Genomic DNA, 144,179 nt, shown 5'->3' with positions numbered 1-144,179 from the left:
TTTAACTTTTCAACCCCCAGTACGCTAAGGCAGCATCTCCATGACAAATCAAGTAAGCAAAAGTAAAATTTTATGTCAGGGAACCAGCTCCTCTGCTCTCCAGAGAAGGATTAAAACCCCCTATCAGCAACATACCTGTACATATTTCGAATCTCCTCTGGTAGAATTGTTATCTTCTCTGTTTTCAAAATCTGATGGACCAGTTCAGGCAAATGGTAACTTTTGCAACGAATGAGTTCTTTAGCAGAAATTTCTACATCACAGATCATTCGACCACAGGCAGCGTTCCTTTCAGCAAACCCTCCTCGGCCCTTCATCATATTAAATAAGGAGAGAAAACCCAAATGAAACACACAAACATTAACCAAAAAACATCTACTCACAATATATGTTTATAGGACTCAGTCAAGTCAGTAGTCAAATCAGTTGGTCACTAAGTACTCTAATACTCTATTAAATAGCACTAATACTAAAGGACTTATAATTATGCCCTAAAGGAACCCATGGTATCTTGCACTGTATGTAGATATTAAGAAATAGTTAACTTCCATTACTAGTTATACCTTAATGGTTAAACCATCATGCTTTTTTTCTTCAATCATTAGAATAGCCCCAACAAGAACCTGGGTGTGGATTTTGTCTTTCCTCTAAGGCTACTTTTTGCATCAATAACAACAGGAGGAGAAGTCACAGAACCACACAGAAATACACAACTTGGCCTCTAGGAAGGACAGGAATAGGCGAGAACACAGCCATATTCAGCATTTCAATACTCCAAGCTTCACACATTGTCCTCTGAACAAATATGTAATAAGAACTACAGAATTATTAGCTTAGCAGCTCTCTATGGGATGATTCACCCATCAATCCAAATTGCTTTTTCTCATTTTACAGTTTCAGCAGACAAAGACAGTTACAGTAAAGACTACTGCAATTAATCTGTCATTACTGCCATCTAGTTGAGATAAGTAAACTAAATTAGCCTAACTTGAAAATCAGTTTATCCTATTACTGTAATAAAAGTCATATAAACACTCATAATTTCTGATCTGGGACCCACAAAATTCAGTATGACCAACAGTCAAAATACATCAGTGTCAAATTTACAATTCCTCAGAAAAACTAATTTATTTTTAATCACATGCAACATAAAGAGGCTTAAAAGACTTAAGCAATCTTATTACCCCAAGCTTTGGCATATTAGATCTCCTCAGTCGACCTATCTTGGACCAGTGAGGAACTTTGCACAAATTAATTCTTTGAAGCAGCACTTCCAGATCAAATCCATAAATATTATGACCCTTGAAGCAGAAAAAATAACAAAAAAGGTTACAACAAATGCAAATTGAAAGACTTACTTTCACACACTCAGTATTCCTTTGCCCTTTGTGATTTTTTCCAACTAATTGATGGCATTATCTCTCTTGTAGAAAGCACTTTCTAAGAGAACGTTCATCAACAGCACTCATTAGTCTTAACACTAACAATGCTGTTGAGTAGAATACCAAAATCAGCTCTGTAAGTGGCTCATAGCACACACAATATATCTTCATGCTTTGATACCAGAATTGAGGATTTAAAGCTTTCCAGAAAAATCCACAACATTCTTCATAGAGCATATAAATTAAAGCTAAAAGTAATTCCTTTTCTCTCCACCTGTAAAAGTCAGAATAGTGGCATCAAAATACTGTAATTTTTTCCTTTGATACTTCAATAGGAACAGCTGTTAAATCTGGGTAGGAACACCTTGCAAGCAATATTTACATATCAAAGCACTCCAGCAATATTTTAAACAGTGCTAAGTACATTGATGACACTGGTCTGTACCCTCAGCTGAAAGCAAAATGCTACCCTGAGGAACATGAGCCAGCCACCAGGAACTGCAGGTCCACTCCAGCAGGCACCTCTGTGAAGTGCAAGACTGTGCTACAGAAGCAGCTCCTTAAAATGGGAGCAGCATTTCAACAGCACTAATTAAACCAGGTACAAATTAAACTGCACTAACACAGCTCTGCTGTTTCCAAGATAGGAGCTCTCACACCCCTGTTCTCAGCATCTTCAATTTTAAGCCATTGACTGCAGTGTTTCTTCTGATACCTTGCCATTGCCACCAGGAAGCTCAGGTCATAGGGCAAACAGTGGATACCAGCTGCAATGAGCTGAAAACATCAGACATTGCTCATTTCATCATATTTCCATCACTTAATTATTTCTATCCACCTACAAAAGTCAGGTAAATACATACAACCTAACAAGTTGTAGGTAATCAACCTCAGACTTACAACAAACTTCAAACTGTCTTCAGAATTTTATTATGTGAAAGTCAGAACTGCACATTAATTAAACATCAACAAAAAGAAAATGAGCAATTATAATAAACCCTCAGCTGCTAAAACAGTAGAAAACATAAAAATGTTTATTGCAAACCTTTGCTCAGATCTTGTGGATTTGTATAGATAGTTACTTTGATTTACAGCATAAACACAAATTATATGAGCATGTGAGCTGCAACAGAATCTTAAGTATACCAAGAGTTCCCATTTTTCTAGAAAATAATCAGATTTTTTTTTGTTGTGTTTTGTCTTTTGAGCAAAGAAAAAACCAAACTTGTTTCAGGTATTGTGAAAATGCTGCCTATTTTAGCTATTATGGGAAATAATACTATGCATAAAATGTGTCAGGGAAAATTCCGTATCATCCTTGTATCAAAATATACCTGCTGTCTCATAAGCAAACTCAATTCATAAGGCAGTCTAAAACAAGCATTAAAAAGCCTATAAGAGGACAAAAGAAAAAGAACAAAGCTGACCAACTGACAATATACTTTCATTTAACTCTCAGAGTCTCAGAACTACTCACCACAACAACGTCTGGGTCAATTTTGTGAATCTTCGCAAGGAAAAACCCCAGCAGTGTTCTCTCTGTTGCAGCAATTTCTATTTTAGCATTCTAAAAGGAGCAAGAGAGCACCTGATTTCAATGACCCAATAAGTTTAAAATGGAAGCCTCTCCTCTCCCCTGCTAGTTACAAGACAATAACAAAGCACCACGGAGTTCTGCTGTTTCCTTCTGTAATGCAAGGAATTTTTTTTCTCACTCCCATAGACATTGGAAAGCTTTTCTCAGAGGCTTTTACCCATTCTGCTTTTGAATGCAGGTGTCTGGTGATATTTTAAGAGCCTTGTAAGAATCAAGCACACCAGGAAAATGCTCCATATGCATCCTTCACTCACAGATTTTAAGATTACACAGAAATAGAAGAAAAACAAAAATAGGTTACTTTACTATTTTGTCAGCTCTCCCACCACCCTTTAGCGGGGACATCTAAATTTTGACAGACTTTACTCTGCAAGAAAAGAACAAACAAATTCTCCCAGTTTACTACGAGTGCAGAGTCAGATATAATGAAAATTAACCACAATTTTAGCCTCTTTACAAAATCTTCCCAACTCTCCTGTCTAACAGCCCATCTATTTTAAGAGCACAATTAGCAGCAATACTGAGTCTCACAGAGCACACAACACTTTTTTATGAGCAACACAGAATAAATACCTGGATTTAAGTTTGCAGAGTAGAAAACTAACTAAATAATAATTCCATTCCTTTTACTATTTCTCTTCACCAGTTACCAAAAGCACCACAAAGTTCATATTCTATAAGGTACTGTAATCAGAAGGTAACAAAATGAAATTACCTTCTTTTTAACGGCTTCTTTGAAGTCATAAGGAAAAATGCAATCACTCGGTTTGGAAACAGCTGCAAAAAGTGATATTCGTACTTATATACAAGTTCCTGATTGTGCCCTCCCCTAAGCACCCATTCACAACAAAGTCAGCTGAGAAAACTGACTTCTAATTCTGAAACACCAACTTTAACTGAATACTGTCTTTAAGATAACTAAATAATTACTAAAGCAATTAAGCAGTTTGAATCAGTCATATTTGAGGTTATCGTTGGACATTAAAACTATGGGCCACAGCTCCTGAAGAACTTCCTCTCACAAGCATTCAACACCTCATCACTTCCAGTCAGGGCCTGAATCTCAAGGTTTAGCTGATATTACTGCAACGACACGGCTGCAAGATTTTTTTTTTCCCCCTAAGAAAATTTGTTTATAAATATTTCCGTTTAGAAGAGCTGAGCAGAAAAGTAACTAAAGTGACAGTAAATAAACTGTCTAAATTAACGGGCAGAGAAAGATGGAGTAAGACCAAAAAAATTATGTGAAACTGTATAGAGCAAGGTTACTTGGCATCATCTCAAACTATATTTTTTTTAATTAAGTCTTGGATAAAAAGTCAGTAACCACTGAAGTTAAAAATGGGAAGAAAAGGCTGTCCGGGAGTTGAAATTTTGTCACTTGTCTATTTTAGGCCATTATTGCTGTAACAACAGAAAGATATAAAAATTTAAATAAAGAAATTAATATAACTCCCACACACAACCAAAAACCAAAACAGAACAACAAAACCAAAACCCACAAAATTAATGATTTTTCTACTCAAACTGTTCCAAGTACATACCACAAAAGTGTGTTTGAAAAGGAGGCTGAGGTGGAGCTTTATCCAAAGGAAATTTCTGATGAACCAGAGCTGCAAGAGCCACAACCTATACCAAGGAGATACAGAACACACAACTCATAAGCACAAAAAAGTATGACTACTATCCATACTCATTTCTTCTATCCTTTTTTGGTTTTTTTTGTTTTTTTTTTTAAGAGTTCTCATCCTTCTCTGGCTTCTCTAATAGATCTTTCTTAAATTACTTCCAACCACAAACAGCTGAAAAGAAGGAAGTTATCAATTGACCTCAAGGAAAATAAAATAGTTCTTGCTTCTAAATGATCATAAATTTGAGAGGAAAAATAATTCACTTTGGAAAACTTCCACTTTTATCAGTTTTTGTTCTGAATCTGACCAGACCCCACAGTGTAAAGGATTCCCTGTGGGGTGCAGGGGAGGTGTCAGCAGGGCAGAGAAGCCTTGCATCAGGAAGGGCTACCCCTAGGCAAGCATCAACACTGCCAAGGAGCCAAGAGGTTTAGTGTTTGGAAGCCAGTAGCTTTAATGATGCTTTTGATTGCTTTGCTGGCAAGATGACCTGGCTCCCCAGACACTAATCAGGAAAATCCAACAGAAAACAAAGCTGAAAGACTTTAAAGCATCTTGGCAAGCCAACTCCTGTTGGTACCTTGTGTATGTCCTGTTACTTTGGCCAGAAACCATTTATTTTCCATACTTCCACCAAAAAAAATTTGAATTCATCATGAGGAATACTTCTGCTTGAAATATTTGCCAACCTATTAGTCTTAAATTCAATTAGCCAGAAACAACTATCCTGTCCTATTTGTGAATATTAAATGTCTTCCAACATTAATGAGAGCTATGTTTAAAAAAACCAAAGTGCCTAAGTACACACTGTGGTCTGCAGTCCACAACTGAGAGTGGCCACCTACATCTCTCCTCCTTTCTGAGGAAAGACCTTACAACAGAATAGCAGGTGCTCTAAGATCAAAATCAAAATTTTAAAATTAGTTTTATTAGCAGAAAAGCCTGGTTATTTTACCTATAACCTATTATTAGCTCTAAAATAATTAATTAATTTAAACCAATTAATAAATTAATTAAAACTAATCCATTAACAGCTGTGCTGAGGCAGTCTCATATAGCTCTTATGAGGCACAACAGACAAAATAGAAGGCTTGAAAACATACACAGGATCCACTGTCACAGTAAACATTCTCACCAAGCAGGCCCCCTAGCCCAAACTGAGACCCCAGCAAAAATTTCTTTGAAAAGCCCGGAATAAATACATTTAAACATGTTTTATGAGGCTCTTCCAAGCCTTAGGAAACTTATAGTACATGCCAAAGAACAAAACCAAACCAAAATGAGAACAGATGAGTTACCTCATTCTGGTGAGTCTTTGGGTTCTGAATAGTCTTCATGCTGAAGGACATGACCACCAGAGGAGGAGGAGGAGAAAGATCTTTAACCACATTCACCAAGCCAGGCTTCATGACGACAGCCTCAACTTTACACCAGCTGAGTGGCTGATTTGAAGGTTCTGAGGAAACAACAGAAACCACCTCCATTCTTCTGGGAACCACAGACAAGGCTTCTCTGATGGCATTGCTGCATGGAGCACATCCTTTAAATGTTTTGCCCTGGTGGAATAGTCCAAGACCCACACTAATCCTGCCCAATTTTGGTAACTCTCTGGGCCCTGACTTCCTAGTCAGCAGGAGCGCTTCAACACCAAATAAGAAAGTGAAGATTTGGATCAAGGTCTGCATAACCCAAAAAATACTTCAGGAAGCTTTACACAGAGTCATCCATACTAGTATCAGTTCTGTCAGTGACAGCAAGCTGCTAAAGAGGAGAGTCCCCTGGTGTCAGCATTCATACAGTCAGTTCTACACTGGAAGTGCCCCAAGAAGACTGCAGTAAGAGATGTAGCATTTGTCCAGCTTGATCAACATCCCTATGTTCATGGGAATATGCAGCACACATTGAACTAAGGACTCTCACCAAGCCAAAATAAAGCAGCATGACCACCTGTAAGTGCTGCACACCACTCAGGAGGCAGAAAAGATTTAAAACTAAACCAACTCCACACCACAAACTTTTCCAAGTGTCAGGAAAAAAAATTAAAAACTTAATTCACAAACAAAAACAACAGAAAAAAACACATCTAGCAGCTGTTTGTTCTTAAAAATAGATATTTGCAGAAAAAAACTCCAAATTTTAAGTTATCAAGAGCAGAAAGTTGAGTCATTTTCAAGTCAAGTAAGTTTAGCTCCATATACACAGCATTAGGGTATGCATCAAACAGCAGCTGCTGGGCACTGCACAGTTCCCTCTCACAGGCATTCAAAGTTTTAATCTCATCTGTATAGTGCACAACTTTATATGGATAGCTGTCACTCCAAAAAAGGAGAAATAAGTAACAATTTGTACTAGATAATGAAAATTAACCCAATAAGTTGCAAGGTTAATGTACAAAATCATAATTCATCCATACAATTTACATTTCCCCTCCCTCCAATCTATAGTTATATGTGTTTCTTAGTATCCAGGTATTTCTCATGCAAACCACCATACGTGGATTTTTTATTTCCAGCCAGCAGGGTCCTTTGATCTTCTGATTCATCAAGAGAAGTTCCAGGCTGGAGGTGTTGGTTCCAAAGACATGCGAGAATGTTTGTCCCTTCAGATCTTGGGGAAGCCGAGGGCATTCAGCCTAACAAGTAACAGGGAGCAGTGAGTCATTTCACCCCACTTCAGGTCTTCAAGGTTGACACACCATATTCAGACAGCACTTAACAAAAGTACACAGTACTGGAATCACCATCATTCCCCACAGGCAAAGCCCTGACCCATAACACCTTACAGTAATTGAGGAAATCACACTATAGGCTCCACTTAAAAATGTAAAAAAGAACAGTAATGTAAAAACACATTGAAGTTTAAGTTCTTCATCCACAGTGGATACATCAGCCAAGACTACACTGTTCAATGACCATTTTAATACAGAACTGCTCACGTTGTAAAGTTAATTAGATAAAAAAGCAAGTTGTGGTATTTTATCAGATTAATTTTATCAGATTATATTATACTCACCGAATATTTAATTTCTAGGTATTCAGATTTTGCTGGTACATCCGGAATCTCAAAAGCGTAGTATTTTTCCACTTTCTATACAAAACAAAGGTATTATATTTTCAGTATCTCCCAACTGAATATTCATTCTGTCCAATAAGAAAGCCAAAGGAAAAAAGGCCAGGCAAAACACACATTTCAAATATCATAGGCTTGATCACTTATTACCAATTCTGCAACTCATCACAACCAGCTGAAGACAGAAAGAATATTTTAGTGCCTGTTTTTAATCTCTAGATGTTTTCTTAGCATTAAGAGTTTCTACAGAATTGACTTGCAAGTATACTAACTACTACCAAAAAAACTACCAGCTAGTGAGGCAAACTCAGAAATATTCTTTGAATTCACAAAATGAGCATCACAAAATGAGCATGTTTCAGACATGCTCATGAGAATTGGTGGCTGCAGATCATTGCAAAACCCCAAAATGGCTGAGATGGAAAGGAATTTCCGGCACTGTCTAGTCCAGCTGCCTGCTCAGAGCTGGGAAAACCACAGTGGGTTGTTCAGGGCTCTCTCCAACCAGATATGAATATCCCTAAAGATGGAGATTCACAGCCTCTCCAAGCAACCTGAGCCAGTGCTTGATCTCCATTACAGTAAAGCAGTGGTTCATGTTCTGATAAATTTCATGTGTTTCAAATGATATCTGTTGCTCTTGTTCTCCACTGGGCACCAGCAAGAAATCTGCCAGAGTAGTCTTTACTCATGCTCATCAAATGTTTGTAAATGATTAAAAGATTTGCACTGCCAATCCCTCACCCTGAACCTTCTCTTCTGCAAGCTGAGCAGTCCCAGGTTTCTGAGCCTCTCCTCACATGACAGATGCTCCAGGCTCTGTAATCACCTTTGTGGTCCTATTCTGGATTTGCTCCAGCAGCACACATTATTCCTCACACAGAGGACCTCAGCAGAGCACAGCACTCCACAGGTGCTCACCAGGGCTGCAAAGGGGAAAGGACCAGCTCCTGACACTTGTTGCTAATGCCCATGGCAGTCTTTTCCCCAGGAGGAAATGGTTGGCTCTTGTCCAACCTCATGGGTACCAAGATAAGCAGCAGGTCCTTCCCTCCAAGGCTGCTTTCAGCCAGTCAGCCACCAGCATCTACTACTAATGCCTGAGGTTATTCCAGTCTTCATGCAGGACCATTTCCTTTTTCTGGTATTTGATGGGATTCCTGTAGGTCATAAGATATATCTGGCCTGTCAAAATTCCTCTGACAGCACATCCACCTGGTGTATCAGCCTCTCCTGCTTTTGTACTGCCTGCAGACTTGCTCTGTGTGTGCTCTATGCAACCATCCAAATCATTATGGATGCTCAGCAGCACTGGATCCAGTATCAACCCTTGGCATGCACCTCTAGGGACTGGCATCCATCTGGATTTTGTGCCAGTGATCACAATTTGAGGCCAGTAGGGCAGCTGGTTTTCAGTCCACCCCTTTGTCCACTTCACTAGTCCTCACTTCATCAGCTTGTCTGTGAGGATGCTGTGGTAGGCAGCACTGACAGCCTTACTCAAGTTAGGATAAACAACAGTCACTGCTCTACCCTTGTCCACCAGTCCATCTCTTCCCAGAAGGCTACCAGCTTGGTGAAGCATCATTTTCTCTCTGAATCCACATCAAACAGTCCCAAGCACCTTCTGACACTGGTCAGCTCCCTCTGCACACAGGGGTGCATCCCATCAGATGGCACGTGCCTTTATCTGTCCAGTTGGTTTAAATGTGCCCTACCCTGATCCTCCTCCTCTAAGAACAAGTCTTCTATGCTTCAGGCTTTCCTTCTGGTCTCTTGGAGATCAGAGATTGCTAAAAGCTGGACTAATCAGTAAAGACCAAGGTGAAGAAGATATGCAATATCACAGCTTATTCCATGACCTGTCTCCACACCTCCTGTCCCTGTCAGCACACTTTTCTCCTAGTCTCCCTGTACCTACAGCAGCCTTTCCTACTCGTTTATTTCTCCCTCACCAGACCCAACTCCAGGTGGGATGTGGCTTTCCTTTCTCCACCATGATGTCCCTCCCATTAGTCCATCCTCTAATCCTGACCAGCTCTTTGCCCACCCTCAGGCAGGGCTCCCTGCATTCCCACTGCTCTAATACACTGAAGGGCATCCCCCTGCCTGCTGTCCCAGCCTGTCTTAACCACATCCCACACGTCCATGATCCCTGCCAGATTGCATCCCTGTAACTGCACACAACTCCTCCCTTTACACTGCAGGCTTTTGTGTGCCAGCACTTCAGAGAGGAACCCATGAGAGATGATTTTCCAACCATCTGCCAGCTTTTATCACATGCTTACAGCAGATCATTTCTGTGACACTACTGTGTTTTTCACTTTAAGTGACTTAGGTTTTACTAGAAAGTAGTCAAGTTTGTTTATGTATCTCTAAGACAGTTAAAGAAGTATGAAGTTCAGTACAACTTTATTGAAAATGAAGTATCACTTCTGCTTTCTTCAAGAACAATAACAATTTTCTACAACACACACAGCTTGCCAGTTTCTAAGAATAGCTACCTTCATTTTCCAAATTATTACAATATCCTGTGCAACAGTGCTCTGGCACCTGCTGAAATGCCAGGCTCTACTGTGTCATATGTGTGTTCTGCCCTGTAGTGCTTTACAAACCATCTGCACCACTGTTACATACTATTGTTATTATATTATGTTGTAACTATGCTAGCACATTACTACAAGAATTCCTAGAAGCACCTTAAATTAAAAATCACATTTCTCACAGGACAACACACTATGTTCACCACTTTATACAGAAGACTCAGCATAATATACGACAGTTTAATAAGAAAAAGCAAAATCACCATAAATGGGAATAAAACTTACCAATTAATAAAATACATACAGTTAGGCAAACTTGAAGTTATTTTGTTTGGGGGTTGGATGGCTGGGGTTTGTTTTTTTCCTTAAATTAATAGCATCTGCAATAGTTCCCTCAGGGAAGCAAGAACAGGGAACAAGAAGCAGGAACTTCATGTACTACTGCAGTTGTAGGGCTGAAAAGCCCAGGCAGGAGAGGGGCCTCTGTTATAAATAGGAGGCAGACAAATGCAAAAACTACTATGGCATCAACAGTTCCATGGACACAGAAGAGTAACATAATTTGATAGAAGAGCACCACTATGAAGCCAGATCAGCACTGCAAATTACCATGCAAATGTAGATTTGAACTGCTGAGCCACAGCAGCACCTAACATGAGCAGATCAGAGCTGTAACATATTAGATGGCAATGCACTGCTTTTAGCACATATCACTGGTGCTCCCCCTCCTCTTTTAATTAAAAATAATAAAAAAAAAAACTCCCAGGCTTCCAACAAGTTCTTGTTGCAAACGCAAAGATGAACATAGTATAAAAATAGTCTGCTGTAGTGTTTCATCTGCGTTATTCCACAGAGCTCAGCTCAATTACACCAGCGTCTGGTCATAACTCAGTGAATGAATGCTTGCTGCAGAATAATCTGCCCTTCAAGTGGCCCTTCAGAGAGCAGAAATGAGCAGCAGTGATTAGCTGCTAAGTTCCTAAGTGGAGTAAGGCTGCTTTCAAATTGATTTGTGAAGACTTGCTAACTTGGCAGCAGTGCAACCCATTGAAGCTACAATTAGCAGCAGGTGCAGCAGGAAATGATATGGCTTAAGTGTGTTCAGAGGGACAAAGTTGGGTGCTGGCAAGGGCAAGAGTACAGAGAACAACCAGTCTCAGTGTCTCCACATCATCATAAAAAGGGGTATTCTGAATAAAAGAACTCTGGGTGCATGGCAGGGATGTCAGTAACCTTCCTGATCTCCAGCTAATGATGGAAGAGGAGTGGTTTTCAGTTTCACTTTACTGTGCAAACATTGAGACTTCATGTTACTCTGAATGCATTGCTCACAAGTCTCACCTGAGCAACACAGCCATTAGTGTGTTTGAAATCTTTCAAGACACCAACCCTTGACAACACAGCACATCACAGAGCAAGGGAGATCTACTAAAGCACATTAGCTCTTTACCACCTAAGTGAAATGAATGAAATGTAAGAAATTCCCTTTTTTTGTCATTTGTTAAGAAAGTTATGCTGTTTAAAATGTTATGCCAGTTGTAACCTGTCTGTTAAAGAAGTTATGCTGTTTGTACCAAAATTTGTACCCTCAAAACCTTATTCCAAGTTGTATACCCCCTCTAAAACCCCGGGTTCCCTTCCCCTTCCGTCGGGCTAGGCTGTCCCCATTCCCCGCCGGCTCCTCGAACTGCCGGCCCCGCCTAATAGGAAAATCCAAGGACTTCCATGGTGCACCGCTCCAAACCGAAGTGCAGTTTCCGGCAAGCGGACCCAAAAGCCGGGACCCGGCACAAAATCCAGATAAAAGGGAAACACTACAACACCGAGAAGACCCTCAGCTACCTAAGGATTGAATTCTGCTTCTGCCGCCTCGCCACAACCACAAAGGGACTGGGAAGAAGTGACGCCCCTAGACCACACGAGCCCAGTTGGGTTGCCGGGAATTCCCGCGAGACCGGAACCCCCGACTCTGCCGCGGGGAGAGCAGCAGATTCGCCTGACACCTGATCCTCAGCGGCGACAGGAGCGAGGGCGGCGACAGGAGCAGCGGCGGCGCAGGCGACCCCTCGAGTTCCCCCTTTAAAGAGCTGACTAATAAAGGCTTTTCAAAGGAGCAGGTCTCCTGGCCCAATTTATAACACTAAGAGTCATAACTGGGTAAAGATCACTTCTTTGGAACATTCGTTTAGGTGAGTGTCACAAATCACTTCAATTCCAGATCCCTGCACACCCCTATGGACACACAGATGCAGGGGCTGGGTAACAGCACACTGTCTCTGGTGGTATGAGTACAGTGAAAAGAAGGTTGATGACTCCTTGTGAAAAACAGTCAGGTCCATAACCAGGCAAATTCAGGTGTCTCAAGGAGGAACAGAAGAAAAGGAGGGCACAGTAATGGAACAACCCCATTACCTCTACAATTACCTTGCAGAGAGCAAAAAGCCTCCCTGCTGCAGAGGCATAAACCTGGCCAGATTTGGTGCCAATTGTTCACAGTGAATTTTGTGTAATCTGGAATATCTGAGTTACTGTAATACTATCTTTGAATAATCCTCCAAAGACCCCACTAACAGCCCTGTTCTACTATCCTGTCTTTTCTCCTACCTCCCATATCACTGCTGCCATACCTTCCTATTATCTCAAATTCTCACTAAATCCTTCCAGAATGCAGTAACTATCAAAATTAGCAGAAAATTACACAAGCAAAATAAAGTTGGATAGCTTTTATCCTTTTAATAAAACTCAGTTTACTTAAGAATTCAACAGAACTTGAACTCTTACTGTTCAGAAACAATTCTGGTAGGTTATTTCAGAGCTTCCCAGCCCCAACTACCCTGCCTAATTTATTCATGAATTAAAAATTACAAATTCACTCTTTTGCTAAAACTGTCCTTTAAAGAAGCTCTCTTGCTGCTTATCCCCTTTTAATGTTTCTAGAGAGCACACAAATCTTCTCATTATTCTTCACTTTACTAGCTAAAAAAAATTAAAAGCTCTTTCACAGTCATCTCTGGTATAACTGATTCTCCTTTTATCTCATGCTTCTAACTGCCATCTTTTATACCTATAGTCACTTGAGTTAATCTTTCCCCATGAGGGTGACCAAGTGTTATAATATTTAAGGGAAAAACCTCAACAGTGTCTTGGTGCTCCCACTTCCCTACTCTTGTGTTACATGAAAGGACGACACATGTACCCAGACAAGACTGTTGAGTCTTCTGCCCCGAGTCCTGTGTAAGCTCAGTAAAAATTTCACAGGTTTAACCTTGATTTTTAAGAACCATCTTTGAATGTTCAACTACATTACTCTATTACCTCATTCACATTATTCTTACTTGGCACACCATGGAAAAGATGGAGATTTCCCAAGATTCTGTAAGCAGATCTGCATCTTTTTGGAGACCTTTATCCCTCTTTCCTTTCTAGAGTACAAGTGTTTTTATCCTCTTTTAATGAAAAATTGTTCTTCTTCGAATTCTCACCCTCATTCCTGAAAGGATTTTTGTACAGTGAACTATCAGCAACTTGATTTTTATCTATTGTTAAATTTACTCCTTTCAGAGTAAATTTATTACTGATCCCATGTGTAATTATGTTATAATCAAGTATACATGAGAAGTAACAGGAAACTAAAAAAACTAAACTTATACCAGAGTTTTGAAACAGGAAATAAGCCATGGCACAAAAAAGTTTTACAAGTACTAATGTTACATCCATTTTTCCTGAACTCTGTAAATAACACACTAAGCTAGACGTTGCAGAAACAATGTCATGCCTTCCATGACTTTTGCTATTTGAGAAACGCTGCTCACATTTTCACTTCAACAACTTAAACTTTCAGAATGACTCTAGCTAGCTTTGAATGACCTCCTGAGGATCTTTCCAACCTGAATTACCACACAAACTGTTTTTATTTTTCCTCATTTACATATTGTTAAATTCCATTCTTCCTGTGTTTTTACTTATCATCTCACTTGCTGATTAACTATTCAGGAATGAATCCCGTGAAATCACAAGACTGCCAGAATGGAGAAAGTTACAACTAATGAAAATCAGCTTTGCCAGACTAATGACATGTTACTTCACGAAACACAAACTTTTCTGAGCACTTCAGTCAGAAGAGATTTTTTTCCCCTGACTTGAATGTTTGCCACATTCTCTTGCCCAAGCTTTCCCCGCCCCCCCACCCTCCCCTATAAAAGACAAATGCTCTGTATAAGTGGACAGTAAAGCCCTGACATTGGCAAACTAATTCAGTCCAAATCTGCAACATTATCAGCAGTATCAGCTCTTTTCCTGCATACTCATGACAAGTGTATTAATTTATGTGCATTCCAGGTTCCATAACAGCAATATTGTGTTTTTCCATTGTCATTTTAAAGATTTGTTGAGCAAACAGAGCACAGCAAAAAAACACTTTTAAGACTGCTGCCCATAACTCTAAGCACAGAACAGCTTTCAAGATTGAATGATAGTCCTCACTTGTTACCTCCTGCAGAGCCACACTATGACAATCCACTCTCTTAACAGCATTCACTCTAAAAAGATAAATCTGCCAAGGTGAGAAGGATGAGACATACCAAGAGATAAAGTTCAGTAAGATACCTGGTCAAGCGCAAAGACAGTGTAATCCCAGAGTACTGATTTATCCGCTGGACAATACAATGTTTCATTTTAAACTCTGGCAGCATGAGCTGATACTAAGGCTTTATGTATCAGAACTTGTATCTGTTCTGTATTCTCAAAAACAGCTCAGGAAGCCAGTCTGACACTCAACCCAGTTTTAAAGAAGCTAATGAGCAAGTACTTATGAAAGCGTTGTTTAAACTTCTGGTGGAACAACCATGTTGCAGATTTACCACTCTTAAAGGAATATAGGTATTTTGGATGGCTTTTACAAGCAGGTACATTTACACATGTCAGGAGTTATATATTTGCATTTTAGCACAACCTCCCTCCCTGGACAGTATTTTAACAGCCTTCCCACCTTACAAACCAGAAGAAGAGAAAATGACCAAATAGGATGCTTGCAAACAAACCTTGGATTTGAACTTCATGATCTTGTACTTTGGTGAAATGCTGTCATTAAATTCCTTGAAAACACTCATTATAGTTACTGGAGTCTCTGTCTCTTTACCAGTAGATAGGTCGATTTCCTCAAAAACACAAGTGAGGTTTTACAAATTAACAAAAATGCCAGAGGACATGACAATAAGTTGAACTTTACTTTGCCATTATGAATCATGTATCTCTTTTTTTAGGAAAAACTAAAATGCAATCAGCCAGTAGTCCCCAAATTTAGAAAAAAATTACTTGAAACAGAATGTTTAAAAAGCATTAAATTTTCCAGTAATTATTCAAGACCACTTTATTTGCTAAGACCATTTTATTTGCTAAGCAGCAAGTCTAAGGGTAAAAATTTGTCTGCAGTTGTTAGGGTCATGGGAAGTCACTGGGCTCTACTCTGCAGCTCACATGGGATATATCCTATACACATTGTTTTTAGCATTACCACCTACATCAGACAACACTGGCATCCAACAGCTTCCATAAACACACTGCTAAACTCATAACCTGCCATAAGCAGAATGAAAGGTACTTATGTTTGATGTGCTTAAAAGTCACACTTACTGTTTCACGTGGCAGCAGATAAACAGTTCTCTCAATATTTTTCACTGTCACACAACAGCTGACATAGGTGGTTGCAGATTCAATCCAAACTTTGCCAAACAAAAATACCACACCTAAGGGAGAAGGGCAAACAATTCAATATGCAATTTTAAAATTAATGATTTCTAATCTTGCTTGAAGCAGCTTATAACGTATTCTTGCATTGAAACGTTAGGTGCTGGAACAAGGAATCTTTCCGATGTATCGGCACATTCCAAATTGTTCTAAACACCAGCTTTACAAACAGACACCTGTGTCATTCTTCATGTCTCTACCTCCATTGCTATAGTAACACCCGGTATGTAAAATTCAAAATGGCATTACACAGCCAGTCTCCAAATTCTGTTCAGATATTCCACTGCTGCCTATATTAGTTTGATAATCCCTAGAGAGAGGGAGGAAGGAAAGAGATGTCAGAGAAAGCTGAACATTATCAGAATGTCTATGCTGTCAATCAATCCTCTAACGTGTGTTATCTACAGTTTTTCACTCTTCAGCTAGACCAGTACAATTAACTCCTTTTCCCTACACTTCAGTACCTTGAGATCAAGACTCTATTATCAATAAAACCTGTAAAAATACATTCTGAAGACAACAACTAAAAGCTAATCAGCTTTCAAGTGACTATTTTTAACAAATGTGGACACCAAAAGTTGCATGACATTCCTAGGAATCCTGGGTAGCAAGACAGCAGCTGTAACCAAGGCAGACACTCAAAGATTATACAGAGCAGGACTAGTAGCAACTGGCTTCACTGTGGACAATGTTGTTACAGTACATGCACACGTCTGAGCCCAGAGAATTTGGCAACAGCACAAAACACTGCAAACTGCTAATCAAATTATGTCAAACTTTAAAACAACAAGGTACCAAGCCACCCAACTGCCACAAACAGTTTACAAATTACAAATACAAAAAACTTCCTAGTACGACTCAGAAACCTGGCTTTACCAGGACCCCTTCAAACTCAAAATAATTTGAATCTGATTATATGAAGGACACTCTTCCTACAGCATACGACTATTGATGAGAACAGAAATATCCATGCTGAGATGGTCTCAGAAAGAGGGTTTCATGCATACAAGATTTTGGAACTTGCATTTCTCCTTGGCCTGGTAATGCACAAACAAGTCTTTGGTTAAGAGTTATAATTTATCTTTGCCAAGAGATCTATCAGACATAAAGGCACCTTTCTTACTGCATTAGATCAAAGATAAATCAGTGAAGATGCACTAAGATGGATGACAGAGTCAAAGTGTCAGACTATGAGAAATCATTTTCTGAGTGCTTGGAATAGATGTGAACAAGACTACTTTTGTCAAGGACAGAGAATGCTGCTGTTTTGAAGATGATGAGAGCAAGGATACAAGTTTCAGCTGCACAAAGTATCTTAAGAAATTTTAATACAGAAGCAATCTTGAAGATCTAGACAGTTTGAATAGAAGTATTGAGAAAGAGCTCCAATTGCAGATCTAAGTGACAGGGAAGATGAAGTTCTTGTCCCCAGCAATCTTCTACTTTTTTGTTAAGAGATAAAAAAAAAAAAAAAACACCTCAGATAGGTTTGTATCACAAAGAAAGATGAACCTGTGAGAGAGACCACAAAACAGCAGCTGACTGCTTGAACAGCTGGAAATATTAAGAGCACAGAGTAGTTAATCTGTCAGAGGAGTACATAGAAGCAGGGGAGGTAGAAAGAAGGATACATGAGCCTGTCAAAGATAGCTTTTTACCCTATCTGGATTGCAAAGACAAAACTTCTATCAACTCTAGCATGGACAAATAAGTGGTCTTAATAACCAGACTTCACAGAATCAGATTTATTTAGAATGGAAGGAACCTTTTGATATCACCTTTTGATACCACCCCCACAGACAGTAAAAGCAGAACTAACCTCAAAGAGTTTTCACAGACATTTCATGCAAAACAAAAAAAAAAAAAAAGAAATCAACTGAAAGAAATTAGGCCCTATCCCCTGCAAGACTGTGGAAAGAATAAAGAAAGAAAAAATATGAATAAAGCTTATAAATCAAAGCCTGTGAAAAGAAAGATCATGCTACTAAATTAAACCAAAAGGTAAGCAAAGTCAAAACGCTGGGAAAAATGTCTTGTAGAGGGGAAAAAAATAGAGGCAGGTTTTATTCATTATTTCTTTAAAATGTTAACAGGATCACAATTCTCGAGTTCTCTGCCTAAGACCATAAAGGGAATTATGAAAAGTAAGCCTCCAAAAAATCATTAAGTTTGAAAAGTCTTATGATTATGCTATAGTATTTACTCTTCAGGCAATGCATTTGACATCACAGCAAATGAGGCATAAACAAAGATCATGAACATGTTAAACAAAAAGCAATATCAAAATTTTCCCTTCTACATTACTAATTGAAAACAGGTGCAGCCTTTATTATTCAATCCTGAAAAAGTCATAATGAGAAAAGAACACTCCTTGCATGCGAGGAACAGAAATCCTTTCATAATTATGTCCCATTCAGCAATCACTGACTTAAAAGACAAAAAAAAGGAAAAATAACAATAGTGGGTTCTTTAAAAGTAGCAATTTTATATTAGAGCCATTGATTTCATCAAGATATCTATGATTATTACCACTCCCATCACCAAGCTGTTCAGCCCAGCACAGTCTCATATTTAAGTTTAGCATCCCAACTCACAACAAAAGGTGTTAACAAAGAAATGTATATGACTCAATGCTTACAGCTTCAACCAAAAAAACCTCCAACATGTGAAAGAACCTTCTGGTAAATACACATGAAGCACAAACTAGAAACCCAAGATCCTAAAGCTGCTGATGAAATGAAGGGATAGATGGGAAGTGCTCAGAACAGATATGAACACAAATTGTTTTGTCAGAGCTGAGATCAGAATGATGCAATTTGAAGACTATGAGAGCTAGGATTCACACTTCAACTGCACAAAGTATTTTACCAATCTTAACAATCTTCAACATTTAGATAGTTTGAATTAGGGGATAAGAAACACAAGACAGACCTCATGTCTTTCCTCCCTTGACAGACATACCTTTCCTTTGTATAAAATCATGCAACTGCTATAGCACAGGCTTTTTATTCGTCCACGTGAATTTTGAGTTACTTTTCAAAAAACATGAAAGCATCACTGAGCAAGAAATTAACAAATTCAGCTTGCTCTTGAAGCACACAAAATTTTAAGGACAATGGGTCACCAACACTGAACAGTGCTAGTATGTCCCTTTTACTTCCCTACCTCTATACTAGGCCAAGAGATAACATTCTTCTCCCAGTCACAGTGCCCTGCTCTGCAGACAGAGGTACAGAACAACAAGGGATGAACATCTTAGAGCACAGAGACACAGGGTAACTGGATGTAATTTAGTCAAGTCTGAAAAACCTAGTTTTCAAAAAAGAAAATCTGAACAAAAATCATCAAATTAACATTTTATGCCTTTAACTGAACATTACCTGGCTGACTGAACTGATCTTCATAAGCATCCAGCCAATAAAATCTTAAGACTTGATCATCACTTTCCCCCTTCACAAGTGGAAGGAGATTGGGGTCCAGCTGAACTTCTGCTGCTACTAGATCAGCTTCATCCTCATCAATTCTGTCCCAACACGAGAGACCTGGGAGAGAACAACTTCTGCACATTTTGCAGAAGGATAAAAAACTAATTAAAATTGTGCCTTTGCTATAATCACCATTTTGCCTTTTTCCAGGCCTATATTCTCACTCCTTCTCTTTTCCTTTCCAGTAATAAGCAACATTCCCAACAGCTGGGTTTCCTCAGGTTTCTTCTGAAAAGAGGGATGGAGTGGCAAAGACAGGAACCCACATTTAAGTATGGTTCTTGATACACCACACACAAGCTTTAAAAATCAGTCAGCTGGTATTCGTTAATTCAAGTCTTCACATATTAAATATATCCATCCATCTACACAAGTTGCTTAGTGGTAACAATGGATTATTTCAACAAAACTACCTTCTCAGTCATTAGATTTTTAGATTTTTTTTCATCATTCAATTATTTTACAGTTTGAAATATTTTGTTATGGAAACATATGATTCAAGATTTTTCCAAACAATGGGAAAAAAAAACCAACCAGAGAAAAGCCCTGCTTTTTTCCTATTTCTAAAGACATAGCTGTTCATCATTACTTTTAGCAGCAAAACTTTTACCTACATCTATTATGAAATACTTTCAGATTCACTTAGAATAAGTATTGTTAGAAATTCCTTGGTTTTGCTTACTGACATCACAGTTCAGTAATTAGCACCTACATTAACACCTCAGTGTGCTGAAATATATGTTACATGCTTGATCCCAAAAACATCAAATATTTTTCAATTAAGCAGCTATCAGCACGTTACTATTCTTAATCTAACTATGAAAAAAAAAAAAAAAAAGCACTGCATAGCATTATTACCATTCTGATATATCACAATTATCCCTTGGGCAAAGACAAATATGAAGCTAAATCTAAGGTTTATGGAAATTGAGAGTCTTCTCAGTGGAAGCAAAAAAAAGAAGAAAAGAAGATTCTTACAGGATAGATGTCTCTTTCTTCTCTGATTCCAGCTGCTCTGTCTCTTTCTTCTCGATTTCATTGTCTCTTTTCAAGCTTTCAGCTGTCTCAGGTATAGTTTCCACATGCTCTGCTTCCATAGGTTCATCAAAATCCTCCTCATCAAAATCCATCATTCCCTGATCATCATCTGGAAGTGCTGCAGGTAGAACTAAAGGTTTGAATCATTAAAATGACACACTACATACTACAGCAGAGACAGCACACTATAAGCATGACCATAATATACAGTATTAAGATAGCTTAAATGTGATACTTAGATAGAAACTAAGCTAGTATAATTTAACAAGTGTTTTAACACTACTATACCATATTGAAAGAGTTTCCAGAATTGGGTTTTGATTTACTCTTGATACCTTTAGTAGCTTTCTCTCCTACTGCCTTCACTATTCCCTCCTTTTCTATAGGTTTTTGCACATGCTTGGTGTCCTCATTTTCAGAGATGTTGACAGATTGTGCTGTGTAATTGGGATGTTTTGGATGAAATGAAGCTGGAGGAAGAGTTTCCTTTCTAACATGAGCAGGAGCTTTCTTTGATACAGGGGTGATTACCTGAAAAACATTTCCAGCATGAGTTAAAAATAATCTTGTAGGAGCAAAGAAGAAAAAAATAAACAAAACCTTTCACTTGCTATTTGCAGATCTAGTAACCAGGGCTAGAGAAAAAGTTCCACATATTCTGCACCATAATCCTCTCTTACTCCATCTCCTTTTTTCCAATTGTTCTGGTTTAAAACACAACTGTTAAGGTAAGTAGCACTGGTGATTATTTTCAACGTAAGAGTTGATGTCACACAAGGTTTCACAAATCAGATGTATCTACACTACTCCATTTTCCTTCTACAGATCATTACCAACTATGTCATTGTATTTCCAGCTATGAAGTCTTTTCCATTTACCAGAACTCCTAATAAAATTCTAGCCTTCCATCCTTAGCAGCCCATCCTCCTTTCACTCCAAAATCTAGGGCAAACTTCTATCCATAGCTTCAATTTTCCATTTATTTTCCATTTCTGCAAATGACTGGTTTCTTATCCTTTTCCACACTCCTGCTTATTTCACCTCCCATCCTTCTCTCCTAGCCACAAGAGTCTTTTCTACTCTTTGGAAAAGACACAGAGCAGAAACTCACTTTCATGTGATGCACCAAACATTGTAACAACAGTTTCACCTGTCAAATGTAACAGCTACAACCCCTACTATCCCACAGACACAAAACTAATTGTACTGTTCATATGTTCACATGAAAGGCAATGTAGGAAAAAGCCACAAAGTTACTCTGTAACACTGCTATGGAAGCCAAGGAGAAAAGTTAATTTCCAGGAGGAGAAATAAAAGTAAACAGTACTCAACAAAAACATGGATTAGTGCTTCTTACTGAAAACATTTTTCTTTTCCCCTTTACCTTTGAAGTTTGGGACTTCACAGAGAAAGGATTGAGTGGTACTCCAGCAGACCTTCTCCTTTTCAGCATTATAACTGGTGGTGGACTTAGCTGAACTGTCTGAATATTATAAGAACAGAGAAAGTGACAAAAGGAAGAGTTGTTTAGTGTTTTCTTTTGCCTTGGTTAGTAACTTTTCATAAAGGAAAAAGAGGAACACCAATATTTTTGGCTGATAATATTTTTCCTGATACGAAACCCAGCCCTATAAAATAATGTTACCTGAGCAATCAGCCCATGAAGACACACACTAGATTTTCTGGGGGAGGAAACAATCTGAGAAAAACTGCCATCAATATATGAAACAGTTTTTAAACAGTGGGAATTTCAATAGCTAACCGTGCCTCTATTGCACAAGTATCAGAATGACTTGTGCTGTTTCTCATGTCTGCTGAAGCAGTAGTTTTGAACATACATGCCTCATGAAAGGCAGAAGTGCTCTTTCAGCACTGTTCCACTAGTGGAAAACACATTTTAACTTATTTACATGTACAGATATTTTTTACTTAGCCTTATCGACAGCTAGTAACAGAAGAATTTTTACAAAACAAACAACAAAACAAAACAAAAAAATCAGTAGCTAACTAGTATTTAAGTAAATAGAAGCCATAGTGTAATTATTAACATTATTTTCCCTCATCAATGTTCTATAAATTTGACAGCATTAAAATGCATTTCTTTAATGACACTGGAGGGAGGGAGGCAGGAGGGGTTATAGTCATGGCAGGTTTTATAGCCTCAATCAGATGTCATAGGGAGGAGCAAAATAAGAAGAGCACAAAACTAACATAATAACCTTACATTGGGACATCCTATACCCTTTACTGCACTGAAAAAAACATGTTAAGATTATTATAGTTCAGTATAGTCCACCTCAGTATCTCATCACTACAGCAGTTTCAGCATTTACATGTGAGCAATCCTTGTGGTTTTGAGAAATCTGGCTAAAAGAGCATCAGGTATTTGAGACAGTCCAGCCCTGTCACAGCAGCCATCCTGCACTCCTGCCTCCAAGGGAGTGTTAACCCGGCTCTCTGCAGCAAATCGTGGGAAGCAGGAGGCAGGCAGAGGGTTAGGTTACATCACCTGCTGAAACATTGCTCCCTCAGCTCCTCCCAGAACCCACGCAGGTCACAGGGAGATGTCCTACAGTTCCCTGGCTGAGGTGTGGTGACACATACACAGCACACAATTCAGAGGCAGCCAAGTCCTCTTTCACTCCACAGTGACTAAAACCTTGAAGGCTGCCTCAGCACAGGCTCCACATCATCTTAATATAAACTGTCTGTAACTGGGTTATAGAGGTATTCCTTATCAAGCAATGCAGTCATGCAACATCTGCATGGTGGAGACAACAGACACACAGCACACACACACAGAATACATCAATGAGATGTGCTATGGATGAAATCTGTCTTAGATTGTCTAGTTTCACGAAAATCTGTATTTTCTCGGCATGTTCCACGACAAATTAAGGATTAAGATTGTTTCCAACAGATTTTATTAACATACTTACTTCAGCACTAATATCTTGAAGAATATCCCCAAGTAAATCATCCTTGGACAGGTCCACAGTTTTCTGTAAGGTAAGATTAGCCAAACAGTTCTCAGTTATATTTGCAAACCCAATCAGGAGAACAGCAGTAAATGACTAGAGGATCTCCACAAAACACATACAATGCTTTCAGAAAGACTCCATACACAAGAGATCATGATAGAAGTTTGTCTCACTAGATACACGAAACTAAAATGAGCCTTTGGTTTACTCCACTCCCACTAAAACTGTGAACAAGTCAGAAATATTTAAATTCAAAAATGTAAAAACTTACATCTGTGTTTTTCTTCCCAGCACTGGCCATAAACATCGACTTTATTGTGTTTGGCTTTGACACCACAGATTTTTTCACGTTCTTTTTATCAATTGTAGATGTTCTGCCACCTTTTCCTACCAAAACAAAAAATGAAAAATTGTGAATTTTATGTAAGGAAAGTTCAACATTTACAGGTCCAGTTATCAGCAAGGACGGATAGCCAAGGTAGGCTATTTCTTCTGCCTTTAAACTTCTGGCTGAAATGAGGCCTAGTCATCTTTCAGCTTTGTAGCAGCTCTCATGCACACACAAAAAATGAAAGACCCTCTCATCACCCTGTCTTTCCTAGTCATGTCAAGAGATGCCTTTTGCATACTTTTGCATACAAAAAAAGGACAAAGACACTTTACATGAAAACATCTCCAGGTAAAAAAAAAAAAAAAAAAAAAAATTGAGTGTCCAGAAGTTTAGCACTAGGCTTGCATTCTCAACATCAGACTCAGTTTCTCAGTTTGCCACCAGATTCCATAAAAAAGTTGGGAAAATCATATGATTCTAGATTCTTACAAGCATGCAAGTATTTTAGTGCTCAAGAGAGATGATACAACTTTCAGGCACCGGCTTTGAAAACCTTTGAAGACTGCTCCCAGATGCATTTGTTCTAGAAGTGAATCCCCATTCCACAGAAGACCGTGAACAGCAGTGCTCCAGTCGTGCTGAAGGAGTTAACAGTGATGTGACCTCAATTTGTGACCCTCCATCCTCTGCAGCACCAGGGCTGAACAAAATCCACAGGCACAGAATGACAGAGCTTCAAGTAATCTGTCATTTGGCCACATTTGCGACATATACTGATGACAGGAAGTTGCCCATTTTGGCTACCTTTTAAATGACCCTGGCAGACATTCTTCAGTGGTCACATGCAAGTTACCTTTCTTATTGGAACCAAGAGCATCATCATCCAGATCTTCATCAAAGATTTCCCTTCCATCTTCTACATAACCTGTCCCGTCTGTAGGAAAAAAGTTTAAAAATTGTAGTTTAAATTGTCTTCTGATATTCCTGATTTTTTTACATATTTACTTTTCCCCCTTAAATACAGAGCAAAAGTTACAAAAGCAAGTATGAAAAACTACAGCACTCTCAGCTGTATCTTCTATTAGACTAAATATATTCTTGCATGTTTAATGAGAAACTGTCAATAACAGTACTTTTATTTTTTTTGTAAAATTGTAACACTGATAACTGGAAATAAAATTTCAAGAACAGATCTTCACAGAAAAATATTTTCACTACCATCATAACAGACTAATATGAGAACAATGCAAAGATTAATTTCCGTTCAAAGATTGCCTTTCTCTTGTCTCCTGAAACAAATTTTAAGACTGTACAAACAATAACTTACTTCAAAGCATGAACATTATGAAGCCTAATTGAGTTATAACACAAGAAGCAAAATAACTCTCAAAATTAATCTTTACTTACCATCATCAACAATCCAGTCATCATCCTGACGGTCTCTGACCATCTTGGAGTATTCATCCTCATCTATTTCATCATAAATGCCCGTGAACTCCTCAACCTACAGTTAAAGTATACTGGGGATTAATAGTTTCCATACCATCAATCTGCAGAGCATCAGTCAGAATATAAGTTCCCAAGAATGCATGTAGGATTCCTACACTGCTGCACTGTTCACAACTAGTAAGCATGGTTATTAAGGGGTTTTTTGGCAGTGATAAAAGACAAGTTATCAATTTTTAAAATTATCCCAGTATACTGAAACTCAAAATCTACTGAAGCACTGGCAGAGATTTCATTTGAAATTTATTTGCTTTATTGCTCATTTCATATTACCAAGTAAATCTTTAAAAAAGAGACTTCTGGCCTTGGCTCTACTCTGAAACACCAATCTGACCTCAATGAAAAGAATGAAAAGGAAAGGGATATGATGTACCCAAGCAGAGTGCTCAGAGAAAATTTGCATGTTAATGATCTACAGACTTCTGGTTTCTTTACATTTTTTCACCTCAATGAGGAAGTCACTTCCTGTTGGCATCACCATTGGACAATGTTACAGTATCAATATTACACTGCCAGATTTCAGTTCCACTACTTAAATTTTGGTCTCCTTGTGGAAACCCAGCACATCAATATTAAAGTATTTCAGTCATGTAAAGCTCGAAAAATAAAGTTTAAAATCATTCAAGATTAAAAAAAAAAAAGTACTTCCTATCATAACATTAATTATTTGATTTTAAAAATTGGTCCTACCCTGTGGCATAGTTCTCAAGCAATGTCAAGCATGTTTGACTTGCAGTTAAAAAACTGGGTTAGTTTTAAAAACAGAAAGAAACAAATTATATTAGAAAGCAGAAGACTACATTCAGAAAAACATACACTATTAAAAACACAAAAGATGATCTGAAAGGCTTATTTTGTTTCCCATAGCTTTTACAATAAATGGTGATTAAGCTTCTCAGCTCACATTCACTTTTAATTAAGAAGAAAAGATCTTTCACCTCATATTTTAATTTTTCCCCAGCTTTGGCTTTTTTCAGACGTTCAAGTGCTTCTTGCTGGCCTCTTCTGTTCTTCCTCTCACGTCTAGAACGTGATGCTGCAAAACTTCCAGAGTCACTCATAGCTGTAATTAATTAAAAACAAGAGAAAATGGTTTAACAGTGAGCCGTTAGCTTTGGTACTGAAGTGTTCAGTCATGTATTAATAGATAACTGCAGTTTTTCTTTAAAGCAAAACCTACTTGGCTAAAAGCAGAGTCACAGATGGCTCTTCCTAAGCCAATTCTGGAATGATACTGAAGGCATGGCCTGACAGGGAGCTCGAAGAGCCCTCTCATGCCTGCTCACATTCGGTGTGAAGCTACCACCTAGATTCCCAAAGCACCTCTCAAATCCCACCAGCCTTTCCCTCTAAGAGATCCACACCCCCCCACCCCTTCCTTGGGAATTTCCAGCTCCTTTTATTTTGCATGTCTCCATGACAACTCAGGAATACCAGACTTAGAGAAGGCCTACACTGCCACAAAGCAGTGATGTTTTTAGGCGGCTTCACAACGCTTGAGTGTGACCAGATTGGACATGCTAGTGATCCAGCTGACACCAGTGACAGCTGACACCCCATTTCCTCTTCCAAATGCTCTCCCCAGAAAGACGCCTTCTACTTCCCCTGACCTTTTTTTCTTTCTCTTAATGTGGGCAAGGAACACTTATCTGACCACAGGGAACAAATGGACCCAATCCAACTTCTAAAAGCAAACCAACAGCCCAGGGAGAAGGCTGCGGGTTCAGTGTGAGGGGCTGAATACCCCATGCGGGGAGAGGAGACCCAAGGCTAGCCAGGTGGCCACAGGGGCAGGGCAGTGCCCTCCTGGCAGCAGCAGGACATCAACCTGTGAACAGGGCTGCACCCCGGCAGCGCAGCTCAGAGAAGTCGGGGTTTGTATTGCCAAGGGCTGCGGGAAAAGGGGCATTTACACTGCCTGCCGCCCCACAGGGGAGAACTGCTGAGACGGACCGCTTCGGGCGCGTTTATCTTCTGTCAGTCCTTCGCCTTTACTGCACACAGCGGCTCAGGCAACGCGCTCCTCCGGGACAAGCGTGTCTCCAGCCGCAGCCGGGACCACCCGCGCCCGCCGCTGTCCCCTGGGCTGAGAGGGCTCCCACCGGGGACACGACCGGAGAGCCACCCCACCCCGCGGGGCTCCACCGCCGGCGCGGGGCCGTGCTGCCCGAGCCCGCTCCCCGGGCGGATCCCCCCGTCCGCGCCGGCCCGCAGAGGGTCCCGCCGCCGGCCCGCAGAGGGTCCCGCCGCCGGCCCGCAGAGGGTCCCGCCGCCGGCCCGCAGAGGGTCCCGCCGAGTCCCTGCGGTGCTCCCCCGCCGGCCCGCAGAGGGTCCCGCCGCCGGCCCGCAGAGGGTCCCGCCGCCGGCCCGCAGAGGGTCCCGCCGAGTCCCCGCGGTGCTCCCCCGCCGGCCCGCAGAGGGTCCCGCCGCCGGCCCGCAGAGGGTCCCGCCGCCGGCCCGCAGAGGGTCCCGCCGAGTCCCCGCGGTGCTCCCCCGCCGGCCGCCCCCACCGCCACCGACCGCCCGCCGCGCACGCGCGCTCCCGCGCCCGGTGCGCGCGCGCTCGCCCCCGCCGCCGCCGCCGCTACCCGGTCGCCCCCCGCCTGACAGCGAAACGCCGGCGCCCGCGAGGGACGGGGACAGGCGGAAGGACGAGAGCCCCGGCCGCCCCGCCGCCCCCGGGTCTCACCGTCCCGGCCCCGAGCGCCGCTCTCGGCCATGGCGCTCGCGCCAAAGCCTCCCGAAAGTGGCGCGAGACGGGAGCCCCGCGCGCCGCCGCCGGGGCCGCATCCAATCAGCGGGCGCGGGGGCGGGGCCGGCCCGCGCGCGGAGGGAGCGCGGCCCGAGGGAAGGGCCCGGGCCCGTCCCGCCCCCGCGGGGCCCGCAGCGGGAGCGGCGCCCGGCGCCGGGCGGAGCCGCTTCCTGCCCGAGGCCTGCGCCGCCGGGCCTGCGCCGGGCCCGTGCTGGGCCGGGCCCGAGCTGGGCCGGGCCCGTACTGGGTCGGGCCCGCTGCTGCCGCCGCGGCTCTGCAGGCGCTCCATTGGCGCCACGGCCCGCGGTGTCCCGCGAGTTGCGTGTGACGGATCTGAGCAGGGCTTCGTGTGCTGCAGGGGCTCATCGCCCTTACGGGTCCGGTGCCGCAGTTAGGGCTAAGCCGTGTTTAAATGCCTTGTCATACATCATGTCTGAATGTCATGTATAAAATACATCTCCTGAGCTGAGGGGAGTCGGTGGTTGATGCCAGTTGGATAAAGGCTGGAGCGTGAGGGTGAAAGATCACCTGCAACGACGTTCTCAGCGGGAGAAACGGAGATTTCCCACACTTTTCCATCGACCTGTAACCCCTGAAGGTCGAGTAGTGATCATGACAAAACTAACGCATGTAGGAGCCATGGTCTTTTTCCTCTATCACAACTTTCAGGAACTTGTTCAGTAAATCACTCCCTAGAGTCTTTCAGAGGCAGGTAGTGGCTGGCCGGCTTAGAGACAAAATACATTTTTATATATATATATACACACATATATATATGTGTGTGTGTGTGTGTTTACTATAAATGTATGTAGTTATAACTATGTAATTATAATATATAATTATACAAACACATATAGTTTTTAATATACATATATTTTTTAAAAGCTTCAATTTAGACAACTGAAGCTTTACAAGTCCTCTCTTCTAAAAGGGTTCAGATCTGTCTCTGTGTGTGTTCAGAAATCCAGGGAAACTGATGGGGTTTGTGCTGTTTCTCCACAGATTAACCTCGATATTTTGTCCAAACACATTGGTGCTGGCCAATCATTACTCAAAAACCTACCACCATCATTTGTAGAATTTTGTTGAGAAGCATTTACTGCTCATGAAAATACGCAGGCACTGACTCCAGCTTCTTGCAAAGGCAGGTGGCACCACAGGGCTCTCTCCTTATGGATGATATGCTGTTGCAGAAATGTGAACTAATATTGTTTGGTCTGAATATACTGTTTGTTTTCAACCATCTGGAGGAATTTATATGGTTCTGAAAATTAAAAGTAGTTTCCTTCCTTCTCCTTCTCCTTTGAATTGGTAAGAGAGAATTTAAAACAAACTCCCAATCCTCCAAACTTATATATCCAGGTGCTAGTACATCATTATCCCACTGTTGGATCTAGTCTTAGGTGGAAGCAGAAGAATGACCCCAGCCACCTGTGGCAGCTCCCTGGTGCCAAAAGAGGCTGGACACTGACAGCCAGAGTGCCCATTGCCAGGGAATGAGACCCCCTCAGCAGAACCTAGTTAATAGGCCAGCTGAGCTGTAGCAAACGTGCATCCTTGGAAACACTGCCAGCCACAGTGAGAATGCCTCTCTGATCTGCTGTCCTGGTTTCCACTGCAATCAAGTTCATTTTCTTCCTAGTAACTGGTACAGGGCTGTGTTTTGAATTCTGGAAATAGTAATGCTGATAACACACTGATGTTTTGGTTGTTGCTGGGCAGTATTTACACTGAGTCAAGGGCTTTTCAGCTTCTCACCCTACTCTGCCGGCAAGGAGGCTGCAGGGCACAAGGAGCTGGGAGGGGGCACAGCCAGGATAGCTGACCCCAGCTGATATTCCATACCATAGGATGCTGTGCCTTGTATCTAGACTGGAGGGGAAACTGGCCAGAGGCCACTGCTCAGGAACTGTCTGAGCATGAGTCAGTGGCCGGTGAGCAATTGCACTGTGCATCACTTACTCTGCGTATTTAAATTATTGTTGTTCTTCTTTTTTCTTCCTTTTTTCTCCTTTTCCTTCCTTTTTTCTCTTCTATTAAAGTTTTTGTCTCAACCCCCATATTTTACTTTGGGTTTTCCCCCCAGTTCTCTCCCCCATCCCACTCAGGGGGCAGGTGAGAGAGTGAATGAGTGAGTGGCTGTGTGCTGTTTAGCTGCCTGCCAGGTTAAACCAACAACACCTACACACAGCCTCTCCTTCACAGGAGTGTGACGCTGTTTGCTTTACTTCTTTTTTAAACGCATGCAAAAAACAAGATCACATCACCAAGAATGACGTGGGATTCAAAATCAGAAGTTACTCAATTTTTAAGCTACAATACATAAACATTTTTAAAATAACAATATCTCTAAATTCTTCAGTTTGAATAAAAATACAACGCCACTGCATTTCACAAATACCTAGCCTTCACATGCTTCATTTTTGAATTGGCTGGATTTTAATGCTGTTGATTAAAATTAAACAATACTCTTTGTCAGCTGTCCTGTGAACAGTGGCATGTTTGTCATTCAGGTGATGCCACGATTTGAGCCGGTACACAGTGACACAGTTAATTTCCCAAACGGAAGTTGTTGCCGTAGCTCCACTGTGAGACAGCGCAGATCAAACAAAAGACTTTTTCACGGATGCTAGTTCAATCCTGACATTCATCTCTGGCAGTAACAAGAATGCATCTGTTTCCCACAGCACAGCATAACATATTTAAATGCTGCAGGGGGGGGGGAAGTAAAAGGTGGGAGGAGCAAGGGATAGGCTTTGATTTGGGAAGGAAAAATAACCCAGCAAGATTTGGGACTTTCTCTGCTAAAGGCTTTATCACAGCCGATTGCTTTGAGCTGATCTTTAACCTCCCTTTGGACAGCCATACAAGAACAACTTGGCATGACCTTTGCTCAGTTGGCTTTTAAGAACAAGAAGTAGGAATTCTGGTGGTTCAGAGCCAACAAGGTTCCCTCGAGGCAAGTGTGATAGCTGCAGACAAAAGTGCAAGACAAGCATAGTAATGAAGATGGTAGGCAGCGAAAAACACAGTATGGAGGAAGAAACTCAGGAAACTCAGGAAACCCACAGATTTCAACACAAGGTGAAAAGATGTATTTTTTGTTTTGTTTTCTCCAAGTTGTTATTTAAATATGTAAGTTATTAATAGGAAATACTGTAAACTCATTGCAAGCGTTCCAATGTAATATAAACAGTAGTTTACATTAGCATAGGAAAGTACAAATATAGTATAGTATCAAAACTAAGTTAAATGGACAAAATAATTACTGAATTGAGAATTATTTTTCTCTTCCTTTTAATGACTAGAGTGTGCTTGATCTGCTGCAAAAACAGTAGGACAGGTTAAAACTCTCGGATTCAGTGCTTAGATACACATTAAGCTTGTGGTAGGTAATGCTTTCGATGATGGAAAAAAATCTGTTAAAACTAAGAGTGGTGGTATAAAAACAATGCCTGTAAATCATGAATGACAGCAAGATAGCAAATTCACCTATACCTCAAAATGCTTAAAGATTATTTCATTGCTGTTAAGTACAGACTGTCTTTGTGGAAAATTGTGTGTGTGTGCATGCTACTCAAGATACAAGTGTATATGTTCTATGTGTATGTTTCCTACAAACATCGAGTATTTCATTATCTTACTTTTAATCCTTACATTGGTCTGAATTAATGCACATTATTACTAAATTAACTTAAAAGTTTTTCCTTCAAATTTCATCTGGCTCTGACCACTTCTGCAGCTGCTTACTAAACTGTGCTATGCATGTGACATTTCAACAAGAATTATTTAACTGTTTGGGGGACTAAACTCCTGAAGAATCACAGATTTCGTAAATTAAAAATAAAAGAAATCTCAAATTACTACTTTACAAGACATCTTTGCTTTCGAAACTCTTCACATATAGTTAATTGAGAGAAGTATGAAAAGATAGATGCTTCTTGTGTTTATCAATAATGATAATGCAGACATTTATGTTAAAAGGGTAAATTCCTTGCTTAACAGGCCTCTAAATGTCTTTTGTTCACTGCACAGCTCTTTTTAATTTCCTACCTGAGTTACTTGATAACAACAGGATGAAGAGAATAAAGTTGTTGTTAGGATGTTAAGGTTCTGAAATAAAAATGTGAAATAGAAAAAAAACTACACACTAATTTCCATTATAACAGAAAAAGTCTATGGAATGAACACTCAGAGACACCTTTTTCTTTCTTAAACAAATACAATTCAATTCTGATTGCAGTTAAATTACAGCAAATCCTAGTAACTGGACCAGAATTGGTGGAATTATGCTAACTGGAACAGAGAACAGAATCTCGTCACCTGCTTGCCTAATACAATATTCCTATTCAAGCCTAGAAAAAAAATACAAAATATTATAATGTATATTAAATAGGGAAGACAAGTGAGAGCAAACTCAGAGAAAATGAGCTCTCACATAATTATAACGTCTAAGAATTAAGTCTGATGCCAATGGTATTCAAGAGCATACGGTTATTGCCACAGCATGAAAGTCTCTGTTTTAACTACTTTCAGCACTCTCTCTTTACAATTGCACAAAAATGAACAATTATATAAGCAGAATATTATTGCAGAGAGGCTGTTACATTTCAAGACCTGGCTGAAGATCAAATGTGCTTCCATGGGTGAATACTCTCAGCATTCACTCTTTCCCATCCCTTTGGCCAAAAAGAAGACAGCATCGTGAGGTGCTGCAGTCTTGCTGTAATCCTGACAACTCTGGTGCTGGACTGGTGCTGGAGAAGGCTGTGCTCTCCCTGTGGGGAAGCAGCAAGGGCCAAGTGCTCCCTGCAGTAGGGGAGACTGGCAGGAAGCTGGGACCTTTCTCCCCAGTCTGAGGACTGTGAGCAGGGCAGGCTGGAGAGGAGAGTCAGGATCAGCCAGGACAAGTCCACGGTGATGAGACTGGTCTCAAACCAGAAACACGACTCAGGGTCAGGTCCAGTGATGGTAACCTGGCTCAGATGCAGCCTAGTGATCACCAGGCAAGCTGTAGAATGATCTGGGTTTGAAGGAACCTTAAAGGTGATTTAGTTCCAACCCTTGAGTCACAGGCAGGGACACCTTCCACTTGACCAGATTGCTCAAAGCCCAGTTCAGTCTGGCATTGTACAGTTTCACTGGGGAATCACCAAACAAGTCCATTGAACAAGGCCGGTTCCAGGTCAGGGTAGGGAGCCTGGGGCACAGCTGTGGCTGATCTGGATGGACACCAGCACTCCTACAGCTAAGCTCCAGCAAGGACCAACAGCACAGGCCAGAACTCAGAGCCCATGAGCAGAGGGCAGGGGACCCAGGTGAGGCTTTGGTCAGGACTGTCAGTGCCCTCACAGCCTTGACAGCAATTTCTATTCCCCGCAAACAAGAGTCCTCACACCTGAGGGCTCAGAAGGGGGAGAGAGATTTAGTTGATGCAGGTTGTCAGTGGATAACTTTATGGACCCCCAGCCAGGGCAGGGACAATGGCCTGGAAAGGGGCCACAGCAGATGGAACTAGAGGGTGGTAGATACCCTGTAGACCAGCCCCAAGGGACTGCCAGGTGGGTTCTGAGAGGAGGTTCACTCAGGAACTGGGGTTGGACAGGGGGCAGTACATGAGGATAGCAAAGCTGGTCAGGCTGACGGCACAGGAGGAATTGCAGAAGATTTAGCCACAGCCATGGGCCAGGCCCCACTGTGCTCAGCTCAGGACTTAGGAAGGCCTGATCTAGCTGTCAGGGCATAGCAAGGGGCAGCTGCTCCATGAGGACAAGGAGGCAATGACATGATATGGCTGGTGGGGGACTTGACACCCAGGGCTCCATCCCGCAGACCCAGGCAGGGTGAGCTATCAGGCCCAGTCAAGAGTCCAGATCATCATACAAGATTTTGGACCTGCCTCATCACCACAGGCAAGGTAGAAACACAAGTCAGGTCAGGCCTAGCAGTGGTGTCTCCTTGTGTGTTGCTGTTCCAGTGGCATCTGATCTTGCTTTCCAACACTAGCAAGTCACAAATTTTTAATTCTTTTCAAGTCCAGCTTTTGATTTTTCCTGTAGACACTAGCAGGAAAGTAACTTTAAACCTCAAAGAAAAGGTCTTTCCAGTTAAGCTTGATACTTGATCTACCTTAATTTAGGCAAAATGGAGGAAGCTGTTACAGTGAGAGGCATTCAGATAATAATTAATAAAAACTATACTAGCTCCCAGGTAGCCCTTTTACAGTGCATAGAGTAGGTGTTTTTCTTCAAATAAAGTGTGAATCTTTACCCAGATTATGAAACTCCCCAGTTATTAAGTTTTTCATACCCAAAATATTAATGTGAACCCCTAACAATCACTCAAATGCAGTTTACAGTATGATTTCTTATGTTTCACTTGGCAGGTTTGCATTTGGAATAGTATGAGAAAACCTGTGAAGGCACTTGTGTGAAACATTGATAAATGGAAAGATAAAGGTAGACAGGAACAGTGAAGAGAAAAAAATATTGGAGACTTGTAATCCTGGAAAAATAGCGTGACAGAATACTGATGTTCAGTTCCAAGAAGTTTGAAATTGAGCTGTTGGAAAAGGAAGGCTCCAGAGAGATTGAAAATGGATAGAAGTGAGTGCAATACAAATATGTTCAAGAAGGGTAGTCTTAGCTTTGTGTGGATTTAAGGAGATTGGAGAGCTTATCTGGAAAGCCAGAAGAAGAGAAAAAGGGATAGAAGGGCTAACAACACAGTTTAAATGTAAATAGTAAAGAGATTTTTTTTAATTATATTATATCTGTAACAATAAGAAGGAGGGCAAAGAATATGAATCTGTAGCATTCAGCATTTTATTTCTTGTAGCAGTAAAGTTGCAGCTGTAGTCTTGTGCTTGCACCACTCTGTAAGAAATCTACAGAGAGCCTGAAAAAAAGCAGGGAGGATAATGGAGAGATTATAACATGTGACCTATGAGAAATTATTGCAGCTGGGACAGTTTAGTCGAGAAAAGTCAAGAGATATAACAAAGGTACCAACCTGCTGAATGTCAGCTTTCTACTCCAAATCCTTCAGCTGTTGTTTCAAAATCTTTACCACAATAGTCATACAAAAGCCAAGGAAAGTAAATCTGTTCTCTGTGCCCAGTAGCAAAAGCAAGCTTTGCCAGTAATTTGCAGCAAGGAGGTTCAGATTAGACATTCAGAAAAACTTCCAGTAAGAGTGAACAGTGTTAAAAGTGGATTAAATAGTTAATTTGGGCTCTGGGAAGGGAAGGATCAACAGAGGTTAGTTAATCTAAGTGCTTTCTAACCTCTGAGCATCCATCAATAAAGTGTCACTGCTGAGAATCCCTCAAATCCCTCAACTTTCCTAATAACATTTAGTCAATAAGTAAAAGCTTGATTATTAAAATCAGCAAGGACAATCTAATAACAGGACAGGCTGACTTAATATTTCCCACACTATGTGACCATCTCTCAGGAGGGATGAAATGAAGACAGATATCCTCTTGGTCAAAACCCAGCCATGATTACTTACTCAAAACAGTGCTACAAAGCACAGATGAATGGCATCACCAAAGACCACTATTTTCAATAATTTGTGCATTTCAGATGATTTGCATGTAAACCATATCAGAATTAACATGACATTTTTAGTTAAACTCTTACATAAAGACTGACTAATTTGATTCTATACACGTATCCTGAGAACACAGATTTTATTAAACATCACATCTTCACTATGGAATTGTGGAAAGAACCAGGTATAAAATAATGCTGTACCAAATACCATGTTTTTACTTTTCATAATTTATGGACTGACACTGCATACAGAAAAACTTTGTGGATTTAATCTGCATACATTTTATAAGGCTATTTCATAAATAGTAAATATTTTTGATTTATATTGACAAAAAGAGGATAGTTTATAAGCATTGTGCATTCCACTGGAATGATGAACTGCTCTAAAAATTAATTAAAGCTACAGTAGGAGCCAATATTACACGGAAGCAGCAAAGTGATTGCTGTTGGAGGCAATAAAAACCTATAGGGTGCAGTTTAATTCATACCTTTCATTCTCTACCTTTTTTTCCCGCCTACACAGGAAGGAAAAAAAAAATCAACCTTTGTGGGGTTTCAATCTCAGTCTAAAAATATATGATTTAACTAATTGATCATCTCAGCAATAAAATATCTTTTTCTGCTATTTATGATGATTAATTCTAGCATGTCTAGAATTAGCATGACATTGATAGATACATAGATACATAAATACAGGGATTCATGCACACATATATACATACACAGAAACACAGTATTTTAGTAAATCTGCTCCAGACATAAACCATTCCTTCATCTTACAAAGTCTTGCAGTTGACCTTATGAAATCTTACAGTTAAAACCATCAGTATCAAAAATATATCCATTGAAGCAAAATTTATTAAAGCAAATGGGTTAAATATTCAGTAATTTATTCTATTATGTTTTCTTGTAGATGTTTGGCTTTGAAGTCAAACACTATTTAACCACAGGTTTTTTTTCAGAGTTTCCTGATGACTTTTGGACAGAAATTAAGTGAGGGTCTGCTTGTCTTCGTTTTGACTCAATTATAAGTCAGAAGACTTTTGCAGCTTCTCTCAGGCAAAGATCATCTTAAATGCAACTTCTTCTGCTGTGCTAACTGGTGCTTGAGATCCATGAAGCTCAGAGAGGGATCCTACTTTCAGTTTGAGAAATGAGAGGACTTAAATGTAACATCTATACATATTTTAATTTTTTTTTTATAGTTAATTGTTGCAGTTTGAGAACTGAAGTTCTGTATAAAAAAAAACCCAAACCACTATGTGTCAGGTGGAACCTTCCTAACAACGCAGGTTTTTCCTTGTTTGGTGCCTCTTCAATTTAGACCTTGAAATTAGTGGTAGGAGGATTGGGATCATGGTTTCCTGGCTTGTTTGCCTGCAATTTATATACCCTGGGACAAGATTTTTATGCATCAGATGTCTGTTCAACCCAAGCAGCTGTTGCAAAGAGCTCAGTCATTGAAGTCCATGGTGATCTGTCCCTGCTACTCGTGAAGAAATGGCAGGAGGCTGCCCAGGAGATCATGACCAGCCTGGCACAGGATATTGGTTACAGAAAAGAAATTAGAGTGTGAATCTCCCCATCCATGACTCTTGCTCCACTGTTCTTTTAAAAGCTGGCTGACTTGTAAAGATTCACAGAGGACCATCTGTTGAGCTTTTCCAATCAAACCTAATTTGTATTTATTTATTTCAGAGAGTAAAGAAGACACACTCCAGACTTTTGAAAGCTCATTTAGCCCCAACAGCTAGAAGATGCAGTTTAAGATACCTTATTCAAAATATCCAATATGTTGACTAAGATTTCTAGACAAATTCCATTTGGACAGACGTGACAGACCCTACATCCTTCTCTCTGCCATTATTTCAGTTTCCTCTCTCTCTTGTAATGAGGTACACAATATTTTTTTTCATGCTCTTCAAACAGAAGGACAGAATACATAAAGTGTTTACCAGAGATGGAAATTAAATAAGCAGCATGAAAAGTATTCCCCTTCCACTTTGAAATTCTGGCCCAGCTTAGATAGGTGATAACACTACCACGAGAGACATTCTGTAATGTTACATGTATATGGAAAAACCTATCTGTAGAGAAGATGAATCAAAATGCAGCTGGAGTCAATAGCACACTCTCAGCATGAAAGCAAAGATGAAATTCGGCCTTTCATACTCAAAAGAAATAGAAAGCAAAGGAATTTACATTTCCAGTATACTGGCAATCATCCAACTTCAAGAAATTCTGCTTTCCTTTCATCTCTATTCCCATGCACCTGCCTGGTCAGGGAGGGCTGGACACTCACCCTGGATATGTCCATACCTGGTGCTACTCCTTCAAGACACCAGCACCAATCTGAAGAGCTGGCATATGTGGTTGCCTTTATAAAAGGGCTGCCTGCTACCTCTGGCTGCTCCAGTCCTAGCATTGCTCATCTGTGCTGTCCAAATATTCTTCTAACTGTGTAACACTCCTGCAAATATTTTTCCTAAGAAAATGAGCTACAAATTTCAGGGCAAGTGCTGCATTAATCATGGTTTAATCATTTCCCTTGAGTATGCTTTCCATAATGTGTGAGTAGTTCTTGCAGAATCACTGATAAAAGAACTTACTTAATAAGGAAAAAGATTCAGCTGTGAGATTCCCTTAGTTTGGCTACTTGTTTTTTTTGCTTTCTCACCTCTTTTGACGTGTCTTTTCCTTTTTTCTTGACAGCTGCCTCATTCTTTCTTTTGACATTCTCCTTTTTTTTTCTGTTTTCCATCTCATCTCCTCTTACTCACTTATCTACCCCTTTCCCTTTCACCTAGCTCATACATTTTTGTATTACACTTGGTTTTCTTTGAAGATGTGCAAAAGATAAATACATTTGAAATTTGGGTCTCAAGGGGAAAGACCTGAGGCACAATTCTCTTGTAACTCTTCATGGGTCTGGATGGCCTTAGATGCTCATGTTTTCTGGTGAAGTCTGATTTTTAAAAATGTACAGTGCCCACTGAAGCTAAGTATTACTGAAATCCACTTTCTTGATTCTGTCAAGGTTAAAAATAGCCTATGGAGCCTCTCTGTTCTAAAAATTTTTGACATTATATTATCTTGGTCATACTCTCATGCTCTTTAAGAGTAAGAAGGATGGTAATTTCACTTTAGCAGTGTAGAAGCTACAGTTGTGTGTGTTGAAGGAACTGTACAGCACAACCGAAGATGTGGTCGTGGCTCCTGGGGAGGTGTCAGCCAGGTTCCACGTGAAGGGCCTGGGAGCTCTGAATTTGCCTGTGATTAGAAACATTTTACCGCATTTACAGAGAGCTGCTACCATTACAGCCATGTTCTTTATCCATCTCTCGGCAGAACAGAACGGCGCTTTCACCAAAACTGTTATAATAGCCTTCACTAAAAGGCAACTAATTTCTCCAGCTCCAAGAATTCGGCGGTCCCGCACCGTGCCCCTCCCGGGGCGGGGAGCGGGCGGTGGCTCTCGGGCACCCCGGCGGCGCGGCGGGCGGGAGCTGTCCGGTCAGCACCGCCCCGCCTCGGGCCGCTTCTGAGCCAGCCAAACCTCACCGCGGGTGGCTGTCAGAGGCCGCCCGGCCCGGCTGTGCCGCCGCGCCCGGGGTCGGGGCGGGCACACGAGGCGGCTCCTGGTGCCTCCCGAGGGCCCGCACCGCCCGGCACCGACCGCGCCTGCCGGGGGCCAACAGGGCAATGGATCCCGGGGTGCATTGGAGAGCACGGCCAGCAGTCAGGGAGGTGATCTGCCCCTCCACTCAGCCCCGGTGACATGAGTGTATCTGGAGGGCTGTGGCCAGTTCTGGGCCCCTCAGGACAAGAGAGACATGGAGATCCTGGAGTGGGTCCAGTGGATGGCAACACATGTGATTAAGGGACTGGAGCACCTCTCTAACAAGGAAAAGCTGAGGAAGTTTGGCCTGTTCCGCGTCTACAAGAGACGACTGAGAGGGAACCTCATTAACGTGTATAAATATCTAAAGGGAGGGCGCCAAGAGGATGGAACCTTTTGGAGATTCCTCTCGGGGTTGCCAAGCTTAGGACAAGAGGCAACGGACGGAAACTGATGCACAGGAAATTCTACCCGAACATGAGGAAGAACTTCTTTACTGTGCAGGTGACCGATCAGTGGAACAGACTGCCCAGAGAAGTTGTGCGGCCCCCTCCCTGGAGGTGTTCAAGAACCTTCTGGAGGCAGTCCTGTGCCATGTGCTGCGGGCCGGCCCTGCTCCAGCCGGGAGTTCGGAGCCGGTGACTCCGCTGTCCCCTCCAGCCTGGCCCAGTCCGGCCTCCTGACACTGGCGGGGGCGGGGCCCGCCCGCGGAGCCGCCGCGGGCAGCGCGCGGTGGCGCGGCAGAGCAGCAGCCAACCAGGAACCCGTATGCAAATGAGCCGGTCCCGCCCCCCGCGCGCGGAGCGGGGCGGGGCCCGCCGGTTGCCGTGGCGACGCGAGCGGCCGAGCCCCCGGGCGGCTCCCGGGGAGACCCCCCGCGCCGGGCGGGCCCGGGCGGCGGCCATGCCAGTGCGTGCGGCCGGTGCTGAGTCAGGAACGGGCGTCCCCAAATCCCCCTCCGAGACCATGGAGGAGCTGGAACACACCTGCCCACAGCCGCGCCTGGTGAGTCGGGCCCGGCCGCGGCCCACCCGCTCGAGCCGGCCCGCTGCCGGGCCGCCGGGGGCGAGGGAGGGAGCCCTCGGGCGGCCGGTGCCGCCTCACGGCGGGTCCCTTTGTGCAGCGCCAGGGAAAGGGCGAGCGAAGGCTGCACGAGGTGGGCTGTGCCGTGCCGGAACTCGGGGCAGTGCGGTGACAGCCAGGCAGGATCCTGGTGTGCCCGTTTAAAGCCCGGATCCCCCGCGCTTCCGACGGGTCCTGGCGCGCCCGGGCACCGGCGCGGCTGCCGCATGTGTGCGGGTGGCGGGAGGCGTGTGGTGGCCGAGCCGTGTCAGGATCTGAAAAGCCGCCTGTTCGCAGTAGTGAATGCAGAGGAGCGGCCCGCTCTGCCCCGCGGCGGGGAGCGATGGCCGGTGCCAGCCTCTCCCGCCGGGAATGGCCCGCCCGCGCCTTCCTCAGTGACCGCCCGGCCCCGCTCTGCCCTGCGGGCCGGCTCTCGGACGGGTTACTGCGCCCAGGAATGGCAAATCCCGCTTTTCTCAACTTTAAAGAGGCCGGTGAGGAGTTGCCCGTTCGATTCAGGATGTGTAAGGAAGAAGAGTGTCTCTGAGAGCTGCGGGTTTTGGGCGGACTGGAGAATGAGGGAGGGCCGGGCGAGTGACACTTAAGGTAACTTGTCTGATGTTCTTTGCTTAAAGACTCCCTAAGACCGTGTAGGCAACTTTACAAGGCTGCTGTACCCCAAGAGTTCAGATTCTGAGAGTTGTCCTTCTTTTTATGTGGTCATTTAAAAAATTTCGAGTGTTTCCTTGCTTTTTACTTAAATCTGTTATTATTCCCACCAGGAAAGATCTTTCCTTACCCCAGCATGGTATGCACCATTGGCGAGGTGGTAGAAAGTTAATAATAACAATACATAATTGCAGTCACAGAATTGTGGAGGCAGTGTCAAGATGTGAAAATGCATGATGTGTGCAACAGTTTAGTACTGGAAATTAGATCATTTAACACCAGAACTCGGTTGCAGTGCTAATTAAAACATATTTAAACATCAAACTTCAGTAATTAAATTCAACACTATAGTTGAGACACTGTTCTGATATGACAAGAAGTAGCGACAGTGGTTGGAGCTGACCTAAATTAATATTTTCTTCTTGCTTGTGTTATAATTTGATTCAGCTTTAAAGAAGACTATTTGTTCATGGAAAGCTTTTGGAGCTGTTTTAATATGGAAAGTTAGTTCAGGTGTAGTTACTGCAGTGTGTTCGTACAGGCTGTCTAAGACTTCTCTGTCAAAAGCTCAGATATAACAACCTGTTTGAATATATTACTCTGTGTAGTCTGACATTTTAAAAGATTTTAAAGAAAGGAGTGACAATATGATACCAGTATTTACAATATCATGCATTGTGGTATAATTTCTGTGGAAATTAGGGTGACAGAGTACATGAATGAAACATGAATTCATTATAATGTTTTGGATCTTCCTGATTATCAATAATGGACAATGGGGACGTTTAAAATAAATGTTTGTGGAAAGTGTGTCCTTATGAAGTGATACCTCATCAGTCATCAGATCTGTGTTACTTTCAGGCTAAAAAAAAAGTTGCCTGGTGAAGTATAATGCAATACACTGAACTCAGAGCACAGGGAGTGAGGCAAACAAGTGTAGTCAAGTAGTGTCTGAAGTGAGGAGAATTAAGGGCCGGTGTTCTGAAGAGTTAAAGTGAATCACTCCTTGACAGACAGTTTGAGAACATGAACATAAGTTCCTATCACATAGCTTTTAAGATCTTCAGTACTTGGTAGGATCTCATCCTTGGAAGGCAGCATGTGCAGTGGTGGGCCAGTAACCTTGTCACCTAGATTATTCCTGTAAGGGAAAGAGGGTGTCTCAGATAACATTTTAGTGTTGTTTGGACCTCAGGATGATACCTCGGGATGGCTTTGGTACCTCAGAATGATATAACTGGTAGCAAGTCTGTGATATTTACAGATGGCTTTTTAATGCTATTCATTGGTTCTCACACATCTCTAAAATTAATTATCTGGGCTTTCAGGTTATATATAGGCTAAGTTGTAGGAAGCAGTTTTTCTTGAGAAATCACCTCAAATTTTAGAAAGTGGAAAGAGCTTGGGTCTTTTCTGGAACTCTTGTCCTTTTCATTGAAACAATAATTTTGTCTTTACAGCCTTAAAACTGTGAATATTTTTAATGGATATCTGCCATTAGACCTCTGATTTTAGTTTATGAAGTCTGTTAGCTTGTCAGGAACTGTTACATTAGGACTAAAGAACCTGTGTCCTCCAAAGATCAGGAAATTAGGGGAAAGGATCTAGGATAGAATAGATAGAATAGGGGATAGAATCTAGGATAAGTCTCAATGTATATTGAAACCTGATGTTTTCCAGTGCCTGGTGCTGTTGTGATTATAAATTGCCATTAATTTTTTCCCAAGACACTCTGTGCATTTTCTTAACCAGCTGGAGCATTAATGAGCATTTGTGTTGCTTCAGTCAATTCTGCTCCATCTCTGACTTAATCTTTGCCTTCTTTCTGTTCTCAACTTCCATGTATCTTAATGCCAGGAAAATGTCCCTCTGAGTGACCTTGGTATCTTGGTATCAATGCACAACAGAGAAACAAACTCATCAGAATCACAGGTTTTATCCATAGTGGTGATTTTAAGAGTTTTGTAGCCAAGAAAAAAACCCTCACAAATAGCATTTCTCCAATCCTGGTTTGCATCCTTTTGCATTTATCTCTTTTCTCATCTGGACCAAACTACTGTGTTAGGCCACTTAGTCATCTGCTGTGGGCCCATTCATATTTTAAAGCCTCAGAACGACCATGATTTGGTCGTAGGGGCTTTCACTGTTTTCAGTGGGATAAACACGACCTCTGGTAATACCATGCCAAACATTCATGGTGTGGCAGTTATCCCTGGAGAACTTTCAGTAAACTACAGAGTGATGCTGGGCTGTGGATCTCAGCCTGGGAATCCTGCCCTTAGGGTTTGCCTGTGTGCATCAGTACTAAAGTGGAAAGGTCTTGGTTTGACTAAGAGATACCATGGCAGGAAATACCAGAGAGGAAAAACAAAACCATGTGAAATTATTTGCCTTTCTTTTTTTTTTTTTTTTAATAATTTATTTATGTCATTTGGGATCAAGAGTCTGATTTTGGTCCCCCTTGTGTAGCTCCTTGAAGGATTAGTGTGTCCTTTGAAAATTACTAACCTTCACCTGAAAGAAACAAACAGCCATTTCAGCACGCTTTGTTCAGGAAGACAGTTCCATGCAACATCTTTCATAAGAGAAAACAATGGCAGTTTATAAGCACAGTGCTGCAGATAAAGCAAACCCAAATTGAAACTTACTTGAAAACAAACTTCAGAATGTGCTGCTTGGTCTCATCTTTCCCTTGAACATGCTGAGAGCTTCTTTTCCTTATATTTTATGTCTCTGTCATCCAACACAGTCATCAGTGGAAACATCTGGGAAAGCAAAGTACTGTCAGGACCTGGGAACCAGCGTCTCATTTTCAAAACTGTCAGAGCCTACCTAAGGGTTAGGTAAGTTGAGGGAATGCAGGGCAGTGCAACTTACGTTTCCATCACAGTACTTAATTTAAGAAACCAGATGAGCAGAAACCCACCTGAATTAGCTGAGGTGAACTCACACTTATTACAGGGAAGAAGAGGGAGTAGACAGGTATGTATGTGGTTGGTTTGGCCTGTGCTCACAGGCACATCAGTGGGTAGAGGGCAAGGCAGGAGAATTAAGCAGCATTAATTTAAAATGAATCTGTCTTTAAGATGATATAAAGAAGTAGGTAAGTGCTTTTTGTTCTGTCTGCTCTGCCCTAGACAGTGCAAATACTGGGCTGTTCAAGGGTGTGTGACATGCATACTGCCCTTGGATGTCTGTTCTCAGGCAGCTGAAACTGTGGCCAGCCCTCATTTCTTGTGCAGGAAGTGGCATTGGGGCCCTGTGTGGAAGTACCCAAACAGTTCATTGGGAGCTTTTTTTCCATCACCATTGCAAGGACAGGCTAGCTGGATACTTCATCTCTCCATATGGCAGGTGAAGCGTGTTCTGCCAAGGCACTGCAAGTGTCACAGCCGTTTGAGGTTCACCCTTGCAATCCCAGCACTGCTCCAAAGCCCAGATTTAATCTGTAGTGTTGTGAGATTCAGAGGCTACAGGCTTTTACAGATCCATAGGAATTGGGTATTAAGGATCTTGGGGCCACTGAATCTACAGTGCTTGGGCAATGAGACAAAAGTACAGGTGAAGATGACATCTCACATAATTTTAAGTATCAGCTGCTTTAGCCATTTTATTTATTTTCTTGATTTTTTAGAAAAATGAGAGTACATGAATTCAATTTTTTTCCAATTATTCAAGTACATTCAGAAAACTTATTTTTTGAATTGAAGAGTAGAGGAGAACATTTTAGTGTTTACACACACTGGAGCTGTATAATGGTTCAAGGAGTCACTCTACTTCTTTAGACAATTTCTTGTTGCTGATGTTAAGCAATCGACTCAAACACAAAATGTGAAATAATTGCAAGGAAAGTGTGCATGCCTTGGATTCCTGTATTTTCATCCCTTCATATTTACAAAGAATGTTTTAAGAGGTTCTGATGCAACCCCTAGAATCATTTCAGTACTTTATTTCCATGAGCTTTCATAGATCTTCATCTTCCCTATATCACTGGAAGGCAGTTTTAATCAGAGGAGCCAATGATTAAGGTAGGGGGGGTTTATTGTGGTTGAAAAGTGTCCCATGCATCTGTTTCTCTCTCACGTGATGTTATGACAGGGGGTCTGCCATCTGTTTACTTTAATGTGGAATTAAGCAAAAATAAATATGTAAATAGCCTTACATTTAAAGAACCCAAAATTACTTTATTTGACTAAATATTTATTTGGTCCTTTAGAAATTCAGGTTTTGCTCTGGATTAATTTTCATTTTTATAAATGTTGGCTACTATATAAAACCACAAACCCATAAAAATGTGCCAAGTGAGGTTTGTGCTTGGGGACACGTAGCAATTTTTGCTGCACTTGAAAAAAAATAGATTGCCCATAGACATGAAAAATCTGCTTAGGTTTCCCCTTATTATGTCAGAGGACATGCATTTTATATATGTTCTGAAATGTTACAGTTTCTGCAAAAACACCTTTCAATACATATTTTTCAGGTACACAGAACTTCAGATATCTTTTCAGGAATCAGAAATGACCCCTAAACACAGGGAGAAAACATTACATTCTAAATACTGCAGTCTGTGCTTGCAAATGCAGTGATATTTTAGAAACAGGTTTTATTAGGAGAATATTACCAGCTTCTTAAACTGTGCTGTTGCCATTACTACAAAGGTTTGTATCATATCTTTAAAAAGGAGTGGGAAAACACTGTAAATAGATTCTATCTGCTCCCTCATCAGGAACATAGACAACATTATGATATAACATACGTATAAAACGTCAAAGGAGCTCAGCACATGCATGGATGTGGAGCAGAAGAAATACAGAATTAGGAGGCAAATACTGACTACACGGGCAAGAATATGTGTGGTGTATACTCACACATCCACAGTCCTACACAAACACTCAGTACAGCCATAGCTGTCTATCCCAGTGTGTCCTTTGTTTCCATGTGATCTGCATTCCTGTTTTACACACATACAAACAGATGGTGTAAGGTGAAAACCTCTTGAGAAAGACACTGGATGAATCAGGCATCTTGTGAAGAAGCCCATTGCCCTCCCTACAGGAAAACAGATCTTCCCAGAGTTCTTCTGCTGACAGCTGAGGAACTGCAGAATATGTTTCCTGTGCAGGAGGAAAAAAAAATGTTTGGGATTTTTTTGCTTCTTGATGGCTCTGTTTCTGAGTAATGGCTTATACAAAATGCTGTCCTACTTCTGACATGAAATAATTGATGAATGTAAAGTATCTCTGTAAAAAAGCACAAGTAGAGATTGATTATTGAGCCAAATTCACCCAATAGTTTAGCTGTATAACTGAGTTGCTTTCAGAAGATGAATGTTTGCCTGTGTTAAAGCAGAGTTGGGTTCTTTTAGCCATATATCAGGTGAACTTGCAAATGACACTAAGTGGGGTGTGAGTGTTGATCTCCTTGAGGGTGGCAAGGATCTACAGAGAGACCTGGACAAGACTCATCAATGGGATGAGGACAGGAGCTCTGTAAGGGAAAGTGCCCAGTCCTGCACTTGGTTCACAACAACCCCATGCAACACTACAGGCTGGGGGAGGAGTCACTTGAGAGCTGCCCAGCAGAAAGGAACCTGGGGTGCTGGTCACCAGCCAGCTGACCATGAGTGTGCCCAGGTGGCTAAGACGGCCAATGGCAGCTGGCCTGTATCAGCAATGTGTGGCCAGCAGGACCAGGGCAGTGACTGTCACCCTTACTCACCACTGGTGAGGCCACCCTGTGAGTACTGTGTCCAGTTCTGGGCCCCTCACGTCAAAAAGATATTGAGGTGCTGGAGTGTGTCCAGAAAAGGGCAGCAAGGGTCATGAAGGGTCTGGAATGTGTCCTGTGAGGAATGGCTGAGGGAGCTGGGTTTGTGTAGTCTTGATGAGGCTCAGGGAGAAGCTCATTACTCTCTACAACTGCCTGAAAGGACAGTGTAGTGAGATGGGAGCTGGTCTCCTCTGTTGTGTGTGCAGTGAGTGGCCCAGAGGAAATGGCCTTAAACTGAGACAGAGGAGATTCAGATCAGATATTAGAAATTTTTTTCCCAGTGTTATGGTGGTCAGACATTGGAATAGGTTGCCCAAGGATGTGTGGAGTCATCATCTGTGAAGATGCTCAAGAGGCATCTGGATCTGGCACTGGGTGATGTGTTTTGGTGGTTTAGAAGTTACAGTGCTAGTGCTGGGTTAACAGTTGGACTGGATGATCTCAAAGCTCTTTTTCAACCTTCATGATTCTGCGATTCTATACAGTAATGTACAAGTAAAAAGAAATGCATAATAGACATTCAAAACACAGGAGTTGATGTTATTTTACTGAATTGATCAGTAAAACAGAGTGACATTAGAGCAGTGGTTACACATTTTTGGTCTGTTGACCATGGCCACCCTTCAGCATTGCTCCTGGGCCAGCAAGCACTTGCCACTGGGCACTGAGTTGCAAATGCCCCACAGCCAGTTTGGTTCTTGGCCATGGTGTCTGCAGGCTGATGATTGGCAACTGGTGCCCCTTTGTAGGAGCCACAAGCTTTTGTATCCTGGAATGCTGTGTATCCTTCCTCAGTGCTGGGATATCTGACAGCTTTCCTGTCTGTAGCCATCAGGACAGACGAACATCCAGGCTCACAAGCTTCACAGTGCTCTGGCTGCAGTTTGGTCTTGCAGTGAGTCCTGCCTGGATCACTGGCACACAGAGCTCCTTCTGGCTGTACCAAGCTCAGGTGGGTGGGTTGTCAAGGGTCGCGTTTTGCTTCCAGCTGGTGTTCATGGAGGTTGGGGTGCTTCATTGGCTACTCTTTTACGTGAACTCTGCTCGACTTGGGGCCCATCTTACCTCTAGGATGATTTTGTTTTCTAAATAATGTGTTCCAGTTCAGTCAAAAGTCATGGCTGTCATGCAGGAATCTTGTCACAAAATTCTTTGGCCTTTTGGAGGTATTAGAGTAGATTACATAATAGATGCTCTAGTTTCATAATCTGTGAATCTCTACATATATACATCATTATGCTTCTTGAAAAGGCAGTGGAAGCTGCCTTTCTTCTGCAGTATCTTCAATTTGTAATTGCATGTTGCACTCAATTACTGACTTAATACTAATGATGAGCAAAGTATATTTGATTGAAGATAAAGCCCAGAAAGAGCAACAAAGATAATTTGAAATGCTTGCAAACAGAATGCTGAAGTTACTGTTTTTACAAGGTTAGTTTGCCATATTTTTAGTTTACATCCACCTCCCTGAGTCAGCAGAACTGTGAGAAAACAGGCTAGACTTTTTTGATACTGGCATTGATATTAGAACTGTTTGTAAAAAGTTTACCGGGGACAAGCACCAGTAACATGCAATTACAACTTAAATGCTCAGAAATTTACCTGTTTGGATCCAGGTTACTGACCCAAATAGGTAGGAGACAGCATGGTTTTGCTTTTTGACAGTGTTTGCTCCCTGAACCTCTAAGAGAAGACCTTGGTAGTCCTTAACACAGCTTTTCCACTTTAAAAAAGTGTTCATACCTTAGAAACTTGGCACATACTTACTTTTCAATAGTTTTGATGTTTTTTTTTTCTTATATATTCCTTGAAACTGACATCAGTTTTTCCTGTTCTGTAATTATTATTTCCCAACATCAGGAGCAAGTTCCCAAAATAATCGTTCCTCATATGGGTAGACCCAACCCATGTGATTTGTTCCAGTGAAATCACTTATCTGTTTTAAATACTGCCTCTAAGACAAAAGGTGGTTACAGCATCAGACCTCCCAAAGAATTTCCCTGCCAGTTTAATCCTTTCATAAGCACAGACCCAGCTTGCTTTATCAAGTGTTGCCTCTGTAGCTGTACTGCTTCATGATCTGAAATGTCATTGACCTTTGTTGATGCCAAAATCTTAGATGACAATACAACTTCACCATGAGGAGGAGACCAGGTATTGTAGTTGCAAGAATTAAAAAAAAAAACAAAGCAAACAAAAAACAGTATCTCCATCCATTAGAGTTATAAAGGCAGGTGCACTATGGCTTGGCTGGGTCTACATTTGCCTGCTTAAAAGAATGTTTCTGTCTTCCTCGCTGCTGTGTAAAAAACCCAGCCCAAGTACCAAACATACAGAAAGGAAGCAAATGATAATACAACAGGCTGTAAACAAAAGAGAGGGTGTGGAGGTGCTTGTGGTCTTGACCTGTTATTTCAGTGGTAGGACTCCTCTTCCTCTACAAATCACCAACAACTTTCCTTTTGATCATTAGAAACACAGGCATGAGTGTTTTATCTTATGCCTAGGAGCTAAGTTAAATGGCTACAGAGCCCAGGAGATTGTCAAGAGTGATAATAAAAAGGCATCATCAAGATACACCTGAAAATAAGGTGCTTCTAGCTGTCATGTAGGGCTTCTTCATGAAGTGTCCTGGACCCAGAACCAGCTCTGGGCTGCAGCCACACTGTGCTCTCTTCTCTGGGCTGTTGTCTCATCCAATAGAGCCATGGGTTACAAAGACATTGCTGGTGCAATGTATGGAACTTTGAGGTGCTTGCTGGGAAAGCCCCCATTATCTATCTTCCATCTTTTAATGTCCTTGAACATCATTCAGTTCTTTTGCGAATTTCCTAGAAAGCAAGTAAGACACTATTTAAACTTCTCATAGAATGAGCAGCTTCTAATATGCAAAGGTTACTAAATATATGGTTTCCCCTACTTTCATTTTACTGAATGCTGTGTCTTCATTTCCACGAAGCAGGACTCTCTTATTGCTATCATTTTCTGGAGTAAATATCATTAATAAGTCCTAGTATTACAGTGACCTCTCCATTTGTGACATGTGATAAGCCTTCTCTCACATATTACTACAGTTTGGTGCAGGTCTCAGGAGCTTACCTTGCTCGAAAATACAAGAGTAATTTCACTTGCTTGACTAATTGCAAAATGTAAATGCCTAGAATATAAGGAAGGCAGAGATGAAGGGAAAAATCTATCAGAGAAAGACAGAAATGCAGAGTCTTTGTCTAGTCATCTGATTATTGGCAAAACTATAACAAACTGCCAAAAGAAGTTTAATGGATTAACCAGAATGAAAAAGCTGCTATACAAATGACTTGCTGTTTTCTCACAATGCTAATTATTACCTTCAAGAAACTGGAAAGAATACAAGAAATTATATACAAACTGAAAAGGTTTGAAAAGTATTTCTGGGTTTTAATAATTTCTTGAAATTTTTTCTCTTATGGGCTTATATACAAACCAAATGGTCTCATTTTACTCATAAGATGTTTTTGTTAAGCTTAGCAATAATTTTTCTAGGACAGATAAAACAAAATAGTAGTGAGTAGTCATTTGGAAGCTATTGCTATAGATTTCCTTTGATCTGTCAGCACATGGTGTTTATGCTTTTTTCTGTCTGGCTTTGACAGAATGTGGCTGATTTTGATCTATTGCATTTGATGTATTTTCATATCCAGTAACTGAGAGGTCAGAGAGTAAAGGGAATATTGACAGGTCTGGTTCTAAGCCCTGATCTGTAAAGTGAGCTTTAATGATGAACATTTATAAAAGCTGGACCGATGGGAAGCTAATAGAAGTTGTTCTCCATTGAGCAGAGACTGAAAGAAAAATCTCAGTGTTGCAAAGGTGGTTACATGGATGAAAAGCACCACTGTGTTTGCCTGGGGGGAAAAAGAGATACCTTCCTGCAAACCAGGCCTATTTTCTTCAAATAACCTCCAAGGAAACAACCTCTGCCAAGCTAGGAGCTGATTACCACTTGCAGGCCTCAGACCATAGCCATTATTGTTTTAACATCTCTGCCTTCCTCTTTATCTCGGCAGGAACCAGGCTGTATGGGCTGCCATGTAACTTGACCTTGCTTGGAGATAAAAAGACAGATTAGCACCCAGAAATAGCAAAGCCAGAAGCAAAAAGACAGTATTTAGAAAATAAAGGAAAGAGCTGGCACGGTATGATTATGTGTAATGTTCTACACTGTGCAGTGTAGGTGGCCTGATGAACAGTTCCCCTCCATGAAACCCAGACAGAAACTTGGGCTTGGTCATAGTTTCTCCATTTTTAACCTTGTCTGTGCAGAGATGCTGTGATTTTCATAATGAAGATGCTAATGATGATGATTTCCTTTAACATTTGAGAGTGTGGGAAAAAAAATAAGGAAGGAAAAATGGAAAGGAAAAAAGGAAACCTACATAAAATTGCATTACTTGCAGTAAATGAAATGAATAGCAAATCAGCAGAAAGAACTAGATATCAATCTTTAAGTCTTTGTTGTTATTTTACTACTGTCCTCTGAGCTTTCCATGCAAGAAACTAGTGAGCCAAGAGATGAGCAACAATTAGGTATGACATGCCCTAGTGTCTCAGGGGCGCTGAACAATGCTAATTGTTCAGTGATTAATGATTCAGCATCAAAAATGTGAAAAAACAGTGTAAAGGCAAAAAGGGATGCTGTTACAATCATCCATGGGTGCTCAAAATGGTGTGACAACTGTGCATCAAATGGTCACTGTCAAAACGCAACCAAGCCACATCTGCACAGCCATGAACTCCCAGTTCAATCATGGTGGAGGCAAAGTGACAGATTTCCTTTGGCTTTTCCCAACCACGACTTCATCTCAAAAACAAAGCAAACCAAAACTCAGCTATGTTTTTGTAAAGATTTCAAGCCAAAAGCTTAAGAAGTGTGGTTTTTTCCTATCAGACCATATGGCAGATAATAAATATCTGAGGGGCTGATGGCTGATAACTTCCTACATAGACATGGGCAGAAAATACAAATTCAGTAATCAAGTTTCCTGACAGATAATGCCACGTCAGTCTTCACACATCCTCACACTGTCTCATATCTTTAGGTTATAAGCTCCTTAGGGTAAGTACCCTTGTGGTGCTCTGATCACAGTTGGAGTATTTTAGTACTATTACAGAATGTGTCAGACCAGAAAGGAGTTGTGGCTCAGTCAGCTCTTGGTAAATGGGACCTAAAGTTGCATCCTTGCCTTTGTTTTGAATGGCTCCTTAAAATTACAGGAGATTCTGAGTAAAAACACAACAACCTCTACTCCCAATTATCTGTACTGATGCCAGTGGCAGGAAAGGGTGCTTATTAAGAGGTGGCTCATTTGCAGCTTTCTAAGTCCCAATTAGTTTTTCCAGCTGTTACTTAGAGGTGAGAGAATACATTTTTCGTTGGCCTTCAGAATCACTGAGAAGGGTTAAGCTGCTCACACCATCCAAACTGACTTTGTTCTGCAAACAGAAAAATTGTGTGCCTTCACCCACCTCAAAGATGACCAGGCTTTTCTAACAGAGACAAAGAATTCAGTTACATGACATATTTAAAAAGCATTATTTTCCTCACCATTCTCCCTTGTGTGAATTGTGTGACCAAAAAGCAAAAATCCCCAGAGAACAAACCAGCATGAAGTCTGGCTACAGCATTCTGCCACAATTAAATGGTTCTTCTATAACTGCCTGGTGGTGAAAATAAATTCACTTTCTTTGTGCTTTTTCCTCCTTCCAGACTCTGACGGCGCCTGCTCCATTCGCAGATGAAATAAGCTGTCAGTGCCAAGCCCCCCATGAGAAGTTAACCATTGCACAAGCCCGCCGGGGAACACCAGGTATGTGGGGAGAGCTACATCCACAGGATCCTGAGCACTCCCAAAGCACTGCTTCTTCTATACAAACATCAGTTAATGCTATTTGTGCCTTGTACTCAAAAGCAAAAGCCTAATGTCTGGTGCTATCATGTAATGGAGAAGAAACCAGTAACTACAGAGCCATTATGTTTCTATTAGAGAAACAAAAAGAGAAAACATTTCAAGTTAGAGTTTGTTTTTGTGGATGTTGGTTGGAAGAAAGGCTTGCCAGCCCACTCCAGCCAGCCTGAAAATGATGCTATTTAGTAGCTACCTTCTGGATTCTCATCTCATGCTGCCTCTGTATGCTGGAACACTCTTGTTTCAGTGATGTTCCTATTGATCACATCAGACCTTCAGTGGCCTTAAAGGTTACTTGCCAATTTCTTTCTGGGCATCTGTGATTGGACTGGGGAAGCAGTGATTTCACATGAAGTCCCAAATATGTTCTTCAGGCCCCCCATATTTTAAGAGGTTATTTTTAAAAAGTTTCTGTTTACTTATTCTACTTATTTAAAATTAGCTTTTAAAGTATGTACCCATTATAGGAGCAAGCTGCAGCTTTCCAGTCAGCTGTGCAAGGAACAGTGTTCTCCCATGGACCCCTGGATGTCCTGACTGCAGAGACATCTCTCTGCTGTCACTGAAACACAGTCCATGGAGGTTTGAGCTCTGTTGCTTTCATCTCCCCTGTGCTTTTATTTGGAGGTGGCAAAGCATGTCATTTGAGAAGGCAAGTCCTGTTTCAGTCTGGAGGCTGCTGCTGAAGGTGCTGTACAGAAAGAGTTTTAAGGGTGATAGCATGAGAAAAAAAAAAAAGTTACAGGCTTATTAGAGAGAAGAACTTGGGAAAAGTCTAGAAAAAGTAAAAGGTTTACACAGAAGAGGAAAGCAATAGATTTTTATAGCAGTAAGCTGTGGAAAAAGTCAAGGCAAGAGGGGAGGAAAGAGAGATGATGGGAGAAAAATCCATAAGGCATATCTGATTAGAAAGGGAGAGAGAAAAGAGCAAGACATATGGTGGAACTCTGAATGAGGCAGGAAGATGACATTTTTGCTAAATTAAAATATGGGCATGATGGATTATAATAAATAGGGTAAATCTGAGGGAAAACAGCAGAAAGTACAAAGAACAAGTAATGTGCAGTATCAAAAACTGCAGGTTCACCTGTGGTGCCTTTGAATATCAGAACTGGGTTAAAACTCTGCAATCACCTGATCTAGGAACAAAATGCCATCCAGTAGAATTAAGTGCAACTTGTTTGGGATCTGAAAAATCACTGTTGTGTTTCTTTCTCCACAGTTGACAGACCTGTCAGAGTGTATGCAGATGGAATATTTGACCTCTTCCATGCCGGCCATGCTAGAGCTCTTATGCAAGCCAAAACTCTATTCCCAAATAGCTACTTATTAGTAGGAGGTAAGATCAGAGTTATTTATTGCACTGGATTTTTGCTTCTGTGCTTCACTATCAGACAGTTATTACTGTGCTCCCACCCCCAGCTGTTTATACACTATGACTTGAATGCTGCTTTCACTCAGGAGCTTTCTATAGGTGATTTGCCTTGAATTACATCTTACAATTGCATCAATTAAAGTAAAAGTCAAATTCTGCCCTCAGCAGCTCAGGCACAATTCCCATTCTAGTTAAAGCAGGTGCCTGCATGGCTCTGAGCTTAAAATAGCTCCATATGAATAATTTAGCTTTTTCAGTTATTTACTCAAAATTGTTCAAAGATGGAAATGAGTGAATGAGTACAACCATTATTTATTTCTGGCTCATTGGTCCTTTTGCCAGCCAGGCACAGACATGACCTCTTGCCTGCCAGGTCCAGACCCAGCCTTCAGCATCATCACAGAAGCTAAGTCTGGCCCATTGTCATTGAAGACCCAAATGTAGGTCATGAGTGGAATGAAATTTCAGTTCACAGGTATCCCAGGCAGGTTACTTTCTTAATTTTTTTTTTTTTTTTTTTTTTTTTTTTTTTTTTTTTTTTTTTTTTTTTTATTTTGCTATGAGTATCTTCTTTTCTTGCTGTATGCCTGGCTGACAGCTGTTCAGCAGTCGTCCTGTGCCACAGCAGTCACTGGAGGGTGGCTCTTTCCTGCCTAGTTGGGTGTGCAAGCCCTGCTCTCATGAAGCCTCATAAATGTGCAGTTTGGTTCCATTTTCCTTGCACCTCCAGGGTTGAGATATTCCTCGCTGAAACTTTTCACAGCAACCTTCATTCAGCTGCTCAAATGCTTTACAGTGAACATGAGTGCAACCTTCAGGTACTATAAGGTGCATTATTTTGCATATTTGTCCCAAATATTTGAGGGGGAGGGGGGGGGAAGACCCAACCCAAAACCTCTTTATAAACACCCTTTTTAGTTTTCCTCAAGTTTATGAAATGTGGCAATTCCCATGGAGTTTCCTGTGAGGTAAAGGCCAAGTCCCTTTGTTAGGAAGGAAACTTTAAGGACTCTCTGGTTTCCTGATGAGCCAGACACCTTGCAGAAGAAGCAAGTGACTGTGAGGTTAAAAAAAATGCAAGTTATGTACCTTTTCTTGTTATTTTTAAAGGATTAGGGGTTGCCCCAGATAAGGAAAGGAGCTTTGGGGCAAAAGCCTGGCTCCTTTGAAATTCTTGGCATAGCTTCACTTTGCCTTATTTTTGGCATGAAGGACAAAGCAGCCAGCACTCATCAGCACCTTCTTCCAGCAAGGCACTGTGTGTTAGCATGTTTAAAAAATGGACACCTTCCCACACCACATACAATTTGTGCTGCAAAAGCACCAGTGTCATATGTCTTTGTGGGCATCACAACGAACCCCTTCTATTTCTTCTTGTGAAGACAATTATTTGGAGCTAAATTTTCTTTTTTAAATGGACATTTATACCTTCCGAAATCAGTCATTAGAGCAGGATGACAGATTCAAAAGAAGTACAGAGGAAGATACTGTGTCTGCATTGTACATGAACAAATAGTAATCAGAAAATAAAATCAAACCTTTCTTCAGAATTCAAGCAAAAATTACTGTTTTCCAGTAATTTTTCTTCCAGGAGAGGGTAGCCTAAAGGTGTCATAAAGGCTGTAAATAAATACAAATACAGTCTCTGAAGGGATCTTTCTCCTGAAAATGCTTTGATCACCATTAAATTTCTTGTCAGCAGGCATCAAGACTGACATAATAGGACAGAGTAGCATTTTGCTTGCTGAAATTCATACATATGTTATTATCTGGCTTTGAATTTTGCACAAGCTTCAGGGCTAAGCCTTTCTATATTTTTCTTACTTTGAAAGTCCTTAATGACCATCACAGCAAGAACATCCATTTCAGATCTCAAAAAAGACTGCATCTTTGCCAGCACCTCATCTGATAGGTTGGTGTTTTCAAATTAGAGAGAAGCAGCAGCTGTAGGGCTGCTCTCAGACTTCACTGCAGCACTGGTAATGTTGCATTTATCATTTGTCAAGTACATTTACAGACAAAGATCCAAAGGCACAGGTTTGACCTGTGGTGAAGGACAACCACTGGCAACCGAGCTATAAGTGGGTATCACATTATTCTGTGTGGGGTGTCAGATGACTGTTGTAGCTGTAATGTTGGACAGATGGTTGTGGAGAAGGTCACTGGTTTTTACACAATGTTACGTGGGTAGAAAGATAATACCTAACTTTTACAGTCCTCTGGTAATGTGGGTGTTGCTGCCCCTCATTTTAAAAGCAGTGTGACAAAGTATTGGTACATCCAGAGTTAAAAATGCAGGATTTCTGGACCTTTAACGCTGCTTATTTCACTAGAGCATATGGCTTCTCCCAGTCCTTTCCTTGGGGCTTTCTTCAGCAACATTCCATTTGAAGGTGGCACATGCCTTACTTCTCTTTCTGTAAAACCTGCTGAATTCAAAGCTAAGCTTGGAGACAGATTCCTGTAAAGTTTTCTAAGATTTGTTTTCCATCAGGGTTTATTTAATGAGAAACTGTCCCAATGTGATTTTGAGCTTTGTTGGCAAATTCACCTTTTAGAGTATTGTTTACATAAAAGTAAAAAGCAGGAAGTGGAGGTGCAGAGAGGCAGAAGGGTCTCCATCTTTGGAAACCCAACTGGACATGGCCCTGAGCAACCTGCAGTTGACTCTGCTGGGAGGAGGTGATGTCAAGTGGTTTTCCTGCCTCAACCATTTTGTGATACCTGAAGTTATTGAGCATTCTGTGATTATCCACGCTGTGTTCTTTGATGGGTTTCAAAGCATTGACCATCACCCCTGAAATATCACAGCCCATGAAATCCCCACTTAAGACTGCGATTGGTTTACCTTAGCATGTAAAGGATATCAGCTGAGGTGGCTTACAATATCCTACTTGGCCTCTGGCTGCATCTCCAGAAAGAGAAGGTTCTCTCATTATAACACAATTGTATCTGCTCCAAGCAAAACTCTTAGATGCCCTGGAACACCCAAAAAATTTCTAAGCTAATCATTAAGTGCTTAATGGATTTATCTAGGAATAATCAACTCCTGGTCATGCTAGTTTTACTGAATGTGGAGCCATTTTGCTCATACTTTTATATTTTAGTTTGCAGTGATGATTTAACTCATAAATTCAAAGGCTTCACTGTGATGAGTGAAACTGAGCGATATGAAGCCCTCAGACACTGTCGTTATGTGGATGAGGTCATCAGAGATGCACCCTGGACACTGACACCTGAGTTCCTTGAAAAACATAAGGTACATTTCTTCCCTGATCTCTCCCCTCCCCTTTGTAGACTGACAGTTGAGAATGAGCAAGTCTGAAATTCTATTAGGTGGAGCAAATTATTTAATTCAGTTAATTCGTCATTGAAATTAGGTACATAGCATTCCTTGCCTCCATCTCTGTCAGAAAACATTATATTTGTTTTGCCTTTTTTTCCCTCAATATACTGAGATGATTTCTCTACTGGGATTTTTGAAGGGTAAAATAACACTGAAAAAATTACTGATAAATTGACTTTCAGAAAAGGAGATGGTAAACCAGCAAAGTTGTCATCTGGTGACTGAAGTCCTGAATTAAAGGCATGTTTCTTATTAATGGTAACAGGTGCAATATGTAAAAATACCACGTGTCCTCTAAAAGGCAGGAGGGAGGGGTTTACATGCTATTGATCGCTTTGCAACACATATGAATCTTAACAAAAGCATAATTAAGTAGGATGTATTTTAGTTGTCTACATCACTGTGTGACAAAATGACAGCATGGCAGTAGTAGGTATACATGTATATATGCACAGCCCTAAGGACCCAAAATCAATTATCCAGCCTCCATGGTTTTGAAAGCCAAGGCTTTTGCAGTAGGAATAAAAGCAGGAGCCTGTGCCTTGGGTTTTGTACTGCATATCACACTGAGCCAGTCAGAGTGATGTGGCACTGGCAGTGCTTTTGGAGCGATTTCTGTTTTTTCATAATTGATCATACAACACAGCAATTGCAGGCCCAAGTCTAGTACGATACACTAGGTGATTGCTTTAGGATGAGAATGTCAAAAGCAAGTTAGCTGAAGTCAGAAGAGATAACTCCCCATAATAATCCCCCAGTGAACCAAATATGGTGATGGTGAGATGTGGTTCTTCTTCTGTTCACTGGCAGATTGACTTTGTAGCGCATGATGACATCCCGTACTCTTCCGCTGGATCGGACGATGTATACAAACACATAAAGGAGGCAGGTAAGGGCAACTTCACATTTTTAGCACCTTCCTTTTCAGCCTCGGCTGAAATTCTTTTACTGCCTTTTAACCACAACTGCTAGGAGAGAAGCAGTAGAGATGATATCACATTGTGTTACACCCTAATGGTAGGTAGGTGTGACTTGAGCAGAAAGAAAACCTCAGATGACTTCCTTGACTGAATTCCTGCCATAACCCCAAGGAAACCATTCAGATCTAACACGAAATAGTGCCATCTGTGTTTTTAAAACAATTTTATAGTGCTTGACTAAGACTTTTGAATGGGTGAAAAGGAGTTCAGTTCCCACAGCAGCCCAGCCAACTTTAGTCAGTTTTTGATAACCACAAACTGATACCTCCTTGACACATCCCAGTCCTGAATATGAGCAAGCACAGGCAACCTTCAGGAGCCATTAGGGTCCACTTGCACTGAGGGTTCTTTTCATTACACTGGCAGAGGGTTTAAATCAGTATCAGAGTAATTAATTTGCCATGACTGTTTAGCAGTTTGGTTTACTATCATATTACATTGAACAGGAAGATGCTGAACTTATTAGGATTTTGTGTCTCTTCAGTTCAAGGAAGATGAATTCAATTTGAGGAGATAAGGTTGAGCCACTGTTTGCCAGTAGTAGCTATCCTAACACGGTGAACAATGCAAGAAGGAGGAACAAATTGCATCCTTCTTTTGCTACTCCCTGGAGCTGCTGCTTTGAACCCTGGCAAATCCAGCCTCTCTGTTCTGCATAAACATGTATATTGGAGGCTTGAAAAAAATTCCAGACCAATCTACCTGATGGTAATATGCCATGCAAAGTGACCTTCTCAAACTATATGACAGCTATAGACCAGGTATTGACCTGAGCTGAAGGAATAAGCTTTTTATAGCAGCAGTTCTTGATCTTTTTCCACTTACGAACCTCCCTGTGGTATCAGACTCCCAACCCTCCTTTGGAAATGACTGTTCTATAGTTTCAGAGCCAACACCAGCTTCCTTCAGTAGACAGTCAAAAAAGGCCCCTCTGGTAAGAACGGATCACCAAGAGACATACTGCACACGTGCTGGAGATGCAGCTATGGTGCTTTTCTTCTGTTAGGTGCTGAGTGCACAGGACAACACAATAGGAGCTCTTGGTGTCCCTGGATCATGACCAGACTTGGTGTGAGAGGGTCCAAACCTGGCACACCCTTCTCTGCTGTGGTTGAGCACAGGCACAGTGCACAGTAACAAGAAACTCAAAAACTTTGCAGAAGAGAGTACAGACTTGCAGCTTCACAGACTTGTGGTCCATTGTGTCTGTCACCATGAGATACCAGAGAAGCATCTTGAGCCTTGTATGGCTGAACTTTCTACATATAAACTGGGAATAATGGTAACTTATTTGTGATGAGTTTTGAGATCTAGTGCTGTACTAATCTCTAATGCTCCAGAGCAGCATTATTACAAAAATGAATTTCCCCTTTCTCTTAGGGGTCTTGTTTTAAATAGACCAGTGCTGTTGATGCATTTGCACGTTTTTCCATAGTTCCAGTACTCCCATTTTCCCCCATCAGGTTGTTGGAGAGCAGAAAAGCAGATAGGAACCGGGGAGCTCCTTGGGTAGATTCTCACGGGTTCTCAATTCCCCACAACCATCAGTGGATGGGAGGGTGTATGGGCAACGGTGAGCTGGGTAACAGTGCACTGACTAAAACTGTGCACATCTGGGAACAATCAGCTTGGAAAACATGGATCAGTCCAACACATGAAGCAGATGAAAGGAAAGTCAGTGACTAAGGGTCATGTCCACCTACAGTTCCACTTTCAGCTTAACAGAGGTGGGGTTTGGATTTTTTCCATGTATTCTTGTAACTTCTATCTATAAAGGTTTCTGGCTTGAAGTGGGTTTCACTGCTTCCAAAAATAGTTTCCTGAGTGACTGCTGCAAGCCTGAAAAGCAGTGATCAGGGAAACATGTCTGCTCATGATTAAATTAATCTATTTTTTTAGCAGAGTATAAATTAGAGATCCAAAAGAAAAAATATCACATAGCATTTAGTCACAAGAGGCTGGTAAGCTTCTTGATTCCTTCTCTAAGTCTTTTTCCAACCCGGTAAAATTAGGTACTAATGCCTGCTTACTTTAAGTGAATGTCTGAAGATTACTTTGCCAGGAGCTATAACACTATTTTAAGACAAAGCGCTACTTTCTTTTCCCAAATCATCTCCAGTCTTCTCTCACTTTCATCAACAGCTTCATGTTGCAGTTACATATAAGTGAGAGTAGTAATTTTTTGTAGCCCTAAATAACTACTAAATCAAGGTGTGCTTGCACTCTGCTACTGTTGCATTTGTGAATTGCATTAACAGTTCAGGTGCTCCAGCCTTGGTGAGGAGTAATTGAAAAGCCACATATATCTCAATTGTGTTGAGGAAAATACAAGCAGTATTGATAAATGGCCAGTTTTTTGGGGACTGATTTGTCAGAGCAGAGAGGGTGGTTATGCAGCCACTGGCATGGCTGGATGGACATGAAACACTACCATTACACTTCATCTTTCTGTTATAAACCACTGGCAGCTCCAGGATATTTTCCAATTACTGTAATGCATCTTTTTCCTGGCTTTTGTCAAGGCCAAAGCTGGTCTCTTCTACTCAGCTGAACGGAGACTGTCAGATGGTGCAGCACAGGAGTAGAAATAAAGCAGAGCAGCAAACCTCTCTGCTCCTTTATATAAAATGAAATAAGGGCTGTGCATATGGAAAGAACTGCTGAGTGAATTTGCCACAGCTGTGAAGTTTGTCCTTCCTGACTCAGGAGTCCCTGCCAGTCTAATACCTTCCACATCATGGCTGATACTGTACAGAGGGCAATTTTTAGTCTTTCTAAAGACTTGAGAAAACGACGAGTAGTAGAGCAACCTTGCCTTCCCCAAACTCACACAAAAACAACAGCAGAGAACTAGGAATAAGGCAGAATTGCAAGCCTCTTACCTTTGTCAGGCCTTTTTGTGTTCATGCTCAGCTATCTGCCACAGTGCTTGATCCTGCGAAGCTTTGTCAAGCAGGCTTTCTTTTCCCACTTTGCTCAGGAATGTTTGTACCTACGCAGAGAACCGAAGGTATCTCCACCTCGGATATCATCACACGGATCGTCCGGGACTACGACGTGTACGCCCGGCGCAACCTCCAGCGGGGATACACCGCCAAGGAGCTGAACGTCAGCTTCATCAATGTGAGTACACTGACCTGCAGTTGCTCCTCAGACACTCTCTCCTAGCATCCTGAATGTAAAGTAAGGGTTAAGGAATTATATCTTCCTCCAGCTGCTTTTAAAATAGCTGGAAAGAACTTAATTTAAAAGAAACTGGTAAGCTGAGGGTAGTTTTAATTGCTCCTATTAATTAGCAGCTTCGTTTCCATCTTACGCTTTTAACAAAGCTGCTGCTCCCCCTTCCTCCTTGAGTTGTAGGTGACAATGACATACTAGGAAGGAGCCCACCCTCCCACCAGAGGCTGCTCAACCATTCACCCAACACACAGTTTCTTTCTGTATTCCTGTTACAAGAAGGCAGCCCAGAGAGCATGGATTTTGAGATCCAGTGGGATAGGATTAAAAAAACCAAACCAAAAAACCCTAACAAAGCCAATCACAGAGCAGTGAGATTACTAGGGAAAGCTAAAATGGTTTTAAAAGACAAGGAAGCCTGTTCAGAAGCTGGTATATAAATGACGATGCTGTAGAGCTCAGAAGCCACAATGGCAAGAGAGCCATGTGAAACGATGGCTCAGCTTATTCATCTTCCACATACAGACCAGCCCCACCAGTGAGAAAATAAACACTTCATGGAAACTAGACTTTGCCTTCCTTCATTTTCTGTTTCAAGTCTTGACTTAAAACCTCAAGAGAACCCACAAAACTGAAATCTCTGTTGTGACCTGACATCGCTCACAGCAGAACTTCTCACCTTCCTCCCTGGAACTTGGAAACCCCCTGGTGAAGGACTGAATTGTGTCATTTCATTAGAGTTTATCTCTTCCTTATTTTGAAGTCTGGCAGATAAACCCCAGATCACAGAGCATAAATATTGATTTCACTGTGCTTTCTTTTGAAGTCTTCTACACCTTTAAAAAATCCTGCATGTAAGTACTCCACTCAGAAGGATCACTATTGCAAATATCCATTAAAATAAGGCATGCTGGATGGCTTGGAGATTCTCAAATCTATTCTTTAGCAGCTCTGAGGTTAAGATCCTGTTGCATAAGTTATGCTTGCCCCCATCTCAGACACTGATGACTCCTGAAGAACCTCCTGACATCTGATTGTTTAGCTTACAATTTAAATCCAGAATTTAAATGTTTAGTTTCGTAATTTAAATGCAGAAATACTGATTTGCACCAGAGACTGTTTGTCTCAAAATTAAATCCCCAGGATTTCACAAGAGCAGTGGTCTTGTTAGCAGAAGATCACTGATTTCCTCATTACAGGGCTGATCACCCTTTCATAGGTACAGAGGGAGTTTGGTTTCTTGGAGATTTTGTTTGTGCTTGTGGCTTGCAAAGACAGTTCTTTTAGTGATTTTTGAGCTAGAATTAACCCCACTTCAGTGCTTATTTTATAAGTAAATTCAAGTGGCCAGTAAATGGAATTAACAGTAAATTAAAAGCCAGTAGTGATCTGTGCTTCCACACAGACCACTACACCTTCAAAAAGCACAGCCTTGCTTATTTGCTTGTACCAAAAATTTGTGGAGCATGCAAGCATTTCAAGACAAAAGCTCTTTAATCCTGAAGTATGTCAGAAGCTTCTGCCAGTAGCTCCCTGATATTATCCCCCCCCCTCTCTTTATGTGAGATATAGCAATTAGGAGTTGCTCTCTGTTCTGTGAAGTTTGCTGGCCATAAGCCACTGGCCTACACACATCTGTGTTGCAGCCAGAAGCTCCTGTATTAGCCAGGCTCAGAATTTATGAGAGTTTTCCTTCTGCTCTGCAGAAATCCACCCAAAGAGACATTTTGGTCCAAGTTAATATCCAGACTGGCAAGTCAGCAGTATTTGCTAGGAAACATAGGGAGATTTGCTTTTTGCCTACTGTTAAGTTTGAGCTGTTAATTTCTCACTCCTATCCTTGTATCAATTTCAAAGTGCATTCAGTTTGAAAATACAGAAAGATTCATGTAGTGGATTAAACACAGTAATGACACAACAAGTCTTTTCAGTATGTACCTTCTGCACTTCAGTCCACAAATGTTAAACTTGCATTTATAAAAATAACATGGGAATAACTAACTAAGGCCATATGTATTAGAATGCATTAATGCAATTTTTTATACTTCTTCTCAACTGACTGTGGCTAATTATTTCCAAGTTTTCTAATTAATCTTTGACCATACTTCTAAAACAGGAGAAAAAATATCGCTTTCAAAACCAAGTGGACAAAATGAAAGAAAAAGTCAAGAATGTGGAGGAAAAGTCAAAAGAATTTGTTTACAAGGTGGAAGAGAAGAGCCATGACCTCATTCAGAAATGGGAAGAAAAATCCAGGGAATTTATTGGCAACTTTTTAGAGCTGTTTGGACCTGATGGAGCTTGGGTAGGTATTCTGCCATCTCAGGAAGTCTGAGTGTTTTTATTTCTTCTCTCTAACATAGGTCAAGAGCAGATACTATTGCTGCAGTCATTGTCTTGAAAGCCAGCACAGCAGGATAATGGCAAACCTGGCTGCTGAAGCCATTAATGCATACCAATACTGCAACAGAAAGATTTGCTGCTTCTGGCTGTTGCTTGTTTGGGATAATATCTATATTTTGCGAAAGTGTGATGCTAAATGTAATACTGCATTCATCAGAGCTGCATCACAGCCCCACGAGCAAAGAGGCCAGTCCAGTCTATTGGCCCCGTTAGCATTAAATGCAACCACTCCAACATCAGGGATATACATTGGTAAAGCAGGACCATTGAAAAGGTTTTCAGTAGTTCTCTTCATGGTCTGTATTCAGCAGGAGAAGATTATAGTTTTCTAACTTCAAAAACTTTTGATAGAAAGTTCCATGTAATTATTTTACGTGTCAAGTTCAGGCTCAGGTGGGACAGAAGCACTTGCAAAGCTCTCCTTGGTATGTGCTGGCTTCACAGAGCCATTTATTAGAGGTTCCCGAGTGCCTTGGGAGGGCAGTTCAGAATCTGCAACAGTGTCTTTCTGGAGAGAAACCTGCTGAAACCAAACTCATGCACTAAGTGGTGAGTTGGTGACACTTCAGAGCCCCAAAAGAGTCCTGGCCCTCATCTGTCAGTTCTCACAGCTTGCCAAACCTCAAGCAGCTTGTATGACTTTGCTTTGCTGCATTGAAACCAGTAACAAAGATTAAATTGAATGAAGAATTTATCTGTGTTGGGATGAAAGCCCAGAACCTTCAGTGCAGGCACCATCTCAGACACGCTGCTCTGGTTGCAAACTCTCAGTGAAAAAGGCATCTTCTTTTGGAAGGAACTCAGCAGATATTTTGTTTGTAAACAAACACGGAGGAAGAGTCAGAGAGCTTTTGTGAATTAAGTAGCTCATATCAGTGCTGTGTCACAACTCAATGCTACCAAGTCATGCAGTGCCTGCCTCTTACAGGAGTTCTTATCTTTGCATTGACTTGCCCAGTCAATTACCACTCAGCTGAGAAAAACCTAAAATTAGGCTGTGAAGGCTTCAGAACAGAGACTCTGTCATCTTACAGCTACTTCTGTCCATGCAAAGGCAGTGATCACTGAACAACACAGGCCCCAGCCACGTGAACAATGAGCTTATTTAACAGTTTGTTCATTGACACTGTTGTGGTCCTGGGGGAGGGCAGGAAGGTAATTCTTCTGATGAAATGCCCAGGTTCACCTGCATTGTCCACATTTACATGAAGCTTCCTCTCTGAGTTGTTGCCCATAGAGCTTGGTGTGTGTTCCCCATGTGGGGTGGTCCTTTGGCCATACATGCTGAATAACTAAATCTGATGCCAACAGAGCACATGAAATCCACAGGAGGTGAGATGAGTTCAGCTGTGCATAAAGGAAAAGAATTCAGGAGCATTGATCTTATTTCCTGGCTCTACCCACTCAACACTGCACACTAATGGCATTTTTAAAAACCTTTGCTGATAAAACATTTTACTAAATTCAATTAAGGAAAAGGTGCTCTGCAAAGGTCTTTTAAAATTAAGAAATTCTTGTTTCCTGAGTAAGTGTTTGACCACAGAGTAGGAAGTCTGGCGCAATCACAGGGACCTTTGCTAAGAACAAGAGGAGTGAAATCTCTTCACAGTGTTGTAGGAAAAGCATCAGTGACAGCAAACTGAGAGGTGGTGCAGCTTTTTTAAAATCAGTTTGAGCCTTGGCAACAGGAAAGACTTTCAAAATAATGATAACTTACTATTAGTGTCAGAACTGTTATTAATGTTAATTTGCCTTATCACTGTTAGTTAGAAGTTGCTTTTAATGTTGACATTAAAAGTACAGGAATCGTTACGGGCATGCTGGATTCCTAGATCAGTAATTTGCATGCCATTAATATGCTATTATTATTTCACAAATAATTATTATAATACGCTTTATGCTAGCATCAATTTTCTAAAAGTAAGGGCCATGTAACCCACAAAAAATGCCTGTTTGAGAAAAAGGTGAAAATGTCAGTTTTCAAATGTCTAGATATCTGTAATTCACTAGCAATTTTGCCCACCTGTGCAATCCCCTGCACATACATTTTCTGCAAGAGAGTCACAGAGAGATCAGAAACAGTGATTAGTGTGGCATGAAACTTTCCTGTGAGGGGAGACCGGACCACCACACAGACAGGCATGCAGGGCCTGACAGCAGAAACACCATTCCAAGGTGCAGGTGTCCATTCCAGCTCCTCAGACATGTACAAACAGACACCTACAACTGAGGTCAGTGAAGAGAAAGCACAGCTCACGGGGCAGGGTTTCTGTGCCAGTGTCTCTCAGAAATGTCCCTTCAGATGAGGTGTCCCTTCAAGGGACTGGCTTCCCCCTGCTCAGCACTCCGGGGCACTTGGGGAAGGTTGCCTTCCAGACGGCCAAATATCATCTCAGACATGAGCAGGGGCTCAGGTAAGACAGGTTGCAACTGGAACCTGGGGATGGTGTTTAGGCCACACCACCTGTCTGGAGCCTGGACCTAAAATGGCCTTGAAACAATCAGCAGCTCAAAAGCAGAAGCCTTCTTTAACACCCAGCTGGCACTTGCTTTGTAAAACAAAGGGGTACCAACATACAGGCAGTAAAATTCAGAAACAGGTGAAATATTTTTTCCCAGTAGCGAGTTTGCCAAAAACAAACCCTAAACTGATTGGATGTACCTAAACTCGCTTAAATCAAGGCTTTGAAATTATTTCCCTGCCTCTAGTAAAGGATCACGGTTCATCCAGCCTTGTCTAACCCTCCAACACTGCTAGGAAGCATTAAGTGTTCTACTTCTTCAGCACCCAATGGCCCAAGGAACTCCTTGCCTGCAAAGGGCATAGCTTACTAACCCTGCCAGGGCACAGCTGGGCAGAAAGAGGTGTGAGGCAGTGAATGACAGCACCTCCTCCTGCAGAGCTGTGGTTTTAGCCAGCAGCATGGTAGGTCCAGCACTAAGGCTGGGTATCGTGGAAGGGCTGGGCACTTGCCCTGCTGAAGGTGTGACTACATCAATTTGTTCAAGCAACAAACTCTTCACTGAAGGCCTGGGAAACAGGTATCCTACAGCCTGGCTCAGAGACTTAGAAGGAGGATGGGATTCCCCTTTCCATCCCTGGCCTCTGTGACTAAGGCACAGTCAAGTACTCACTGCCACATGGGGTGGTGCAGGCCCGGCCAGGCTGGGGCACCTGGATGTCCTCCAGCACTGCTATGACGCCACCACAAAACACCACTGTGCCACTGAGTTGTTTGAAGTGACAGAAGGAAGTCAAAGTTTTTTGACTGGTCAGAAAAAAGATACTTCATATCAAACATGGGTTTTTTTTGTTCAGGATTATCTTTAGTGAGAGGGTGAAACAAGTCGACAGAACCTCACATTTCTGTGATCTAAAGAGAAATTTTGCACCCCTACCACTGAATTGCAAACAGGCTCTGGGGCTTTGCCAGCCCTGGTGACATCCTTGCAGCTCTCAGGTGCCGAAATCCTCCCCCATCCAAATGCTTCCTGGCACCATCTATCAGGAGCAACCACCATCTGCTAACTTTTGAGATTTTAGGAAGTCTTGACTAATTTGGACCTAGCAGTAGTGCAGGGGTAGATTACACACATGGGGTTTTTATGCACAACAGCCTTGCTAAGTGTAGCTCCAGGCAGGAACTGTTCTGCCATTCTGCACTGTGGCAACATCCAGGCTCTAAAACTAAGTCAATAAAGGCAAATGTAGATGAAGATATAAATTAGGAGTGGGAGCTCACAGAGGAACAGCTAAATTCAGTATTTGTGCTTGATTTTTAAGCCCTGGGATTTAGCAAACACCCAGAAACCTGAAGGGGAAACCAGCATCTGCCTCTCTGCTGGCAGGGAATACTGAATTTCAAAGAGGAGGAGAGAGAGCAAGATGGGCAGCCAGATACTCTGTGTCAGCACAGACCAGAGTCACTGCAGAGGGAAGGGGAATAGGAACAAGATGAAAACTTAGCTGAGATCAAGTTTGCAGATGTCCAGAGAGGCAAACCCACACATCCTGCACAAGTATTTTCCTCTCAGACCTGAGTGATAACTTTAACTTTTTCGGGGCTGGATCTTCGTTTCAGCCGAGCATCACCTGTGACACAACTGCCAGTTCTCCAGCCAAGGTTGAGACTTGCTCCCCATCCCCAAGAGGAGCAGCAGGGTACTCGGATTTGGCATTTTCCACGTGAAGCCTGCAGCAGCTGCACAGCACCTACCACGTCTTCCGTAACCCAGCGTGACGCAAGGCCACATTGCTGCTAATGAGTAGAGGCGCTTGCCTTAGTGTAGCAAATTGCTTGACTGCAGAGCTGTCTCTTCCACCCCACCAGCTCTGGCAGGACCTCCACTCATCTTTACAAAGCAAAAATGACAATAAAGCTCCAAGCAGAACACAGAGTCTGCAAGTGTTTTCTCTTTTCAACAAACACCTGAATTCTGACATTCCCACCCTCAGTGTATGTGTTTGGGTCTTGCCTGCTCCATGGAGCTGGGGAAGTGGCTGCCAGTACTTGGCAGCACCAGGCTGTCTCCCTTGAGAAGGGACAGAGGAATAAAGGCTGGGAAAACCAGGAAGCTCAGGAGGAGAGAGGTGGTCCTTCTCAACATTCTAGAAGGAAAAGGCTGTAGGAACTAGGAATGTTAGGTGTTCAGGCAGAAAACCGACCTTTGGAGGCAAGAGTGTGACCAACACATGCAAAAACCACAAAGGGAGTCCCCTGTGTGTGGCTCAGGCCAGTACACACGGTGTTCTCACACTGGAGTGGCCCAGCTGAGGTAAAAACTTGCATGCAAGGAGCAGGTTATCATGAGCACAGCAGAGGCAAACCAGCGATGCCCCAAGGCTCTGGCTCCCTGCTCACACCCCAGTGAGAGGCACAGTGCAGCCCCTGCCTGCCCACAGCCTTGCCCTCTGTGCGCTACTCAAAGAACATCTTTTCACTTTGCTTTTGCAGAAGCAGATGTTCCAGGAACGAAGCGGCCGGATGCTCCAGGCCTTTTCTCCCCGGCAGAGCCCCAACAGCAGTCCTACACGAGGCCGCTCTCCATCCCGCTCTCCATCTCCACCCTGGGTCATCAATAAGACCTCCCCTCCCTCTTCTCCAAAAGCTGCCTCTGCCTCCCTCAGCAGCATGAGCGAGGGAGATGAGGATGAGAAATAAAATATTTATTTTTTTAACCATGAGACAGAAGAACAAGCTATGAACTCAACCACTGGATGGGGAGAAGCGTGAGGAACACCGGGGCTATCGCTGACAGCAGGGATTGTGCTCTGGAAGATGTCAAAAATGAACTGGAGCACAGCAAGGGAGATCTCAGGAAGAGCTTATCCCATCCCCATTCCCCCACGGTGCTGGAGGCCCAGCCAGCAGCATTTCCCAGGCACAGCCCCGGGGACTGAGAAAAACACACCCGTGTGCAAGTTCCTGCCCCTGTCTCGCTGCTTTCCAACTGCTGCTCCAGGCCAGGCCCCGGGGAGCTCTGCACTGAGGGCGGCTGGCAGGAGGAGCTCAGCTGGCTCCTGATCCAGACCCAGCACACAGAAAGTGCTGGCTGCAGCCTGCAGAGAGAAGGTGCAGTTGGACCCTGCTGACCTTGAGCTCTTCTGGCACATGAAGGAATAGCACTGCAGCAGCAAATATGTTGAGAAACGGGGAATTAAGTTGGATTTTCCTTTTGAATAACATCTGCCCCAGAGCCCAAATCTGAAACTGCACTGAAATGAAGAGCTCTCCAGGCAAGTTGGTGGAAATCTTTTGAACATACTCAGTGCTGCTTGTTGACTAAGCCTCTGTTTGGGGTGTATGTAAAGAGTCGGGCTTCTTGCTTTATCAAATCACTCTCCATGTTTCTAGTGCCTGAACAGCTGCCTAATTACTTCTGGTTTGCTCCCTGGCTTTGCACTTTGAAGGCAAGAAAGTAAATGAAAAGACTGTCCTAGCTGGAGTGTGGTGATGTTGGAAATGAGACAGTTCAAAGATGCTGATGGTTTTTACTGGTAAATTATAGAAATATCCCAAGGCCTTGGGACATGGCCTCTTAGGATAACCTGCTGCTCCCAGCTATGTATCAGCAAATGACAAGCAAAACAGTGCTGTTGTCACATGGTTCTCAGCCAGTTAAACAAACTGACCAAACTCTAAACAAGATGTGTTCACAGACACACTGCCCCTGCAGAGGATCCCACAGCATTTCCTCTACACTAATATGGAGGGGATAAAAATGGAAAAAAACAAAGGAAACTATTTAAACAGGATTAGGCATAGCTGTTTTCTTTCTCCATCCATGACACCTGTACAGCCCCAAGCAGAAACACACAGAGGGTAGCACAGGTGAAGCTCTCCCCTCAATGCTGATCTTCCTAGTTGGCAAAGCCAGTCCTGCCTGACATCTGGTTCCACGTTCAGTCCCTCAGCTGGCACCTACTGAGGTGGCTGCAGGAGCTGGCAGGATTCCTGAGCCCTGGGGCTGCTCTGCCCCACAGCTGCAGGAAACACCCAGCGCTGTGGTGGGGCTGTGCCACTGATGCCATTTGGCTCCCAAGCTTGCCTGGCACAGCTGCCTCAGCACAAAGGCACGTGTGAGGCTCTCCAGCCCAGCAGCAGCTTCGGTGCCACACCAGCAGGTCAAGGCTGCTACTGCCCCTGTCTCACAGGCAGCCTGCTGGGCACAGCCTTGGGCAGCCCAGGAAGGGGGCTGCAGCTGCAGCATCACTCCTGTGCCACTGCTGCCTGGAATTGTAAACCCAGCAGGACACACTGGCTGCTGTGGGCAGCACCAGTCAGCACCTGCTGGTTCCCTGCACAGACACTGCTGGGGGAGGGAGGGCGCCACATCGCTCTTGGGAAAAAACAGAGGGACCAAGATGCCTGAGCGTGTGGGGTGGTTGTGCTGGCAGCAGCACCGCCCCCCAGCTGCTGTCCTAACCTTGCTGGGTGACCTGGCTGGTAGGTAGACTCCTTTCCAGATACTGTTCTGGGCAAGTAAATTACAGACCTTGGTACCAGGCACCAAATTAGCTCCACACACTGCTCACTCCCTAGTGCTTTCATCTCTTCCACTATGAGGTAACTGATTTTTCTTTGGGAACATTTTGCCAGACACTTCTCAGACTCCCACAAGACCAAGTATGCAGCATCTCGTGCACTTTGTTCTCTGGAGTCAAGCTAGTTCCTTCACAGAGCTGCAAAAACAGGTGAGCAGGAAATAGGGTGGAATGTGCAAAGCTGCAGCTACTTCAGCTGCTGCCAGCTGTGCGTCCCACGGGACGATGCAATTGAGACCTTTCTCAGCCTTAGGCAACCTGTTACTGTAATTTCATACCTGGGATGCACTTGTTAGTTTTTCTGATCCTTTCCAAGTCTTAAGTCTTCCCATCACAAACCACTCCACCACCACAGGAACTGCCTGCTTCTACTGGTGCTGTTGATAGACGAGCCATGTCCAAATGCAATGGAAGTGGGCAAGGATTTGTTCTTCTTGGCTTTTATCGGGGTTTTTTTTTTGTTCATTTTACTTTCCTAGCACTTACTGTTCAGCAGCCCTTGCTCAGTGGTTTGAGTGGAGACAGCGCCACGACGACTTGTAAATGGGAACTAGAGGAAAACTCGCCAGTGACGTGTTCTTAACGGAAGCTGTTTCTCAGGGTCATAGGTGGCTACCCAGCAACAAAGCCATATTCTGTACCAGGTGTCGTGTTGGCATTTAGGATATCACTAAGCTGAAGCCTTTGCCCTGCTGGTATGTTCATGTGCTGTCTCCAGCAAACCAGGATCTCATGGTGTCTGGACATGTGGAAGGCAATTTTGCACTTCTGAGTCATGGTTGGGTTTTCCTTTTCACAAGTGTTGCTTTAATTTAGTCCTATTTATCAGCCAAGCTCCACATGAACAATAAAGTGTATGACAGACACAGCTGCCTCTCCCCTTCATTTTACAGCATCTTTGGACACATGAACACAACCTGCAGAGAAAACCCCACTGATGGCACAGTGCCTGTCATCCCCATTCTTGGGAGCTTGATGCCCCTACAAAGCCACAAGAGCAGCTCTGCCAATATGCCCAAAATGCTGCTGCTTGAGTTCTGCTGCTCTCTGCACAAACAGAATCACCTCTCCTTGCTTTTACCTTGTAGCCAGAAAAATGGGTGAAGGTGGGGAAGTGTTGTCCCAGCTGGAAAGGTGCAGCATTAGACATCAGTAAGTCTGATAGCTTCTTTATGCTGTCCCCAGCACAGTGGGATCAGGACCCACTATTTTAATTCTTTCTTCAAAGTGGAAGAAAGAAACAGTGCCTTTGCAGCCATTCTGATTCCACTGCTGAAAACCATCCCCAGCAGCAACCGAGTTGCTTTTGTGGGTGCCAAGATGATGTATGGCTGTGCCACATGGAAAATTGCAGCAGCACACATGAGCCACAGAGACAAATCCGGACACTGGCTTTTGGACTTGACTCTTCCTTGAACCAAGTCAGTCTGGTGTACGAATATTGCTGCTTTGCTCTTTCCCACTTGTCCTTTCTGTTAGGAGTCAGTAGTTGCAGCAGCTCTAAAGATTGTTTATTCAACAGTCCTGCCTCAGGCAGGGAGAAGCTGAAACAGTGAATGGAGGCTCAGGACTTCCTAGCCAAGGTATTTTTAATTACAGAATAAGCAAATTTCAAAGTCATTGAGCACAGGAGAGAAACTAATGGCACAGAGTCCACATCAAAACTCTCCCAGATAATACAAGGTTACCTGTATCACCTGAGATGGATTTGGGTCTGTTTTCAGCAGTGCCTTGGTACCACTTGGGAGATCGATAAGGGACATCCCTGGGAGTGAGCTCACAGTGTGCAGACCAGCCCAGAGGGGACCCTTATTTTGGTTCATGGCAAACCCCTCAGGAACAAGGCAGCCCCTGAACCAACACTGGGCCTGTCAGCTCAGCAGGAAGGAAGGGTTTGATGCCACAGTAAATTTGCTTGTAAAGGGTACCAAACCACCATGGAAAGTCTCCTGTGTCATAGCACATAACTCCCCCACCTTCTCACGAAACAGCTGAAAATGAGGCAGAAAATGGAGCCAGGGCTTTGCCTCTTGCATGGAGATCCTTTCAAGTACCAAACCATCTTAAGAACTCCTCTTCTGATTGGATTTTATCAAGAGATTGCTTTCGTCTCAAAATGTGTCCCACAAGCACATGCACACTGGTATTTTCTGCCCTTTTCTTTGCAAAGGGAAGGCCCTTTCCTGGTGTAAGGAAGGGCAGCATTAACATTTCTAATTCAAATGGAAATCATGGCCGCTGCTTCATAGCTCTGCCTGAGGGAAGAGGAGACAGATATAGACTGAAATAAAAATAACTGAAAGCCTTGGACATGCACTTTCACTGTGCTAATTGGGAAATGTGGGACTGAGACTCCAGCAAAATCTGAGGTTCTTCCCAGGACAGGTGTTTGCCAGATCTCCCTGTGGAATGCAGCAGGCTCCCAGGTTACAACCAGTTCCTCAGAGAGGAGACCTGAACTCCCCTGCCCCAGCAGTTATTCATGGCCAGTTCAAACAGTTCTTCCCCATCCCCTTTTAGATACTCTCTCCATCAGCATCAATCCCTGCTTCAACAAGGAACAGGGAACTGCAAGTTCCCAGCCAGGTGAGGCAGTTCTGCCTTTCACACAAACACAATTTATTTTTTTTAAATGTTTAATAGGATTAATCAAGACAAAAATGTTCCATTATCTCAAAACAATTATTCCTGTGCCTAAGCACATGACAGCAGGAACACTCAAAGGGAAAATCCTCCTTGGTGGCACCAACCAGGCTGCATGTGCACATCAAGTCTCACACATATTTCAAATTCTAGAAACAGCTTTGATAGAATAAATTATGTCCTCTTCAGCACATTTTGTGGTATTTTTTTACTGTATTCCTGTGACTCTCTAATCATATTTCTCTCCAAACACTGGTTTTCCATAAAATAAAGTGACTGTGAACTGCAAAGGCATCATCTGCTCAGTAAGAGCAGATTAATTATAACCTGCTCTTTACAAGTCACCAGCTCTGATTACCAACGGGGGACGTTATTTTAATGTTCTACACACCATACTGGGCTCCTGCTCTTTCATTTCAATACTAACACATTAACCAGTAGGGATCCAGTTACTTTGCTACTTGGCCATACTTAAGATAGTTTATATCATCACTTTAGAAGTTAATGAGCTTCATTTTTACCAGTGTCTTGAGCTTGCACTTCTACAGTATGTCATTAAATGCCAAAACAAAATGGGAAACTATCCCTTAGGGGAAATTTTCATTTGTTCCACTCATCTCCCCTTGGTTATCTAAAAGGCCTCTCACAAATGAGTGCATTTATTCCAGAAAAAAACCAACCCAACATTTTAAATATTCATATGGTTCACATGCAAACAAAACTGCCATATCCTGTGTAAGAACTAACAAAATTGCCCCCAACATAACGGGTTCCAAATCAAATAGAATTCAAACAGCATCACAGATCTCGGGTGGTTTGTTTTAATCTCCTTTTTCCTCCTCAAGAGAACCTTTTCTTCAAATGACCCCACAGCACAAACCTGTATCGCCGCCACAACGAGAACATGAAGAACTGTCAGAAAACACACAAGCTCACAGTCTGTATCCTTTAAAGAAATAGAAGAAAAAATAATGCTGTGAGGTAAAACACCTCTATTCTGACACCTTTAAATTTCCCCTTTGGAAAGTCAAATCAGTTTGTCATTAAGAATGTAGAGCTAAACCACACAGGAGCTAATTAAAACCCAGCCATTATGCGATGGTGGGTGGTGGTACCATCCCATCAGCAGAACTGACTCCCAGCCATTCTAACCTGAATGAAATTGCATCCACAGAGACATCTTGCACCCAAGATACCTTCTTGCATGTTTTACCCAACTGTTTACCAAGAACCCAAAGTTGAGATTAATTACATATTCAAGCACTAACAGCAAGACAAAATGCATTCCAAAAGACCAGAACAGAGCCGAACTACAGTCTCTTCACCCATCACAAATGGCTATTTGTGAAACAGTTGGTAAGTGGCAGCCTTGTCCATTATAACATGCAGGACCCAGCAGTTTTAGCAGGCAGCTTCCGTGTGCTGCATCACACTGACCACACACACCCATTCACTGAAGGGACACCTGGATCTGAAAACCAAGAAGGAAGAATTGTTTCCCTGGGGGGAATATTTAACCTTTAGTGCAACTACAGACAGAAACTACCACACAGCTGTGACTCACACCTGGCATACACAGAGCCAGGCTCCTTTACCTCAGTGCAAACCTGGCCATGCCTCGAGTGTTGGACTTCCACCACCCCAAGGACCCCATATCAACCATTCCATGATTCCATTCCCCATATCTACAAAGAGATTTATTGACCAAAGGGTGAAGAGCCAACTGGATCAGGCAAGGGAGGTGCTCGGGGGCCGCCTTGCACACCCACAGGCTTGAGTCTGCCAGGACTACCAGCTTCCACAACCACGTTAATCAAACTCCTCTGAAACCTTCCAAACACCAAAACAGTCAACATGTGACCTAGAAAACGGGCAGAACTGAAGCTTTCTTCTGAAAATGAGCTTTTAAATCAGTGTATTGCAGGTACTGGCACATTTATTAATTTCAGGAAAAGAATCCACAGTGGCAGATCAAAATGGAAATATTTTACAATGTTCAAATGCTGGCTCCAGCTGCACAGTGGAAGCAGCACAGTGATGTGCCTGCTGCCTTTGAACTAGGAGACACATGAGGGGAGTAGCTTGGGCCAAAGAAATACAAAAATTAAGCAAGTCACTAGGATGCAAAAGGACTTTGGGACTGCTGTGACATGATTTTTAAATGGCTGCTGCTCTTAGACAACACACAGCAGGCATTATTTACTACACACCGTGTAACTCCCAGAGAAGATGGTACAAAAGCTGTAAGTAAAAACAGCCTCTGAGTTAGATCGTGGATATAAACTGATCTCATATTAAAAAAAAAGGTTTTCCTATCAAGCATGCCTGACGTGTTCTATATGTCTCACTTCATTTAAAAACTGTCTACTGCAAGAGTTCCTTCCACTAAAAACAACAAATTGAAGTACTGAGTAAGTCTACAGCCATCTAAAAAAGGCATGAATTGTAAAACAAGAAACTGATCCCGTATTACAAATTGTTCTCCCACATATGCCTGTGTCCTAAAGCCATAAATCTTCATTATACTGCTGCTGCAACTGTTTGCTTTATCTTCTTCAGGCAGCAACTGTCAAATATGTGGTACATGCTGACACATTTTGCAATTTTGAGCTACTTACTTAATTAGCTACTCAGCTCCTGTGAATACCCCGTCACAGCAAATGGTAAGCAGTGAGAAAGTACAACACAGATTTCTTTTCAGCTGAAGTTTTAAAATAAATTCTTCATCTGAAAGAAAATTATCTCAGTTCTAGCAAGATTCTGGCCATCTGGAGCCTCATTTATTACTTAATAAGAAAGCTAACGAGCCAAACAAGACAGGTCCCCAGGCATTTTCCTGCTCTGCAACTGCTTGGTAACAAACTTTGGGTTTTTCATTTTCTTGAATAACTTAAGAATGCATATAAAACTTCATGAAACGCTGAAGAAATTTCAAGGTAGAAGCCTTGGGTTTCTGTTTCTAACAGCTATTTTGGCTGTCAAGAATAATCTGAGAATTAGCTTTTCAGAGGTTTATATAGCAGAAAAAACCAAACCCAAAAGCTGCTCATAAATTTCCTCTTGAGATGCTCATAAAATTCCTCTTGAGCTCCCAAGTGCAGCTCTCTGAAGGTGCCCCTCTGTGGGCATTTGAAAAATTGACCTTGGACTGCAAATCACAAACCGAGTTCCATATTGGATGAAACCAAACTAGTCCCTTAAAAATGTCAACATGTAGTTTTTATGTCACTTTATTTGTCAACCACAGAAAGAAAAACGGAAAGTAAGAGTATACACAAGTCAAATACACAGGCAATGGACTAGAAACAAGACAAGTTACAGAAGATTCTAAAATAGACTTAAAATATTGCCAAGTAATCTCATGACAAATTACCTTCTCACTCCTCATTACAGGTTCAGTAGCCTCAGTCGATGCCACCTCAGAGGAAAGGCACCACGAGACCACATTCCCTCGTGGATGCCAAGTGCAACACAGAGCAGCTCACCAGGAAGAGCTGTCCTGTACCTGACTTTGGGAACAAAGGGACTTCATTTCCACCCACATGACAAACTCATCACACCCCAGTGCAGGGTCAGCACACCTTCCTGTGAGGGGAGCCAGCCTGCAGGTCCCTGAGGACAATCCCTGCCACAGTGCTGAGAGCATTGAGGGCACTGCCTGGAAACTGCCTCTGCCTGATGGGATCGACAGAGGGAATGGATTTCAAAGGATTGTGCCCACTTGGCAGTGTTAATTCAAAGGAAAAAAAATCAGTAAAGCAATTAACACCAGAAGGATAGTGTTAGAATTACCATACACTCATCAATCCTTCTAGTACTACATGAAAACCCCTCCAGAATTAAGAAGCAAACAAGTTCTCTATGCTGATTTCTGAGGACTTGTAAGCCAACATAATACTGCAATTAAAGCAAATGGACTTGAAATTTTCTTATTTATTTTTAATTAGAAAGCCACTTCAGTTACACAAATCTTCATGGTTTCAAATTAATATCAACAGCCTGAGTCCTGATCCTGAGAACAGATTCATTCAAGTGGCATTCTCGTACACTGTTTACTTGTGCAAGTGTTTGCAAAACTCAGTCCTGAAGTCACTACACAGTTTATAGCTACGTTCCTCATCTGTGGACAAACTCAACCTCTGAAGTCAGTAACACGTTGTTCTGCCATGTGCCATCACATTCTCTTAACTTCAGCAAAAACACGTTTACATATGTTCATCCATAGACAGGTGTGTGCCAGGAAGAAGCAAGGAAGAGCTACCAAAACCCACAGCAACCTGGAAACAAGCAAGGAAAGGGAACACTGTACAATGGGGCATGGTTATCCTCAAGATAAATACTAACACTGAACATCTAGGCTATTTTCATTAATCTTGACCACTTTTGCAGCACCTCACACATATGGATCTAGAGGTACCTATTAATAATGTGAGGAGGGAGGAAACATCTTCATGTCAATGAGGTCAAGATATCACCTTAAATACTATGTCTGGGTGGAGTGAACAGGAGATTGCATTAAAGATCACTCTTGCTCACTTCCTGGAGAAAGTGAACAGCTGTTTCAAAGCAAATGCTACTGAGGACAAAGAAAAGAATGCTACCCAGTTGCAGCAGTAAATTTAGCCTTTCATAGCCAAAAAGTTGCCTGAGTTTTCCAAGAACACTACAATTAATATCCGTATTCTTTAAGCATGTGCCAATGGACCTGCTTTAAACACTGCCCAAGAGGTAGCACTGACTGCAGGAGGACAAAGACTTTCTCTGCACTCTCCTAAGTCATCACAGTCAATTACACAGGCAAAGACTGCACCTGAGTTGCAAAAGAAGCATTTTGGTATCTTCTGAGTATTTCTCATCAAGTGCGGACTCTGAAAGACCCCTTATTGCCTCGAAACAAATCCTAGAAAAGCAGGGAGCACAAATATGTACATGATTTAGAGAGACTTCTGTATCTATTAATACTAAACTAGGCAGGGGATTAATATAATTACATTAAAGACACATCAGAAAAATGCACAACGGACAAAAAGCAAACTATTTGTTACACTACAACGTACAGAAGTTGTTTGTAAATTCTCAGGAAGAATCAAGGAGCAAACATCTCTTGTTCAGTTTGTTAATCACTAAACACAACAGGTAAGGAACATTTTCACTGAAAACATTTTTAGTATTTGTGTGTCCTGTAAGTCAAGACAAGCAGGTTGCAATGACATCAGCAGGCCATAGCTCTGAAATTCATAATAAGGAAATATACTTTTGTATCATCATAAAGTTTGGAATTAACAGCCACAAGATATTAAAACATAGTTGTAAGAGATTCCAGTCAAAGTTAGGAGTAACTGAAAAAATCAGTATATGTAGTTAAACCAGTCAGGTACATTAAAACCCCTGCCATGCTCATTTTTCAGGCACAGCCATTGAAAAACCCTCCCCTAATTGCAGCTGCTGCTTCCTAAAACAGTTTTCAGATTAATACCCCATGTAGAAACGTGGCATAAGGACAATGAGTGGAGAGCAACTGATATTGCACATCTGAGATTGCCATTAAAGTACAGGCTACCTGGACCAGGTTAGAGAGAAGAAAAGTTGCTCCACCCTGCTGCTCTGAGGTGTTTGTACAAGCTCAGAGCTCTTGGTATAATTTCAGGGGAGTTCAGCTTTCAAGTACTGGAGCACTCCAGTCCTGAAAGTCAGACAGTTGTTTTAGTGCATCAAAACCTGACATCACTAATACACCATAACGTCCTCCATGGTATCTTCAGCTTTTGTTCACAGTTTCTATGGTTCACATCCCATGGCTCCCGTGGCCTACATTCACCTCACAAAAACAAGTCCAATATGTCAGTATCCTTCTTTTGCCTTCTGCTCGCTCTCCTTGTCATGTATAAGGAGACAGCCAAAAACAAGTAGCAGGTCAGGATTTACTACTTCAAAATACAATTTCTAACAAACGCTGAAACTCAAGTTTCTCATGCAGACTGCCTTATTCCTTGGAATGTTTTGGGTAATGTTCTATAAAAAACTGACCACATGCAACTGAGGAAATACTAATTTGATCACAAATTTCTGTCTTGAAGCAAACTCTCCTCTGCAATTACTATAAAACATTCACAACTTGAAATAATTTTAAAAACAGTAGTAAGTTACAGGTGGGGGCAGAAGATAAATGACTAAATTTTAGTAGATGTGACTTGCAACCAGTGTTTCAGTCAAATCATTCCCCTGGTTTCACCCCAGCAGCACAGCTTATTGCTTGAACAGCACAACCTGTGTTTGCAGCAGTGCCTGCAGCGCTGGAAGTTGCTGCTCTGGAGCCACACACACCCCCCGTCACCGTGCCCTGCCGAGATCCTCTGGCCAGGGCCGAACCAGTGTGGTTTGGGAATGGGGGGCCTCCTCAGCCCCCTCCTCCTCCTGCCTGCTGGCAGAGGGGGCTCTGAGTGGGCTCTGAGGGCAGCACTGCCCAGCTGCCCCGTGGGGACAGCCTTCAGCAGCTCCTCCGCTGCCACCTGCTCCGCAGGGAAGGGCAGCAGCCCATGGAGACGAGGGCCCGGTGCTCCCACCTGATCCCAGCCCCTGTGTGTGGGAACAGCCATGGGACAGAGCCCTGCGAGCTCATCCACTGCTCACTCCAGTTCAGGAACTCACTGCAGCAGGCAAGGCAAGAACTTCGACTCCTCAGAAATGGGGCTCTATGGAGTTTATTGCTCAAAGCACTTTATAATCCTTCAACGAAATGTGCTATGAAGTGCAAAGTACTATTGGTAAGTCAAACTAAGATTCTTTTTCTTTTTTTAAAATACCTAGGAACTTCTCAGCATTTCCCTAATAAATCAGTTCTTTATAAAAATAAATATGGGGAGGACAAAAGGGACAGTTCCCCCACAATTTTAGTAAACAAGTTTCATTTTTCCATGCTAAAATCTCTATTATCTTTCCAAAAAATATCAAAACACCTAAGAGAAATTGAGGGTGCATCAGAGCTGCTTACAACTCATCTACTTTATTGCCACAACTAATGTATCACCAGAACTTCTAAATTTCACAGGTTTTTCTGAAAGGCCAAAGTATCAGAAACAGCATTTGGCAAAGACTTTGTAAAGAACAGTTTTCTAATAGTCAGCAATGACCCTTATGATAAATTTAAGGGGCAAATATTTGGGATTTTTTAGTCTTTGATATTTTTTAACTTAAACCAGGTACCGGCCACATTTTGTCCCTCCCATTTCTACTGCATTTCCAGTTTCATGTACTTAGACCAACAACACGTTCCAAAAGCTGGTGTACAACACCTTTATATACACTACAAATTCAGATTACCAGACTGTAGTCAGACATTGAATGTATAAATAACTTTGCAAACTATTTACAGGTTTTAAACTAATCAGGTTTCAAGCAACCAACACTCTTAAGGCAAATTCATTTGTATGACTGGCTGTCTGGCGTCTCAGCATTTCTCTCCCCTCTCCAATCCCCCTAAAATGACAGGCAAATAGGAAATTGAATTACTTCTGCCCCGTATTAACAGAATTTCTTGTACGGAGAGATGATCTAACTGCTTAGGAGCGTTCCTCACAACAAGGAAAAATGCACAAAAATGCATTTCTGTGCCAAGAAAATCATTAAGGTGCATACCAAGAAGTGGAAGTCCTACCGTCTTATAACAACACAACTTTTGTATGCACATGACAAATGGGTTTGGGAATTTGGAGAAAGCATCAGTTTAAAGCTGCACAACCCTTTTTAGAACTAGGCATTTATAAACTCACTAGAGATAAGATCTGAAGAGCTCAAAGGGGTTTTCTCTTAGGGGTGACACTGTGCAATACAAAATGCTGCAAACAGTGGATTTTCGAAGCACACGTTTAACTACGTTAGAATTTTTCTCTTACACCATATTGCTGTGCAAAGATACTATTCACCACTTTAAGGGATTCTGCACATCTCACCAATCCTTCTGTTGGAATAAGAACTGGCCACTTCAAATAGTATCTTTTTGTTACAACTTTGTTGTGTTCCTAAGCGCAATCGCAGTGCGATCCCTTTTGTCAATGCATGACTGAAGCAACCAAGCATATTCTGGTGAAGTACACAGGATTCACATACCAAACGTGCTCAGTGCCTTCCTTTAAGTCCCAATCATCACTTTGTTCTTAGTATTTTTCAATGCCCTGATTAGGTCTTTGTTTGGAAGTAATTAGCTACTGTGGTTTGAAGGATTTTGGAACAAAGCAGAGACTTTATACTGAATGCAGAGGTCATCTCCAACAGAGACAAAAGGTGGCAAATTATCGATTAGCTTTATATTTAGAAGCATCCCTTGGTTCACTGCTAGGATTGCTCCAGTCATCTGCTTCAGGCGTGGTCTTGTAGTGCCGCCATGCTGACTTATTAAAAACAGGAAGTCTTTCAAATGATTCACTTGAAAGGGCCTATGGAAAAACAAAAGCAATGGTTAGGTATCATTGGAAATAGATGACCAAGGTGATACTCTGGGGAGTTCTACAGTTACACTTTCTGTGCCCAAAAAGTGCCGCAGTTATCCCAGAGTTACGGGTCACAGCACTACATTGAAAGTACTTGAGCTGTGATTAGTAGCTCTAGTTATATTCGAAGTTAAAAGAAAATAATAGCATTGAAAAATATTTGCCTTCTTTCCAGGGAGATACCAAGAAAAAGGTTTTTGATCAGAAACATTTTAGTGAGACTTGTCACTGACATAGAGCAGACAACTCCTCCCAACATTTCCCCTCCCCAATGCACTTGGGCTCTTCCAGCACTGACCTGTGGGGCTGACCCAGTTCAGTGCCCTGGGCCACCTTTTTCCTCAGAGAAAGGCCAGACCGTTTTCCTCCACACACACACATGCAGAGGATCAAACCCACCAGAAGCAGAGGAGTCCACAACTCATTTGCTACATACAGCAAGGCACAGTGACAGTGCAAAGCCACAAGCTATACACTCTGTTTTTTTAACTCCCTGATGGAATTCAAGCAGTGTCCACCTTTAGCCCCTGAGTGTCCTGGGCTTTCCCAGAAAATGACAACAGGATCAATACTGCATCAATACTGCATCAAGAACTGCACAGAATAAAACATTTTTACTAGTCAGGAGCTGGCCAACAGTCTTCTCATGTCTATTGTAGCCAAATCTTAGAACCAAAAAGCATTAACTAAAATTATCTCTCATTACAGTTCTTGCAAGATTCACCACTTATGACAGATTAACAAAATGCAACAATCCAACACAGGGACTGAAAATAAATCAATGCAAACAAACTAGTATTACTGCTAGATATAATCTTGGGGTTTAGGATTTTATGTAACTGATTTAGGTAAAAGTGTAAAAGATAGCAAAAAAAAATTTGAAAACAAGCTGAAGAGTGAAAAGAACCTGCTAAAAACAACCTGCACTATTATAAACTATTATTAGTTTATAAAAGGGTGAAATTTATACCTTCAAATAAATAACAGCATCTGAACCCACACCTTCCATGGAGTAGAGTTTAAGGTCACCTTGAAAGTACCTCGCATACAGACGAGAAATTGGCAATCCATAGCCAAACCCAGCCTGCAAGAACAAGAGAACAAAAGGAAAAACATGATAAAAAGTTTAAAAAAATGCAACAGATCTCTGCATTAGTTTACAAAACAGAGGATGTCTAAGTTTGTATCAAATTCTTTTTGAAGCTTTCCTTTATTTCTCAGCTTATACTCGTAAAATCATATTCAGCCTTTTGAGCAAACTCCTTTTTTCCTGTGCATAAGTTTTTAGTACAAAAAGGGCTGAGTCCTTTGCTAGACCTCCCTTGCCCATTTGCATTTTCTCAGAAGCAGGTCGGTGCACCATACCATCCATGCTGCCTGCAACCAGCAAAGCAAACCAATGCTCTACACAGCTTCCTCGCTGTGATGACCACTGCTGGAGTATTGCATTCTTCCTTTGGTAAAAATCAGAGTTTTGACAACTTATTTTTTCTCCCAAGTCTATGATTATTATCTCAAATGTCTTCACGCTTAGGAGACTACACAAGAAAGCCAGAGACAGCTCTTGTCTACTTCACCTGGGTCAGACTATGAAGTGACTGCCACAGAGATCAGCAGAGCCCTGCAGAGGAACACACAGACTAATACAAGGCAAATCACCCTCTCTGTTTAACAAAAGATCAGGATTCCACAGCACTGAATGATCTCCTGAGGACTGACACACAGTACAGTCCACACAATTTTCAAAGCATAAGGCACTTGAGGGGTATGAAGTTTAGATTTTAAATTGACAGAACTAATATTCATAACCATGCCTGCAACAAGATCAATCACTTGGCACCTCTTCCAACTCTCTCTTATAAGAGAAGTTGTAAGAAAACCTTCCAAGTCTCTCTCACTGGAGGCAGGGAATAAGATTTGCTCAACACATGACTCTTTTCAGATGACTGGCCATGTGCTGAGAACCACAGTGGTTGGTCATGCACCCAGATCCCACCTGAATTTTTCAGGACTATCCAGTGCAATAATGGAACTATTCCAAACACATAAACACTTGGGAAAAAACTCCAACACATACAAGGCAAGGTAGTACCAGTGGACTATGAAAAAATTAAGACACTTGAAGATTTCAGAAAACCAATAAATTCATTCCACAATATTTCTTCAAAAGCAACCTGACAGAAAAGTGATAAACATGCCCCGAATTTTATAAACCAAGGCCTAAAAGGATACAAAAAAGAGAATGCTAAGAAGAAGGATTTGCAAGCATTATGTACAGATAATATGTGGTATCACTTTACAGGAAATCCCTTGAGGGAAAAGTGAACATTAAAGAACTTGTACTACAGTATCCATCACAAACTCACTTGCTCTCATCTACTATAATATCTTGCCTTGTTTTTACAGAATTCTAAATTTAGTATTAATTTGGTTGATAGTTGTTCACTCAGTTCTTCTGAGCAATATGAGAAACAAATGCCAAATATGCCCTTTTCACACTCTGTTTGTCATAGTTATTAGCGTCCATTAACAGAGTTAAAACAGTTGCTTAGCTGCACTTTTCCCAATGCCAATGTTTTAAATTTCTCAAAGAGAAATTTCATCTCCCACTAGAGGTATATGCATCACTTTCAAGCACCTGGCCTTGAAATTTCAGAAATTTCTTTCTTAACCTCTAAAAATTGATTTGACTGTCTTACAAAAAACTAAAAAAGTCAAAAGCTGACTTCCTTTTCTGGAAACTGGACAATAAATACATTACAGGAATTATACAGGACAGCAACCAAAAGGCAACTTGTGGACAGTCCATACCCCAAGGACCAGCTCAAGTAAAGGGCAGTATCAAACAATACTGAAAACACTTTATACTTTCCTTACTCCAGAACTATCCCTCCTTAAAACCCAACTTCTGTTTGTCTCCTGTTCCTTTATGCTCTGTGCTAGCCCCCATCACTATTTCATACAGCCCTCTTTCAAACATTTCCTGTCAGCCTCTGTGTGCACTGACTTAGGGTGCTTTCCAAACCAGATAACTTAGAAGAAATACTGAGACAAGAGACCCCAGATGAGTATCCTGTTAAATCCTGGCCTTGCAAGGGTCTATTTTGCAAAAGACAGTTAACAAGAGGTGTTTACTACACTGATCTTGATAGTGCTTGACCTAGAGGACAGAACAGTCCATGATAGCACATCTGCCCTGAGAAAGGAAAGCTCCTTAGGGCAAACTTATCATTAAATGTTATGGTATGCATTAAACAAATAGGAAGTTATTACATTTCTGTGTTACTAGCATGAACAGATTTAAATTAAAACTAATTTAAGCCATGTTTCTCCTGCTATAAACAAATGCTATTAGAGAGAAAATCATTAAATTCCCTAAGAAAACCTACTATCATTAAACGTGACCATGTGTTTTAATGTGTACTCTATGTGTAGTGCAGATGAACTCAAGACCTGCTAGAATCTGAATGCTGCCATGGTAACAAGGTTTCTCAGCAGCATTTAAACATTTGCAATGACAGGGAGGAAAAATTTTCCCCAATCAACAGAAGGATACCTCTCTTCCACTGCCCAATTCCATGAATGTTTCATAAATCAGACAGGGGATCATATCACAAGGGGAAGAATGTTAGAACAGAAAAATATGTTTATTTACACTGCACCCCAGTTTAGCTTAGAATATTACCTAAAGTCAAGGATGACACAGTACCAACCTTCTGCAGCACTGTAATTCTTTAGAGGTTTGGTCTTTGGCACTAAACAATAAACAAACTCCTCCTGTATGGGCATCAAAAAGGATTTATTTGGAACTTTTCTGCTGAATGATTTTTACTTCCAGATTGACATAGAAAGCATTGCATAATTGTTTTTGTAACTGGATCTGGGCCCTAACACAACTTGTCAAACTTCACTGCTAAGTCCTAATTCTTGTTAGTGGCAAGATATGGCACAGACTCACAGTTTGTGACTTTTTTCTTTCTGCACACACGTAAATAGCAGAGCTGAACAGCTTTTCTCAGCATTCAGTCTTGTGCAGGCATTGGTCAGACTCACAGGGCAAAAGCTGCCAGACTCACAAGACAGGAGGATCCTTTGTGGGTTTGACTACAGTGGCAGAGACTGGGAAAGGAAAATAAAGCCCAAAAATGGGATACAGAAGAAGAGCACCAAGGATAAATGCCACAGAATCAAAGTAAGCAGTTTTGAGGATGAGGAAGTAAACAAAGCAATGCATTGCTAAAGATGCACTGAAAGAAGAAAGAATACTGTCAAGTCCTAAGATGAACACATTTTACAATCAGAGCTACAAAGGAAGAGACAGTTTAATAGTGAATACAACCAGTAATCAAGGTATAAGTTTACCATGAGAACAAGTTTCAGGAAATCCTTGTAGACTGATACAGTAAATTGCTGATCAGAAGTGAGACAGAACAAAGGCAGATTATGCATCAAGAGAGATTCTACCATTTGTGACAAAGAAAAAAAGCTTGTATTTCAATTACAGCCTGTTCTCTCACTCACCACATTGAAGAAGATTTTCTATGAAAAAGCAGAAGTTTGAGACAGAAGCTGAGACTTGCTGTAGAGGTAAGAGCTGTGAAAGATCAGTACCAAGTCAGAGCAGATACAGGCCTGGGGGTTTCACACCTCCCACAGTGCAAAGGGCACTGCCATGCCACAATGGTACCCGCTGTGGACAGAGGCAGCATCATAAAGTTTCTGCTAATAAACTAAGAGGAAATTTATTACCTCTGAGTCACTCTGAACTGATTTTGCCCTCAGTTCACTGTTAAAATATTTATATCCAAAATAGTCACACAGACAAGAGCGAACAGCTCCAAGCTGTGCCAGGGGGGTTCGGGCTGGACATTAGAAAGAATTTTTTCACTGAAAGGATTGTCAAGAATTGAAACTGGCTGGCCAGGAAGCACTGGAGTCAGTCACCATCCCTGGAAGCGTTCAGGAAACAACTGGACATGGCACTTAGTGCTGTGGTTTAATTCACAAGGTGTTTCAAAGGTTGGACTCCATCTTGGGAAGTCACTTCCATTCTTAATGATCCTGTGAGTCCATGCTCTGCCCCACAGTCTGTTATCCATCTGAAGGCACTTGAAGGGGAGGAAAAAACCCTATCACTTAGGAACATGCTAGATGAGAATGCTCCTAGGCAGGGAAAGGAAATTTCTTAGAGAATCAATTTCTTAACAGGTTTAGAGATAAAGGATTGTATCAGAAGCAAAGAGAGATTCGAAGAGGCAAAATACAGTATCTGCATTAATTCACTTACTGAAAACCAGTGAAGTGGAACAGTAGCTATACCATTTTTATCACAATGAGCCAATATGCAACTTAGTAAAACAATTTGGAAATAGTGTTGAAATATTATTAAATAAAATATTAAAATATTTTTCTAAAAGCATGCTTGCTAAAAGAATCCACACATTCAACACTGAAATAATTTCCCTGAATAAAAGAAACTATCGGGAATTATTTTTTTATTTGAAATATGTCCCTCATGCATTTCAGAAAGGAGTCTCACATAAGATATTTCCAATTAAATAGGAATATACCAAATATGTTCTTACCACGTGCAGATTCTGGAATGTTTTTGATGTGTTTTTACAATCCATAAGTTAGAGAAAAATGATCTTCAAGCTTCATAAAAGCTTGTGCATAGCCAGAAGGTGCTTCTCAAGTGTTGTGAGCAGTGTGGCCCACCTTTTTAATCCATTTATGACAAGAAACTTAGATTGACACTAATTTATACACCAAAGAGGATCTTATTAGGTCATTCACCTGCTCAGTAATACAGCAGTAAAGATCCTGCCCATTAACCTGTGAAAATATTGTGCTTATGCAGCTTTTTTATGCTTGTTTCCAAGTGTACTATCAAGACAAACCAAAGTAATTTTCTATTCCATAGATTAAATGATGACTAAGAATTCATTTTCTCCTGTTCCACCTGGATAGACTTGCTAATGATAAGCCATTTCCTCAATGGAAAACCCGATCCAACAGATTGCAGTGAAGGGAAATGTAAAATCATAGTGGTGTAAAGGGACATTTAAATACATATTGCAATTGCTTACCAAAGGCACAGCCCTCGAGGGCTCCAGACTGGGCCTGGGTGCTGTTGAGTACATGTAGTTAAACAATCTGTCTATTTTTCTTAGAGGTACACCTCCACCTTGGTCACTTATCTAAGGAATGAAAATTGAAGAGTTTTAAACATGAGGTTCAGACAAAACATTAAGAAGCATTATCTAAATTACTTTAGAAATACTGAAGGAGCAGTTAGGGACTTTGGGGCTGTCTGGTTTGGTGCAAAGAAGGCTGAGAGTGACCTTGCCATGGTCGACAGCTTCCTGAGCAGGGGAACTAGGGAGGGAGGTGCTAATCTCATCTCCCTGAATCCCATGATGGGACATGTGGGAACAGTTCAAAGCTGCAACATCAGGGGAGGTTTAGAGTGGACATCAGGAAGCATTTCTGTATGGGAAGGGCAGTGAAAGAGCAGAACAGGTTTCCTGGAGAGATGGTCAATGGCCCAAGTCTGTCAGTGACCAAGGTGCATTTGGACACTGCTCCAACAAACTTTGCTTTGACTACTGCTCTGCCCTGAAGTGGTCAGGCAGTTGGACAAGATGTTCCTGGTAGTTCCTTCCCAAATGAAAATATTCTGTTCTAATGAATAGGAAGCAGGTGATGCAATAATTAATTTGCTTTTTCAAATTAAAAGTCATACTTCTCTAAACCTAGTGGGTTGGCAAGCTGTGCATTATTTTTTAGGCATTTACCTTAATAGATAGATCTTCTTTCCCCAAAGTGACTAAGGTTTTGATCGATGGATAGGCTTCTTTCTTACCTTCATGCAATTCCACTGTAGCTCTCATTGAATTCTGGAGATAAAAGAAAATAGAGTCTCTTTGATTCTAACTTTAACATATAAGCTTTTTGTGGCAAGTTAGAACTTGAATTTATTTTGCAACATCTACTCTGTCCTAGAGTTGTGTACAAGACAGAAAAGGCTGTCTTTAACACAAATAATTCAAGTGCCATCTAGTCAATGAATTGCCCAGTTAAATTTTTACATTACAGCTTGTTATACATAACTCTTATCTATTTGATATAGTCAGAGAAAAGAAAGCAAGGCTTTTTCTTCCTGTGTGAAATCAAGTAAATATATCCATGGGATGAGAACATCCTTCACCTCCATCCTGCACCACACCAACAGTGATGTTCACCACAGAAAGCTAATTTTGATTTTCTAAGTCTGGGTCACATAATGTTGAAGTTACCATCTGCCAATCTGATTTCATGTTAACAGTGTTTCCACTGCCAGTCCCTCGCAGTTCTTTACAGCTACAACTTACTGGCTTCAGCCTGTTTCATGACTTGTACCAAGATACTCACATGTACTGTACAAATTCTCACCTGTTCTGCCCCCAAATTAATGTTACACACAAGTGCCAAAAATGGGAGAAGACATTAATGAACACAGCTGACAAATATCAGAAATCAAACCCCAAAATCCAGTACTTCGAAAAAGTTTCTCTCTGGCCAAATACAAGTTTTCCCCTTAATTTCTGGTGTTCAGCTGCACCACCTTAGAGAGCTACTCTGTTCCTTCAAGCCATAAAACAGCTCTCACATGTTCCATTTTCACTCTTGTTCCAGTTATTCAGAAAACACAAAACCAAAACAAAGCATGTCAGCTACACTATTCAAAGATACAGGGCCTGCTTTCACAACAAAGACATTGATCCTAACCAGTCCTCAAATACGCAATAAAGAAGTAAGCTCATAAAAACTGCAAGGTTATGAATATTCCATCACTGCAAAACCAGACTGTTGTCAGTGTTCTAAGTTAACCAAAAAAGCTACGAAAGCAAAACAGGAGAAGTGGAAAACCAGGCAGGTTTTATGTACACAAGGTCATAAGGCAGAAGTTTAAGTCTGGCTTTTAAACAAGCAAAACTCTCAAACTTAAGAAAGGAAAAGTGAAGTAACATTTAAGAACTGTAACTGAAAGGAATCTCAGCTTCAAGAGTAGTAGGGTCATAAAACCCTCACAAATATTTAACAAGTGCAACCTACCTTGAATAATTCAAATAACATATGAAACAAATGAGAAGGTACATAGACTACTTGAATAGGCTTGTTTGGAGCTTTAGCTAAAAAAAAGAGAAATAAAAATGTCAAATAATTTTTCTTCAAAACAGTATTTTGTAGCATTGCCCTTTACCAAAATAACATGAATCATGTAGGCACAGACAAGTATGTAAGCATGTTCTTATTTTCCCAGAGCAAAATTAGTTCCATGAAGTAAAAACATAAATTTTAGTCACTGCTATCACTTGAAAGAACACATTGTAATTATGATCTTCAAATCCATCCAGCCAGCAGACTTTGTTTAGATATGAAACTTCACTAAACAGTGTTTGGTTTCATACAACAGCACATGTTAACCAAGAAAACTTTCCTACTTAAGTGGGAAACTTTCACATGCTCACATACTATTTAAGCACAATATCTGCTGCACAAAAAGATTCTGAAACTTAAGAAAACCCCACTGTTTAAATATTCTAAAAACAACTACATATTTTCTCTTCATTAAAACACACAAAATGTAAGTATTCATAAAAATTTTCAAATATACTTCAAACAATATCACAGCTTCCATATTCCAAACTATCACTGAATTGATGGTCCACTGCTGTCCCACTGTTAGTGTTTCAGCAGAGGGCTTGGCACAGCTCTGAATGCCCGAGTGCTCATTGATTGATTGGGCAGGAAATAATATAGCTGCGTTTAATCCATTCCAGGTCAGTTTTGGGACTGAAGATGAAGTCATCCCTGAACTTTCAAATATCTACTGGCATTAAATTATGCAGTCACAAAGTCAGACTGAGCAGCAGTTCAGACTGAAGGGTAGTCTCAAACTGTCTCTGCTTCATAAATTCCAGGAAGATATAAATATGCACAAAGAACATGACTGGAGTCAACTTCATTCCTTTTGGCACTGAGGTCTGGTAATAATCGCAGTCATTATTTAAAGTGACATGGTAGTGAAAACTCCTGAGAAAATGAGAAGACCAAAACAAGGCTCTGCAAGGCAGATTGATATTTTATTCTGTTCATTTTGTCACTCCATACTCCCATTCCTTTATGCTTCACCGAAACCAAGGCAAACTGACTCACACTTGTTTGAGGCACAGAGACAGAAAATGAATGATTGTTGCTTTTGCAAGGTAATTTGCAAAGTTGCTTTCCTCATACTGATAATAAGCTGATTTAAAGGAAACATGTAATTCTCTTTCACTTTTTTTTTTTTTAGGTCCAGCAACTTGGTTTCTCTACTGCTAGATCTTTTCACTTATGCCTTCAGATGAATTTTGCATTGATTGAGTCCTCTGCTGCAACACTCAGTACTTTTATCTCTAGAATCACGCGGTTTAAAAGGGGAAGGTCAGGACCTTTGGTTTTGGAAGAGATGGGTGGCAATGCATCACTGCTGACAGTATCACCTTGTATAGAGAAATATATCTACACCACTCAATAGTACCTTGAGCAATACTTATTCCATGTATCACACTCTCCCATTGAGTGTTACCTATTTCTGAGACTTGCAATTCTTCTGCTGAAGTTTGGAACCATCTCAGTCTTATGTTTGGCTGCTGTCCAAAGTCTGGGAAATGAGTACTCAGGATTTTTTTTAAAAAAAAACTAAAAAAATAAGCTCTCTTTTGTCAATAAAATAATCAACAAAAAGCAGTCAATAAGCTAACAAGGCCTGTCTCATCAGTTTTGTCATCCAATTTTCATCTCTGCAATCAACTTGAAACAGATTTTCATGTGAGAAGTTTATGATAGGATTTAAAGCATAGACCACGTAATAAAAATTCCAGTTTTGCCATCTTACACAGAAGGGCTCACCACTGTGTTGAGAGTGCCAGTGGAATTCACGGGTTTATAAGCATACTTTGGAATGAAAAACGTTTCAGTTCTGTTAGAAGATCAAAAGGCAGGCAAAAGGTTTCCTTCTCAGTTATGAGGAGTCTAGGTTTATCACATCTTTAAAGTGACAGTGAATTTAGCAGACAGAACTCTGCATTCACATAAGTACACATCGTGATAAACTGTAATTCAGGTGCCCATGTAGACACGTTAGAACAAAAGTAACTGCATAGTTCAAATTATAACTTAAAATTAATTAACAAAACTAGAAATCACAGATACCAGAAATGCATTTTCTTACATACATCAGTTAAATAATTTCATAATTACCATTGAATTCTTCAACTTCCAGATCAGGTGCCACTGTATAGTACTGTTCACATAACATCTTAGCTGTTTCATAAGCATCTACAAAACAATAGAAGAAATACTGATTTATCAAAATCTCCTAGTGATGACCAGCAGTGTTCATCCTCCCGGTGAAAGACTACAAACTGAACACTCACTTTGAGCTCTAGTTTACAAACTTGAAGCTGGTATCCAATCTAATCCCTTTTTCTCTGTACACTCAGACTAGTTGTCAGGAAAGGTAAAACTCTGTCTAAAGCTCTACAAAGAAAAGCAGATTACTGGAGAAAAGCTATTTTTCTTCTTTGTTTGGGGCCCAAAAACCAAAAGGATATAATCTTAGGCTGACCATAAAATCTACTTACTTTTTATTTCCTGATCACAATTGAATACTTGTTCTTTCCATCTCAAATAAAAAAGGATGACATTGCAGCCATAAATTCAGGTTTTCCAAACACAATAGCGTTTACAATACTTAATTTTCAAGGTCTTTTGGGGGAAAAGCTGGATAAAAATGACTCCCCCTGAAAATATCCCCCCATAGCCCAAATCAGGCTTTGTGTATTGTTGAAACAAAGGGTAACTTTGTCATTAGAGGTGCCCCCCAAGGTTCAATACTGGTCCCAGTATTATTTACCTGATTCATCAGTGATTTGGAGGAAGGGGCAGAGGCCCCCTCAGGGAGTTCACTGATGGCACAGAGCTGGCAGGAGTGGCTGACACCCCCAGAGCTGTGCAGCCCTTCAGAAGGGCCTTGCCAGGCTGCAGAGATGGGCACAGGAATGGTCTGAAATTCAGCAAAGGCAAATGCAGGGTCCTGCACTGGGCAGGGACAGCCCCAGGCACCAGCACAGGCTGGAGCAGCTCTGCAGAGAAGGGCTGGGGCTGCTGGTGGACAATGAGCTGTCCCTGAGCCAGCAGTGCCCTGGGGGCCAACAGGGCAATGGGATCCCGGGGTGCAGCAGGGAGAGCATGGCCAGCAGGTCAGGGAGGTGATCTGCCCCTCCACTCAGCCCAGGGAGGTGGGTCTGGAGTGCTGTGCCTTGCCTCAGGACAAGAGAGACATGGAGATCCTGGAGTGAGTCCAGTGGAGCACAACAAATATGATTAAGGGACTGGAGCATCTCTCTTACAAAGAGAGATTGAGGGAGTTGAGCCTGTTCAGCCCTTAAAAGAGAAAATTGGAAGGGTACCTCATCAACACCTAAGAATATCTGAGGAGGAGGTGCCAAAAGGATGGAGCCTTTTGCAGACTCTTTTCTGTGATGCTGAGCAATAGGACCAGAGGCAGAAACTGATGCACAAGAAGTTCCAGCTGAACATGAGGAAGAATTTCTTCCCTGTTAGTGAATGAGCACTGGCACAGATTGCCCAGAGAGGTTGTAGAATCTCCTTCACTGAAGATGTTCAAAAACACCCGGGCAGAATCCTGTGCCATGTGCTCTGGGATGACCCTGCTTGAGCAGGGAGGGAGGCTGGACCAGATGACTTCTTGTGCTCCCTTCCAACCTGACCCATTCTGTAATTCTGTACTTGAAAGATTTCTTACTGGTTTCTTAGCAAATCTGGCTCAAACAGTCTAACATTTCATCTTCCTCTAAAAGCCAACTCTTTGGCACTAAGACTCTGGAAGAGACTGTGGAGTTCAAAGCGTGCTTCATGGTATGGATTGAGGTTAAGTACCAGTAACAGCGAGGAATCTATTGGTAAATCTAAAATCCTGGCTCCAGGAAAAAACCTGAACTCACGGTCAGCTCAAAAGTCTTATTGCAGGACAGTCAGTGAGACAGAGACAGCTACCTCAGGCAGCACAGACACAACACTTGGTGTAGCTGCTTGAAGCAAGAAAGAAGTGGCTGTTTAAATCACTTCTTCATTGTCTGAATAGCATACAGGGCTTATACCTGCCACATACAGTACCAAAATCAACATTTTAACTGATAAACTGCTCAGAATGCTGCCTGTGAACAGAACATTTGGGAGCTAGCACAGCATACAGAACATAAATTAACTCCTCTACCAATTCTACAAGTAAAAGGCCTCAATCACCTTGACTCCCTGACAGGACTGTGCAGCCCATGTCTTCAAGGACATTTCATTTTTTGAAAAGCAACTCCGGACACTGTTTGCTACGCCCTTGTTTGGTCAGTGTTGTGTATGATCTATTTTAGCTACTTGCTTGAAAACTGGACTTAGCACCTTTTGACACTGTGCACTCCCCTGACCAAGGCAGCAACTGTGAATCTGATGATCAAAATTGTTATTGAAAGGCAAAACTAAATAAACAACATGGTTGTAACATATAAAATACTGAGGCCGAAGTGGAGTAAGGTCAATCAAAAGAAAAAAAAGCTGCTGAAAAAGGCCACTCTAGGAGCCAAGAAGAGCTGGAAAAAAAAGCTGTAAGAAAGCTGTAAAAAGCATTACAAAGTGAGCCAAGAAGAGCTGGAAAAAAAGCTGTAAGAAAGCTAAGAAAGCTGTAAAAAGCATTACAAAGTGAGTTATCATCCAGGTCAGACTTTGAGATAAGAAAGGCTTCCCTCTCACTTCACCAAAGGCTGAGAGAAAATGAAAGGGACATTCTTCCTCCCACTGCAGCTGCACAAACAGCAGCAAAGGACAGAGCCTGGAATTGTCTCCTACAGCAAGACCTGCATTTGCAAATAGATACACCCAGAGTGTGAACCTTCCATGGAGAAGTTCTTGAAGCAGCCAGCATTGCCCCATGCCTCCTTGCTAACATTCTGAAAGCATGTAAACATTAACAACACAGAGCAAACAGGACTTCCAGTGTGACTGTGCCAGGTCAGTCAGGTACAACCATCATTTCCATGTTTCTGCAGGACAAGCTTTGGTATGATCAGATGACAGAGGAAAGTGGAGTTTCACTGGCACATCTGTACACCTGAGAACATTTTACTGAAAGGCCTAGCTAAACAAAATTAAACAAAAATGGAAATTTCACTTACTCTCTGTTTTCTGTAATACCAGCATGTGATACAAAAGCAGTACATGAGAGCCTGCTTCTAAGTTTTTCAGGAAGAAAACATCTAAAGTTTAACAAAACATTTAGACCCTTTATCTGATATTTAAAAGTACAGATTAAGGCTATTAAAAATCAAATTGTTTTCTTAGTTCTGCTAACAGACCAAAGATTTCTCTCTTCTCAATAATGAAGACATTAGAAAGTCCCAATAAGCCCAGGACTTCATTGTGAGAACTTTCATTTAACAAAATAAGAAAAAATAAATTGATTTAAATCACCTTCAGTTTCTTCTATCTCAATAAAATATTTCTGAATATTTTAATTGGGGGATTTCAGTAACAAAAATATTAACTTCATCTTACCTTTAACCACCTCTGCCACATCACAATTAGGATCAATACTTCCAATATGTTTGGGATGAGCAGGATTAATATCTCCACCAAACAGGAGTGCTAAAATAAAAAAGAAATGGTGGTAAATTATTTATTACCCTTGAGGCGGGCCACAAAGTTTGAACCTGATGGTATCTGAGATTTACTGGATATGGCATCATTTTATAAAAAGGTACTCCAGCAAATTGCCAGAATCCTCATTTAAGAAAACTATTTGTCTAACTGCTCATCTCCCCTCCCTTTTTTTTTTATTTTCCGTTTTTACAGTTAAGACTAGCCAGAATTTGTGACGTGGGAGGGTTAAGGAGAAAACCTGCATTTCAAAGCAGATTATCAAGAATTAGATAAAATTAAAATGTAGAACATTTCATTCATACTTTTACGCCAGAACAGAAGCACTCACAAGAATGAAAACATTACAGTAAAAAGGACTGTGGAACTGTAGGGCATCGTTAAAAGCCTTTTACACTCACCTGCGCTGCAATTTTACTGAGGTCTCACTCACTCACTCAACTTTCTCCCTGGATCTCAGCAGTGTGATTCCCACTCCCTCTTTGTACAATGGTCTCTTACTCATCAGACCCTTCATCAAGAGTTTAAAGAAGACTCTCAGAGAAGTAGAAAGGTTTTGTACTTAATTTCAGGAGTGACTTTCTGCCATTTTAGCAAGTTAGTGAGCTCTGACATGAAGCAGGTGCAGCATGAGGTAAGCAGAAGTCTAGATCTGAAAGCTTTTTCTCCCCTGGGCACAGCAAGCTCCCACACTGGGCACCGTGTCCTGCAGAACAGTGCAGCAGGAAACAGCCCACCAGGAATGCAGGAACAGAAATTCAAAATACGTAAAAACTTGAGTTTGCATTCTGCTTCCCAATTGTCTTTTTCTTCAGTGCTTCAAGATTAATATTTGCCATCACAGACAGACCACTAACACTGCTAACACACAGACATTACACAAGGTTAACTGAACTTAAGGCATCTACAAGCAGTGTTAAGCTCCAAACAGTAAAAGAGGAGGAGCCATAGGAAAAGCTAGTTCAGTTCAATGAATCAAGTTTAGTATTTTAGAATTAGTGCAAATTATGCTAGCCCAAGACTCAGCCCAAGAATTCTATTAGGACAATGTTTGTACTCTATTGCCAGAACTCTTCTATGGCTAAGAAAGCCTTTTAATTTGGTGTTACGTTTAGGTTCTGCCCAGGTGCAAGTGAAGAAAAAGCTGTACATTTATCTCACTTTGTATGCTTTGCCACATTCAAGTTATCTGTACACACACAGCAAGGCATTTGTTAGTCACATGGCAGGTTACTGAAAGACACACAACTTGTAGTAAAACTCCAGTATTCGCATTATCTGTAGCGTACAACAATTTCTAAGAGCTCAGAAAAGAAGAATGCTGAGCAGAGAATGAAGCTCTAGAGCTAAAAGGCATGAGACACACTAAAACAGGTCAGAAGACTGTCCTTAACTTTACTCAGATCACTTTCTGCATGGTTGCACATACTGGGTAATGTGCAAGTAACTCCCTTCACTCTGTAATACGAATATAAAAAAGTTAAATTATTAGTAACGACAAATGAAACAGAACCTAATGACAAAGGATGACTAATTCCAGCATTTATCCATAAATAGGAAGTAAGGAAAGATGAGATATAATTTAAAATTTCAGTTAGAAACACTCAACTGCTTTAGAAGGCAAGAAAGTCTAGATAACTTGCTGGAAAAAACAGTATGTGTAGTACCTAACCTATTCAAAATTTACAGCATCTTTGCATTTCATTATGGTAAATAAATATGAGCTCAACAAACTATGTTGAAAGCATTGTGAGCAGGAAGATACAGCTACTCTACTACTACATAAAAACACTTCATGTATCACTTCAGAAGCCATCTCAGCCAACAAGACTAAAAAGCAACAGCCACACTAACAAAGACTGACAATTCTAAAAGAAAAAACACTCATGTTTTGGATTCATTTCTGACCATTGCAAAGTACCAAATTAATCAGTTGCCAGTATATCTTTTGCCATAATTAGCACAGAACAGTCATGAGTATGGAAAAAAAAATACAAAACAAAGCTTCATCTTCAGGTTTAGGAGCAATAACTAATGAGTTTTCAAAGAAGAGAAAAGCAATTACTTACTGTGCTGGTTAATAAGCATACGGAAGGAGATGCGGTTGGTGTAGAATCTGTCCAGAAAATACTGGATGTTACTGCTTACAAATGGATCAAAGCCATATTTTTCCTTGTATTCAATCACCCCTTGCGCCATGGTTGGAACCACATCATTGTGCCTGTTCCTGACTTTAATTAAAACATCTAAAAAGCTGGAGGAAACAAAATTAGGAACAGGTTGTTAGAAATAAAATTGAACTCAACAACAGCATAACCATATTATCTTTTTACTATGCCTCCCAGTCAATAACAAAATACCAGAGGGAAAATAGAAAAATATAGCACCTAAACAAGCCAATTTAAAGAGAAGTATTTGAGCAACCTATCACTCACAAGACCTGTGAAACATTTAGAGTCCCAAATTAAGTTATTTCTCTCCCAAATATTCCTTGAAATTAAATCAATCTCTCTTCAACATTGACGGATAGCAAAAGATTCTCTTTCACTGCAATCATATGCACTACTGTAACTCATCCCCTGCAACTTTTAACAGTAGCTGGGAGATTGGAAAGGGAACTCAGGAAAAACAACCTGACCACCCTTCGTAATTTCCTTGGAAAAATTTGTGTTTCCTTTCCAGCACCTCAACCCATGCAGTGAACTCTGAATTTCCTTCACCTGGCCTCCCTTGGGCATAGTTAGAATCTCAGGACAGGTATAGTTGTGAGACTCCTGTTCAGTTTCCTCTGACACCACTGGATGGCAGACCGGATACAACAGAGATCTCCTCCGGAGCTCGGCAACTTTTGGATAACACTCCCATTGCTTTTAAAAGCACTTCCTTTGAAATAGCATGGAGGATTTCTGTTTCTCTTGCCAAGGCATCTCAACACCTATGATCTTCAATGTGCTCATCCTTTTTTCCCCCACATGCAAACCCATACATACTTGAAATATCAATTAATAGCTTTTTAAAGCAGAAACATAGAAAACCAGTACTACTCAACTCTGCTACATTCCCCAATATTAAATTAATGTTAATGCCACAATGTTTATGTAATGTTGTTTTAGAAAGTGCAAACGGTGAAATGCAGCTTTCCAAAGAAAGCAAAGCTGGAGGACTTGTTCAGCTATGTCTGTATCTGCAATTCTACAGATTCTTTTAAAAAAATCAACAAAACATTCTTTGTAGATTTATAAAGAATACTGAAAAGAAATGTATTAACTATTTTTATCAAAAGTAGAATATATGTCAGCTAATGAAAGAATTACAGAAATCATTGAAAGGTCATCTAAGTCCAATCCCCCTGTAAATGAGCAAAGGAAAGAACAATGACCATTGGTCAACACATTTAAATCAGATGTTTTCTTCCTTTTCAGCACCACTTGGGCAAGACAGAAAAAAATTTTATATGCCAATATTAACAAGTGATACACTTTCAAAATAATTTTTCCCACTCTATACTGCCAGCTGCAAAGGAATGTAGAATTCCTTTTTACTATTTTTTTCCTCATCATAAGTCTAGTTACCACTTTTGCCTCTGTGTTAACAAACAGTTCAGCAGTCTTTCAACACTACTCTGTTGCATAGAAAAGGGGAAGTTTTAACTGCCTAATTCCCCATTCTAAATACTATCATGGTACATAATGACTGTTTTCTTACTCACTAGTCTTGCTGACTGGGCAGCTTAGAACATTTAAGGCTAAAAAAGGTTTATAGACCTTGTATGCTTATTGAGTCTTGACTCTGTGTGATCTGTTACCTCGGAGAGGTGATGCAAGAGAATGACTGGTGCCTGGCTGCACTTGTGCTGCTTCTCTGTTTCTGAGCAACAAGACCCTAGTGAAAAGCAGAGCTGGAAGCAAAGGTGACAGTCACATCTGAAACAGAGCTGACAGCATTCTCCCGTAACTGTTGTTTGCTCTGCTATTTGTTTTTAAATACCTCCACTATCCACAATATACACCTGATGCCAAGAGAGCAAATTGTTCACTGATATCCCACTACCAAAGTGCTTAAATGTACAGAGCATGCCAAAGGGCAAAGGGCTTAGGTTTATCTGCTGCAGACCAGCAAAATCATAGCTGAAGTTTGTCAGCTTATAACTAAATATATAATAAAGGAATGCCTCATTATTGCACTGATATGACAAGCCTCCTGTTCCATCTTCCAATACAACTGAGCTCATTCACATGTTCCCATCAAGCAGATGCTTTTAAAGGAGCAAACGCAAGAAGAATAGAGGCACATTTGAAAGAGCAGAAATCAGAACACATCTCCTTAATCTAACACTCATTCCTTACAGTCCCTCTACCTGCTACACCCCTGAAAGCCACAAAGCTTTTAGGATACTCAAACTGTGGGAGATCCTATCAAAGAATTTTTCAACTGCTTATGGGATTAACTGGGAATACTCCAGAACAAACAGCTCTGAAATTTGTGTTTACCAATTACTTTTTTTGTCCACAATTCTATTTTCAAAACCACAAAGAATAAATAATGCAGTTGGTTTGACAAATGAGAAATCATTAATAAAAAGCTACTTTAGTTAAGTGAGCTGCAGTGGTTTCTGCATTAACAGAATACTTAAGGCATTACCACAGGCGTTAAACAAACAAAGGTTAAAATTTTACAAACTCAAGTAAAAACCTGTGTTGTGAGGTTCATTAATCAACTTCCTAATAACCTGTATATATTTTGATCTGTTTTGATCTATCATTACAGTGCAAGAAAACAAGTATAAAAAAGTCAAATAAAGACAAAAGGAATTTTTAAAGTCTTTCTTATGGACAGAATTACTTGAAAGATGAAAAACACCAAAGTGATGAGTAGAGTAAAAACCTTTTTAAATGCAACAAAGGCAATGGTTTTGGGTTTTTCTGATTGGCTGCTTTTTTTTGAATCAGCGCTGGCTGGCAGCTGAGTATCACCAGAAAGAGAGGTAAAAGTTCACACTCTGAAAGATTTCTCTACTAGAAAGTGTATCTACTCCAAAGTTCAAACTAATTAAAGCAGCAGTTCACATTACATAAAAGTAACAAAATGATAGGTACCGCCTTAATCAGATACAGTCCAATGTTTACTTAGCTCAAAGTGCTTACAGAACCACTATTTTAACTGCAATGCTGCAGAAAGGAAGGTTCCTTGTTTACTAAGTTCCTCATGAGTGTTATCTCACACACGCTGGCAGCTGATGGCCCCAGTAGCTCCCAGCTCCGGGACACTCCCCCACACACCCTCCCTTGAGAGGGCTACAAAGAGAGAAATCAGCAAAGAAACTCGGGGGTGTAGAGGCTGCACTAAGTGTCCTTTGAGAGCACATGTGAACAGCATGTTTTACAAACTCTACAATTTTTGAAACACAGCCTCAGCCTCTGTGTGTTTACTGGAGAGTGACATCTTGGGAAATTTCCAACACTTCTGCCTGCTTGTACCCTTCACCAAGCGTGGACACCTTATCTTAGGGCGCCTGTTATCACACTGTTTGGCAGAACTGTGGAAAAACTTCCACCTCACTTCTCTAGCTCAAAAAAGATAATTATGCTATCAAAAAGGTAAAAGTAACCCGCCATTTGGCAAATGCCCATACTACTGACAGTGACAGTAATATGGCAATGCTGCAGTGAGGTTTCATAAGGCCTGCTACCCAATAAAAGGCAAAAGAGAAACTGAAATGCTTCAAAAGAACAATCCCAAGGGGAAAAAAACCTCTTCAAAGGATTTTGTCCAATGTTCACGACAGGTAACAGTCATGAACATTCATCTGCCCCCCAATTCATACACTAGGAGCAGAGAAAAACTGGGCCACTCTGAAACACATCAGCTTTAGTTTAGTCCCTGCATCTCCTCCTATAACCACTCACCCTCTCCATTGCAGGGGCACTGCTGCCTTTGTTGGCCACACACTAAGATTTTAGGGACCACGTGGGCTCTTCTTCCACTACATCCATTTCCCAATTCATTTCACTGTGTGGCTTCATACACAGCTGTGCCAGTGCATGGATGACATCTGTAATACTGCCACACTTATATAGAAAATGGTTTCCTCAGAAAAAGACCCCAAACTCTGAGAACACCAGATCATGCTCCTCACACAAGCAGCGATAAAACCACAAATAGTCAGGGGACAGTTTTCTGTTAAGCTGATAAAAGCATTGCACCATTTTAGAAAACAGTAATTGAAGAGCTACTGCCGACATTGATAGAGCATATCCGTGGATATCCAGCCTCCCTGAATGATCAGTTTAGCTCCCCTTCTCTCCTCTGCTACTGTTACCCTGATTAGCCAGAACAGAAACTGAAGTCCACCTCAGCTGAGAGAAAGTCCAACAAGGCACTCTTTAATTTCCAAAAATCAACTGCTCTGTTATTCTTCATGTTTTTTGAGTGTCTGAGGTGGATCCCATGTTCAGCTCCAAAGAGAAGCTGCTGGGATAGTACTGGAACAAAAGCACTTCCACCCAGGCAAGACTCACATCTAGTGACACCGATTAAGCTAAAAGAAGAAAAGATGGGGCCAACATGAAATAAATGCCTAAATCACCTGATGTCCCATAGGCCTCAGACAAGGATGGGCATTTGATGACCAAAGGATGCAAGGCTGGGTCTGTATTACAAGCCATATATGCTGTAACATCAACATGTAAAATGTGCTGCTCTACAGCATGTTCCACACAGGAACAGGAGACAGGAAAGGAGCAAAGAGATGAAGCTGCTCCAATCCCTTGTTGGAGGCTGCTCTTTGCAAGGTACTCAGCAATACCTCACACATACTGCCTGCACAAAAAAGGCTTTGGTCCAAAGGACCAGACATCCCTTATAATCTTCCAGGTTTTTCTTTAAGCAAATCAATCTGGTCGAAGAAAAGAATTATTCCTATTTATGCATCCTTAGAGACACTTGAAGTCCCAGACAGTGGCTCAGATTCCATATGTAATGATATGTGTCATCAGGAAGAAGAGAAAACTTCTATGCAAACTTAAATGAACTCAGAAATGGGGGTATTTTCCCCATTGAAAGCAGTTCATTTAATTACCAGCACTCCTGATACTTTCTGACCATAAGACATAAAAGTAGGATAGCGCTAGGTAGCAGCAACATGGAATACTGACACAGGAATTGAGAAATTTGTTAGATTTATCTGTAGGTTATTGTAAGATAAATATGGACAAAGTTAAGAGTGTTTTTGAAAGACATAGTTTGCAAAGAAAATTATAAAAATTCTAATAACAGCTCAATATGCAATTAAATGGCATAGCCTTCTGTAAGTTAGGAATAGATGACATCCCAGAGCAGGAAAGTAAATCTGATTTTATAGATAGCCTATCCAATACTGCCAAAAAGAACAAATCTGCTCTTTAATGGGATAGTACATTTTTAATCTCTTTCCACAGGCCAGAAGCAGTATAGAAGACAACTCCTGCTATCTAAGATCCTAGCTGAACTTCAAGTTAATAGGTAGCAATAAATTCCTTAATGCATCCTTATTATATGTACTTAATTACACAGAATTAAGTAATTGCAAGATTTCAAAGCTTTTAACAAATAGTTATCCTGAACAATATTGATATTTGCTTCATTATGAAATATTTGTTCTACCATACTCATATAGAGCATTATAAACAATGTTTGCAGTTGCCATGAAACAATATCAAGAATGCCATATCCATATGGCAGAACCAGATAATTCATGTGTTAATTATGAGACTAAAAACAGCTCTTCAGGAGAGCTACTCATTAGCCTTTACAAATATATATATCTATTATACTGTGATCTACCTTGAACCTCTGAAGTTCATAAAAAGCTGAAATTCAGTTACCTAAATACAGAACACCAAAGATGGTTTTAGAAGCTACATAACCACCTTGCCTCAACCCACACATCCAGGACATTACAGGCTTAAAAGGACCTGTGTTACATTTGCCAAGCTCACTCAGGTATTTAGGACAGCTCATGCCATCTCAAAGTGCAACAGACACCTAAGTTTTGGTAACTTAATCCCAAATAAAGGAAAGCCTGCTGATAAACTAGTCAAAAACAGAAATTCCTGTGTCATCAGCAAACAGTAAATACAGAATCACAAAATGTAACAGCTAGAGGTGGTTGAAAAATTGATTTGACTTATCCTCCACAGAACAAGCACACCTAGAATGCCGCTAAAAACTATCTAATATATTTATAAAAGCTTTTAAAACGGCATGCTCTACAGCCTTCAATGTGTTCTCATTAATATTAATACCTTTACTTTTTGCCCTGCACACATTCTCAACTTCAATACAAACCAGACATTTTTTACTTCTCTATTTCTTCAGCTAGAGTAGCCAATTATCCCTTATTATAGCGACCTTATTTTTTTGGCACATGCAGACTTCCAGTGTCTCCAGTATCTCTTTTTGCCAGTCTAAACAAATGCCTTCAGCATTATTCAGTACTGGAACTATCCAAGTCTCTAAATCTTGTTCCTTTCACATCAGTATTGTCCATGAGTGTTTTAATTTCTTAAAAGGTAGTACCCAGAACTACAGGCAGCATTCCAGCATAGTACTCACTCTGAGTGAATGATTACTTTACCCTTGTTCAATAGCACTACAGTTAGTCAGTCTGTAATCCTTATGGCTCCTTCTACCTACACTCTGCTGTGCAGGTAACTTCATACTCCTGCACTTGAGCTTCTCCTACATGTACTGGTTGAAACCCAAAAGCTGAAGTGTCAAGATCTCAGATAACATGCCTACGACCAATACAGTATGACATTTGAAATACAGCATCTCCCAAAGCTCTTATTTAATCTAATGTAACATCAAGTAATGAAGTTTGCTGAAGGCAAAACACTGCTTTTGCAACAGCACAGGCCACATGGTGCACAAACAGAGCAAGATGTTTTATGAAACTGTCTACAAAGCACTGCTTGATCATGCAGGATTTCAGACCTTAAAAAGAAATCCAAAAGACAAACTACCCTAAGAAAGCTAATTAATGGAACAAAAACCCTGCAAGGGATATCCTGAAACAAAGGTGCCTGCTATAGGTACAGATTAACAACAGACCCTGGTGTTAGACAGGCATGTGTGTGTTTTCCTTATTTTGTTTTCAAGTCTCTGATGTGTATGTTCCACTTGGAGTTCTTACATGTGGGGCTCTTTTCTGTTTTATGCATACACATTTCAAGGAAACATTCTAATAGCAATTTCAATATGATTTTGCTGATAAATTGGCAAAGTTTTCCTTTCTTCTCAAGTAATGTCATTCAGGTGAACACCACTAATTTAAGTCCATTAAAAAAGCTTTTAGATAAAAACAATGACTGACACATTAGAATGCTTTCAAACCAAAAAAGAACTATCAAACTATTAGTGTATTAACATACTTTACATACAACAGAGGACTAAGCTCAGTGTATATACTAAAATGACATTTTAGTCTTAGGTATCTGATATGCAAGTATAGTCTCATATCCATATTGTCTTCTCAATACAGCCTTTGAGGAAGCATTTCGTGCCATTTCTTAAACTACTGGTCTGCATAAATACAAAATATATTGTCCAAAAGCACTTAGATACCTACATTCTACTTCAGATTATAATTTTGGCTTTTGCCATAAATATTCTACCTTACAAATAAAGTAACTGTTTTCATATAGTACAAAACCACTTAGTGTTTGAGACAATTATTTTAAAGTGGACCGTTGGAAAAAAATAAATTACTCACTCATCCAGAACATGAGGATCTTCAGGACTTTTATTTTCGTATTCTAAAAGCTCAAGGAAACTCTGCATATACCTGAAATAAGCAAAAATTATAAAAATAATTAAAATACTTAAACGTAAAATAATTTTGAATTTCTTTAATTTTAAGACTACAGGGTCATGTAAAAGTAATAGATGCACAGTACACAGTTCTCTGCAAAGCCTAAAGGTAAGTGGGATGCTGCAATGAAGGGTAAGAAAGCATCTACAATATATTATATTAAGTTAAAAACTATTATTTATTTTTACGTTATAATGTAAACTACCTATAATTACAGTCTGCAGTTCAGGAAAACAGCTATATAAATCAAACTGAAGTTAACAGGAGCAAAACCTCTCCACAGGTACCTCTGTAATTTCGGGTAGTTTGTCCCTGTATTTTGATTGTTCCACTCATCCACTCTGTACAGATGTTAGTTTGTTCCCACATTCCACAGAGAGAAATCCAACTTCTCTTTCAAAATAAAGCTCAGGGAACACTCCCCAAAAGGCACAGTAACAGGACTTGCACCAAGCTGGTCCTACCAGAGCCCTCCAGGAGAGCACACCCATCCACACTCCCACAGCTCCTCCGTGACACAACCCTCTGTTTCACAAAAACCCCTCTTACACAACGCAGCTGTCTCCTGTTCAGACATTTGGTTCACACGAGATTAACCAAGGCTTAGAGCCCCAGAGGTACCACAGAGGACCCAAATCAGAACCCCTGAACATGAAGGTGGCCACCCTGCTCTGCAGCACACTGGGCCAACAGCAATGTAAATTCTGCCACCTCTCACACAGCACTGAGCCTCAGGACCGGGTATCACCCCTGGAGTAGATGCATTCAGCAGCACAGGTGGAGCTTTAAGGACTACAGAACCAGGACCTATTTCCTGAGGTAAATCACACAAGGTATCAATCACACACGTAAAAGGCAGAGTTCCAACGTTACCCTCCCTTCACTCCTGGGTTAAGCACAGCCACTCAAACGACAATATCAACATTAATCAGATGTTAATGAGATGTGCATGTCAACAGCTCCAACAGTGGTGAAATAGATGAAAAACCAAACAAACCTTTCCTGCACATGAAAACAACTAATTGAAAGGTCTAAACAGCTAAAACTAACACAAGACAGAAAAGATAACCAGACCGTCTACAAAAGGAAACAGCAAAACAGGTAGCCAAGCCTGTCCCTTTTCAGTAGCAGCTACCCAGGAAATTAGTTCAGTTCAACAAAATGACCTGTGCAGAAGCTCTTTTGGTAGCAGTTGTATGTTAAGACCAGCTTAATCAGGATATGAAACCCCACCCTGCATCTTCAAGCTACAGTGAAGCTTAGGACAGCACTGTTGTCTGTGTGACTCTCTCCAGAACATGCCACTTTCTCCACCCTCAATTCAAGCTGCAACCACAGGTGACTGCGATATTCCTCAGGGACACTGACATTTTCAACACGGTCAGCACAGGGACACCAGCTCCTGTCCCTCAGTGCATTTGTGCCCTCCTCCAAACATCAGGAACCATCAGAGAAATCCCCCAAATTTTTGTCACTTATGAGCAGGGCATGTAGCTCATACCTCTAGTACCGCTTATTTTAAAAGATGTCACTTTATGCTGCTAAGAGATGGCACCAGTTCACCACCATCACACTCTGAACTTGGCTGATTCACATGCAACAATTAAATTATGATCATGCTCATTCAAGGAGGCACAAGTTCTTCAGCTCCCACCCATCATCATACAGTACTATGAAACTCCTGTTGCTGAAAGGCACCACCACACTTGAGAAGCAACACAACAGATTGTTTTTAATACAGATCTCCTACCATAAATGTCAAACATCAGCAATCCTGTGCAGACACAAGGATAAAACAGCAATGAATGCTGCTGGTACTGAAGGTAACTTATACCTGGTTTTTGTACTGTGTGGATTTGCCTAGTTGCCTGCCATTACTGGAAAATTATGGAAACAGGCAATGCTTTTCCTTCTCTCCTGATTCTAAAGTAAAGAAAATACTACATTAGAAGTCAAGTTCATTAGCAAAGCACTGTATCTAGGAAGTTGGCTCAGAGAAAAGGTGAACTTCTAACCTAAGTTACTCAATGTCTTCCAAGCCTGTGTCTAAACGAAGCTCGAAAAAAAGTCACTTCATGTCAAACGACCCTAACCCACTGCTCAGTGCCTACCACTGTACACCACCCAGCCTGGGATGCTGTTACACTCCGTGTCTTAAGCCTCTAAATAAAAACTTGGAACTGCAGATGCTTAACAACTTTTTCTTTTATGCTGCTGTGATTTCCAGTTTGTACAACAAATTCAGCCCTCCATCCCACTCCCTCTCTCCCAAACAGCTCAAAATTAAAGAAATTAGGAAAAAACATGTTTAAAATGAAATTCGTAACTCTGGTCTTAATGACCACCACCATTACACTCTGAGGACAGGTGAGCACCCAGCAATACAGTTCATGCCTGTAAAAGTGTGTGTGAAAAAGTCATTCTCTTTTCATACAATCCATCTATTTCCTTGCATTTTCTTTTAATATGAACTGAAGGTGCAGAGAGGGATAAATGAAGGTGGTAAGAACAGGATTTATCAAACAATGAAAAGCAAGACCTCATGATGTTTAAACATAATTCACACACACTTACCAGCCAGAAAGAACAAAAGAAAAAAAAAGTACCACAATAATGCATGAATTGCTGTATCATTAATAAATCAATACAACTATACAGAACACAAATATTTTTAAAAATCCAGCATAAAAAGAAAAGTCCAGCATGAAAAAAAGAGAATGTCAGTTATATTTTGTTATATTTGGTGAGTCATCAAAAGCAGAAATCAAAGTCTGTGCCCTTCAAACATATTGTCTTTCTGATGTTTAATTTTTTATCACAATACACTACAATTGGGCAAGCTCTTTGGTTTCAAGCACCCTTTTGCCTTGTTCTTGTGTTAATTGCTGCCATGTAGATTGAATTCTTGTTAGCCTGCCAAATGCAATAATTTTAGAATGGCACATCTCATACACGAAAGCACTGCAAAAGCCCATAGTGTCATCTCCGGGTTTGCTTTTCTTAAAAAATTCAGGCAAGATACTTCTGTTTTTCCCTGATGTATTTCACTAAGATTTTCCTTTACAATCATACTAATACCAGAGCACTAAAATGAAAAAACAAATCTCCATGGTAACACAATCTTGTTAGCATAGTCTCAAAGTAGAAAATAGAGAAAAAAACAATTATTAATCCCCTAACTGTACGTATTTCTCTAATGAGTCTTTCCCAAGAGGGAAATGGAGGTTTATAGCATTTTCTAGGGAAAAGCACTAAAGAAAAGTAGAGAAATTTGTCCAGGGCTAAATAAAATGTGAATTTTTCATATAACTGAGTAAAATCCTGTGCAAAGCTCACTCTTACTTCTGATATTTTATAAGCTCTAACCTTGTCCATTGTAAGGTTTTACTGTAACTATTTTCCCCCATCACATTAGTGACCATCCTTTATTAAACAATTCTGCCACATGTTCAGTATCCTGCCTGCACTTCCCACTTCTTCTGGATCGAGTAGGCTGCCCATTGATTTTGAAAAGCTGAAAATAAGGTGCTGATTGTTGATCTGTCTGCTATTTGGAATCACTGCAGTTCACAGCCAGAACATACTAATTGAGTCACTTCATCCCTTCCCTACTCCTTGCAAAAGACACACATAAATTAAGCTATGAACTCGAACTATGACAGAGATGATGTTTTACCTTTACTGAAATGCAAAACTATTATTTTTGGTTTGTTCAGAGTTCACTCTCTGGGTAATGCCAGCTTTATTCAGGAAAGTGTAGCTGAGCAGTGCAAAGGAAGGACAGCGGCCCTCCCTCTCCTCCTTGTGGCACACATCAGACTGAGGAGCCCAGAAAGGAAGGAGAAAAAACCAACAGAGCACCTTTCCCAAGAGCAATCAAGCAATCAGTTGTACAATCTGATAGGCATGGAAGCACAGGAAGCAAAGTCCCTCCAGCACGGCCATGGAGATGGATTGGAGGAGGAGAGAACAGGCCTTGCCTGCAGCAGGGAGGACAAAACCAGGATAAAACCAGCCTGCCTCCCCAGGGAACCCTAAGGGGTGAGAAAACTGACCCAGTCCAGAATTTTTGATGGCTGGAAGAAGAGAGGATTGACGGGAATAGACCCATGCTGTACTGTAGGCAGGACTGATTTCTTATTCCTTTATTTACGGAGCTCCTTTAATTTAAAAGTCTAATATAACCCATTTTAAAGATTAGGACCTTTTTGTATTAATTTTTGGCATGCTGGCATTAAGGAATAGATTGGGAACTCAAAGCTCCAGCTAATTTGGAGTCTCATCAAAAGCACATAAAAACCTACGTTTTCTACTGTAAAATCGTAGTGAAAATGAAACAAACAGGCTAGTGACTATATAAATTACTGAATATTAGCAAATAAATATATTAAAGATAATAAGGAATTAAATGTCTTGCTCACTTGTGGCAAATGTACAACAGATTTTTGCTCACCTGTTAATGAACTACCAAGCTTTCTCAACCTATGGCATAGCAAAACCAAAGGATCATGAAATCTGACCCTGAAAAAAGACTTTCTTGAAGTAGTTTTGAAGTGCAGTAGTTTTATAAGCTCACAAAACAGCTGAACAACTAAATTTATATTTATTTCTTCTACTACATAAAATTCAGGAATCTCACTCTGGTTATCTCTAAACTTTAAGTTAAGAAACAATGTTGGCAGTCTTTCAAAACCTGCCAACAGCCAAGCTGCATAATAGTCAAGGTCATCATCCACAATGAAGTTAATAAAACCTTTGGGTTTGTGGTGTTAAAAGATAAATTTAGAAGTAAATTTTGCCTAAGGTTCATCATCAGGACTTATAAACTACAGGTCAATGTAGTTAATTAAGCAATTAAAAACCTCTTAACAGAAAAGAAAGAACTAAGCTCTTTCAAGTCCACACCTACAATCAAGGGGGAAAAATACTACAATTACTTTTCTTATTTTTGACATAAAATGATAAAAATATTCTCACAATCTCAGTGAAGATACTACATTCCACAAAAACTCTCAGTTATCTATGGATCAGAATAAGAAGAAAATTATGGAAAACACTTTGATTTCAAACTTCCATCTCTGGGCTTGATGTTCATTCCAACTTCTTCAGCACATTAGAGTCTGGTACTTGATCTGCAGCTGTGATAGTGCAAATCACATTGTCATATAACACTTGATACTGCTTTTTCTCTTTGGCATTTTAGAGGGGTTTTTTTCCCTTTTTTTAATCAGTAATATCTATAGTGGCCACAGAAATCACCATGAGTCCTCAAACCTCTTCAACAAAAATTCTGAAGGGGCCCTCCACTCTGAACACCCATTCAGTTCCTTTGCCAGACAGATCCAATTGTTGCTCAGCTCTCTATCAGCAGGGCAGAAGCACAAGCCACAGCACAGACATCTGGACTACAAGCATGATGCTGCTGTCACTACAGAAAAATTACTGACTTTTCTTCATTCACCTATTTGTCCATATTTCATTAAAGACAGTTTCACAACTCAACCAAGATTAGAAAAGCCTAAAAGACCTGCATATTATCTACTCTTCTCTACAAGCATAACAACTTCCTGTGACATCAAAGAAGCCCTCAAACCTTGCAAGCTGCCTCTTAACCACAAAGTGATTGTGTGGCTCCACAGCATTTACACTCACTTGAAGCACTTCAGCACTATACTTGAAGTGGTCATCAAGACATCCACTGCTATCTTGCAAAGACAAACACAGTAACACATATTCTAATTTATATTTTCTGAGTCTAAAGCTTGATAAATAGGAGACCCAAACCAACAGTCAGCACAGAAGCTCTTGGCTCAAGGCCTGTGACTGAATTTAACAAAAGTCTACAACATTAGTTACTTTTACAGTCAAACAAGCTGCCACTTACAAAGGGACTTCGGTTGTATACTGTAAAAATATTTTTAGAAAGTCTTTGGAAAAGTATTAACATGTAAATGGACAAAAAAATACCCCATGAACAATGACTTTTTGTGATTAATACATCCAAGGCAGCAGTCTCTAAATCTCACCGAACATGCAATTAGGCTAGAAATTAATTACTGTGGAAAAGATGGCAGGACTTTGAATCACTTTGGATCCACGCTACTTATTAGAATGGAGAATGTTGTTTACTGGATAACACCAGATTTTTGACCCATTCCATAACTTCCACTGAACCTCAGGTTGTGCTTTTAAAGATTTAGCAGTGAGAAAAACACGGGAGGTTTTAATTTTCTCTCAATATTTTTGACAAAGGAAGAATAAGGAGAAAGAGCAGCTGTTTCAAGAAGCCATGAGTGCAATACAGTAAGGCATGTTTAAAAAGCTTGCTCTTGGAAGTTGCAGACTCATTTTTATTACCTGGGAGACAATAGTACGTTTTTACTAACTTACAAGACTAACTTACAAATCCTCAGCTAGGATCCAGGTTACAGTACATACTCAAGATTAGACAGAAGAAAATGAAACCTCATTTGAAAAGACACACTACAAAACAATTCAAGGCAGAAAACTGACCGATTCAGAAGAATTCAGTGATTCTCTGCTGCAAGCAAAACAACACAGTGTTAGTTTCACAATAACTTTTCAATCAGTTTTTTTTTCAACTTACCAACTCTGCACCAGCCCAACGGAAGGCCTGTTCAGTAAATTATCAGGCAGCAAATTGACTTCCCTCATGGTGTTTGCCAGTCGCACGGGAAGCTCCTTGCGCAGGAACATGTATGAAGTTTTCTCGCAGGCATTGTCACGACCTGCCACAAAAAAGGAAAAAAACAGATGCCCATTGCAGCAGATCAGATTTTAGACTTCCTAATGTTATAAGCTTTAAAAAACCACTCGTGAAAATAAAAAGTTTTAAAGCGATTTCAGTACTCATCTTTACTTTCCTCTCACTCACAAGACACATTTTAAACTTGTACCTTCCTAAAACTTAACCCTTTTTGTCTGACATTCTTCCACATTTCACATCATCTCATCTTCTCTCCCAAAACCAAAAATCTTTCATCATAGAAATAAAATTCATCAAATACCAAATACTTGCTATTATCTGGAAATAAGACCTTAAAATACTAGCTTTTATCCATACAACTTTTTTACTAAAGTGAGCTTTTAAAAAGTAAATGTTGCACACATAAGGGAGGGTAAAGGAGTGAAAACAAAAGGACAAAACAATGACAAGAGTTTGCGGATGCTTCATGTCACAGGTTCTTCAATCTTTAGTATTTTTAGTATCTTTAACATTTGAGCAGCATCTGGTAAGATCAGCACAGACCATCATCCCTGCTAGGACTGGCCTATAAGATTCTCACTAGAGACCTGGAAGGAAAGTCCAGTGCTTATCACCACATTTTCATTTGGAAAGGCCTCAGCTAAGATTATCTTCAACTTTTACTTTTAAAACACATTTTTATCTAGGCTAGTATTTTGAAAACAGAACTTAAAAAAACCCCAAACCCAACAATATAGTCAGAAAGCAAATAAATGGATCCAGCAAAATGACAACACTTTCCTGCAGACCTAGTGGTAACAGCATTCTCTGAAGCCATCCTGTACAAATCGACAGACTGACATGACTAAGAGCAATCTTAAGCTAAAGTAATCACTAAGGATACCTATAAAACTTTATCTACAAATATATAAAAGCACAAGATATTGCGCCACTTGCCCAAGTAGTTTGGATGGAAGATCAGACTTTTAACAGTTTTTTGTATTTTGCATCATTTAACAACTGGGGAAGTCCCATCATAACTAATTTCTAAAGAATCCAGGTAAATTAAAATTTTTTAAAAGTCCATGTTTAACTTGTAATGAACAGCCAGGATTCTGCTTTCATCTAGAAAGAGAGCAAAGGTCTTTTGTGATGATAACCAGTTCAACCATCTGCAAAATTTCCGAGTGAAGGCATAATGTAACAGGTATAAATTATGTTCAAGCAAACCAGAAAGTGTTAAAAGCACTGCTAGGCACATAATCACTGAGATTTGCAATTTGCAAGATTCAAGTACAATGAAACCAGCACAATCAAGGAGATATTTTTTAAGACAGTCCCATTATAATCACAGAGTTTTCACCTTCTTTGCATAGGTAACGTGCATTGATGGATTAGTACCCAAACCCTAACATTAACTTGGGGAATATGCAGGAAGGATTAGGATTTCCCTTTTTTTCTTGCTCATTTAGGTATCATCAGTCTGGGGCTCATTAAATTCTGATAGTGCTACCAATACCATTACAGTTCTTCCAGTAAGCATTTGGACTTACTGCTCGCATTTTCACATCTCAATTACAAATACACACATCCCGTCAAAATTAGAGAAAGGAAACAAGACATTATATTGTTTTCTGTGAAGCACAGTAATGATTTCAGAGTTCAATCCTTACAGTAAATCAGAAGACACCAATTCACCTACAACAGGGGACAGACACTTGTTTGTTCACAAAGTCACTGTATACACCAGGTCTTTAAAGACTGAGGCTGGACAGCAGGAAAGACTGACTCAGCTCATCTGGGAAACCCCTCAGAACAAAAACAACAACTGCTTTGTGCCAAGAGTGACTGAGTGACAATGATTCTCTAGCTGATAAAAAGCAAAAGGAATGAACGACAGTCCATACAGAAAACTATAAAATTATGAACAAGAACCCACAGCTCGTGGATTCGTGCAAGGCATACAAAAGCTGCTACAGGCAAGCAGGACTAGCTGAAGAGAACCAAGTCCTCTTCTCCCAATGCAAGGGCTCATCTCTATTCAATCTATGTCACTCCAGCAGCTCTAAGTCACCTCTGTTTAAGGAGCTGCCTTGCCCTGCTGTACAGTTCCATTTTAGGTACAGAGCCCTCAGGGGTCCCTTTGCATGTTCAGCACAGGAGAGGAAAGGAAGCTCAGGTTTCAGACTTCCCAGCTTACAAGCTTGCTTCAGCACAGGTTCAGCTCATCTGTTTGGTTGGGGCACACGGTCCTTGTTTCAGCTCCTCAGCTGCAGTGTAGTTTATCTGAGAACTTCACAGAGCTGCTCCAGCCTTTACCATCAGGTCAGTCACCTGCTTGCCAGACAGCACATGCATGGCAAGAGAGAATGAGGCTACCCATTAATTACTAGCAGTAATTAGATATTCTCCAGCATCCAAAGCGAAAGCAAACTGTGTCCTCACACTGCTCCTTGGCTGCTGTTCCTCACAGCAACACCTGTACAACCACTTCCATCAAAAGAAGGGATATCAGACTAAGTAAAAAAATCCTTTAGTCTGTATGTTAGGTATTTTCTTAATAAAATTTATTATAAATTATATGACAGCTGCATGTATGATAAAGTAAGTCTAAGTTCTAAAGATATTTCCAGAAATATAAACATATATTCTAATAAGCTGCAGGGAGACTTCTGAATGTTTAGCCATGTTTACAGTCAGTTTAATTTTTTTTTCAGAGGCTGGCTTTAATTTTGATCTAGTCATTCCATCTATTTTTTCAAATACACAGCAATCTTTCTTGATTTTGTTCTAATTCCATCTGGGTCAATACACATTGCCAGCATCGGGATTTTGTCTTAAACAGCAGAGGCTAAAGCCAGTCTAAATCTATTAATTTCAGTTCAAAGGAATTTGAAAGCACTCTCTCAAGGTTAAAGTCCAAGTTTGTGAATAATCTCTCCTTGGTTTACATTGCAACTCTCAGTAAGTTTCTCAAGAACACAAATATATGAAACAATGACCTGTTTACCTTTGTATGAATTCAAATGTTAGAAAGAAAAGTCATCCTAAGCCCTAGTGGAAACTACACTGCCCTGGGCATCAAGGGCTGAATTTAGCATTATTTCCAAAAATTTAAACTCTTTAAAAGTATGCTTTTACCAAAATGAAAATGGAAATACTAGCAGACTCAAAGTGAAACACTTCTTATCCACAAACCCAGGAAGTAAAATAAGGCATCTCATGATATACAGGGTTCAAAATTTTGCACACACCATCACCATTTGGTTCCCACTGTCTGTAAAACAGTGTCTGTAATACCTGATTGCAACTGAACAATAATTCAGTTTTATAGCTTTAAGTGGAATAATTGTGCAGACCAAATTCTTAAGTCAGGCATTGAAACAAGTTTCTTTCAACAAGTATCACATTAAGGCAACAAGAAAAACAAACCAGACAGGATACAACCTCTTTGTTACAGGTCTGCTCTACTGCAGGGAACAAAACAATCTCATACCATTCTTCCTGGTAGAAAATAACCCTGTAAAGTAATTATGTTTTCTAAGGGATTAGACATTAATTCAGGGTCAAGAGGCCATATTATCTTCAGATTTTTACTCTAAATGAAGTTACACTTTCAAGCTGATTGAAAAACTCTAAGATCATACCTACAGTGCCTCCAACTTAACCCAGAATTTGACCCAACAGGATGAAGGAAAAGCACACATAAAATATCTCACTCTACTGGTAAACTACACCAACTTTTGAGCATCTTCTAAAATCATAGATGGATTCAACAGAAATCAAGATGATAATAAAACAGTCTATGACAGAGGAATGAGTGAATCTGATGGATTTACCTAAGAAGAAATAAATAAAGAACACAGCAATGATCCCCAAAGCCTCACAGTTCACTACAGAGGAGGCAGCAGTAACGTTGTCCATCAATAACCAAACAACCATTAGACTCAAACTGCAGAAGATTCAGCTCTTCATTTGCAGAAGCTTCCTGATGGTAAACTCTGTAAAAGAGAGCAACCTAATCTGATTTAAGTAATCATGGCTGTCACTAGTGAAGGTAGACATCTGCCAGAATGACACTAACCTAGCTGATTCAGTCTCTAAAATGAGATTAGACTGAACACAGCCTAACAGTCTTTGCAGCCCTAATTCTCTCATGACCTAAGGGGAATAAAGTGACCACCTCCTATTTTGTTAACCACTTGCAAAGAGAAAGCAGTGCAAATCTGCACAGGGAAACAAGCAAAAAGTGGAATCTCTGAAACAAGTCAGTTTGCAAAAACACAGCATAGACTGCATAAATTGAGTCATACAATAATAGATACTTTGACAGAAAAATGACAATAAAAAGCAAGATATTTGTGAAGGAACTAATCCTCAAATTATTATTATTGCATGCATAGCTAGCGCAAAAACTGAAAGAAATGTCAAGTGTCACCACGGGTTTAAAAAAAGGAACTGTTTAATAAATGTTCTACCACCTTCAATGCTCTGAATAATCTTACCAGTCTGGGCTCATCAGTTACCCTATATAAAAGTCACATGGAAAAGCATATTTGTGGCCTCCTCTCTGCCACTTTCAAACCTTCAGCTCAGAACTGGCACCAGAGAGAAACTGTGATGCCAGTCTTGATGCTATTTTGTTTAAAAACAAGTCAATGTAATGGACTGACAACAGACAACCTTCAGCATCATGAAAATAAGAAAACACATCAGTCAAACAAAGACCTGGACTTTACATCAAACTAAGGTTAGTGAAGAATATTCCATGGACAACCTTTAGTGTCTGAGCCTTAGACATGGCAGACACAGGGTTTGTAAAAATACCATGGGAGTGGTACCTGTACAAACACTGCTGCATTTGGAACGGTCACTGCTCACAAGAGTGAACCTTGGTGGATTTGTTTATGCAGTGAAATATGATACACCTGAAAAATTATGTGACTGCCACAGCACAAGTTTAAGTCGAAAATGTAAGTAAACTCCCACATTAAAATTTACAAAGAAGTTCACCCAGAAGATGACATTTAATGTTAAATCAATTTTTCCCAACGTGAAAAAGTGTTACATGTTTCCACCAAAAATGAATCATGCTGTTTATTCAACTAGATGGGTATCAGAGGGAGAAAAAAAACTTAAGAAAAACATATCAATAAAACATGACCCAGAACCTTTGAGGTAGCACAGGTCACAAGAGCAGACTTGAATGCATTAGAACTTCTATATGTAATGTCATCAGAAGGAAAAAGATGAAAAGTGAAATGTTTCAGCGTTATACATCAATGTTATCACCTTCCATTCAAAGGAAACTCAGGAAACAGACTTCTTACTCTCAGTTTTCTCTATTACTCTCTTTTCTCCTCTCTGGATTCAACTCTTCTCTAACGTTTACTCATCTCTTCTGTTTCTCACTTTTACCTTTTACTCCACAGAGCTAAGAAATGGAAAGCAAATTAGACAACTCTTGCAAAGCTTCACGTAGACAAAACTTTTGTTCTGGTTCCTGCAACAAGAGGCACGAACAATACAGAGGCTTTTCACACACATGCAGCAGGCCCTGATCCAATTCTGGCAAACTCTACAAACTGCCAGAGCAATACTGTACTGTCCAAGATTCACATTACAAAAGGATTAGCTCCATAGAGAAGGCACTACACAAATCTCATTTTGCTGCAGAAGAGGGCAGAAATGCAGAACGAGACCATGAACTCTGGTTCCAAGGCTCTCAGTTCAGCTGCCAGATTCCCACATTCATGAATACCCGTTTGAGAACAGACTCCAGCAACACTGCTTCACAATGATGGTCAAAGTCACCTAGTTCAAAAACCTAATACAACTGCTACATCCCCAGGTCGTCACTGGACTGCCAAGATCACATCATAAAAGCATCAGTAGTTTCTGAATATTAACTCATCTGTCAGAGGAAGCAGGAAAAGAAGAAACAAAGTGCTCTTTTCAGTCTTTGCACTGCTGGCAGAGGTCTAGTTCTGTCCACTAACTATGTACTGAACAGCAGAGACAGACACTGTACTACTTTAAGACTCAAAAGCAGTCTCACCTGTTGTATACCAGAGACAAGGGACTTCATCCAAAATCCGTAAAAAAAATATCAGAAAGTACTATTGCTTTTAGACAGGGCAAAATAAAGGAAGAAAGAGAGGAAAGCAGGAGTGATCAACCATATCTACTCTCTTCTCTTCAGCTTCCAGAATATTTCATAGCTCTTGTATAGGCAAACAAAAGAAAGTGAAGCAGAAGGATTAATAAATCTTCAAAAGAATATGTAAAGATCAATGCATCAGAGCAGACTGAGCAAAAGCTGAAACTAATAACTTGCAGCTGAAGGTATGAAAACAGAATTTAAGAAGAATAGTTGAATTTCAGTGATTATACACTATTTCAGGAACATAGGCTATTTATTAGAAGACAAAAAAGCTATGCTTGCACAGTCCCAATAAATGTGGCTACAAAACAAAACCCAGCAAAACAAGTCTGAGTTTAAAATCATTGTCATTACCCAATGGAAATGATTATACTTCCAGCATACTCTCTAGATATTTATCTCACCAAGCACTAAAACCACCAATGCCACAAGAAGTATACAGGGTCTCTTTGCTTGCTACCAGACAGGGCTTTGTAAAACCCACTGAAGATAATGAAGCAAGAAGAAAAGGAACACAGAATATAATGGGAGATGTTGACTCTTGTTGACCCTCACTCCCTACCACAGACTACATCTAAGAAATCTGTAATTTGAAACTGGACCTACCCACTGTGCTACAGAGAACAGCAACCACAGCCTGCACAGCTGTTCTGACACAGGTAGCCTGCAGACAGAGCATCTGAAATTTAAGGATCCAAACCACAATATCTCAGGTATTCAGACTCTTTTTTTAGAGTCTCTGGATTAAGCTTTAGCACAAGTTCCATGACTGCTCTCTAAGGCTACTTCCACCAGCCCTTGCAATTGTTTCGTGCAAGTGTCCAGTTTTAAGGACATGCTTTCCCTTGGCACATTAAGAGATTGGCTCTATGTCAGTACGGAAACCACAAAAATTCTGAAAATTAAAAAAAAAGAAAACTTGAAGAATTAAAAATAAAATATAGTTTTTAGCTCTTACTGAACTATAATAAATTTATCACTTTTATGAAGTCAATTAAGTTCTGTCAAACAACTACTGCCAGAAAACCAGCCTAAAGCCAGGGGAACTGAAGTCTGCGACTAATCTTTCTCAAATACTTGTTTCTCTTCTTCAGCCCAATTCCTATGAGCAGCTGGGCCTTTTTAGCCTAAAGGAAAGCACACCGACAGGGGATTATGTTTATACATGGTTTATGCTCACAGATGAGAGAACTCAGCTATTACCACTGTTTGACCATTGATTTGCACCCTGTGCCATTCCACTGCCAAGTGCAATCCAAACCAGGAAGCTCACATGTTATTTAGCTTTCCAGTTAAATTTTCCAACAGTCACGTGACACAGCATATGGAAAAAACAAGGGCTGAAGGACTGAAACAGTTGAGATTAATAAACCATTTTCAATTCATGCAATTCAAATATCACATTCAAGAACTCTTTGCAGGGAAACTGCAATGCCCACTTTCTGCTCCAGAGGAAAATTTCAGCACAGTATTCACTCAGGAGAGTACATTAGCCTATATCCTGTTGTCTGAATGACCAGACCAAATCCCATTCATAATCAAGGTCTAGACTTCTGAACTTAAAAAGTTAAAAAATAAATACAATTACTCTTAAATTTGTATACAGAAAAAACTCCCTTATCTCCACTTATTTCCAAAACCCCTAAAAGTGAGCTGGTTTATGTCTTATGTGTATTAATTACTATACCCACGTTAAGGAGTACCATTGGCACTGAGAACAAGTTCATGTTTTCATGTAAGTGCAGGTAAAGAAAAATGTCAGCTGGCTGTCCTTAGCACAGCAGGACAGCTCAACATGGAGTGAATCATTACATTTACTACATTTATTAGGTATAAGCTAATTTAATAATAAATAATAATAATAATAATAATATATAACCTGTCAACTCCAGTAAGCCTGTTTCAAGTAAATGATGCTCTGTATGAAACTGACTGTGCTGGAAAGCAGCTTAACTTACTGCTGATCTGCAATCATTAATTTTAACTCCAACAGCCACAGCCCTCCTCTAACAGAAAAGATCCAAGTGAAGACATGGCTGTCCCTCTCAAGAGAATGGATTATCAGATAACCACTTGTCAAAGCTGTAAACCAGCACTGTGTATTGTTAAACAGAAAAACCCAAATTAAAATAAAATTTTTGAATTTTAAGATAGGCTTCCCTGTTCTTAAACTAATGTTTAGCTGCTTACCACTCACTTCTAACAAAATAACTTCTTGAGTATTTTAACACATTTGCCAAGAGTAATCAAAAGTATCTATAAAGTCTAATGCAGAGGCACCCAACCAGTTACCCACAGGCTGGATTATTTTCAGACACACACACCCAAGGGTGTCTTTCCTTTGAGCAGTTTGGGAGTAGGCTCAAAGTCAGGTGAATAATTTCAGCAGCAAAGCTCAGTCTCGCCATTATCAGACACTCCCCACAGAAAATGACAGGCAAAGAGCAAAAACGTTCTCAGGAGAAACCACGGCGCTGACCAGGTTCTTGATCTTAGAACGATCTGTGCAACTCAGATTCTTTCCCTAGCCAGGCATGAGGGGCTTCTAAAGGACACCAAACCAGAACAACGAGGTTCTGCAGCTACACCGACTCCTCTTCCACCAGCCCTGAGCAGGGAGCAGCCAGAGCAGCACAGAGGGCACAGCAGCCCTGGCCGCCACTGCCAAGGGGCTCTGTGGCTTCAAACACCAGACCCGGACAAAACAAATCTTGTATTTTGCTCTGGTGAGATGCAAAATACTAAAACAAATTTAAAACTTTTTTTTTTTTTTTTTTAATGTAGATGAGGCTTAAAGTACCAAGCCAAAGAAATCTTATGCCCCTTCTGATGTTCTGATCAGCTTCTGTTACAACAAACTGACCAGAAAAGACTGAGTTGTGCTTCTCGGGTCTTAATAATTACCTTTTCCCAGCAAAAGAGGTAAACATCTATTTCACATTGAAGATTATAATTAGATGTTCCAAATTTTTAACACTCTCCCTAAGCTCTCACAACTTTGACAACTTCCTTCCTAACCTTTATGAAAAACTTCCATAATTCTCTCTAACCATTCCAGAAAAATACAAATCTCTGCTTTATCCTCTAGTTCCTGACAACCTGCCAAAGCAAGAGCTATTCCAAATCCCCAGCATAAATAAAATTAACATTTAGGAGCAAAGACTCACACAGTTAAAACCAATTACATAAAAGTACTGCCAATACCACATGCTTCAGTTTCCCTTTCACTGAGGTGAAATGTATTAGACTGTTAAACACGTTGTTTCAAAAAACTTTTGATAATTAACAAACCACATTACAAAAAAGATTAGAGGATTCCCCTATGTCATTGCTAGTTATCAGAGTTTGAAGGTATTATTGCAGTCTATAAAGATCTCTCAGAAAAGCATAAAAAAGGACTAAACCAAACAAGTAGCAGTTAAAATGTAAATTATTTTTAGAAAAAAATTTTTGCCTCTCTCTATTCACAGTCTTAAACCTAATTTTGAAAAATGCCAATTATAATTTGCACAAGCCTAATATTTTAATGAATTAAGCCAGTGAAAATATTTATAATACTGTGTCGATTTTTTTACATTGACTACAAACTAACAGAAAATAATAGAATGAAAACGTGAGAGAATGTCACATTTATATAGAAAGGTTTAAAGGAAATAAGAGCCAATAAAACAGCCCTTTATAACACACAAAGCATCAGAAAAAGGAGAACTATACCTCAAAAGTCACAGTTCAGTGCTCTAATTCATCCTTTCAACCTAATATTTCCAAAAATAAAAATTACATTTAACTGACTCCAGAAAAACACAAACCCCCGAACATTTTTAAAAGGATAAGTATCAGCCTGTGAAGTATTTCAGCAGTTTTCAGAAAAAGGCAGCTTTTTTAAAAGGCCATTATATTAAGCACGACTAGCAACAAGAAAAGCTTTTCTAATATATTAAGTGTGGAATTAGATAAAACAATTCCTAAATCGATGCCTAATTTTAAGATGGATTATGCTGATTTGAGTTAAGGGAGACTGGAGACACACCATCCACTCTTCACAACACAGCCCTGTGAAGATCAATGACTGCTAGTGCAAGGTAGGGTATTTCTGAATTGTTCTTCATCAGCATCTCTCTGAGCTGGCTGCTGGGGCCAGTTTTCCTCACAGTGCCCACAGGGGCTGTGCCTTGGAGCTGTAACTCCTCAGTGACACAGCTGTGTGTCACCCCAGGTTTGCTTGCTTTTCACTGTTTGCATTTTGTTCTCACGCAGCTTCAAGAAATCTATGCATATTTTCAGAATTTATCTATTTTGTTTATATATTTCTCCTCTGGGAGGAGAAAAATGATTGATGGTGATGTTCACCAACGAGGTCGAAGAGGTGGCTACCTGTGTAGCCAATCTTTGGCCTGCTGGTCAAAGTGTACATAAGATGGAGTCAGAAAAAAAAAGGGAGATTTCCCTGCTGACCTTTCTGCTGCCTGCTTCATTTTTTCGTGTCCCTAACAGCGACAGCCGGGTTTGGGCTATGGCTGAACATGACCTGCACAACGTGAAGGGTCCCTCTCTCTCCTGAGTCAGTCCCTGCCTCAGCAATTAGGGTTGGGCGTGGGTAACAGGCTGGATGGTAACAGAGCCAGGACAGCTGAGCTGAGCTGGACAAAGGGATGTTCTGTATGACATGGTGCCATGCCCAGCAGTAACAAACTGCTTGGCTTTTTCCCCCAAGATGTCCATCCCACAGTGACTGGCTGGGCACAGCTCTGCTTCTGGGGGGTGTGAGTGACTGCCTGTGCATCACTTGTTTCTCTTCCTCTTTGCTTTACTTCTTAAACTCTCTTGTTAAACCCATAAGTTTTCTCACTTTTGCCCTCCTTTTTCTCTCACCATGCCAGTGGGGGGTGGAAGGAGGGGAGCAAGCACCTGGGTGGGTGTCCAGCTTCTGGATGGGGTCAACCCACCATAACACTGAACATCTGACATAACAACCTTACCTTGAAGTTACTCTGTTATTTTGTACACTGAGCTTTGTTTGTTTGTTTTTAATTGAGAAGGTCACATGGGGCAGCGCCAAACTTCATAAAAAGCGAGGTACAGCACCCATTGCTACTGCCTTAGCATACACCAAATTAGACCAGGCCAACACAATCTATTGTCTCTTTACTACTTTATCATCTCTTGGTGCTTATCTATGTATTACTTCATTATTAGCTCCATCTCTTTTCCAGCTACTTCAGTCAATGTGACTTAACTCTAATGTCCTCCTCTTCCTTGTCTCTGAAAGACAAGCAGTGTCTTTCCCCTCTTCCAAAACCCTGGGGCCATCGCCATTCATTGAAGCACCAGCTGTGCTGCACCAGGCCACACACAATTGCAGAAGAAAGTGTCCAGCTACTCACGCACAGAGAACTGATTGACTTCCACTGCAACCCACTAAACCAAGAGGATCCAGACATATTGCAGCTTAGCTAAAATTTAGCTCAGGGGAGTTGTGATTTTCCTTATGTTTCTGGATATAATCAATCTTTTTCTAAAGAACAAAGCAAAGATGAATTCAACAGCCTTTAGCATTATGTACTTACTTTCATCAAGTAAATGTTTCACCTCAGCATTCTCCTCAATTTCTATAAATTATCTCAATATCTTTTTATCTGCTTTTCTACCCCATGACTTTTCACCTTGGCTGTTATTTGTACTGCAACCCAAGACAGATGTCCTTGCTTCTAGCTTTCATATGTTTTTTAATCAACAGTATTTCTGGAAATCATAACACTGCTCTACTGCTTTCTTATCTTTTGTCTGCATGAGAATGTCTCTTTCTCAAACTGACAGATCATCTTACCCTCCTCCTTTTTTCTTGGGAGAGACCCTATCAGCCTGTTTTCTTGTCTTGTAAAAGTTATACTATTTTTAAATCACTGGCTGTCAGTTCTTCCATTCTGGAGAAGGAATGCTACCAAATTCACGTTCATTTTATTCAAAATTTAATTTCAGATTTTCAAGCACCTCCTTATTAGTTTAAATCTGTTCTAAAGAACACATTTGAACAGTTTCTACCAGCTAGAAGAAAAACATGTCCCAAACATTCTTAGATCTTCAAGAGCTACAAATCCTATCTTTTTGTTCCTCTAGAAAGAAGCCTCCCAAGCCCTCAATTTCTGTCAAGCAGCGTTCTCCACTGCTCCTTCTATCTGCTAAAAAGAAATAAACCCACTGGCATCGCTTATGGCTTCATGCAGATAGGGATGTCCTCTTGTCCCCTCTCTTTCACCCAAGATATTCAGCTGTGTGCTTACACACCATACCATCTTCAGGGAATACAAAACAAGCTCAAGCAGACATGTCCATGTGCAGGGAAGGATCTTTCCCTCCCCAGCATCCCAAGGCAGGAGACTGCACAGCTTCTCTGATCAGTCCATAGACAAACAGAACACAGACTGAGAAATTTTCTGCTGTTTTGGAAACAAAACTCAAGCAATTCCATCAGCTGAAGGATGCTCACTTGTAGACTACTAGCCTGTGCTTACAGGCAAGAGTGGCCAGCCAAACCACTTACAGAAGGCAGAATTTTCAATGCTTAGGCCTTATGAGGAAGAAAAAGAATTACCTTGGTGATCCAGTTTGATCATCTACAGCAATTTATGGAAGTTGTACTATAACTATACTAAAATACTGAATTCAGAATATATAAAATGCCAATTACTCACAGAAATTAAGTATTCCCTTATTGAATAAACAGCCTGTAAAAGTGACTGGTACAGATAATCCTGTAAATGAAATGGATCACAATCCAGGATTACACAGCACTCTCACACAAATATCTCTATCGTATCACAGTTCAATAGTGACTGCTGAACAAAGTTACCTAACCACAGTGACTCTTCCAGACCTTCAAAACAATCAATCTTAGGCCTTATAAAACCCTTCAATATTATATATAGTATTGGAACATCACTGCCTGCCAGCAACTGGCAGTTGTAAACAGGAGCAGGTTATAAATAACAGTTGCATCAAAAAGGCTCCCGGCTTACTTGCTGTGCTTCAGCCCATTCAAAGAAAACTCTTTTTAATGTTCTGAAATGTAAACTTTATTCGTGCCCAGATCTAGGGAATGAAGGACTGAACATGGGAAACTGGTAACTGCAAAAGAATTCAAGAAAAAAAGCAGGCAGACAATCCAGCTTGCCCATCCAGCAGTCACTGGTAGCCTTTCAAGGTAAAAACTAAACAGCAGTAAAACAATTCTATTCCAATGTTCCACAAAACTCCTAGAGGGATTCTATTTAAAGCTCTAGAAGACATATTTGAAGAACAATACTGAAAATTCCATGGTATTTCCATAAGGCTTAAAATAGCTCATTTAATATATTTATCTTTATAAAATCAAGAAAGATACCTCCACCACAATGTACATATACCACATAGTGAAAATATTTCAGACATCAAAGGATCCCAACCTATAAAAAAGAGAGTTCTAATAAAAGTGCTGGAAGCCAGTCAGATGAAAATAAAAGACAGTAATGTCTGACTAGCATTCATCTTCCTGATCCCACTCAGTGGTCAACATTTGTGCAATGAGGGTATTTTTGTTTTGAAGATGCATTTAAATCAAGTCTAAGGTTTTAAGGACAATGCACAGAAAGTAGCAGAAAATGCACAGCCACGACCATTAAATAGCAGGTAATAATTTAATACCTTTTAGCCCTAAACTTTGCAAGTGCACAGTCTCTCCACTAATGTTCTATTTTAAAAAAATCCAAACCAATAAAAATCTTCCAATATCTTTTTGTGTAGAAAAATCTTCCAAAAGCCTTTTTTCATAAGATTGATAATTATATTTGGAGACAAGGCAGTTTTTGATGTCTACTTTCCTATACCCACATGTTGTTGTTCAAATTATACCTGCCAGCTACCTCTCCAGTGGCAGGATTTCAGCTCAGCTCCATGCCTCTACCAAGAAGGCAACATGAAGTATAAATATCTTGCAAAACCCCAATCTAATATTACTTGTACAATTAGCAGCAACCAACAGCAATGCTGACACCTGCTTTGTTCTTTATATCGTTTTGGAAGAGGCCTACATGTTTTCCCCAAGACAGGTAAGTTTAATAGGTACCACATAAACTAAACAATTTCATACCCAAATCTGTATTTAAAAAATGAGAAGGATCTATTGATGATGTTTTTCCCCAGATATGCCCCAGGGCACAACAGTTCCATGCACTCATTGTGATTATCTGCTGCATGCTCAGCTGTTCTCAGTACAGTAAAATAACTAAATTACAACCTTTATGGTATTTTTCAATGCCACTAACTGCAGCAGTCACCACAAATATTTTGATTATAACCTACAAAATCAGGATCTCCTAAGTCACATTCCACAACAAGAAGTCACTGTCTTCTGTCTTCAGCACAAGCATGGTTTTTTTAATCCAAACTCCTTAGAAACCCTGTGGTACATGAACACTAATATATGACATGTTCAAAGAGCTAACAAAAAACCAAGTTTAACCCCTTAGGTACACAATTCATCCAAAGCATTTCATTTGAAACATGAAACAAAAAGGGCTAAAATATACACAGGTACAACTGGCCAAGACAGCTTCAGTAGTAAACAAGCCCCAAAAGCAGATGCCTCGTGTTTCTAACAAAGCACACCTCAGACTCAGGTCTCAGACACTTGGTCAGCTGAGCAGCAGCAAGGAGAGGATGACATGAGTACAGTCCCCTGGCACACGTTCACAACACAGCACCAGCACAGCTTCAAATGACTCTTTCACACATGATCAAAGGATTACGTCATTTATACTTCATTCCTCTCTTCATTTGTGCCTAATTATATATAACCTCTGCAGTATAACCATTCATTTGCCAAAACGTCTGTCAGTAACTTTACTGAAAATGGAGGTGGTGTCAGCAAGCAGCTGTGTGGAGCTGCCAGCTGGGGCAGGGTTCAGCACCCGTGCAGCTCCCCCAGGCTGGCCCAGGCCAAGGACAGGCTGCAGTGCAGACACCTGCAGCTCACATCTCTGGGTGTCTTTTTTAAACGCTAAGACACTCCTAGAAAAGCAACGCTACTTTCCTCAAATAAACAGGTTACTACTTCCCCAGGCAAGGGATTGACCAGTTGGTTACTTATCTGTGTGGCTGCTGAATAAGTATTGGGTATTTTGGATTAACCTGTCATTGTCTAAGGCCCACTATGCTGAATGAAACTCCAGAATTTGCATTTTTTTTCCTCAAACAGTCCAGCCCCCAGAATGTACAAAGATCCATGGACCTGAATGCTAGATGACATCTCTAGCTACAAGCTCATTTCAGAAAAGATATTTTAGTAACTAATTTAGTCTGGGTCATTAAGGTATGCCTGCTCTTGGAAATCTACCAAAACAACTTCCAGAGGAACTACTGAAGTTTGGAAGTACAAAGCTCAATCCAACTGGTAGGTTTTGTATTTTTTTTTCCAGAGCAGAATAATTATGGAGGCCTGGATAAACCTGGAGCGAGCATTAGCAAGGACAAAATCTGTTTATATTGAAATACACTTACAGAAGGTCATTCTTTTGCAAAGGAACGAGATTGCACAAGAATGTTGGGAAATGCACTTCATAACAAAAGAAATGCCTGAAGAGAATTCAGGAGTGTGCAAACAGAAAGTGTACACACACAAAGAAAGAAAAAGCTGCACAGTGTGACTGCTCAGACTTTCTGACACAGAGGTCCCAAGCCCATGGCACAATAACCTCTGACACACTCACAGCAGCCTACAGCGACAGCTGCAAGCTCGACAGAACACAGACACAAACAGGACTCAGCTACAAAAACCAACCGAGTGTCACTGCTTTAACTGCTGCCCTCCGGTTTGCTTCACAGGTTTTTGGTACTAGCAAGATAATGTAAACAAACTGTCTTGTAGTGGTTTAAATAGCTGAACTAAGCAGAGAAAGTTTTAAAATAAATGTCATTAATTTATATCACTGGAAAGGAATAGAGGCCTCACTATGCATATAAATGTGTTCCATACAACCCACACTGACAGACAGTAATTTAAAAAAGCCCAAACTGCACCTCAATATACATTGCCATCAACTATCTTTGAAGAGACTCTTCAGCTCAGAAGAAATACAAAGTTTCTCTTCTCCAGCTCACCAGAATTTTACATATTTGCAAGTCAATTTAGTCTAAACCAACATAACCAATATAAAAAAGGACACAAGGAACACATTGTAATCTCACCATTGTCTGAAATTAAGTTGAAAAACTTTCTTTGCATAAATCTGAATCACAGTAAGTGCAAATTCCGTATGAGAAATGTACATCAGACAACAAAATCAGACAGCCATGAGAGGGTTATTCACACATTTCCTCTGGGCTTACTCCTCTTCGACATTTGTTGAATGTTGAAAGTTCCATCACATTTTTGTAAAACAAGCACTACGGTCACACAGCTCAGTTAAAAAGACCATTTCTTTTGAAGAGAGACACTAAATAGCCTCTACAAGCTGACCACAAACAGTGACTTCTTCCCATCAAACATTCTTACAAATGAACAAACACAACTGAACTGCACCTTGAGCATTGTGCTCCTTATGTTTGGCATATTTGCTCTCTTGAATATCTGTGTCCTGCAGTACCAGCAAATGCTTTTTTGGCTAATTCAGATATAAGTAACACAGTTCCCTGACATGGTGCATATTGTCCAGGCCTTCCACACCTCAGTGGGAAAACTTTTGCACTATCACTTACATTTTGATGCCAATTTTTCCTCCAGGCCTATGAAGACTTCAGCTAAACTTGAAATTACCCAACGTTGTAAACATTTAAGACCACATAAGTTTAGTAACTAGACTGGATTTAATCTATTTGCTTAAACTGCTGTAATTTTCCTACTTGAGTTTTCCCAAATAAATACAGGCACTAAAGAGGAAGTGGAGATGTTAAGTGGCCCATAAACTTATCAAGATCAAGGTGATACAACCTAAACCTACTAATTTTAGAAACTCCTGGTGACCTTCCAAGACTGAACCAAGACTTCCAACGCTTTTTTTTTTCCTTCAGAGGCTTTAAATGTCAGTGACTAGATAGCTTCCCGTCAGTCTCAAGACATGAAGACCCTAAAATACACAACCACACACAGAGAAGATTCCAATGACACATCCAGTGACAACTGGAGTACATCTAAAGAATAAGGCTGGCCAGGCTGTAACGTCCTGTTCTCACTCTGTTCATTTCCAGTAACATAAGCCAGGCTTAAAATTGTAAAATAAAGCTACTTCTTCTGGGGAACTACAAAACCATAAAGTAATACAGGCACTAGAATGTTAAAACAAATGCAGCTTTATGAAAAGGCTGTCAAGAAGAGATGTCCAAAGGCAAACAGTAATGCAGGGCAACACAGAACTGTAGAAATCCTTACCAAAGAGCAAAGTTTTGTCTGCCAAGGCATTAAAGCAAATCCTGAGATCTTTACACCTCTTTAGTCACAACTGAAAAGGCTCACAAACACCAATACTTCCCCAGCAACAATTTACACACCCAACTTTCACACAGGCAAAGGCGACACAATTTGTTTAGCACCAGGGCTAAAATAAAGATATTCTAAGTTTTAGGCCATTGCTGTTGCCAAAACAGAAATACACAGCGTAAGAAGCACCAGTGCTAGAGAAGAAGCCCAGCAGCACAGAAGGGGTGGGGAACAGGTAACAAACTCAGGTGAGTGGAGACCAGAGAAAGAAAGCACAGCTTCTAGTCAGCTTTTCCTCTAAGGGGCTTCGTTGTTTTTTGTTTTGTTTTTTTTTAATGGTACCAAATCCTGTTCCACTGAGACGATATATCGAAGCCCATTACTGGATTTCTGTACTTACAGCATTCTTTCACTAATACCATTGCCATAATTGTACAATTGTATTCACTTTTAATCACTTTCTGGCTGAACACGGGCTCATTTTTGTCCTTTTGTACCCTTACTATAAGAGTGGAATGAAGGAACACTCTGTTAAGCTTCACGATGTTACACACGGCCGTTACATTTACTCTACCAGCAATATTTATATGACAATAAAATATCAAAAACTCCGAAGTCAGAGAGCAAGAGTCAAATAACCTCCGATAAAGATATGGGTTTATCGTTATCAAGACGGAAGCATGTTTTTTAACAGCAACACAAGCCACTCCTGGATTTCATTTCGTGCTTTCTGAAAAGAAAAATACTATTTATCCTCACAACATTTCCTGAACTGCTCCTGAATTTTACACAGACAGGTCTCCAATACGAGCGCGGTTAAGAGCTCATGCCTTAAGCAAGCTTTAAGTAAGCCGATCTCTGCACGGCAGATTTAAATTTTCACTCTCAAGACCATTAACTTACTCTCTCCTTCACTCGCTAAGCTCACAAAACGTCAGGTCAGGAATCCTTACTTTGATCCCCATCCGTGTGAAGGGATAAGAAGAAGCCGGGGCAAGGCGCCTCTCCGGGCCCCTCGGCGCGGCCAGCAGCGCTGTTTGCTGGCCGCCGGCAGCGCGCCCGGGCCCGCGGTGTCAGCGCGGGGCCTGCGGGGCCGCGCTCCCGATGCGGGCCGAGCAGCCGCGGCCCGGGACCGGGGCCTGCACGCCGGCCTCCGCCGCCGCCCCCACATCCCCTCACGCCGCGGCCCCGGCACTCACCGAAGTCGAGGAACTGCTTGATGGAGAGGGGCGAGGGGGAGAAGCGCGAGTAATACTCGATCTGCTTGGGGATGGGGTTCTTGAGCAGCGCCCCGCACAGCCGCATGGCGCGGCCCGCCCGGCTCCGCTCAGCTCCCGCCGGCGGCGGCTCCTGCCCGGGCGCGGCCGCTCCGCGCCGCCCGTCGCGCTCCGCGGCCCGGCCCGGCGGGAGGGGCGAGCGCCGCGCACGCTCCGCGCACGCGCACGTCGGCGCGCGGGGGACGGGGCGGGGCCCGAGCGTGAGGGGAGCGGGCTCCGGGCGAGGGGAGCGGGCTCCGGGCGAGGGGAGCGGGCTGAGCGTGAGGGGAGCGGGCTGCGGGCGAGGGGAGCGGGCTGGGCGTGAGGGGAGCGGGCTCCGGGCGAGGGGAGCGGGCTGGGCGTGAGGGGAGCGGGCTCCGGGCGAGGGGAGCGGGCTCCGGGCGAGGGGAGCGGGCTGCGGGCGAGGGGAGCGGGCTGCGGGCGAGGGGAGCGGGCTGAGCGTGAGGGGAGCGGGCTGCGGGCGAGGGGAGCGGGCTGGGCGTGAGGGGAGCGGGCTCCGGGCGAGGGGAGCGGGCTGGGCGTGAGGGGAGCGGGCTCCGGGCGAGGGGAGCGGGGCCTGTGTGCGGGGAGCGGGCTCCATGCGTCCTTGGAGCCGCAGTCACTGCCACAGGCAGGCTGGGCAAAACCTCTGGGATCATGGAGTCCAGCCTGTGGCCGAACACCACCGTGTCAACTACACCACGGCGCTCAGTGGCCCGTCCGGTCTTTCCTTAAGCGCCTCCAAGCACCGTGACTCCACCACCATGTTGTCCACAAAAATAGGATCCGTGACCAATACATAATACTCTCGAGGGAGATATTATTTTATTTCAGGGTTGCGTAAGCTTGGGTGCTCAGCAGTATTCTATTAATCAAGCACACCAATTATCAACACTTTTTACTAATCATAGATTTTAGCAAACAAAAGGATTAGTGGTCATTGGCTACAAGTTACATAGATCTCCTATTAGTTAGTACTCTTATATTGGTTAATAATGATTCTCTCGCCTGTCATGCTAATTAGCCCTCACGCTCAGCCTCTCTTCTGGTACAGTGGGTTTCCAGGGTTGGTGCTCAGTGGTCCCAATTTCCCCCTGCCAAAATTACCTCTTACCCACCTTAAGCTGATTTCAGCACAATTGCTGAGTTGGCTTTATTAATTTCTTCTTAATATTGGGAGTTCTGCCAGATGTCCTTGTGGCCGGTAAATTTTTGCATTCTTTGTGTGCCCTATCAGTGAGCACCCTTCTCCCCAAGCCTTGTTAACCTCCCTCTACATCTGAAATCATCACAGCGTGTCAAGCCCTATACCTTAACAAGGCAATTCTACCAACAAGTTATTTTGCTGACAGCTGGACATCACTTAGAGCTTACTTGCTTACTGCTATGTTTCACAGATTAAATCTCCTCCTTGTTGATTAAGCTTGAACATATACAGAGATCAAACATCAAGGAACATCCTTTCTTGAGCAAATTTTACATATTCCTCATTTTGGAACACTTTGGCAGTCCACTCCATTATCTAATCACCCCTGCTGTGAAGAAATTCCTCCTAATGTCCAGCCTAACCCTCCCGTGGCAGTTTAAGACCATGTCCTCATGTCCTGTTGCTGGTTTCCTGGGAGAAGAGCCCGATGCCCAGCTGGCTGCACCCTCTGTTCAGGTTTTGTATGGACCAGTTAACATGTCTCACCTGGTCCATAGGGTGCCTGCCTGCCCAGCCTGCCTCCAGCCAAAATACAGCCCTCGGGTATCCAGTGGGCTATACAGCGAGAGTGAGGCTGGCAGAACAAAGTTCACTACGTGTGATAGTAGTTGAAATTTTCTGAAAAAGTCTCATTTTTATCTGAGAAAGCATCTGAATACAATTTAAATTAATTTTGATTACTAGACTCAAAAGTGAAGCCAGGTATCGGAGAATCAAGATGTATCACTGAATGCATCACTGACTGGTTTTTGCTGTGGTTTGGTTTCAGTACATTTCGACAAATAACTGGTGACCAACTCCTTATTTTTCTCCAGTGAATTCAATGTGAACTTCAGCAGGTACAAGATAGCATTACTCTATTTTGACTTGCAAAAGAAACCAGTACTCTTTAGTTACTGGAAGTCTCTCTCCATCCTTTCTGTCATGATTGTCCTTACAGAATTTGAGACAGAGAAATCCTGACCTAATGTACAAAATAACTGGAAAGCATTTTAAAATCACTTCAGTTGCAGCTTATAGGAATGACTGGCTTGAAGAGGCATGTCATGTAATCAAGACTGACAAAATGAAGCATCTACTGTAATTCTGAAGCTTTTTTGGCAGGTGAGGTAAAGTGTTTTAAAACTTTTATTATATACTCATCAGGATTTGATTGTGATTCATTTAAAGCATAATTTTGAAATCAGTTGCAGAATTATCTGGCAGAAAACAATCTTTTTTATCTTTTTTTTTTTTGTTAAAGACAGAAAAACATTTCCCACATTAAGATGAAATTAGCAACTTGAAAGGATGATTCATTATCAACATTTAAGCCATTTGATTTTTAGTACCTTTCATATTTTGAAGTAATTCGAATGCAACTTCAGCTTCAAAAAGTAGCAAATCAAAAGTTAATTACTGAGTTGTCTTTCTAAACACAAAATCATTTTTGCAATATAAAGCATCACAGCATCATTTTTCTTGAAATTTCTTATACCTGTACTAGCCAACCCATGTGAAAAAATTGAAATTGTTTTTGTCTATGGTGATACAGACTAAAACCACGAGAACACACACAGAGTCACTGAAAAACAGAGGTGTGCTCTTCTCGTCAAACAGACTCCCAGTAGCTTCTCTCAACTCTGGAGAAATTGATGACATAATCAACAGATCGAATTCTCCAAAAACTGTTCAAACACACACTTTGGAGACATTCAAATCCCACACCCACCCAGCAGCTCTTCATGGCCTTGTGCTTAAGAAGACTGCAAGATTTGCTTGAGAGAACATAAAATGCACATGGGAAAGGCTGTAGTTTTACAAATGCAAGACAGCAGCAAGCATGTATATAAACCTAGTTCTTAAACAATCTGCCTAAATAAAGAGAAGCTAGTGGCATAAATCATGCAAAATGCAAAATACAAAATGTCATGGGACCAATAGGATTAAATGATAAGCTGAGTTTTGCTTTTTGGATCATTTGGATTCCTCATACCTCATAGCTGCCTTCTTTATATGTTTCAGAACACAACAGGTGCAGAAAAGTTCCCTGAACTCATTCTGTGGGAGCGCCCTGCATCTTTATCTATATGTTAAAAAACTTCTACAGGCATACAGGAAAGGAATTATGTACACCTTAAGAAAATGTAATTTTAACTCTGGTGTTTTTATCATCTCTCTTTTACTGAGGGTATTAATTTTGTATTTTCCAGTTAGATTCAAATCTGGAGTAACTGGAATTAACCAAGGGGTCAAAGATGACCCACTTTTACATGGCCATTTAGTAGCCAGAACAACTTAGTCCTTTGCTCAGTTAAAATCTGTGAGCACACAGGCAACTGGAGACCTCAGCACCTCTAAGGGAATTAGGGTCTTGGTATGGACACTTGCCAGAACCCTGCACTGAGGACAAGGTGCCTGTGATGTCCTGGCCCAGAGAGCCCCACCCAGCCCCACTGCCCCTGGCTTGCTCTCAGGGAGCCCCAGATACGTCATAGAATCAGTTTTTGTTGGGCCAGCACTGTGACAAAGGAGATGGATAATTAGATCTGAGTAAACAATCTTGCCTTAATAATTTTTCCTGGATTTCTGTGTTGCAGGTTGTATAAAACCAATGTTTCTGACTCACAAACCACAGAAACTTAGAGAAGGGAAAGCAGCAATATCAGGCTTTGCTGCAGAGTGATTCCCTAAAACAGAGGAATTGATGTAGAGAATATTTGCAGAAGCAAAGCTTTTTCGTGTTTCCTACCCTCAGAAATTTCAAGCACTGATTGTTGACCACTGGATTCAGTGCCAGTACTTAAAATTTGGCCTCCCCTGGGTTTGTGTTTTAGCTATGATGGGAGGGAAGTGACTGTGTACCCTAATGCCAGAGTGCACATGGAAGAGCCTTTGCTGCTCCTTGTATGGGACTTCTCTTTATATATTAATTCCATGCATCCAGGGCAATAAATAAGAGACCTTTCTATGACTTGTAACTAGAAAATTAAGTTACCAGAAAATAAAGTTCTCCCTGAGTTTGAATTTTCTTAGCACTTAGTTAAAATTAGAAGTTCACTCCTACAGAAATTTGTAGCTAAACTTGGTCTGGAGATTTGAAAAGATACATTTTTGTTACATTTACAGATCTTGTTCTTTCTGGACCTTTATATTATATGCGCTTGTTTTCAGGGATCAAAGCTTTTGCATGTAGTATTTCACTCAATTAACATTTATCCACAGTGAAAATTTCAGACCTTTAAAACACCAGAGTTCTAGTCTCCTTAACAAAGCTTGTTTTATTTCACTGCAGAATACATAGTAGGTCTTTAAATTAGCTGCAGGAGATTCAGCATAATGAACTCCTTTGTATGGATGTCAGAGGAAGGGTAAAGGAATGCTAAACTGTAAACCAAGAAAACACGGTTATTAGTGTTTGCTAGACACTTTGACTTTGTAGAATTCACTGTAATTTTTTTACAAAAATATAAACCTATACTGAAGTTAATGTAACCCCTATTTCTTAAAGTTCAGAAGCACTCATTGAGAATGGGGATAGTACAACTGAAACAGGACCAATAATAATAACCAATAACAGTTATTTGGAGAAAATTTACGCAGAAAATTATAGTCCCAAAGTACCTCTTACAAGATGACAAGAAAAACCAGCACAGAACAGGGAAAACTAGTATAGGGTGATGTTTCATACAAATTTCTGCTCTTCATAGTACTAATATTTGTCAATAACCCCACTGTATTTTCCTACCATAATATGCTCTCAAGGGTAGATTCAAGTAGTCAATCAAAGCCACACTGGGAATACATGGAGTGAGAAAGGGATAAGGCTCTTTGCTGAAGCTTTCCTGAACTTCAAAAATGATCTGGTTTTATTTTTAATAATTTATCACTTCTTAGTATATGTGCACTCCAGTGGGTAACTGTGAAAGGACTGTTACTCACACTGTTCAGATAGTTCTTTCATTTGGGAATATATTTGTAGTATTGTACCTTGTTGCTACCATAATCTACATTTTCAGCCATTCTTGTCTATTGCCCAAGAAAAAAATTTTTTACCAGTTTTTTGCCAGCAAAAGCTGGTAGTCACTGCATGGTAGCGTTTCTCACCCTAGTTAGATGACCAGCAGAGTTCAGCAGACTTCCTAAAGGAACATCTGGAACTATCAAAGATTGCACTCAGCAAATCTAAGAGCTGGGAAGTTGAAGAAAGTCTTGACTCTCTTTGCAACCAAAAATACCATGGCTTATCAAAAGGTTTATCTGGTTCAGAGGTGTTAGATTTTTTTTTAGATTATGAATTGCACAATTTCTTCAATTGCAGACTTGTCCTCTGTAATTTGCTTTAAACTAAAGCTGATGCCACCATAGAGCCGATGTTGGGTCTCTGTCAGAAGACACCAACTGTGTGTCCAGCATTAATGGACAGACCTACATTACTCTCTAATAGCTTATTTTCTATTGAAATTGTTAAGGCATGCAGGAAAGAAAACTCTTGCCACTGAGATAACTGAGAGTAAATGCAGGGAAAAAGAATTTAGTAGTATCCTTATTGTCACGGTATTTTGTCCTGCCTTTTCCATAAGACAGTGATTGGAAGCAGTGAGGCAGTGCTATGACTGGGTGGCACAGAACTACACCAGAGCAACCCCTATAAGACTGTCTTGGTGCTTCCTTTACCATTCAAACATACGAAAAACCTCACAGCAAGGTCCTAACTTGCATCTAAAATGTGCAAAACTGTACCTAACCAGCAGTCCTAAAGTAGCTACAGGTACCTACAAGTGCACTTCTATCAAAGATTTACCATTTGCCTTCTTTTCCAGAAACAGCTTGAAAGAACACTAGCTGAGGAAGAGTCACTGGTACACAAGAAACACAACTTTGGGGTGTGTACTAAGTCCTTTAAAATTGACAATATACTTTGAGAAGAACAGAGCAAGTTTGGCAGTAGTAGGAGAGAGGAGTGTCTGTGAAAGAATCTATTCCCTTCCCTTCCCTTCCCTTCCCTTCCCTTCCCTTCCCTTCCCTTCCCTTCCCTTCCCTTCCCTTCCCTTCCCTTCCCTTCCCTTCCCTTCCCTTCCCTTCCCTTCCCTTCCCTTCCCTTCCCTTCCCTTCCCTTCCCTTCCTAGGGAGTCTTCCAGGGGAAAACTCAAAACTTTATTTCAGACTCAATAACCATAACCACAGCCTGACATACTTCAACTTTGGAGAATATAATCTCAGCATTGTTTTGTTTGCAAAACTGAAATTTGCAGGGGTCTTGTGAGGAAAAAGCTGAAAAGGAGTTGACCTTGCTGCATGAAGTTTATCATGCAGCAGGAGAAGTTCTCATATCTGTGGATAAATGGAATAAAATCTGCCATTTGAGGGAGCAGGATTCTGTCACCTTTCTCTGAAATTTTTCACATGGAGATAGAAATGCACTTTTTGTTCATTTTGCATAGCAGATTTGTTTTCCATGCACTGAAATCTTCAAGAAGAAACCAGTCTTTTTGTTTGAAAAACACCATAATCTCACAGGAAGTTGTTCCCATCTCTGCTGGCATTTGACACCCTATCTAGGAGGCTGAAAGATTGAATAAGCAGGCTTCCCAGGACTTTCACACCTCTGACATATAGATTGTCTTGAAACTGAGTTTTTTTTGATTTCACTGCAACCCATGAGGTGAGAACTAAAGCTTTCAGGAAACACCACAGTTTTTATAGAAATATCAAAACATTCTTTGAGAATCCACCACTTTCATTGGATTTCTTAAATAAAACAGCATAAAAGTTCAGCTCCTGTAACAACTGGGAAGAAGAGCTGTCATGCTTGTCACAATGTTAAAAATCCTTCAGAGTATAATTCCTGCTCCTGAGCTGCACTTTCCAGAGGAACCTGTGTGCCAAGAGACAAGCTAATAATAATAAAAAAAAAAAAAAAAAATCTGAGTCCTAGTACACACTTTGTAATGAATCATCAGCCATTTTCCTCTCAAAAACCAACCAACTAAACAATATTAGGGAAGTACAAGTGCATTTTCTGACTGCCTCCTCTTCCAGATCTTGGCAGTAGAAAATGTGTTGAGAAGAGCCACTGCTCCAATAGCAACTCTGCCCTTAGAGAACAGTGATGCATCACTTTGTTCCTGTGCATTGATCAATCTCCTTTTTACCCCATTATATTTCTTTGTATCTCATGCACTAAATGCTAGAAGTTTTATAATTCAGTATCATATCAAGCACTTTTCTGAAATCAATAAGCATTACATGCACTAGAATACTTTTATATAACACATAGGCAATTGCAGTGGGTTTGGGTATCACATTTGTCTGACCTGATATGTTTTATTAACCTACAGTTCTTACTGTTCATTGGGCTTTTTCACTCAGTAGATTTACACATGAATTGGTGAGCATTTTAGTTTTTATTTAAGAACATGTAAAGTTTAAACAAATTATTGTAGTTTCTCCAATTTTTTTGTTAAAACATTTTCCTCCACTTGTTCAACCAATAAGCTTTTATCACTCCCATTTGCATATACTCCTTTTATTTGGTACTGACTTGAAAGTGCACAGAAAGGAAAATGAGCTAGTTAACATAGCTCAAGTTAAACGTTATGTTTAATCTATTTGTGACATCCTGGATCTGAAATATATACCTGTTGCTGATACTGTTTTTTGCTGGATTCTGGGGTTTCTCTTCCCTGTAAACAACAATACATATTTTGCTTGATTTTCTGTAATAATGTGCACACTGTAGTTTGTAGACTGGTCTAGATGAGGAAATAGGCAAACAGAGTGTTATGTCCATGTACACTGACATAGCAGATTAGCCCTAAGCTAAACAGAAAACTTGTCAGGGTTATGATAGCACTAGTTTTGGGTTAGAGAGAAGCTTTTCTACTAGGTATTGTACAGGAGTTCTTGCATCATGACCCTATTTTCCAGTTTCTCTTAACAAGGCAGAATCACATCAGGATGCAATTGTGGTTTTTCAATTGCATGAAAATAGTGCCTTTAGTGGAGCTCAATACTGATGCCAAACAGGAATCTATTTTAATTTGTCTTTAAGTACACAGTCCAATGGAGAATTAAATGCATCATGTTCATGTGGCATTTCCATGCACCCGATCCTGGGAAATGCAGTAGGCTCCATTCAGGCTTCTTCAAATAGCCTTGAAGGCCTGCTGCCAACAGCTGGTGACTTCTCCAGAAGCATCATTTGACAAAATATCCTGTTTCTCTATGCAGAGCCTCCTTAAAGGTGATGACTGAAAAATACTGTAATTTAGCAAGATAAACAAATAGATAGTTTTTTCAACTGTTCTACCTACAAAACATAACATGCATCCTATTATGCAAATTATTATGTAAATTATTTTGATGATCTGTGGGAAAGCATAGCACAACGACTTCATGGGTGGGAAGAAAACTTAGGCTGTGGTGTTTGCTTCCAGATGAGTGCTTTGAGATAACAGGAGTAATAAAATGCTCTTCTTAGGTGAAAAATGGGTTCTGTGCAGATTCCTGACAACCTGGAAGTTTTACTTTCTCCATGTTGCAACATTACTCAGGCCTGCAAGTTTGTTGTAGGATGGATTAGCTTTGAAAGATTAGATAAGGATATCGACGTGGATGTGGATAAGAATGGAATTACTGATGATCCAAAGTCATCTTTACACTTCATTAAGCAACTGAATGCTAAACAAGAGGTTGTCACACTCGAATGAGCAACAATATTACCACATTTGTGTAGTTCAATGCCTTTCTTCTCAGCTGAAGCTTGGAGTGCTGTGTGATGGACACACTGAAAAGCAGAATGAAGAGCACAGATAATTTTTATCTTTAATGTTGCTGAATGCTTGCCTTTAGAAGCCATTTCCAGTTACGTTCAACAGATGTTTGCCAGCTCTTAACCATTTGACGAGTATTGACTTCTGGTAGTTTGATCTTACACATGCATAATGAATGGGAATTAAATACAAGATGACTTTTCTAAGTGAGAGGAAAGGAAAAGAGGGTCTATCAGGTGCACTCATGGCTGAACCTGCATCATAATCAAGGCCAGATATCTCTACCCTATACCTCAAAGGGACTCTTTCTTGGGTGTGCTACAGTTATTGCTCATGGTGGAGCACAACTATTGAGTCTCACATTTCCAGATAAAGTAAAGTGTCAAATTTGAGCTGGACTTCTCTCTGCAGAAACACCTTCACCCCACACACTCTCCCCTCTTGTGGATATCATCTTTACTCTCAAATTCTCTACCCTCCTCTCCAAGGTCAGGGGGTCAGGGAAAGGGGGCTGCAGTCAGTTCAGAGACACCTTGTCTCTGCCACTCCTTCTTCCTCAGACTCTTCCCCTGCTCCAGTCTGGGGTCACTCCCACAGGAAACAGTCCTCCATGAATTTCTCCGATGTGAGTCTTTTCCATGGGCTCCAGTTCCTCACCAACTGCTCCAGCATGGGTCCCTTCCACAGGGTTCAGTCTGTCAGGAACAGGCTGCTCCATTGTGGATCCCCCAAGCGATCACAAATCCTGCCAGCAAACCTGCTCCAGTGCAGGTTTTGCTCTCCACAGAATCTGCCAGAAGCCTGCTCCAGGGCCAGCTTCCCACAGGGTCACAGCCTTCTTTGGGCATCGACCTGCTCCAGCAAGGGATCCTGCAGGTGTATCTCTGCTCAAGCATGGTGTTCCATAGGCTAAAGGGGGATAGCTGACTCACCGTGGTCTGCAGAGGCAGGGCTGTTTCTCTCACATACTCGTACTCCTTCCTCCATCTGCAATTGCTTATGTTTGGAATAGAAGGCTGTTCCCAGAGCAGGTTTTTTCCCCTGTTCTTACAAATGTTACCTCAGTGACACTCCCAGTACTGCTGATGGGCTCATCCTGGAGCTGGCTGGCCCTGGCTCTGCTGGACATGGAGGAAGATTCTCGTGGCCTTTTCTAGCAGAAGCTCACAGCAGACCTCCCACTACAAAATCCTTGCCATGCAAACCCAATACACTGGCCATATATGTGATATCACAGAGGCTTCTTTTTCTTTTAGTAAAACACAGACATTCCACTCAAACTTTATGCCTTGATGTAGGTTCACATAGAGACAAAGACAAATGTGAGGCATGTCTGTATAAGGATGTGTGCTTGCAATGTGTGAAGGAATAGTGCTTTTAAAACATTCGGCTCAATACAGCTCTGTATTCTGCCTTGCCACACTGAACAAATCAAAGGTAGCTCCTAAGAATAGCATTCATGATATATAAAAACAGATTAATACCTCTCTTGGGAAACTATTTCAAGGAAGCTAAGAAGCTGAGACAGCTCTGAGAGAGAGTCTGCATTCTGACCCCAGCCAGAAGTCACTCAGCTGTCTTGCTGATGCTAAGGCTTAAGAATCGAAGGGCACTCAGCAGTTAATGGCTTTGGATAAGCCAGTCCTGAGTTGTCCTGGTGTGCTGTCTGCAATGGCTGGACTTTGCAATGCCAGCTAATTTTCAGCCTCAGGTCCAACAAATGGAAAGAACAGTTGATGTTCACACCTTGCCACAAGCACTTCAACTGCAGCAAGGGGCTGCCCAATGTTCTCCAATCCCTTTCCCGGGCATGTTTCCTTGCCCAGCTGAGGCATTAACCCAGCCTCAGGCTGCGCCATCTTAGGGAGTGCAGAAAGTGACAAGTGGTCCTACTTCTGCTCGTTATCAAAACAATGGAGAGAAGTTACAGATTCTCTCTAGAGCTGCAAAGGAACCAGAGGGGTTGTAGAGCCACTCCTTTCAGCATGAGACTTGTTCAGCTATTGTTATAGGATCTCATCTACTGTAAATACAGCAATAGCTCTCTGATTCTCCATTGCAGACATTGAGTTCATTGAAATCAGGAAAATGTAAAGCAGATTTAGGAATGTGAAAACCAGCTACTACCTTCAAAGGACAGTCAGAGTGACTTCAACTGAAAAATGGCATTGTCTTTTCCACCAGCTACCACCTAAATTTCCTTCTCTTGAGAAGATTATAGGTGTCTTATGATAAATCCTTTTGGGAGACATTACATCTCAATACAAGACAGCATCAGCACCAATCCTGTATGAATCAAGGTTTTCACTGAACTGATTAGAAGCCCTTTATTGCACAGTAGAGCAATCAAGACAAGTACACATCCATTTTAAAAACAAACAAAAATAAACAACCTTTGTAATCTTATGACTGTAAACACTTGTTTTATTGAGTGACTTACCTTCCCCCTATGGAGCAAAGCAGCTATTGCATCAAAGAGTCAGTCATTTAGTCAGAACGGCAAACACTGGCATTGCCACAAGAAAGAAGAGTTTTATAGCCTTTAAAGCAGCCTGATGTAACTGTACTTCCTGTTACCTTTCCAACTGGCAGTGTAGCACAAGTGGAGGTTTGTCGCCTCAGGTTTGCTTGCTTTTCACTGTTTGCATTTTGTTCTCATGCAGCTTTAAGAAAACTGTATATCTTTAGAATTTATTTATTTTGTTTACATCTTTCTCCTCTGGGAGGAGAAAGATGATTGATGGTGATGTTCACCAACGAGGTCGAAGAGGTGGCTACCTGTGTAGCCAATCTTTGGCCTGCTTGTCAAAGTGTACATAAGATGGAGTCAGAAAAATAAAGTAGGGAGACTTCCCTGCTGACCTTTCTGCTGCCTGCTTCATTCTTTCGTGTCCCTAACAGCAACAGAGCTTAGCCACCACTCTCTGAGATTGCAGTGGGCACATCCCATTGCTACAGAGCTTGGAGACTAGTGTTACTTCATAAGAGGAAGACAAAGATTACCCCAAACAAATAAGAGAACTAAAACCGAAGCATCTCCATGTTATTGTCAAATCTGATGTTGCATTACAAGTAGTGTGAATGTAATTGCAAATAAAAGCAGGCTGGGCGAGGCAGGGATCATCTTGCCAAGTGATATTTGCAGGACTTGGCTTGAGAGCAGCCCAGAGGCTCTGGTGTCATGACACCAGAGCAAACTTGCTGCAAGCTCCCTTCGCTCCTAACGGAGGCACGTAGAACCAGCTACAATGGTTTTGCTTCGCTTTAATCATTAATCAGAGGCAAGTAAAATGCAATGAAGGAAAGCGAATGTGCACTTCATTGCACAAATACAAGCAGGTATTTGAAAAACAGGACAGGTTACCATGGCTAATTTGGGGGAAAGAAGGTGAGGAAGAGGGAGGAGAGGATCTTGGAAGGCAAAACTTCACTTCATTGGGGAATTTCATTCGCAGCAGAGATTCCTGAGTTTTTACTTCACCTGAGCAAAAAATGTCATAGTCTCTGCTGAAGGTAGCTTGACTTGTTGCAGTATGGGATTAAGCTGTTTGAGCTGTGAGATTTTTGTCACTCGAGTGCTGGAAACATTTCCGAAACTACCTCTCCAAGTCTCTTCCCTTTAGCAGCACTAATTCTCCTGTGTCACTGCAGTCGAGCTTCCTCAGCAATATCCTGCAGCAAGCCTGTTATATTTGCAAAGAGTACATCAGCACTGAAGGCAAACCTCGCTGGCAAGGCTGACAGTGCAGTCCTCGGAAAAAAGAAGGATCTGATGAGGGAGAGAATCCAGGCTGACCTGCCTTTCACATTCCTACTTTGCAAGTGTTTTCATAACCATCAGTCCTGAAAACTGAAAGTGAGATCCAAAAGAAGAATTAGGAAGGGGGAGAGAAAACAGGTTTCA

The 144,179-nt window shown here is 41.1% G+C and overlaps 3 protein-coding genes across 4 annotated transcripts in view; 1 reads left to right on the top strand and 2 right to left on the bottom strand.

Moving 5' to 3' along the window:
* The window catches only part of POLA1 (DNA polymerase alpha 1, catalytic subunit), a 182,916-nt gene extending 156,547 nt beyond the window's left edge, over positions 1-26,369 (bottom strand). The window contains exons 1-19 of the mRNA XM_066313985.1: positions 26,247-26,369; positions 25,210-25,306; positions 24,656-24,736; positions 23,743-23,858; positions 23,430-23,492; positions 21,875-21,973; positions 20,826-21,021; positions 20,431-20,608; positions 19,348-19,526; positions 15,854-15,966; positions 15,262-15,378; positions 7,623-7,697; positions 7,104-7,242; positions 5,909-6,066; positions 4,524-4,608; positions 3,695-3,756; positions 2,860-2,949; positions 1,185-1,301; positions 136-311 (exon numbers count right to left, since the gene is read on the bottom strand). Coding sequence (XP_066170082.1) covers positions 136-311; positions 1,185-1,301; positions 2,860-2,949; positions 3,695-3,756; positions 4,524-4,608; positions 5,909-6,066; positions 7,104-7,242; positions 7,623-7,697; positions 15,262-15,378; positions 15,854-15,966; positions 19,348-19,526; positions 20,431-20,608; positions 20,826-21,021; positions 21,875-21,973; positions 23,430-23,492; positions 23,743-23,858; positions 24,656-24,736; positions 25,210-25,306; positions 26,247-26,369 — 2,264 coding nt within the window. The remainder of the gene's footprint in view (positions 1-135; positions 312-1,184; positions 1,302-2,859; positions 2,950-3,694; positions 3,757-4,523; positions 4,609-5,908; positions 6,067-7,103; positions 7,243-7,622; positions 7,698-15,261; positions 15,379-15,853; positions 15,967-19,347; positions 19,527-20,430; positions 20,609-20,825; positions 21,022-21,874; positions 21,974-23,429; positions 23,493-23,742; positions 23,859-24,655; positions 24,737-25,209; positions 25,307-26,246) is intronic.
* A 13,698-nt stretch (positions 26,370-40,067) lies between these two features.
* PCYT1B (phosphate cytidylyltransferase 1B, choline) lies at positions 40,068-71,872 on the top strand. Of its 2 annotated transcripts, none has more exons than XM_066314002.1 (8): positions 40,068-40,240; positions 52,482-52,581; positions 53,903-54,019; positions 57,163-57,314; positions 58,212-58,290; positions 61,362-61,504; positions 63,675-63,863; positions 68,917-71,872. In XM_066314002.1, the coding sequence occupies exons 1-8, from the start codon at positions 40,139-40,141 to the stop codon at positions 69,121-69,123; spliced, it is 1,089 nt and encodes a 362-aa protein (XP_066170099.1). In that variant the 5' UTR covers positions 40,068-40,138; the 3' UTR covers positions 69,124-71,872. The 2 variants fall into 2 exon arrangements, with proteins under 2 accessions (XP_066170099.1, XP_066170100.1); XM_066314003.1 differs by lacking the exon at positions 68,917-71,872 and adding an exon at positions 68,044-68,353.
* Positions 71,873-76,863: 4,991 nt separating this feature from the next.
* PDK3 (pyruvate dehydrogenase kinase 3) lies at positions 76,864-131,464 on the bottom strand. Its single transcript, XM_066314001.1, has 11 exons — positions 131,258-131,464; positions 112,348-112,489; positions 105,642-105,713; positions 97,960-98,144; positions 95,789-95,878; positions 92,423-92,500; positions 90,233-90,309; positions 88,933-89,034; positions 88,225-88,335; positions 83,106-83,219; positions 76,864-82,081 (listed from the first exon to the last, which is right to left on the bottom strand). Exons 1-11 carry the CDS (start codon positions 131,361-131,363, stop codon positions 81,938-81,940), a joined length of 1,221 nt encoding a protein of 406 aa, XP_066170098.1. The 5' UTR covers positions 131,364-131,464; the 3' UTR covers positions 76,864-81,937.
* Positions 131,465-144,179: the final 12,715 nt, after the last annotated feature.

The sequence above is a fragment of the Sylvia atricapilla genome, chromosome 2 (genome assembly GCF_009819655.1).
Source record: "Sylvia atricapilla isolate bSylAtr1 chromosome 2, bSylAtr1.pri, whole genome shotgun sequence".
In the NCBI taxonomy this organism is placed as follows: Eukaryota; Metazoa; Chordata; class Aves; order Passeriformes; family Sylviidae; genus Sylvia; species Sylvia atricapilla.
This window is presented reverse-complemented; position numbering and strand designations above follow the sequence as displayed.

Coding starts and splice junctions, on each gene's coding strand:
- PCYT1B (XM_066314002.1), top strand. CDS start 40,139: ATGCCAGTGCGTGCGGCCGGTGCTGAGTCAGGAACGGGCGTCCCCAAA. Junction 52,582..53,902: donor AGCCCGCCGGGGAACACCAG/GTATGTGGGGAG, acceptor CTTTCTCCACAG/TTGACAGACCTGTCAGAGTG. Junction 54,020..57,162: donor TAGCTACTTATTAGTAGGAG/GTAAGATCAGAG, acceptor TTTATATTTTAG/TTTGCAGTGATGATTTAACT.
- PDK3 (XM_066314001.1), bottom strand. CDS start 131,363: ATGCGGCTGTGCGGGGCGCTGCTCAAGAACCCCATCCCCAAGCAGATC. Junction 89,035..90,232: donor TGTTATTTGAATTATTCAAG/GTAGGTTGCACT, acceptor TTTTATCTCCAG/AATTCAATGAGAGCTACAGT. Junction 83,220..88,224: donor CCTCGAGGGCTGTGCCTTTG/GTAAGCAATTGC, acceptor TTGTTCTTGCAG/GCTGGGTTTGGCTATGGATT.